At 40.3% G+C, this 144,179-nt stretch overlaps 1 long non-coding RNA gene and 1 pseudogene across 1 annotated transcript; one reads left to right on the forward strand and one right to left on the reverse strand.

Annotated features, from left to right (window-relative positions):
- Nucleotides 1-21,835: 21,835 nt before the first annotated feature.
- LOC142174564 (auxin-responsive protein IAA26-like) lies at nt 21,836-77,852 on the reverse strand (annotated as a pseudogene).
- Nucleotides 77,853-128,384: 50,532 nt separating this feature from the next.
- Nucleotides 128,385-129,734, forward strand: LOC107809805 (uncharacterized). Its single transcript, XR_001653482.1, has 2 exons — nt 128,385-128,620; nt 128,900-129,734. It is a non-coding gene; the product is annotated as an uncharacterized LOC107809805 (long non-coding RNA).
- The last annotated feature ends 14,445 nt before the right edge of the window (nt 129,735-144,179 follow it).

Genomic DNA, 144,179 nt, shown 5'->3' on the forward strand with positions numbered 1-144,179 from the left:
TAGGACAACAACAACATTAAGTTCCACTCTAGAAGCCACCGGCTTAGCAATACGGGGGGCGGTCAGGTTTTCTCCTCCCTCGGGTGCTGTCAAGGAAGCATTTTTCTCCTCGACTTCAGCTCGGGGACTCCCCAACACTTCTGGATTTACGACTGCTAATTCAGCCTTATATTTTTCCACTTTAGCCTTCTTGGATTTCGGAGGCTTAGTCGATGATTCCCTCCATTTTCTCTCCTCTTTGTCGGGTTTCGAGGTATCCACTTCCCCAGGCAGTGTTTCTCTCATCAAGGTGGCCTCTCCCAAACCTGCACAAATATAAAATATAAACAAAGGGAATAAAAGTGCAATCTGTGTTGTTTCTTCTGAGAGATTTGATTGCAGTAGAAGTAAGGGCTCACCATGGTTCTTGGCCTCCTATCGAGCCCTAGACAGGCCGCACCACACACGCGCAACATATAGTCAAGGAAAATCTTGCCAACCAACCCAGCCCAAGAGATCTCTAACCGTGCTAGGGTACATCGTGTCAGCTGCATTGGCAGAGGAAGTCAGTTCATGGGGAAATTGATCCCAAAGGAAAAGAAAATACTTAATCAGCGTATCTACTTACGTTTCGTGTTCCATCTTTCAGGGAACAATATCTTCTTAGCTGTGATCAGGTCCGAAGTCCTAACTCGAACAAAACGGCTCATCCATCCCCTGTCCATAACCTCGTCAATACAAGCGAAAAAGACTTTCGAGGCCCGGCATCGGAGCCTAATCAGACCCCCTTGAAGGAGTCGGGGACTGTACATTCTGATCAAGTAGTCAAAAGTGAAGGGCATCCCCTTAATCATGTTCACAAAATACCTGATCATGTAAACAATATGCCAAAATGACAAATGAATTTGGCCGAGAGTCACTCGGTATCATTTGCAGAAGTCGAGGATGACGGGATCTATTGAAGGCGAGGATGGCTCGACCAGGCCAAGAGTAAATGGATAGGTATACACACTGAGGAAGCCAGCCTTGTATATCATTATGTCTACTCCCCGAGAAAGGATCTCCTTTAGCACCGCGTCCCCCCAGCAACAATCGTCCTTCACCTTCTCGGTGTCTGCTATTAAACTAATGTATCGGGACACGGGTTCGCATCGCCCCGGCTTCAAAGAAGGCTTGTCGACCATGAAATCAAAGGTCATTTCGCAGGTCCCTGGGATGCATTCCTCAAGAAGAGGGGGAGTTGTTGCCTTACCCTTAGAAGAGCGTGAAGAAGAGGGAGGCACATCTTCATGAGGGACAAAGATGAAAGTATTCGCCATTCTTGTTAAAAACGTTTCAGAGGGGAGAAGAGATTGTAATAAGAGGAAGAAAACAAGAGAGAAGTAAGAAGAACTCTTTCAAAGGTTTAATGATGCAATGGAAAATAAGGGGCGAAGGAAGGAGTATTTATAGAGGCCAATCATGTACGTTGGAGCTGGCCGAACGATAGCCACCCGCTGTAATCAATTCAAAGGCTCCTCAAAGGCTATATGGGTGCAACCTTTAAGCACCTTTTTTGTCACGTCAATAACTTGATATAGCACAATTGACGTCGTGATGAATGTATCGATGAGGCAAGAATTCAAGACCATTTCTTATCATTTTTACTCTAAGAATACGGGGACTATCTATACACGGCTAAAATCGGAGAGTTCAATTTTATGGTCAACATGACGCTCAATATCCTAGGAGGCTCGAGGTACAGCTCGAGGTCTGATCCTGAGGGTTCCCTATACCCGATCTCGAGGCAGCACAAATTGACTATTGTTGTCATGGGCAAGTGGGAAATTCCCAAGGCGCGTGATCAAAGCTGATAACGCCTACAAGAATAGTGCAAGTCCTTACCGGACCTTTAAGTAGTTGTACCAGCTACTTTCCTTTGTAATAATTATACATGTACCATGTTGGGATTTTCCCCTTCTATATAAAGGGAACCCTTGTCATTTATTGCACACATGATATTCAATACAAGAACAAGAACATTCTCTATTGTTTTTCCCTTGATTTATTGCTTACATTTATTGTGTTTCATTGATTGTTCTTCATTTATTATTCATCATTGATCATAAAGAGCCATCATCAAGGCTCTTAGGACTGTTAGTCCCCCATCGATCCGCCCCAGTCAAGCATTTAGCTCGACCCTGAGGCCTAGTACAAGCTAGCTTGAGACCCCGACTCTCGGCCGCTCGGTTTGCATAACATACTATTTTCAAGCTCTTAGCTTATTTTCTAGTCTCACACTTGCATCTACTGCCTAACAACCAGCATAAAAATAAATCATGTATTTTTAGAACCACAAAATCAAATCTAATTATACTTACCATTTTCGAGGTAAACATCATGAAAGCTTTTGAACTTCTCAAGTACAAATTAACAACCACTCCCATCATTACAGCACCCAATTGGAGCTTACCCTTTGAGCTCATGTGTGATGCAAGTGATATTGTAGTAGGAGCGGTCTTGGGTCAAAGAGTAAACAAGATGTTTCACCAAGTGTATAATGCATCAAAACAATGAATGATGCTCAGGTTAATTACACGGTGACGGAAAAAGAGTTGCTAGCAATTGTGTTTGCAATGGAAAAGTTTAGGCCTTATCTCATGGGTGCCAAGGTGATAGTTCATATTGACCGTGCAGCACTCCGCTACTTGATGACAAAGAAGGATTCTAAGGCTCGGTTGATGAGATGGGTTCTATTGCTTCAAGAGTTTGACCTTGAGATTGTTGATCGAAAAGGGTGTGAAAACCAAGTGGCGGACCACTTGTCCTACTTGGAGGAGGAGGGGAGACCCCGTGATGGCCTCGAAATTAATGATTAATTCCCTAATGAGCAACTCCTCTCTGTATCTGTGAATAGCATGCCCTAGTTCACGGATGTTGCCAACTTTCTTGTGACCGGTATTGTTCTGTGTGAGATCTCTTCTAACCAAAGGAAGAAGCTTAAACGGGATAGCTTGGACTACTATTGGGATTAGCCTTAATTATTTAAAATTTATAATGATGGTATGATCCGAAGATGTATTCTGGAAGAGGAGCAAATGAGCATGTTGGATGCTTGTCATTCCTCTCCCTACGTTGGTCATCATGGTGGGACGAGGACAGCTTCAAAGGTGCTTAGCTGTGATTTTTATTGGTCTACATTATACAAGGATGCAGATGAGCTTGTGAAAAGATGTGATGAGTGTTAGAGAGCAGGTGGAATTTCAAAGAAGGATGAAATGCCTCTCACCACTATTCTTGAGGTTGACATATTTGACGTGTGGGGCATTGACTTCATGGGACCCTTTGTGAGTTCATGTGGCAACACATACATTCTGGTGGCCGTTGATTATGTTTTCAAATGGGTTGAGGCCGTGGCTTTACCTAAAAATAAGGCTCGAAGTGTGGTGGCTTTTCTCAAGAAGAATATCTTTACTCGGTTTGGCACTCCTAGAGCAATCATCAGTGATGGGGGTTCTCATTTCTACAATAAGACATTTGACACTTTGCTTGAAAAGTATGGTGTCAATCACAAGGTTTCAACCCCTTGCCATCCTCAGGCTAGTGGGCAAGTTAAGGTCTCCAATAGGGAGATTAAGAGCATATTGTTAAAGACTGTCAATACAAATAGGATTGATTGGTCAAAGAAACTGGATGGTGCTTTATGGGCTTACAGGACTACTTACAAGACTTCGATTGGTATGTCTCGTACCGGTTGGTATTTGGAAAATCTTGCCATCTTCTAGTTGAGTTAGAGCACAAGGCCATGTGGGCTTTGAAAAAGTTAAATCTTGATTAGGATGTTGCAGCAAATCTCCGGGTAGAACAACTCAATGAGCTTGATGAGTTTCAGTTTCATGCCTATTCCAGCTCGTCCTTGTATAAGGACAAGATGAAGTACTTACATGGCAAGTATGCCCGTATCAAGGAATTTAAGGACGGTGACTTGGTTCTCGATGCATTTTTTGATACGGGCATACTTACCATGGCAAAATGGAGTGGACCTTTTGAGGTGGTGCTTGTAACTCCGTTTGGTGATCTTGATTTGAAAAATAAAAATGGTGAAATCTTCAAGTTAAGGGGCACAGAGTGAAGCACTATCTTGGCAAGTTTGATAACAGCCACGTGGTGGCAACGATCTATCTCAAATGATTAATGGTAACTTGTGTCGTGTCGCGACGTTAAATCAGGCGCTTATTGGGAGGCAACCCATGTGTTTGTCTTCTTTTTGATTTTCTTTTTAGTGTTGGATTTGCTTTTAACTAAATGGTTGTGAGATGTGTGTCGGAATGTTTGATGCAGTGCAGGACAAAGCTGGAAAAATTTGGCACAGTTTGAAGTTGGACCGCTGACGGCGCTCCATTTTTCGCGACCAGCGGTAGCCATATCGCGGAGGCGTAATTTGATGGCGGACATGGGATTGAAAAGTACAAAATGAGACTTCTCTGAAGTTTCATCCGTGTCCGCGATGCATTTTTTGCGGTCAGTGGTGCCTTTTCGCGGCCGCGTGCCATTTTCGCTCTCAATGATAGTTTCAATCAACCAGCCCTTCTGTTTGTCAAAAGCGCGGACTGCGGTGATATTCCGCGGCCATGCCAGGTGAGTTCTGTGGGTCCCAGGGTGTTTTCTATAAATAGGAGGTCATGAGACCTTTAACCCTTTTTGATCTCTTCACTCTCAAGCTAAAATTTTACGGTTCATCCAAGCCCTAATCCGCACATACAATGAATTAGAAGTCCACTCCCATTACTCATTACTCAACTTTTTAATTCATAATTGTTATTCAATTTGTTCTTGTTTTTCTTTTATTTGTTAGTTTTTGCATCTTTTTCCTCTTTTTCTTTTAATTCTAACTTAGGGCTCATTAGTGTAATTAAATTAGGCTTAAATAGTTAAGATTGATTGTTGAATACCTAGTTGGGTAAACAATGTAGATGATATTCGCTAGATGCATGAAAAAATTGAAACCCTAGGTTAACTCAGTTGTGTTTTGAATTTCGCTCCGCGGATATATTTTCGTGGTCAGCGTCTGTGCAAAATCCGAGTTGGAAGCTTTTAAAAATGCAATAAGCGGTGGAAAATTCCGCTGACAGTGGCCCAACCTCCGTGGCCGCGCAACATTTCTCGCGGTTAGCAGTGCACATGTTCAGAGAAGTATATAATATGGGTCCGCGGCCGCGGTAGTTTTTTCGCGGACAGCGGTGCAACTTCCGCGGTCGCGCACAATTTTTCGGGCTCAGCGGGACCATAGAATTAGAGGATGGGTAGTATGATCCCCATACCTCCACGGCCGCACCTAGGTTTCCACGGTCAACGGTGCTCATTCCGCGGCCGCACTTCTTTATCCGCTGTCAGCGGGTCTGCAAGTTTTTACAATACTGTCATATATTCTCTGTTGTTCTTCAGAGCTTCTTTTAGCACCAGCACTAACAATCTTCCACTGATTATATTTGCAAGCAATGGTTAAATCTAGAGGTGGCGGTGAGAAACAAAAGGGGAAAGTAGAGTCCTCCTGGGGTAGGGGACGAGGACAAATCAAGTTACCCCAAGCAGTCCGGCAATCATTTGGGAAAATGAGAAAAAGTATCAAAGCTGTAGACAAAGCTTCATCCCACTCCGAGGGGAGTGAGTATGTTCCCTCCCGGGAGGCCTCAGAGAGTGACTCTGTGCCCACACATATACTAGACTTCCCGGGGAGATTTAGATTGACAGACGTTCCTACACCCCTAGCCTCTCCTACTGCTCATGTTTCTTCTAAGTCGTCTAATGGCTCTGCAAAGAATAGTGAGTCCTCAGCATCAGCATCTCCTACAACTTCTTCACCTGGACAGAACCCCATAGATGTAAATGTTGAGACACCTGCTGACGGGAGGGGGGATACCCAGACTGGAGGCCTGGAGAGGACAAGAAACCCGGAGGTGTGGCAGCAAAGGTTTATTAGTGAGCAAGCATATCACAAATTCAGGGAGTGGTGGCCTCAAAGGCCACTCATACATGAGCGTTAGTTTATAGAGCGGGATCTTCTACCCCATAACTTCAATGTGAAGCAACACTTTGATAAAAGAGTGGGGTGGAAATACTTCACAAATAGGGTGGCGGCTGCTAATGAGCACCTAGTCAAGGAATTTTATGCTAATGTCGCCCACATTAAAAAGGGCATATTGATGACTAAGGTGCGGAACCTGAAGATCAAGTTTGATGGAAAGACTATAAATGACTACATTGGTTTCAATGATGAAGATGAGTCGTTGTACTTAGAGAAGGTGGCACGAGGTGGCTTGCCCGTGGTTGGCATCACTACTTGCTCTCTCGGATACTACTCTAGCTTGGTTCGCAGCGGGGGTACCTATCTATAGGAACACCTTGAACTTCGAGGCAAAGGGTTGGGAGACTTTTGTTTGCAGCAGATTAGAACCCACTACTCACGATAGTGACATGCCGGTTTCTCGGGCGATTATAGTGGCGGCTATCATGGCGGGGTTCCCGATCAATGTCGGGAATATCATGTCCAGGATGATCACCAGAGTGGTCAACAAGGGTGAGAGATCCTACCCCTTTCCGAACTTCCTCACCATGTACTTGGAAGATTAGGAGGTTGAAAAAATGAATTTCGATACCAAGGTAAAACCCAAGAAACCCTTCTCATAGTACAGCCTTCAGGGTCTAGGAAACCCAAAATCCAAGGGCAAAGCTACTACTTCTATTGGTCAGTCTGAAGAGTTAGTAGTAGTGGTCACTGATCCTAAGCCTCCCACTGCAATACCACAGCCTTCTGCCGAACCTTCTACTTCCAGACCTTCCTCAGTGCCCTCCTCGTCAGCATACCCTTTGACTGCACATAGGTTGAACCAGACCCTCTCCAGCATCAACAACTGGATGTAGGCAGCAACTTCTAAGCTATCTATACTATCTAGTTCAGTGGCAGCCCAGTCAGTTTCCGCACAGCCCTAAGTGCCAACTTTAGTGGAGGAATCTCTCAAGGAGCTTCTGGACAACTAGAAGAAGCTCCTAGACAATTAGAAGCTCATCATGGATGCTCTTGCAATTCAAGGAAAATCAATTAAGGAGTTGAGCAAGCTGACAAAGAAGCTGAAAAAGACTCGGGCCTCAAAGGAGTTCGTGAAGCTGTTAAGAGGAGAGGTGGAGAAGATGAAGTCAGTTGGCGACCTACCATTGGAGCTATTATTACAAGACCAGATTCCAGCAGCTCAAACAAAGCAGATACCGGAGCAGGAGGCTAATAGCGAGCCTAGGAGGAGACGATTGATTCCTCAGGCTGATGACCTGCAAATTCAGCTGGAGGACCCCGAGGGAGGTGCTTCAGGACAGCTCTAGGACCCCAAGGGAGGTGATTCAGGGACCCAGCCATAGTGCCCCATGCAGACAGAGGAGCTATAGGGAGTTTTCTTTACTCTCTAACCCCTTCCTTGATCTTATTTTTTGCTATTAACATTAAGGACAATGCTAGTTCTTATTTGGGGGGTGGTCCTACTTTGATTTGTGATACTGGGATGTAAATATGATACTTATTTTTCTTTTATTATTATTTTTCACTTTTGGTATGTATATAACTTTACCATTTATTTTACTTTTCGTTATTTTTCAATCTCGATTTGTATATAAAGTTACTTTTTCATGTATATATTCATTCCTCATTATGTATATTTGTCTAAATCTCCTATTGTACATATTCAATTTACTTTCCGTATTTTAATTCATAACTTCTTTTGCAATTTTCCTTAATAGCATAGCTTCTTATTTCATTTAGTAGTTTCTTTTCCAGTTCGTAGCTTTTTATTTTTACAAGTTTTCGTAATCAATAAGCCTTTGGTATTCTTAATGCCACGGTTCTTTCCAAAGGTGGAGTTTGTGTGAACCGAATGGCTCTTCCCGATGATAGATGACATGACAACCTTCTTAAGGGTTTGAGTCTGTTTTCTTTTCGTTTTTGTGTAAATAGCAGCTAGTGAACAATAGTGCCTCAAGCAAAGCTTCACTTGGGCCTAACACATTTACCTTTGACCTTATGGTTAAAAACAAATTGGTGTGTATAGGATGGTGATAGTTGTGACCTTGAGACTCTTGTGTTGACTAAACAATCATCGAGTGGTTTCTCGGAACCATTTGTGTTGCTAAAATCTTAGCTAATGTTGTTGTGGGCCCTCAACTCTGTCTCTTTAGCAATCCTATAGCTTGTGTGGTGAGGTTTTAATTTCCAAGTCCAAGTCCCATGCCAATAAGTCTAGAACTTGCTCTAAATCCTTGATCCAATTTGAGACTTGAAAACATTCATACCCCTGAAAGAATGATATCCCTAGTCAACCCTGTTGAGCCATAGCCCTTATTCTTTCAAAAACCATGATACAAGCCTTTATCCGTTCCAAAATGATCCTCTCTTGGCACCCGATCTTTCCTTAGCACAAGGCAAAAGAATAAGTTAGAGAAGAGAAATGCAAAAGTGATAAAAGGTACAAAATGAAGAAAAGGAAAGGCAAAAAGAAAAAAGAAAGAAAAGCCAAAAAGTCAAAAGAAAGTGAACAGTGTGGAAGAAATGAAGGGATTCAATAAAAGCAAAGATGAAAGGCTTGGAAAGATTAGAAAAGAGAAAAAGAATTGAAATGAACAGGAAAGAGTGACAGTGTGTCTCTCTAGCCCCTAAGGAAGAAGTAAATGACTCAAAGAGTCAAGAAAATGTGAACCAAAATGAAGCAAATGAAGTGCTTAAGGAAAGATGAAACCTTCATAGACCAATATACCCTACCCTAAACCAAAAGCCTTCATTACATTCCCGCAAAAGCTCTATATGATCTTGAGTTGAGTGAGCTTACATTAGTGGTGACTCACATAAGGGGCAAGTTTATGGTACTTAGAGCCGTACTTGTGACCTTCCTTTGAGAGAGATGAGTGTGTTTTCCACAATCCTCGTTCTGAGTGCTATAATCTAAAGCCATGGTGCTAAAAAGGTTGTGTATTGTTAATAATGCATTTGAGTTGAGGGTAATTGTTAGTCTCAATTGATGCTTGATGAGGCTACTTTAGGATAACTGAAATTTTCCTTTCTTTTATCATGAGAAGGTGGAAATTACTTTGTTTGCTTGAGGACAAGCAAAAGCTTAAGTTTGGGGGAGTTGATAACTAGGGATTCTAGCCTATTTTATGCTCCTTTTTGCTTAGGTTTTGGATTAAAAGTGTGTGCAGGTATTCTTGAAAGCTAACTTATTGTGCTTGTTTGCAGTGTTTGGTAAAAAAAAGACAAGAAAGTCATAACCATCTCAAAAAAGGAGTGAAACTTGCACAAGTTCAAAGTTGAAATCAACGCGGCGCTAACAGAGAGAAATAGCAACGGACGCGAGGGGTCTATCGCTGAGGCGGTCTTGATGCTTAACAGTCACCGCTGCCCGCAGTGAAATTGCGTGGTAGCAGTATCATCTAACACGGCCGTGGTCCAGTTCTCGGCCTCAGCGGAATGAAGAATCAAAGAACATTAGTTGGGAGCTCAAATTAAAAAGCGCGGTCCGCGATCATATTTTACGACCGCGGTTGAAGGAACGCTGAGGCGGGTGTTTTTCCGCTCCTAGCGGACTCAAGTTCAAAACTAGCTAAAAAGAGAAAAACCGCAGTCCGCGCTTGCTTTTGCGCGGCTGTAGTAGTCATAGCGCTGAGGCAACCTATTTTCCGCTGTCAGCGGAATCTCCGTAGGAGCAATTTTGTCCGAAAAATTTAGCAGTGTATAAATAGTTCTTTTTTTTAGATTTTAGGACATCTGTTGTTTTGGGGAGCACGTGAATAGCCGCTTTTTACCTTTTTGAGTAATTTTAGAATATCTTTAGCAATTAATCTTAGATTTTACTCTTGTAATTACTTTTTATAGCTTATATTTCATCTCCATCTTTTATTTCTTCCTTGATTATGAGTAGCTAAACCCATTAGCTAGGGTTGTGACCCAACCCTAGTATGGGTATTTAATGGGTCTTTAATTTTAGGGTTTAAATGTTTATGAGTTAATGATATTCAGCTTGATTTATGCTTTAATTGTTGAAATGGTGGTTGCAAACACTGATTTGTGCCTTTTTGACTTAGGCTCTTCTTGAGAAAGAGAGACTAAGTCTAGGAAATTCAGGCTAACAAGGAATTGGGGTGCATTCAAGAGGTTGATAGCCCCAATTAAAGGGTTAAACCTAGAGATTGTAATACTCGACTTGAGCCAATTTTGTTTGCATTGTGTAAACAACCAATTGGGCTTGAGAAAGCCAATTAGGGCAAAGTCACTCAAACTACCGAGAGATATAGAGTGAGTAACTATGTGCAATGGTTATATCATGATCCCAATTACAACAAGTTTTCCCTAAGTTTTAGACCCCGTTAGATACCCACCTAGGTATAAGTCATTTTCCTAGTGCCTTTTTACCAAATTAGAAAACCTTACAAAAATATCATACTTAGCTTATTTTCATTCTTCATTAGTGTTAAAAGTAGAATAGTAACCAAACAAAGCATGATTGGAAGTGCAATTAAAAACATCGCACATAGCTAGATTAGATAAAATCCCAATTCCAAACCAATATTAGCTCTCTGTGGATTCGATCCCGACCTTTCGGGTAAAAGCTGCTTCGACCACTCTTGCCATTCTATAGTGTAATAGAGTTGGAGCCGATCTCACTCTTTCTCACCATTTGAATAATATAAATGTGCACGGCATCACCCTTCATGCTTTATATCTCTTCCTCACCATATGCATCAATATAAATGTAAATGTGCACGACATCATCCTTCGTGCTTTATCACTCTTCCTCACCATATGCATAAGTATGAATATAAATGTGCAGGGCATCACCCTTCGTGCTTTATCACTCTTCCTCATCAAATGCATAAGTATGAATGTGCACGACATCACCCTTCATGCTTTATCGCACTTTTCTCACCCAAACAGTAGAAAAAATAACATCCCGGCAAGGGAATCGACAATAGAAACAAATACATCCCGGCAAGGGAATCAACTATGACCAATCTCGTTCCAACAGTTAACTTCACAAAATAAATCTCAGCTTGAGCCAATACTCAACAATGGTCAATTACCAAGAAATTATCATAAGTCTTGTTCAACATGGATAATCATCAATTTAAGCATGGCCAATACATAATAAGAGTCACAACAGTCATAATATAAGACTCACGGGCATGTTCGACACCAATGTATAGATACTCGTCACCACACCTAGACGTCATACTCAACACTAACACGTAGCAAATAAGACAACAACACCTATTCCCTCAAGCTAAGATTAGGCCAAACACTTACCTCGATTCCACGGCCAAAATCAAGCCTCAAATACCGCTTTCCCTCTGAATTACACTTCCAATCCGCTTGTATCTAGACATAGTTAGCTAGCAACATCAATAAATGCTAAAGAATTCAACTCCAATGCTTAATTATAGGTTTTTATCATTTTCCCCAAAAAGTCAAAAATCGACCTCGGGTCCGCTTGGTCAAAACTCGAGGTTCGGACCAAAACCCATTCACCCACGAGCCCAAATGTGTAATTAGTTTCGGAATCCGACCCCAAATCAAGGACTAAATTTCCAAATTTGTAAAATTCCCAATTCCCCCAAAATCCCTAATATCTACCCTTAAAGAAGAAGATTTAGGCTTAGAAATCTAATGGGTACCGATGAAAAAATGAAAGAGATGAGTTTAAGAACACAAACCAATGATTTGGTGTTGAAATCCCTTTTCAAAATCGCCCAAAGTCGGTTTCAATGGAAGAAAATATGAAGTTATGGAAGACTCCTATTTTGATTATGTTTTTAAAATACTGGATAGACCTTCTTTATGTTCGCGAGAGATCTGTCGCGTTCGTGATGCATTGCGGCCAGAAGGGCCCTCACGTTCGCGATGTGCTGCTCACATTCGTGATGGTCTGTCCCCCCTGACCATCACATTCGCGGGTCTGGGACCGCGTTCGCGAAGAGCAACTCAGAGACTCCCCCTGCCCCCTCCATTACACAACGCGTTCGCATATGGTCGGTCGCGTTCGCGATGAGCAATACCCCCAGTGCTCCGAGTTCGCGACCAAGCCCTCGCGTTCGCGTAGAAGAAACCCCTCCCCAGCCCAACTTACACTTCGTGTTCGTGAACACGAAGCACAAAGTATAAAAATACCAGAAGCAACAATACAACAGAAATTCTTAAGTCCAAAACATCCCGAAACCTATCTAAAACTCACCCGAGCCTTCGGGGCTCCAAACCAAACATGCACACAAGTGTAAGAACATCATACAAACCTGCTCGCACGATCAAATCGCCCAAATAACACCTAGAACTATGAATTTTGCATCAAAATCAATGAAAATCTCAAAAACTCTTAATATTTCTATTTTCACAACCGAGGGTCCGAATCACGTCATATAAACTCCGTTTCTTACCAAATTTTATAGACATAACTTAAATAACATTTAAACCTGTACCGGGCTCCAGAACTAAAATACATGTCCGATACCATTGAAATCAAACATCGTTAAATTTCCAAAAACCCTTATATTTTCAGTTAAACAATTTTCTTCAAAAATTCATTTCTCGGGCTAGGGACCTCGAAATTCAATTCCGGGCATACGCCCAAGTCCCATTTTTACTACGGACCCTACGAAACCGTCAAATCATGGGGCCAGGTCCGTTTACCCAAAACGTTGACCAAAGTCAACTTTAATTAATTTTAAAGGAAAATTTCCATATTTTTTCCTAAATTTCACATAAAAGCTTTCCGGAAACGTGTCCGGACTACGCTTGCAAATCGAGGAGGAAGAAAATGAGGTTTTCAAGGCCTCAGAACCCGGTTTCGGATTCTAAAACACAAGATGACCCCTTGGCTTATCACATTCTCCACCTCTAAAACAACCATTCGTCCTCGAACGGACATAGAAAAGTACCTGAGTCGGTGAAAAGATGGGGATATCGGCTTTGCATATCGGACTCGAACTCCCTGGTAGCTGCCTCGATAGGCTGACCTCTCCCTTGAATACGAACCGAAGGGTAACTCTTCGATCTCAACTGACGAACATGCATGTGTATAATAGCTACTGGCTCCTCCTCATAGGTCAAGTCCTTGTCCAACTAGACAGTGCTGAAGTCTAACACGTGGGATGGGCCGCCGCGATACTTTCAAAGCATGGACACATGAAACAATGGAAGCACAGCTGATAAACCCGGCGGCAACGCAAGTCTATAAGCTACTTCTCCCACTCTATCAAGGATCTCAAAAGGCTCGATGAACCTAGGGCTTAGCTTTCCCTTCTTCCCAAATCTCATCACGCCCTTCATGGGCGACACCCGAAGCAACACTCGCTCTCTGACCATGAATGCCACATCACGAACCTTACAGTCAATATAACTCTTCTGCCTGGACTGAGCTGTACGAAGCCTATCCTGAATGATCTTAACCTTCTCCAAGGCATCCTGAACTAAATCTGTACCCAACAACCGAGCCTCTTCAGGCTCAAACCATCAACCGGCGACCAACATCACCTACCATATAATGCCTCATAGGGAGCCATCGGATTCTCGACTGATAACCGTTCTTGTAGGCAAACTCCGCTAACGGCAAGAACTGATCCCAAAAACCTCTAAAGTCAATAACACATCCGCGTAGCATATCCTCTAAAATCTGAATAGTACGCTCAGAATGTCCGTCCATCTAAGGATAAAATGTTGTGCTCAACTCGACTTGCGTACCCAACTCACGCTGCACTACCCTCCAGAAATGCAAGGTAAACTACGTACCTCGGTCAGAAATGATATACACGGACACACCATGAAGAGGAACGATCTTACGGATATAAATCTCTACCAATCACTCAGAAGAATACGAAACTGCCACAGGAATAAAATGCGCTGAGTTAGTCAGCCTATCCACAATAACCCACATTGCATCGAACTTCCTTTGAGTCTGTGGGAGTCCAACAACAAAGTCCATAGTGATATGCTCCCACTTCCACTCAGAAATCTCAATCTTCTAATGCAAACCACCGGGTCTCTGATGCTCGTACTTTACCTGCTGACAATTCAAACACCGAGCTATATACGCAATAATATCCTTCTTCATCCTCCACCACCAATAATTCTACTGTAAGTCATGATACATCTTAGTGGCACCCGGATGAATAGAATACCAGGAACTATGGGCCCCCTCTAGAATTAACTCATGAAGTCCATCCACATTAGGCACACAAACTCAACCTTGTATCCTCAAAACTCTGTCATCTCTAACTATAACCTGCTTGGCACCTCCGTGTCGCACTGTGTCTCTAAGAACAAGCAAATGAGGATCATCATACTGCCGATCTCTGATACGCTCAAATAATGAAGAACGAGCGATTGTGCAAGCTAGAGCACGGCTGTGCTCAGAAACATCCAACCTCACGAACTGATCAACTAAAGCCTAAACATCCAAAGCAAGCGATCTCTCACCAATTGGAATATATGCAAGGCTGCCCATACTGGCTGACTTCTTGCTCAAAGCATCGGCCACCACATTGGCCTTCCCAAGATGATACAAGATGGTGATATCATAGTCTTTCAATAGCTTTAACCACCTCCTCTGCCTCAAATTTATCTCCTTCTTCTTGAACAAGTATTGCAAACTCTTGTGATCTGTAAGCCCCTCACATGACACGCCATATAAATAGTGCATCCAAATCTTCAGCGCGTGAACAATGGCTGCTAGCTCCAAATCATGAACTGGATAATTCTTCTCGTGGATCTTCAACTGTCACGAAACATATGCAATAACCTTGCCATTCTGCATAAACACCGCACTAAGTCCAATACGAGAAGCATCACAATATACTGTATATAGCCCTAAACTTGTGGGCAATACCAATACCGGCGCCGTAGTCAAAGCTGTCTTGAGCTTCTGAAAGCTCGCCTCACACTCGTTCGACCACCTAAACCGGGCACCCTTCTGGGTCAACCTGGTCATCGAGGCTGTTATAGATGAAAACCCCTCCACAAACAAACGGTAAAAACCCGCCAAACCCAAGAAACTACGGATCTCTGTAGCTGATGTGGGTCTACGCCAGTCCTTGACTGCCTCAATCTTCTTAGGATCCACCTGGATACCCTATACTGATACGACATGACCCAGGAATGCTACTGAACTCAACCAAAACTCACATTTCGAAAACTTAGCATACACCTGACTATCTCTCAGAGTCTGAAGAACAACTCGAAGGTGTTGCTCATGCTTCTCTGGGCTGCGGGGGTAGCTCAAAATATCATCAATGAAAATAATCACAAAGGAATCCAGATAAGGCTTGAACACCCGGTTTATCAAATCCATAACAGCTGCTGGGGTATTTGTCAACCCAAATGACATCACTAAGAACTCATAATGCTCGTACCGAGTGTGGAAAACTGTCTTAGGGACATCAGATGCCCTAATCCTCAATCGATGGTGGCCAGATCTCAAATCAATCTTCGAAAATACCTTGGCACCCTGAAGTTGATCAAACAAATCATTAATCCTCAGCAATGGATATTTGTTCTTGATGTTGACTTTGTTCAACTACCAATAATCTATGCACATCGTCATCAATCCATTCTTCTTCTTAACAAACAACACCGATGCACCCCAAGGCAAAACACTAGGTCTAATAAAGCCCTTATCAAGCAGGTCTTGCAACTGTTCTTTCAATTCTTTCAACTCTGGCAGGGCCATACGATATGGCGGAATAGAAATGGGCTGAGTGCCCGGAGCCAAATCAATGCAAAAGTCGATATCCCTGCCGGGTGGCATCCCCGGCAGGTCTGCAGGAAATACCTCTGGAAACTTCTGAACAACTAATACAGAATCCATTGAAGGAACCTCAATACTAGAATCACGAACATAAGCTAAACACCCCTTCTCGACCATACGCCGAGCCTTCATATAAGAGATAACCTTGCTAGTAGAATGACCATGAGTCCCTCTCCACTCCAAACGAGGCAACCCCGGCAATGCTAAGATCATGGTCTTGGCATGACAGTCCAATATAGCATGATAAGGCGATAACCAATTCGTCCCCAAAATGACATCGAAGTCTACCATATCGAGAAGTAGTAGATCTATACTAGTCTCAAGACCCCAATAACAACTAAACATGCACGATAGACACGATCTACCACAATAGAATCACCCACCGACATAGACACATATATGGGAGCACTCAAAGAATCACGAGGCACAACCAAATGGGAAACAAAATAAGAAGACACATAAGAGTATATAGACCCCGGATCAAACATAATTGAAGCATCTCTACTAAAAACCAGAACACTATGATAACTGCATCGGAGGATTCAGTCTCAGGCATGGCTGGAAAAGCATAACATCGGGGCTGGGCCCCACCACTTTGTACTACATCCCTGGGACGGCCTCCTGTTGGCTGGCCTCTACCTCTAGCAGCCTGACCTCCACCTCTAACACCTCGACCCCTACCTCTAACTGGCTGAGCAGACGGTGGAACACCCAATGCTGGAACCATGGCACGAAAACCCTGATGTTGAGTACTGCTCGAGGCTCGAGGGCAAAATCTAGCAATGTGCCTCGTATCACCATAAGTATAACAAAACTTTGGCTACTGAGGCTGTTGAACCTGAAACTGACCCTGACGGCTTGAGTAACCACCCTGAAAACTCTAGAGTGGAGGTGCACTGATAGGAGCTGGCGGTGCACTATAGGGTAGTTAATCAGAATACTACATATGAGAACCACCACCACCTGGAGCACCATGAGAAGCCTGAAGTGCTGAATGAAATGGCTTAGGAGGATGGCCTCTACCAAAAGAATCCCTGCCTCCAAACGAGGCACCACTGAATCTGCCAGAATGATGTGGCCTCTTGTCAGACCCCTGACCTCTCCCCTGACCTAGAACCATCTCAACTCGTCTGGCCACATTGGCCGCATCCTGAAAAGAAATCTCCCTCCCTGTCTCCTTAGCCATCTGCAATCTAATAGGCTGAGCGAGTCCCTCAATAAACCTCCTCACCCTTTCTCTAGGTGGGGAGTATAAGAAGAGCATGACGAGCCAAATCAATAAACCTCGTCTCGCACTGTGTGACAGTTATAGAACCCTGTTGAAGACGCTCGAACTGCCTGTGGTACTCCTCTCTCTGAATGACAGGAAGGAACTTCTCGAGAAATAGCTGAGAGAACCGGTCCCAAGTCAAAGCAGGCGACCCAGCTGGTCTGGCCAAATAATAATCTTTCCATCATTTCTTGGCGGAACCTGACAGACGAAAAGCACAAAGTCGACCCCACTGGTCTCCATTATCCCCATGTTCTGTAGAACCTCATGACAACTGTCCAAATAATCCTGGGGATTCTCCGAAGATGTACCGCCATAGGTAGTAGTGAAAAGCTTGGTGACCTGTCCAATCTCCATAAAGCATCAGAAGATATAGTTGATCCATCACCAGCCTGAGCTACAACACCCGGTGGAACTACCCCAACTGGTTGAGCTACTGGAGTCTAAAACTGGGGAGCCATCTTCTACGGAGTGCGAGTAGCGGGAGTCTGTGCTCCTCCCCCGACCTGAGAGACAGTTGGTGCTACTGGAAGTATGTCTGCCTGAGTGACACTCTCTATAAGGCCCACTAGACGGACCAGAGCATCCTGTAGTACCGAGGTAGCGATGAACCCCTCTGGGACCTGAGCTAGGCCCGCTGGAACTGTCTGGGTCGGAACCTCATCATCAAACTCTACCTGAGGCTCCGCCGCTGGTGCTGCTGCCTGGGTTGAGCTCTGCCCTTGTCTCGGCCTCTAGCATGACCTCAGCCTCGTCCTCTGCCCCTTGTAGGAGTTGTCGCTAGGGGCTCGGGCTGCTGATCAGCTGATAAAGCGGTACGTGTTCTCGCCATCTGCGAAAGAACAGAGTAGAAGTTCAATTAGCATTGAGAATTCAAACCGCACGACAGAGATGAATAGAACTGAAACTGTTCCTAACTACGTAGCCTCTAGGGGATAAACACAGACGTCTCAGTACCAATCCTTCAGACTCTACTAAGCTTGTCCGTGAATTGTGAGAACTAAGCAACCTAGAGCTCTGATCCCATAGTGTCACGACCCGAATTTCCCACCGTCGGGACCGTGATGGCGCCTAACATTGTACCTGCTAGGCAAGCCAACGTTACTCATGGACAGTCTACGAATACTACAAACAATGGTCTGAACAAAGAAAGACAACTTTGTCTCGGAAATAGATAAAACAGAAAAGAAATAGGATAGAAGGGGATGTCAAGGCTTGCGGACGCCTGCAGGACTACCTCGGGTCTCCACTGGACTGAAGGCAGCCACCCAACTCTACTCACACAGACCGGCACCGAGATCTGTATAGAAAGTACAGAGTGCAGTATCAGTACAATCGACCCCATGTACTGGTAAGTGTCGAGCCTAACCTCGGCGAAGTAGTGACGAGGCTAGGACACGACAAATATCATAAACCTGTGCAGTTAATCAGTATTATAACAGAGTAACAAGTGATAAAAACTAAGCAGAAATGTATGGGAAAGGGCAACATACTATGGGGGTTTCAACATAAAGAATTACATCAGTAAGGAATTTGAACAGTTAAAATACTTGAACCGATAACAACAAATGAACACAACAAACAGAAAATGCACGGCATCACCCTTCGTGCTTTTATTCTCAATCCTCACCATGCAATCAATAATAGAAATGTGCACGGCATCACCCTTCGTGCTTTATCACCCTTTCTCACCATATGAATTATATAAATATCCACGGCATCACCCTTCGTGCTTTATCTCTCTTTCTCACCATATGCATCAATATAAATGTAAATGTGCGCGGCATCACCCTTCGTGCTTTATCACTCTTCCTCAACATATGTATAAATATGAATGTAAATGTGCACGGCATCACCCTTCGTGATTTATCACTCTTTACTCACCCAAACAGTAGAAAAAATAACATCCCAGCAAGGGAATCGATGATAAAAACAAATACATCCTGGCAAGAAAATCAACTATAACCAATCTCGTTCTAACAGTTAACTTCACAAAATAAATCTCAACTTGAGCCAATACTCCACAATGGTCAATTACCAAGAAATTATCATAAGTTTTGTTCAACATGGATAATCATCAATTTAAGCATGGACAGTACATAATAAGAGTCAGAACAGTCACAGTATAAGACTCATGGGCATGTTCGACACCAACGTATAGATACTCGTCACCACACCTATACGTCGTACTCAACACTAACACGTAGCAAATAAGACAATAACACTTATTCCCTCAAGCTAAGATTAGGCCAAACACTTACCTCGATTCCACGGCCAAAATCAAGCCTCAAATATCACTTTTCCTCTAAATTCCACCTCTAATCCGCTTGTATCTAGCCATAGTTAACTTAACAACATCAATAAATGCTAAAGAATTCAACTCCAATGCTTAATTATAGGTTTTCTATAATATTTTCCAAAAAGTCAAAAATCGACCCCGGGCCCGCTTTGTCAAAACTCGAGGTTCGGACCAAAACCCATTCACCCATGAGCCCAACTGTGTAATTAGTTTCGGAATCCGACCCCAAATCGAGGTTTAAATTTCCAAATTTGTAAAATATCTAATTCTCCCAAAATCTCTAATTTCTACCTTTAAATAACAAGATTTAGGCCTAGAAATCTAATAGGTGTTGATGGAAAATGAAAGAGATGAGTTTAAGAACACGAACTTATGATTTGGTGTTGAAATTCCTCTTCAAAAATCGCCCAAGGTCGGTTTCTATGGAAGAAAATATGAAATTACGGAAGACTCCCGTTTTGATTCTGTTTTTAAAACACTGGACAGACCTTCTACGCGTTCGCGATGCATTGCGGCCAGAAGGGCCTTCGCGTTCGCGATGAGATACTCGTGTTCGCGATGGTCTGTCCCTTCTGAGCATCGCGTTCGCGGGCCTGGGACCGCATTCGCGAAGAGCAACTCAGAGACTCCCCCAGCCCCCCTCCATTACACTACGCGTTCGCGTATGGTCGGTCGCGTTCGCGAAGAGTAATCCTCCCAGTGCTTCGTGTTTGCGACCAAGGCCTCGCATTCGCGTAGAAAAAACCCCTCCCCAGCCCGGCTTGCACTTCGCGTTCGCGAGAGTGGCTTCGCGGCCGCGAAGCACAAAGTATCAAAATACTAGAAGTAGCAATACACTAGAAATTCTTAAGTCCAAAACATCCTGAAACCTATCTGAAACTCATCCGAGCCCTCGGAGCTCCAAACCAAACATGTACATAAGTCTAAAATCATCTTACGAACCTGCTCGCGCGATCAAATCGCCCAAATAACACCTGAAACTACGAATTTAGCATCAAAATAAATGAAAATCTCAAGAACTCTTAAAGTTTCTATTTTCACTACCGATGGTCCGAATCACGTCATATAAACTCTGTTTCTTACCAATTTTACAGACATAACTTAAATACCATATTAAACTTGTATCGGGCTCCGGAACCTAAATACGGGCCCAATACTATCGAAATCAAGCATCGGTAAATTTCCAAAAATCCTTATATTTTCAGTTAAACAATTTTCTACAAAATTTCATTTCTCGGGTTAGGGACTTCGAAATTCAATTCCGGGCATACGCCCAAATCCCATATTTTACTACGGACCCTACGGGACCGTCAAATTACGGGTTCGGGTCCATTTACCAAAAGCATTTACCAAAGTCAACTTTAATTAATTTTAAAGGCAAATTTCCATATTTTTTTCTTAAATTTCACATAAAAGCTTTCTGGAAACGCGTCCGGACTGCGCACGCAAATCGAGAACGAAGAAAATGAGGTTTTCAAGGCCTTGGAACCCGGATTCGGATTCTAAAACACAAGATGACCCCTTGGGTCATCACATATTCATACATACATACATACATACATACATACATACATACATACATACATACATACATATAGATGCATGCATGCATGCATGCATACATACATATACTCCCTCCGTTCCAATTTATGTGAACCTGCTTGACTGGGCATGGAGTTTAAGAAAGACTTTTAAAATTTGTGGTCCTAAACAAGTTAAAAAAGGGGCCAGAGTAGGGGTCATTTTTTTTGGAACGGACCAAAAAGAAAATAGGTTCACATAAATTGGAACAGAGGGAGTATGTGTGTGTGTATATATATATACCAACTTAAAAGCTCAGTTGAGAATCAAGGCGTGTTTTATGATATAATCTTTCAGGATAAGTAAAATGTAATTATGTTACACGAACATTCATCAAACATAGGACTAACGTTCAATGTTAGCCCTCTGACATCTATATTAGTTAATTTCCTTCTCTTGCCTGGGTTAGCAGTTAGATGGTTTTTTAATCCTGTGGAAGCAATGAAAACAAACAAATAAGTGTTATCTTAACGAACAAAGCAAACTCCAATTGCCTTCCTAACACAAAAATTGTAAGAACATTCATAATTTACATCCCTTTTTTTTTTTTTTTGCCTTAGCTTCATCAACACTAAGCATTTTATCCAAGAAACTTCAATCCCATCTTGACAAGTCATCACTCTCTCTTCAAAGAAATGTTGAATCTAAATCCCTTTGTCATTGTAGAGTTAGTGGTATCCCTGCTTAGTCCCACCTGAAACGAGTAAACCAACAATTCCCAACCGTCAGCGCTAGGAAGTTACATTCAAGAGTACAAGAACAATATAAACTAACAAAAGGAGAGCGCTTAACTTCTATACACTAATCGTACAAAAAAATTTACACTCTCATGTCACCTAAAAATAACTGCATATAACCACCCATAGTAACTGGGATAGTAAGCTAAAAAATAAATGTAAACTACAAGTTAAATTCAAGAAGAAGAGTGTGCAACTCACGGCTTAGGGTGGGCATGTCGGAGCTTTTCATACCCGCAACCTTTTCACAGTCGATACAAACATGCTGCCACAAATACATGTAAATTTTTTCCAGATTAGATCACTTTCTAACCAGTCTGAAAACTGCAGTACACAAACATATATATCAACATGGAGGTAAATTGTATCTACCAGAGGCGTACGCAGAACTTTTAGTAAGCGGTGTTGATATTTAAAGAAATGAGTAAAGTGTGGGACAAATAGCGAAAGAGATGAGAAGTTTAGAATGACGACAACAAAGAAGCTTGCTTAAAAATTGAAAAATCGTAAAAATAGAATAATCTTTTTAAAAATTATGATTCCATATTACTTTATATATGCTTAAATAGCTTCCTCTATGCATTCAAATATATAGTTTTTAGTCACTTATAGAATGTGAATGTCAGGTTTAATTGATTAATTTTTATGATGAAATTGAGGGTTCAATTCACTATAAATTCTAGTTTTTCAAAAGTGCATTTTATGGGATAAATGTTTTGGGATAATCATTAGTTATTAGTTTGTTTGGGAGGGAAATATTTTGGAGGGAAATAATGGCTATTAAGCCAAATATGAAATCAAGGGTTTTAAGGGTATATCATGGGTGTGGTCATCGTTGGGCCATTATGAGTGTGGCCGAATAGCAGCACTCTAATTTAAAAATCATTGTCGAACCAACTCCTATTTAAATCACAATGCATTTATAGTTTGATAAGATTCATATTGTTCCTAACCAGGGGCGTACACAGAAATTTTAGTAAGTGATGTCGATATTTAAGGAAATGAGTAAAGTGTGGGACAAATAGCGAAAGAGATGAGAAGTTTAGAATGACGACAACAAAGAAGCTTGCTTAAAAAATTAAAAAATCACAAAAATAGAATAATCTTTTTAAAAATTATGATTCCAGATTACATTATATATGCTTAAATAACTTCCTCTATGCATTCAAATATATATAACTTCCTCTATGCATTCAAATATATATTTTTTAATCACTTATAGAATGTGAATGTCAGGTTTAATTGATTAACTTTTCTGATGAAATTGAGGGTTCAATTCACTATAAATTCTAGTTTTTCAAAAGGACCATGCATTTTGAAATCAAATAATGTCTACTGCAGAGGTCGATCCCCAGACATCAAGCAAGAAAAATGAAGCCCGACCGCTACGCCCGACGCTACTTTATGACATAAACGTTATTTATATTTTATATTATAGTTTGGTTTTTTTCAATATATATCTATATAGTAAAATTTTCCGACCAAGCGGTCTACTATAATTGAATGCGGCATTAGAATTCCAACAATTGAGTTCAACAGTTTGATGTAAAGCAACTCTTTGCTCCAAAAACACGCGTTTCGTGCCAGGTGTATCAGACACTGATTAAAACATGATATATACAGTTAAAAGGAGTACAATTATCGGCCTAAGTACTTAAATAAAGAGACTATAAATGCTGGTACAGTAAAGATAAAATAAGATAAGGAGGCTAGTATATTGTTATTTTCCCTTTATATAAAGCATTAAGATCTAGTTTTAGAATAAGTGATCAGGGCATCATGTATTAGAAAGAACAAGATAAGTAATAAGAGCATCATATCCATGGAGTTTATAAGATGCTCACTGCCAAGGGACATCTCCAACAAGCATCTTGTCACCATCATTATCCTCATAAACAAGGGTATATTCGCCACTCCCATCTACTAAACCAGTTATCGGCTTTCCTTCCTCTTCCTTGTTCTGATTTCCATCACCAAATTCAGTTAGAGCTATAAGAACAACAGACAAGCAAATAAATTAAGCGAGCCACTTTATAATTTATATTCTAACGGAAAAAGGTCAATATTTGTCCCTATACCATTTGAAATTGTTCAATATTGCATTTAGTTAACTTTTAGTCTATTCATACTCTTGCAGTTAGCAAATATGAGAAAAATTGCTATTGCTATTAATGGAGCTCCTAGGTGAAATGGATGGATTCACGTGTCACCTTTTTTGTGAAAATAAGGTCCAAACTTACCTCAACTTTTGATTATTGTTTATAATTATCCTCAATTTAGAGCTCTATTAGAGATGAAGGGCAAATTAGAGACTTATTCCTGAGTGTAAGGAGGGCAAAGTTGCCCAATTTTGGATATTAAAGGGCAGTCTGGCGGCCGGTGCACTAAGCTCCCGCTAGACGAAGGGTTCAGGGAAGTGTCGAACCACAAGGGTGTGTTGTACACAGTCTTACCCTGCATTTCTGCAAGACGTTGTTTTCACGGCTCGAACCCATGTCCTCCTAGTCACATGGCAATAACTTTACCAGTTAAGCCAAAGATTCCCTTCCAATTTTGGATACTAGGACAAATTTGACTATATTCTCTATTCAAAATCATCATATCTTTTCATTTTTATGAGGTGGAGTTAACAAAATTCATTAATATACAATAAAGCTTGCAACTATTAGACTGAAACGTCCATCCCTTTTTAAAGCCTTACAAAACCAACATTCTGTTATTAAAAATTTCCTCAAGAGGCAAGATAACCAGTAAGATTTTATAATTTATCTCTAAGTAAGCCTCTAAAGAGTTCATCAACGGCGAAAGAGAGCTTTTCGTAGCTGTCATAAGTTTTGAGATCAACTTTTCTTCCAGTTGGAATTCCATCCATATTGATCTTAACAAACAACCCATTCTGCCCTATTTCTTTGGGTTTTTCGATAGCAGCTTTACTTAGGACCAGATTTTGTGACTCAGGTACAGGTTTAGTAATGCTGGTACTTGCAAAATTCTTCCTAAATGAACGAATTGGAGGCCAACCCACAACTGGAGCTGGAGCAGTCCTATTGTTTCAATTATTTTTTTACAATAAGAAAGAAATACAAGTTAGTCGAAAGTATTAAAAAAAATAACAAATCAGAACCTTTTGGCATATAGATGTAGGACAATATTTAATTTCAGGTATATCAAATATAATCATATTAGCTAACCCAAGAAAATCACCATTAGAAAGCACATCAACAACGAGAGCATCATTTTCCCTCTCATCTTGCCTTTCTTTAATATTAAATAATCATATTTTATCTTTTATCATATTTTTTATACAATAATTCTATTTCGCTTCTATTTTTTCTTCGTAATATTGCAAGTTCAATCTTTATGTTGTTGGTGTGTGACATTATGAAACGACGGCAAACAATACAATCTATCCAAATATTGTGTTTATCAAATAATATAATACAATGCAGTACAATACAATACGATACATTATGAAACGACATGTAACAACCATCCAAACAAGCAGTAGCTACAAGTATAATTTAACTTGTCCTAACAGATTTTTGTTTCATTAATTTATTATGGTATTTCCTAGTATGTTCTAATTTATGTGATGCACTTTTCTTTGCATTTACAACAACAATAACAACAACAACAAATCCAGTATGATCCAAACAGGTGGGGTTTGGGGAGGGTAGTCTGTACCCAAACCTTACCCTAATAATGCAGGTAGAGAGGTTGTTTCCAATAGAACCTCAACTTAGGAAGGGCAAGAAGAAGAAAAGGAAAGCAAAAAAGGGAGAAAGAAGAGACAAGAAAAAGGGAGAGATAAAGGATAAGTAGTACCAAATAATAACAACATGGACAGGGGCGGCCCGACGAATTTTGTGGCCTAAAGCTAAACTTTATGAGAGGCCTTAATTTTTAAATTTTTTTAAATTATTTATTTGAAGTCTATTTTTTTAGCTTTTCTTAGATACAAAGTTATTAATAATTTTCTTATAATCAATAACTCCTAATAAATATTTCTCAATTGATAATATAGCTAATCCATTTAACCTTTCTTATGACATCTTAGCTAAGATTTCATTAATTTTAATTTTGAAAACTTCTTTCCGCTGAAGCAATGGTAACATGAGTTATTAACATTATTCCATAAGCAATTTAGGCATTTGGAAAAGAATTAAATCTTTTTTATTTTATTAAGTGAAGATATTAAACTGTTATTTTCTAATTGTACTATATTCCTTAATACTTTTATCAGGAAATAAATCTAAACCATTAAATACGAATTGATTATTATGCTTTAAGGAACATTCAAGATTAAGGCAATATTTTTTTTTTCAAATTTTCAATGTCTAGTGATCTTAGTTTTTACGGCCAAATAGAAAACCAAAAATATTTTCATATGTTGCGAATTGTTCAAATCTATTTTGAAGTGAAAAAATAACCTTGTCTACTATGTATAAAAGTAATCAACTCTAAAGTACTCTTTGAAGGATTTTGAGATTTTATTATCAACAATCGCATCAAATTGTTATACCACGCGTTTCTTACGAAATTCGAGCTCGATATTCATTTCAAGTGCAATTTTTTTGGTAAAAAAATCAAACTTTTCACTTTACAGAACTTTTTTTAAATGTTATACATAGTTTAATAGGTGTAATAAAAAATGTGGCCCTCAAAAATATGGGGCCTAAAGCAGTTGCTTTACTTGCTTTATTGAAGGGCCGCCCCTGAACGGGGAATACAATACCTGAGACGAACAAAACCACATAACGTAATAAAAATCTAAGACTATGAGGAGGCATCCATGCTACTAAGACTATCGGTGAACGCTAAAAACTACCTACTAACCTTCTACCTCAATCCTCAACTTCCACACCCTCCTATCAAGAGTCATGTCCTCAGTGAGCTGAAGCAGTGCTATGTCCTGTCTAATCACCTCTCCCCAGTACTTCTTAGGCCTTCCTAGACCTCTTCTAAAACTCTCCATGGCCAACCTCTCACACCTCCTGACAGGAGCATCAATGCTTCTTCTTTTAACGTGTCTGAATCATCTCAGCCTCGACTCTCGTATCTTGTCCTCCACGGAGGCTACTCCCACTCTGTCCCGGATAGTTTCATTCTTAATCATATCTCTCCTAGTACACCCGCACATCCATCTCAATATTCTCATCTCTGCTACTTTCATCTTCTACACGTGGGAGTTCTTGACTGGCCAACACTCAGCCCCATAAAGCATAGCCGGTCGGACCACCACTCGATAAAACTTACACTTAAGTTGTGGCGACACATTCTTATCACATAAAATACTAGAAGCGAGCCTCCACTTCATCCATCCCGCGCTAATGCGATGTGCGACATTTTCGTCAATCTCCTCGTCACCCTGGATAATAGACCTGAGATACTTAAAACTCGCTCTCTTAGGGATAACTTGAGCATCAATCTTAACCTCTACGTCTGCATCATGGGTCTCATCACTGAATTTGCAAGAAAAAGTATTCTGTCTTGGTTCTACTCAGTTTGAAACCTTTAGACTCCTCTGTTTCCAAACCTCCAACCTCGTGTTAACTCCGCTTCGCGTCTCGTCAATCAACACTATATCATCGGCAAATAGCATTCACCAAGGCACCTCCCCTTGGATTTGTCGCGACAGTACATCTATCGCCAATGAAAATAAAAATGGGCTAAGAGCCGATCCCTGGTGCAACCCCATCTCCACAGGGAAATGCTCTGAGTCACCACCCACAGTTCTCACCCGAGTCTTAGCATCACCATACATATAATCACCCTAATGTATGTGACCGGGAATGCCGCTAACCTCCAAATACCTCCACAGGACCTCCCTCGGGACTTTATCATATGATTTATTGTCACGACCTAGATTTTCCACCCTCGGGAGTCGTGATGGCGCCTACTAATGTGAGCTAGGCAAGCCAATTCTTAACTGCTACTTCATCAACAAATTACTTCTTTTGACAATTATCAGTAATATCATGGAAACAACAGATTTAAATAGATTTGCGGAAGACGTAAATTAAAGAAACTGAACAATAATACGGAAATCAACATATGTCTCTACCCAAGAAATGGTGTCACATTACTCACGAACTTCTAAGAGTACTAAATACAATCGTTTGAAAGAAAAATATAAACTGTTTGTCTCGAAAACATGAGATAACAGACTGAAATAAAAGATAGAGGAGACGTCGGGCCTGCGGACGCCTGTAAGGCTACCTCGGTGCCTCACTGGACTGAAGGCTGGCTCCCGCGCTACTGTTGCTGTCCAAGACCTGGATCTGTGCAAAAAATCACAGAGTGTAGTATCAGCACAACCAATCTCATGTGTTGGTAAGTGTCCAGCCTAACCTCGGCGAAGTAGTGATGAGGCTAGGACCAGACTCCAAATAAACCTGGGCAGTTCATATATATATATATATACAGCGGAAAAAAAATACATGAATAACCAGTCAATGCGGGTAGGGGAAACATGCTGTGGGGGTGAATATAGTTCCGAATAGAAAGGCATCAAATAAGGAAGGAAACAACATAACTAGAATATCAACAAGGAAGCATAAATCAACAATTTGCACGGTATCACCCTTCGTGCTTTTACTCTCTTTCCTCACCATATAATCAATAAAATCGGCACGGAATAGTACAAAGTGCGGCACAACATCACCCTTCGTGCTTTACACTCTTTCCTCACCATACAATCAATAAATATCAGTACGGAATGGTACATCATACGGCACGGCATCACCCTTCGTGATTTACATTCTTTCCTTACCATATAATCAATAAATATCAGTACGGAATGGTACATCGTACGGCAAGGCATCACCCTTCGTGATTTACACTCTTTCCTCATAATAGCAAACAATGCACGACATCACCCTTCGTGTTTTATCGCTCTTCCTCACCCAAACAACAATCATAAACAAGGGGAAGGGATTAAACAAATAATAATAATTGAAATCCCGGCAAGGGAATACAATTAAAAAGCTAAGTCCCGGCAAGGGAACAATTCAATAACTCTTTCTCTTTCTTTCACTTCTTACTTTATAACTCACTTTACCACTTGAGCCAATGCTCCAGAGGGTTTCATTTATCTCATATACTTTCACAATTCGTATTACCACTCGAACCAATGCTTCTAGAAGTTCAAAGATCACAATTTATTTCACATGCTTTTTACAACATATAGAAATCATCATTTAGGCAGGAAAGATACAACAAGATCAGAATATCTGCACTATGAAGACTCACGGTCATGCTAGACACCAACGTATAGATACTCGTCACCATGCCTATATGTCGTACTCGACAATTAGCATGTAGCAAATAAGACTCAACTCCTAATCTCTCAAGCTAAGGTTATACCAAACACTTACCTCGAAGCTTTGAATACCACTCAAGCCTCAATTATAGCTTTACCCCTTGATTCCACCACCAATCCGCTCGAATCTAGTCACAAGTTACTTAATTACATCAATAAGTACTAAATGAATCAACCCCAATGCATGCAAATGAGTTTTCCCAAAGTTTTACCCAAAAGGTCAAAAATCACCCCCAGGCCCACATGGTCGAAACCCGAGGTTCGGACCAAAACCCGATTACCCATTTCCCCATGAATCCAAATGTATAATTGTTTTGAAATTGGACCTCAAATTGAGGTCCAAATCCCCAATTTTTGAAAACCTAGGTTCTACCCAAAACACCCAAGTTCTCCCATGAAAATCTTTGATTTTAAGTTGAAACCATGTTAAAAGATGTTAATGATTGAAGAAAACTAGTTAAAATGACTTACAATTGATTTGGAGAAGAAAGGTTGTTTGAAAAACCGCCTCTATTGTTTTTGGGGTTTTGAAAAGTGAAAAATAACTAAAAATCCCGTCTATTTATGCCCCTCTCAGACCCTCACCGCGGACCGCATAAAAAAGGACCGCGGCTGCGGAGCCCTCACCGCAGACCACATTAAACGGACTGCGGCCGCACAGGCCTCCCTGAAGACCTGCAGTTCAGCACCCTGTGCGGACCACACAAAGGCAACTACGGCCGCACAGCCTCCACCGCGCCCCACACAAAGGCGACCGCGCCCGCGCTGGCCCTTCCGCGGTCGCACGCGATTTCTCGCGGACCACACTAAAGGGTTCAGAGACCTGGAACTTCCTGAACCTGCAACTTTTACAAGGCTAAAACCATTCTGAAACACTCCCGAGCCCTCGAGGCTCCTAACCAAACACATGCACTAACTCAATCAACATCATACGAACTTATCCGTGCGATCAAATCGCCAAACTAACCTCAAAAACAATGAATCAAACCTCAAAATCAAGAGTTTTTCCAAAAACTTCATCAAGTTCAAATTTAAGATTTCAAATCCGAAACACGTTTAACGATGTCCAATTTTAACCAAACTTTACAGAAACTTCTTAAATCACATATAAGACCTGTACCGGGCGCCGGAACCAAAATACGAGCCCGATATCAACACGTTCTAATCAATTTTCATTTCAATTTTCCTTGACAATTTCAGGAAAACAATTTTACTCGAAAATTCATTTCTCGGGCTTGGGACCTCGGAATTCGATTCTGGGCATACACCCAAGTCCCATATTTTCCTACGGAGCTTCCGGGACCGTCAAATCATGGGTCCGGGTCCGTTTACCCAAAATATTGACCGAAGTCAAATTTATTCATTTTAACATCAAAACTTAGCATTTTCACAAAATTTCATATTTAAGCTTTCCGGCTACGTGCCCGGACTACGCACACAAATCGAAGTGACTCTAAATGAGGTTTTCAAGACCTCAGAAGCACATAATGGGTAAGAAAACAGGTGATAACCCTTTGGGTCGTCACATTCTCCACCTCTAAAACAATCGTTCGTCCTCGAACGGACAGAAGAAGGAAGTACCTAAGTCGGGGAATAAATGAGGATAACGGCTCCGTATATCGGACTCGGACTCCCAGGTCGATGCCTCAGGAGGCTGACCTCTCCACTGAACAAGAACAGAAGGAAAACTCTTGGATCTCAACTGACGAACTTGCCGGTCTAGAATAGCTATCGGCTCCTCCTCATAGGACAAGTCCTTGTCCAACTGGACAGTGCTGAGATCTAACACGTGGAATAGATCGTCGTGATACCTCCGAAGCATGGACACATGAAAAACTGGATACACGGTTGATAAGCTCGGCGGCAACGCAAGTCGATAAGCCACCTCTCCCACTTGATCAAGAATCTCAAACGGACCAATGAACCTAGGGCTAAGCTTGCCTTTCTTCCCAAATCTCATCACGCCCTTCATAGGCGACACTCGGAGCAATACCCGCTCACCAACCATAAAAGTCACATCTCGAACATTGCGATCAGCATAGCTCTTTTGCCTGGACTGGGATGTACTCAGTCTATCCTGAATGATCCTGACCTTGTCCAAGGCCTCCTGAACCAGATCCGTACCCAACAACCGAGCCTGTCCCGGTTTAAACCATCCAACCGGTGATCGACACCGCCTACCATATAAAGCCTCATAAGGAGCCATCTGGATACTCGACTGGTAATTGTTGTTATAGGCAAACTCCGCTAAAGGCAAAAACTAATCCCACGAACCTCCAAAGTCAATGACACAAGCTCGGAGCATATCCTCTAATATCTGAATAGTCCGCTCGGACTGCCCGTCCGTCTGAGGATGAAATGATGTATTCAACTCAACCTGGGTGCCTAACTCTCGCTGAACTGCTCTCCAGAAACACGAGGTAAACTACGTACCTCGGTCCAAAATGATAGATACCGGCACACCATGAGGGCGAACAATCTCCCGGATATAGATCTCAGCTAACCTCTCGGATGAATAGGATACTTCCACAGGAATAAAATGCGCTGACTTGGTCAGCCTATCAACAATGACCCAAACTGCATCGAACTTCTTCCGAGTCAGCGAAATTTCAGTAATGAAGTCCATAGTGATCCGCTCCCACTTCCACTCGGGAAGCTCAATCCTCTAAAATAAACCACCAGGCCTCTGATGCTCGTACTTAACCTGCTGACAATTCAAACACCGTGCCACATATGCCACAATATCTTTCTTCATTCTACGCCACCAATAATGCTGCCGCAAATCTTGATACATCTTCGCGGTGCCCGAATGAATAGAGTATCGGGAACTATGGGCCTCCTCTAAAATCAACTCTCGAAGCTCATCCACATTAGGTACACAAACTCGACCCTGCAATCTCAAAACTCCATCAGCATCTAAGGTAACCTGCTTGGCACCTCCACGCTGCACCATGTCTCTAAGGACACATAAATGGGGATCATCAAACTGCCGATCGCGGATACGCTCCAATAACAAAGAACGAGCGACCGTGCAAGCTAATACCCGACTAGGCTCAGAAATATCCAACCTCACGAATCGATTGGCTAAGTCCTGAACATCCAAAGCAAGTGGTCTCTCACCCACTGGGATATAAGCAAGACTACCTATACTGGCTAACTTTCTACTCAAAGCATCGGCCACCACATTGGCCTTTCCCGGGTGATATAAGATAGTGATGTCATAATCCTTCAACAACTCCAACCACCTCCTCTACCTTAAATTCAACTCCTTTTGCTTGAACAAATACTGAAGACTCTTGTGATCAGTGAACATCTCACATGCCACGCCATACAGATAATGCCTCCAGATCTTCAATGCGTGAACAATGGCTGCCAACTCCAAATCATGAATCGGATAGTTCTTCTCATGAATCTTCAACTGCCTTGAAGCATAGGCAATGACCTTGCCATCCTGCATCAACACTGCACCAAGCCCAATACGGGAAGCATCACAATAGACTGTGTAAGGCCCTGAACCCGTGGGCAATACTAACACCGGTGCTGTAGTCAGAGATGTCTTGAGCCTCTGAAAGCTCGCCTCACACTCGTCCGACCATCTGAACTGGGTACCCTTCTGAGTCAACCTGGTTATCGAGGCTGTGATAGATAAGAACTCCTCCACGAACTGACGATAGTAGCCAGCCAATCCCAAGAAACTCCGAATATCTGTAGCTGATGCTGGTCTAGGCCAGTTCTTGACTGCTTTAATCTTCTTCGAGTCAACCTGAATACCCTCTACTGATACGACATGACCCAGGAATGCAACTGAACTCAACTAGAACTCACACTTCGAGAACTTCACATATAGCTGGCTATCCTTCAGAGTTTGAAGAACCACTCTGAGATGCAGCTCGTGCTCTTCCTGGCTGCGGGAATATACTAGAATATCATCAATGAAGACTATCATGAACGAGTCCAGATAAGGCCTGAACACTCAGTTCATCAAATCCATAAACGCTTTTGGGGCATTTGTCAACCCAAATAACATGACCAAGAACTCGTAATGCCTACACCGAGTGCGAAAAGTTGTCTTAGGGACATTGGATGCCCTAATCCTCAACTGATGATAGCCAGATCTCAAGTCTATCTTTGAAAATACCTTGGCACCCTGAAGCTGATCGAACAAATCATCAATCTTCGGCAGTGGATACTTATTCTTGATGGTGACCTTGTTCAACTGCCGGTAATCAATGCACATTCTCATCGAACCATCCTTTTTCTTAACAAACAACACCGGCGCACCCCAAGGCGAAATGTTGGGTCTAATGAAACCCTTCTCAAGCAAGTCTTGCAACTGCTCCTTCAACTCTTTCAACTCTGGCGGGGCCATGCGATATGGCAGAATAGAAATAGGCTGAGTGCCTAGAACCAAATCGATGCAGAAATCAATATCCCTGTCGGGTGGCATACCCGGCAAGTCTTAAGGGAAAACATCAGGAAACTCACGAACCACGAGCACCGAATCAATAGAGGGAACCTCATCATTGGAATCGCGAACATAAGCAAAATAGGCCAAACACCCCTTCTCCATCATACGCTGAGCCTTCACGTACGAGATAACACTGCGGGTAGAATGACCAGGAGTCCCCCTCCACTCTAAACGGGGCAAATCCTGTAAGGCTAAGCTCACGGTCTTGGCATGACAGTCCAAGATGGCGTGGTACGGGGATAACCAGTCCATCCCCAATATAACATCGAAGTCGACCATGTCTAACAACAATAAATCAACACGGGTCTCAAGACCCCCAATTACCACAATACAAGAATGATGAACTTGATCGACCATAATAGAATCACCCACCGGTGTAGGCACATAAACAGGAATACTCAATAAATCACTAGGCATGACCAGGTGCGGTGCAAAATAAGATGACACATACGAATACGTAGACCCTGGATCAAATAGCATTGAAGCATCTCTATCACAAACCAGAATGGTACCTGTAATGACTGCATATGAAGCCTCAGCCTCCGGCCTAGCTGGAAGGGCGTAACATCGGGGTTGTGCCCCACGACCCTGAACTACCTCTCTGGGACAACCTGCTGTTGGCTGGCCTCCACCTCTGGCGGCCTGAGCTCCACCTCTAGGACATCTACCTCTACCTCTAGCACCTCTACCCCCACTTCTAACTGGCTGGGTGGACTGTGGGACGCCTGGTGCCTGTACCATAGCACGAGAACCCTGATTCTGAGAGCTACCTGGTGCTCGAGGGCAAAACCTGGCAATGTGACCGGGATCACCACAAGTGTAACAAGCCCTCGGCTGCTGAAACTGCTGGCCCTGTTGACCTGAATGACCACCTCAGAAACTCTGAAGCGGCGGTGCACTGATGGGAGCTAGTGGTGCACTGTAAGGCTGCTGATCAGAATAGTGCGTCTGAGAACCACGACCACCTGAAGTACCATGAGAGACTTGGAGAGCTGACTGAAAGGGCCTAGGAGGATGGCCTCTACCATATGAATCTCTACCCCTAGACGAGGTACCATTGAATCTGCCTGAATGATGAGGCCTCTTATCCGACCCATGACCACCTCCCTGTGACAGAACCATCTCAACTCTGCAGGCCAAATTGGCCGCTTCCTAGAAAGTGATCTCACTCCCGACCTCCTTGTCCATCTGAAGACGAATCTGCTGAATAAGACCATCAATAAACCTCCTCACCCTCTCTCTCTCGGTGGGAAGTATGACAAGAGCATGGCGAGCTAGATCGATGAACCTGGTCTTATACTGGGTGACTGTCATGGAACCCTGCTATAGGCACTCAAACTGCCTCCGAAAGGCCTCTCTAAGTCACGGGGAGAAACTTCTCCAAAAATAATGCTGTGAACTGTTCCCAAGTCAAAGATGGCGAACCGGCTGGTCTAGTTAGGCAATAATCCCTCCACCAAGTCTTCGCGGATCCAGATAGATGAAAGGTAGCAAAATCAACTTCATTGGTCTCAACGATCCCCATGTTCCGAAGAACCTCGTGACAACTATCCAGATAATCCTAGGGATCCTCAGTTGATGCACCGCTGAATGTAGAAGTGAAGAGCTTGGTGAACCTATCTAGCCTCCACAAAGCATCAGCGGACATAGCCGCTCCATCTCCGATCTGAGCTACTACTCCCGGCTGAACTACCATAGCTTGTGGAACCACTGGAACCTGAACCTGGGGAGCTACCTGCTCTGGAGTACGCGTAGCAGGAGTCTGAGCCCCTCCTCCAGCCTGAGAAGTGGTTGGTGCTACGGGAAGCAAACCCGCTCAGGTGACACTCTCCATGAGGCCCACCAATCGGACCAGAGCGTCCTGAAGAACTGGGGTGGCAATGAACTCCTCTGGGACCTGAGCTGGGCCCACCGGAACTGCTGGGGCCGGAACCTCCTCCTCAAAATTAACTTGAGGCTTTGCCACTGGTGCTACTGCTCGAGGCTGATCTCTGACCCTACCTCGGCACCTAGCACGGCCTCGGCCTTGCCCTCTACCCCTAGTGGAAGTTGCTGCTGGGGGCTCGGGCTGTTGAGCGGTAGATGAGGAAGCGCGTGTTCTCGCCATCTGCAATAGAACAGAGTAGAAATCCAATTAGCATTTGAGGAACAAATCCGCACGACAAGAAATAACAAGTGTGAAATTTTCCTAACTCTATAGCCTTTGGGGGATAAGTACAGACGTCTCCGTACCGATCCCTCAGACTCTACTAAGCTTGTCCGTGAGTTGTGAGACCTATGTAACCTAGAACTCTGATACCAACTTGTCACTATTGATACCCAATTTTTCCCTAAGTATTTTTATATACAAAATACTTTCAAAATAGCATATATATGCATACATAAGCATACCCAAGTGTTTTAGTATTTTTCCAATCTTTTGAAGAGTTTTTAAAATCAATTTACTATCCATTTTAGCATTACAAAATCCATACATATTCCCAAAATCATCAATTTTGGTGAATAATTTATTTTATTCCCATATTTATACCAAAATATAGTTAATATAATTTTTTGTACATTTTTACAAATTTATTTGGTATTTAAAATAATAAATTGCATATAATTGCAATTCTAGCCTACTTTAAGATTAATAGCATTTTATAATTGTAAAATTGGTTCCAGTATTTTAAAATTGATATTTATATATTATTAATTGGATCAGTACTTTTAATTTGCTTTTAAAATTATTTTTACTATTTTTTATAAAATAAAAGGAAAAACTGGCTATTTAACATTTAGCCCCATTTTATTTCAATTACAACCCCATTTCATTTCAATTTTAGCACTTAAATTGACCCAATCCTAACCCCAACCGGACCGGCCCATTTTTTATTTGACCCAACCCATAACCCAATCAAAACGGCCCTACCCGGTTCCCACCTACCCTCTTAGATCTAGGTCGTTGATCATACAGATCAATGGCCATAATTCACCCTTCCATAATTAAACTCAAATGACCTACCCTAATCCTTCATTTTCCACCTTTCAGCCGCCTATGAACTCTAAAACTCTCTAAAACTCTCTCAAAACTCTTTAGAACCCTAGCCTCCTCCTACCCCTTTTCAATCGCCTTTCACCGGAATTTATGGCTTCTCAGGCCATGGATGGTTGGTACTCACCCCCCCTCCACCATCAAACCATGGTTGTTCGAAGCTTCGAGGCCTGACCCCGATAGTTCTCCTTCAGATCCTCTCAAATCTACAGTTCTATGGCTTCTTCGGCCATGCTCCGGCATATTCAAGCATTAGGAGCCTGATTCTAACTCATCCAGCTCAAGATCGGACTTTCTTCCGAGCCTTTCTCATTTCTAGGGTTTCGCCGTAACCCTAAGCTATTCGAGGTTTTTCTCTGTGTATTTTCTTAGATCTATGTTGTATTTGTGATGTACTTGATTTTTAAAGTGTTTTCCCTAAGTGTTCTTTTCAAAATCGTTTGTCTTTGATTTAGGGTTTTCGAAAGGATTTCAAAACGTCTTTCAGATTCTTCCTTTTTCTTTTCTTTATGTGTGTTTGCATATACTATGTTTTACCACGCATGTGTTGTTTTCTACCTTTCTTTCTGCTATACATGACACTTCTGTACCTTTGTACTCTATCGTGCCTCTAGAGTAGGCTCGCATGTTAATATTTGTTATGTTTTCCTACATGTTCTTTGCTATACTTTCCAGTATTCTCTTACTGTATGTGTTTTTTGCTGAGTTCTTTAACTTTGTTTGTTTTACTGGACTCTTGTTGGGGTTCCAAGCATGTATTATTACTATTTCTTAAGCTTATATCACCCTTCTCCTCTCCTGAACTTGCTTAAGTTCCGACTTTTCTTAAACGTGTTCTTTATGCTCTTTAAGTCAACTTTTTTCACTCTGTTGTTTCAAACCTGCTATCATGTATGTTGGTTCTCATGAGCCTCTGAAAGAAACCTCTGAGTCTGTTTCAATGGCTTGCCTTCTCACCTCTGTGTCTGATTCAAGTGGAAGCCTTAGGATTTGGGGTTTTCTTTGGCAAGTTTGATTTTGTGTTTGGGTTAGGGTTCTACTTTGGGACCCTGGACTCCCAGACTCATTATGAGTCTACAAACTAGACTTGTATCCCTTTGCTTATGATTCTGAACCTTTATATGTTAGGCTCTTTTCTAATTAGCATGACAGTTCTTTCTTGTTTGACATGTCTGTATGCTTTATATATGGGGAATTCTTCCTTCAAAAGAGATTTTGCCAATTTATGATTGATTCATAATTCCTTTTAATGAGGTTCGATTGATTGATACTAATTTTCTTTAATTAAACCTTTCTTCACCTTTTTTGATTGGATTCATTCATACCAAAACTCAATTTCTGATTTTTACTGGCTGATGATTGATTGTCTTTCCTTATTTGCACAAACTGTGTGGCTATCAAACTCTTTCCTTAAATAGTTTCTATGCATTTTCCCTTCTTGTGTTACTTTGAAAAAAAATTTAATCCAATTCTTTCCTTAATTGTCTTCTACCCGTTTGAAATCAGAATCCCTTAACTGAAGGGAGATTCTGTGTGATTGATTGCAAACTATTCCCTTACCTTTTCTTACTTGTATTCTACACTATAAAAGGGGCACGACCCTTCTGCACTTGGACACCTTGAACCTTCAGTTCAACACTTCGAATTCAACACTTTACACACACACCTCTTAATTATAATACTCTTTCAATACTCTACTCTCTTCTGAGATCTTTTGTATTGTTTGCTTGCAATTTGGTTTACAAGACTTCAACTTTCACTTATTTGTTTCCCTGAAACTGGTATGCCTTAATTTCGATTTCAGCACCATCCCTATGTGTTTATTTTACAGTTGCTACACTCTTGTCTACTTTGTTGTTCGTGTTCTGTATTGAGAATGTGACCCTCTCTTTGCATCTATTGTTTGTTATGAACCCCCTATACTCCCACCCCCTTCTATGTTTTTGAGTTAAGGTTCATGGCCTGACAGCATCCAAATTGCTGCTTAGGTCTGAACCTAATCCTCAATGGATCCCAACTCTCAAAATGTGGCTAATAGGCTAGTCAGGGGTATGCCAGCACTCCTGATTGCTGGGCATGACCACCAGCCTGCCATGGCTCGCCCCAATTCCCCCTTGTGCACTTACACATACTCTTAGATTCTAAGTTCTGCTCCCCTCTTATGAGCCTTGCTTTGGGACCTTGAGTTCCCTCCCCTCTTATGAGCCTTTCTTTGGGACCATGAGTTCCCTCTAAACTTGGAAATCTGAGGGCTGGCATTTTCACACTGCACTATGCTCTTAATTCTGCAATATATTTGGGTTGTAAGCACTGTCCAGAGTCCATTTGAGGCTCTTGAGGAACTTTGATACATCCCAAATAAGAGAAAGCTTTGGAAACCTAATCCTGGAAGTCGGTTCACCTCATATTATTGGACCTTGAGTCTGAATTAGGCTCTTTGGTTGTAGCTTAATTTCTGATGTAATTTTACTTTTCTAAATTCATTCTGGTTTGTAATATGTTGTAATAACTTATGGGGTTCTAGTGAAAAGGGGAGGGTCACTTATGTATGCAAAGGGTAGACATCATGCTCATAGGCGTTACTATTTACAAGCTCTGCACTTACGTATGTCATATAAAAATTGCCTATAATTTCTACACTTTCTCATATCATATAGAAATCTTGCCTATAAGTTTCTGCACTTCCTCATATCATATAGAAATCCTTTCTGTAGGTTTTTTCTGCACCTCTGCATATATAGAGATCATGTCTATAGGTTTTCTGCACTTTCGCATATCATATAGAAATCCTGCCTATAAGTTTCTGCACTTCTGCATATAGAAATCATGACTATAGGTCTTCGGCACTTCTGCATTTTATTATCTGTCATTAGGCAAACGGTTATAGGTTAAAACAATAATTAACTAAATTCTAGATACCATGTCTATAGGACTCCTACATTTTTATAATCGTCTTAAAATCAACAACGCCTAGAAATCATGCCTATAGGAGTAACCAGTTGAATCTGATTCGTTTATTTCATCTATAAGTCTAAAATCAGTAGTAATGTTGTCTAACATCCGCAGAACTTATGTGTTTTCTCCAATCGGTAAGACTTCTTTAAAATCGGAGTAAGCACTGTTAGATATCATGTCTATAGGTCTCACTTAGGCAAACCATTAGGTAATTAATTAACTACATCAGTCTTTGATAAATTACAACCAGGGAAGGCTAATTCGGACTCCTCATCTGAGAAATATGTGATGAATCAGCCTATCCTACGCTTTAATTTAATTTAGACCATAACCAGTACTTGTAAGTCATGCTAGCCAATTTGTCTCTTTAAATGAGGAGGCTTGTTTGAGCCCTTTAAACTGTTATGTGTTCTCCATATACCTGCCTTAAATGTTTTGATTGTCGCCTAGAATTTTATCCTTTTTAAAACTCTGGAAAGCCAAATTTCCCTTCCCATTAGGACTAGTAGTCCCAATGCCTCTGGGACTGATAGGATTGGGGCGTGTACTAGCGTGCAATAAGTAACGACACCATTCTGTGCTTTACTACCATAATGGGGTGGGAGGGGTAGATATGGATATGATGACCGGTACGCTAATACCACGTGCAACCCCTCTTCAGAGGAGCGATTGCCGGCTATTGCATTGATGTGATCTATATTGTTTGTAAACCTAGGACCCCCCTTTCTTTTAACTTGTTTTATTGTCCGAAAAATTTCTGCTTTCTTTATTCTCTTCAAACTTTCAATTTGCTTGCAATAATATGTAAAATCCCCTTCTATTTGACGCCCTTAATTGCTTACTTGATTATGTGAAGTCACAATTGTAACGTGGACGGGAACCACACTAGTGGATCTTGAGGGGTGCCTAACACCTTCCCCTCGAGATAATTTCTAGCCCTTACCCGAACTCTGGTTCTTCAAACTCAAACCCTTCTTAGTGTCCTAATGCACTTAATCATTAGGTGGCGACTTTTCAAGTTCCAAAAACCCAATTCCCAAAAGGGAACGAGTTGTCCTCCCAAATATCACAAGCCCGATTTCGCGAGAAAATGGGGGCGCAACAGCGTGGCGACTCTGCTGGGGATATTTCTTTTAGGCTTTTACCATTTCATGTTATTTGTGACTTTACTGCTTCTTTATTGCCTTTATTTAATGTCTTCCTTTACGAAACTGACTTGGCTCCTTGTATTGTTTCTTTAATGTTTTCCTTTACTGCTTTCCTTTAATACTGTTGTAATTATGAGAAATTATTGTAATTATTACTTTATGAACGTGCAAACACATGACAATTTGTAACTGCATATTCAACATCATATTCCACTCATGCCAAACAAAATACCATAGCAACGCTTATAATGAGTGGTTGCGCCCTTCCGATATCATTACCCCCTAAAATTGGCAAAGGCGTATTTGCGGTAAAACCAGTCGATCAACAGTGTAGTCGACGGTTCCGTGCCTTTCCCTCTTGAGTTGTCCGCTCAAGGGTACCAGTCTAATACCTTATAGAAACCCTACTCTGTTCAATTGTGCATGCATCACTATCAAAACATAGCCGAGTCAGTTATGTTGTCCACATATTGACTCTTTAAGATAGCCTTGTCCAAAGTCCACTGGGTTTCCTGGGAACCCAAACAGACGTTACCATATTCTGTGCATTTATTTGGAGAACTAAATGTTGCTTATGCTAATTATTGGTTTAAATATTCGAGTCCGGCTGGGTAAGGACCTCACCCTTTTGTTTTGCAAAAATGAATGACAAAGTTCCCGACTTTGGTATGATCAATATACCCTCACTCTTGCTGACCTAGTGGAGGAACCTCCCATCAAGTAACCAAATCAACGAATGAAAAGAGAGAGTCACCAGGGCTAGTGAGAAGCTGGAATATCTGGAATGTAGTCTGTTGGAGTTGGAAGGGAAAATAAGGAAAAGAGCCACCGACTGTCAGAACGCTGAGGAAGGCAAAGGAGAACCCCTGGCAAAGGCATTTTTACTAGAAAATCTGCGCGAGCTGCAAGATCTGATTAACGCAAGCATTCAACCTGTAGAAGGTCCTTCTGGGACCAAGTAGCTAGAAGTCCTTTCTTTTGCTTTAAGGATGTAATAAGACCAACAGCCATTAGTGACATTTTATTTTTCTGCTATTTTAGTATCGTTTTGGAATTCGTCTTATTTTTATCAATAAAATAAGGCATTTAGCATTATAAGTTCTCCAAATCAACTTGTCGCTAGGCCTACCTCGTGCACAATGAGGCTCCCAAATTAGGACACGATTTATATTCTTGCACTATGTGTTTAAATATTGCAACGTTTTCTTCTCTTAACTGCACTAACTTGCTACCTTTTTGTTTTTATCTTTTGTTTATTCCCCTCCCCAAAGATTAGTTCGTGAACTCTGGCATCGTCATCATACTCCACAAGATCTAAGGGCCGTCCACCTCCTCCTCCTCTGAGTCCTATCAGAAACAAGAACAAGGGAAAGATGGAAGATTTGAGAAACATCAGAAAGGAGAACTCACTTGAAAGGGTAGAGGTTTCTCAGGGTATTCAGGTTTCCAAGGAAAGTGCCTCCCAGCTCGAACAGAAGTTATTGAAGTTTCAGGAAGAACTGGACCAAGTTCGGAACTTGGCGAATTTGTCATTTTCCCTCACTACCCCAAATGTCAACTTTGCCAACACTCAAAACCCCACACCTCCACAAAGCATCCTGAAACCACAAAACCAACCCGCTCCCCATCACTATTGCAACACATGCCACACTTCAGACAACACCCCACTGCTCATTTCTGAACCACTAAATTCCACAAAGGATCATCCACACAACACCCCCATCTATGTGGAAACCACATCACACTATACTCAACCTATTTCAAGCACACCGGAGTGTGACTCTCTTATCAGGAATCTGGCCGCGGAACTCAAGAAGCTGACTAGCTGAGTTCAGGGTGTCGAAGGATGCAAGGGGATTGCGGGACTGAATTACAAGGACCTTTGCATTCATCCAGATGTCGAACTTCCTGAGGGATACAAAGCTCCCAAGTTCGAGATGTTTGATGGCACAGGGGATTCTAGAGTCCATTTGAGGACGTACTGCGACAAGCTGGTCGGAGTAGGAAAGGATGAAAAGATTCGCATGAAACTCTTTATGAGAAGTCGGAAAGGAGATGTTTTGTCTTGGTACATCAACCAAGACCCTAAGAAGTGGTCAAATTGGGTAAGTATGGCGTCCGATTTCATGGACAGGTTCAGGTTCAACGCGGAAAATGCACCAGATGTGTTCTACATCTAGAACTTAAAGAAGAAACCCTCGGAGACATTTCGAGAGTATGATACTCGTTGGAGATCAGAAGTCGCTAAGGTTAGACTGGCTTTAGAAGAAGAACAAATGAACAGGTTTTTCATTCGAGCTCAAAACCCACAGTACTATGAAAGGTTAATGCTGATTGAAAGCTAGAAATTTTCCGACATCATCAAGCTAGGGGAAAGGATCAAGGAAGGTATCAAAAGTGGTATGGTCACTTACTTTACAGCTTTGCATGCCAAACAAGGCTCTATAGTCTGGTGGCACGTCCAAGAAAAGGGACGTGAGCGCCGTGATGGTTGCACAAAGAACAAAATCCCCAATTGAATACCAAACCTATCCAATACCTCCACTCACATATCAACCTACCCCAAATTACCAAGCACCCTCACCCTTTTACCAAACACCACCACCTACTTACCAATCACCTCCACCTCCCATATATCAACCCACTTCGCCCAGATATTCCCAACTCGTACATGTCTATCAAGCCTACAATACTCAACCCTCTCACTATCAACCACCTCCCACCCGCCAAAACTTTCTTAGACTCCGACCAAACTTCGACCACAGACCCCCCAAACAATATACCGCCATTGCCGAACCTATCGACCAGCTGTATGAAAGACTCAAAGCTACTGGCTACATCACCCCTATCCCTGCCATAAACCCCGAAAACCCCTCCCAATGGGTCAACCCAAACAAAACCTGTGCATACCATTCCGGCATGAAGGGGCATACCATTGATTGTAAGCACGTGATTTTTGCCCAATATGAGAATTACTCCCAAAAATTCGAAAATAAAATGATTTTTCTTTGGTGTGCAATTTTGTGATATTTTGAATAATTATTTGTATTTGTCTGTGCGTTGTTTATTTGTTAAATTAATAAAAATACAAAAATATGTCGCATTTTGCATGTAGGATTTAATTCTACAATTGTTAGTAATTAAATTTGTTTTACAAAAATTAAAATTACAAAAATAGGCATCGTTTGCATTTTTAGCATTTAATGTCCAAATATACAATTTTATGCTTAATTATTACTTAATTGTGCGTTAATTGTTATTGGGAGTTAATTTGCGTTTTTATAACTTAATTTAATTCTTAATAATAGTTTAAGTATTTTTATAATTTAGTTTTAGAAAATAAAAGAAGAAAAGATAACAAAAATACAAATAAAAATCGGATTGGGTCACTTCTTCAATTTTCAACCCCAGGCCCAAACAATTGTCCACGACCCAGTCCACTTCACACGGGTCGACCCGGTCCGCCCCATTAACCCAATACCCAACCCCTTTCTTCATTTTTTGGTCTAAACACAAAAGAAAAAAAACAAAAAAGAACAAAAAACCCTAAAAACCTAAAACTAACTATCCGCCCCCCACACCCATTTTTGCTCCTTCTTCTCCAAAAGCTCAAAAGAACCCATCCATGGCTGATCCTTTTGTTTCCCCTTCACGCCACTGCTGCTCTTTCTTCTTCCTCGACCTCACCTTCGTCATCTTCTCCGCCATTGTTGCGTCGACCATCGTTGTTGCGTCGACTTCCCCCCCCCCTCCCCGTTGCTGCGTCTTCACCATTCCCACAGGACCAGTCGACCAAACGACCACAATCCCGTCCAAACAACCCTCCGACGCCGCTGCTTCTCCTCCTTCTTCCGAGCTGCTGCTTCATCGTCCAAACCCCGTCGTCAACACTGCCCTCCTCCACCTCGCTTCTTCTGCTTTCAGCTGCAAGCTCGCGCAAGCTGCTACCGCTGTCACTGCCTTCATATTCCCCATCCAAACGACACAACAACTCGTCGCTGTTGAATCCATGGCCGAGCTGCATCTGTTCCAAGCTCGTCGTCCATGGATGTGTCATTGCTGTTTGTTCGTAGTTGTTGTTCATGGCTCGAGTCTCGACCTCCATCCATGGCTGCCGTAGTGGCGTCGTCTGCCTCGCCGAACTTCGTCGTCTACAAGCAAGCCAAACGCACCCCAGTTGCTCCTGTTTCATCCCTTCCGCTGCGCCGAACTGCTGCTACTGCTTCGGCGCCGCTTGGTTCGCTTCTTAAATTCGTTCATCGTCGCGTGGTCGAACTTTGGCCGAGGTTCGTCGAATCAGTCCATACACTCTTCGTATCAGTCCGGTTAGTAGTTTTTGAGTTTTATTTTTGTCCGTATTTTGTTTTGATATTTTCGAATCTAAAATCGGCAAATGTTTGTTTTGTTTAGCGTTTGAATTAATTTTTAGTTCATGTTCATGTGTTGTTTGTTAAATTAATTTTTCAGATTTCAAATGAAAGATTAATTAGTTGTTTTCATGTTTATTTCATGTTTGTATTATTGTTTAAGTGAATATTTGTTAGTTTAATATTTGTTAGATTCAAATTGAAATTTAATTAATTGTTTCTTCAATTTGTTTCATGTATTTGATATATTTCCCGGAAATTGTTAATATTGTTAAGTTCAAGTTTAAATTCATAATTGTTTCTTCTTAGTTTTTGTTTTGTCATTTGCCTAAAAGAATTTAGTTGTAATAAGGGAAGTATGTTGGTTTTAGTCATTTGAATCCGTCGTTTTTATTTTTAGATTTAATTCATGTTCATATTATGTTTGTTTGATTTTGAATCCGAAATGTTTATAGTTTGATTTCTTGTTTACCATTTGTGATTATTTCTTGAATTGGTCTCATATTCTTGTTTAAAGTTTAATATAAGAATTGTTGGTTGTAATGTTGTTAGAATTGATTTTAAGTTCAATATGATTGAAGTTAGAAATCTAAATATACTTGTTTGTTGTTGTTGTTGAATCCGAAAATAGGATTGTTTGTTGCTAAAATATTGTTCAATCAAATTTTAGTTGTTCTTTGTTGTTCAATTTGTGTTCATGTGATTTGTTGTTGAAATGTTGTTGAAATCATGTTCATGTGCTTTGTTGTTGAAATGTTGAAGAATTCATGTTCATGAAATTTGTTGTTTGAACATTGTTAGAAATTAATCATATTGTCTATATTTTGGTTAAGTTTGATTAATTGATGTGTTATAGCTGATGGGTAGTTTGGTAATTTATAGTACTTTCGAGGGTAAAATAGCAATTTGCAATAGGGTCGGAGGGGTAGTTTAGGAATTGTACATTTTGTAATTGTTTATTTGAAGCATGGAGGACAAAATGAAATGGGGTGGGTTGTGATATAATTGTTTAATATAAAGGGGGGGACAAGAGAAAATTTAGTGGGGAGGAATCTTGTATTTGTTTAATGAAGCATGGGGAACAAAATATAATGGGGTGGGGTTGATATATTTATTTAGTGTAATGGGGATGAGTGAGTTTGGTAGAGAAAATGGGTTGATTTTAATTAATGGAAAGATTTATGGGATGGGTTATAAGAAGTCTTGAAATCAGAAACACAGAGGGAGGAGACAGAAAAAAAAAGAAAGAGAGAAACAAATCTGAAAATAAGAGAGAAAAGGGCTGAACATTTAAGAGATAAAAAATTCCGAAAAATATTTAAGCTTTCAAATAAAATAAAAAAACTAAAAAAAATATTCTGCTCTCTTTTGTTGTTTGAAATCAGAATTGATTGTTGTTTCATAAAAGCTGAAGCTTTTGTTTTTTTTGGATTACTACTCCATCGGTCTGTTACTGGGTTGTTACTGTTGTTGGGCTATTGTTGTTGTGTTGTACTGATTTTACTGCTGCTGCTGATTCTCATCTTCATTTTCTTTTGCTTCCAATATCAGGTACACAACTGACACGCTGGTTATTGTAATCCGAAATATGAAGCATGAATACGAAAAAATGAAGAGTTGAAATTTTGAATTATATTTAATTATATTCTGAATTTTATTTGTATGTATAAATTATGTAGTTTGCAAAAAATCAGAATCATGTAGATATTTAATACATATAGTGGAACATTCGATGATAGCTTAACAAATGAACTATCTACATCTATTGCCTAAAAATAAATAAATGGTGTAGTAATTCCGTTGAATAAAAAATCAAACGAATAGGTCATCTAGTAGGAAGTTGGTAGAAATTTATTTAGTTAAATAATATTGGTTAATTTCAGCATATAAATGGTCTAGGATTAAAATTAGAATTGCTATGTTTTTTTTTAATTTGACAAACTGAGAACATGCCTAGTATAATGTAACTAGGTAATAACATGTAAATAAATTAAGATATTTCTCCTTTATTTTGTAGAGACAAATTTCAATAAAAAATGTAGGCATTTTAGGACTGTCCTTTTAAAAATAAAATGAGATGAGCCTCGCCCAATAAAATGCACTAATTGCGGGGCCCTCAATAAATATTTAATTGAGTATTTAGAATTCGGGATGGACTGTTTAGTGAATTCCACAGTCTTACCCATAAATAATAATATGCTAATCGCTTTAGGCACGATTTAATAATAATACATTCTTAAACATGGGTGCGCATTTATGCGACCCAAATCCAAATCCTAAAACATTGAATAAAAATACGTTCCGGATCGCGGGTGCATTTTATGTGACGCAATCCAAAGACATGTTTTTAAACGATGTTCACATTCTTGTAAAAATAATAATAACAATTATGAAAGCGGTAAAAAGATAAAATTTGCACATAAGTTTATATTTGTATAAAATCAGATAATCAAGCCGAATATAACAGTTGAGCGATCGTGCTAGAACCACGGAACTCGGGAATGCCTAACACCTTCTCCCGGGTTAACAGAATTCCTTATCTGGATTTCTGGTACGCAGACTGTAATATGGAGTCATTCTTTTCCTCGATTCGGGATTAAAATTGGTGACTTGGGACACCCTAAATCTCCGAAGTGGCGACTCTGAAATAAATAAATAAATCCCGTTTTGATTTTCTTTTATTTGTCAAAAACTCCTACGCCCTTCGCGGGGTCGGAAAAAGGAGGTGTGACAGCTCTGGCGACTCTGCTGGGGACTTAACCCAGAACCACTGGTTCAGGGTTAGAAATTCGAGCTCATATAAATTGTTATATTTGGTTTTATCTGATTTTTACATGTTTGAGCCTAATGTGCTAAATGCTGCTTTTACCGCTTTGATATTACGTGAACTGTGTATAAACTGTGCCGAAACCCATCTCCTCTCTGAGTCTTCTAAATCATGAAGAAGGGTGTACTTCGTACGACTTCTTTTCTGTATAGTGTCAAATCCCAATTTAGAACGAGGTTCGGACAAGTTGCTAAGCCGGTGAAGCTTCTGTATTCCCGGTACGCTACCCCCTCGGCTCGAGCTGTCCGCTCGGGTAAGCCAGGTCTAGAACAAACACCCAGGTTCTGAACCTAGTATAACAAAGCCACATGCCGGATCCCTAGTAGGAACGTTTGTTTGCATCACGTGCATCTGACTTTGGAGGCTCAACACAGGGGTTGGGTCTGTCTAGGACAGGTGCACCAAAAATGAAAATGACCATCCTGATGCATCTTACTTGTTACTACTTGCGCATTAATTTGATTCGGACTTGTGTGTTGACTGACTTGTGAATATCAGGAATAATATTTTGAAATTGAAAAAAAAAAGAAATAGCGGTTAGGGAATTGATTGTTTATTTTTGAAAAGAAAACAAATGCCCAAATACTGTCAAAACTCTGCCGAAATTTTGAGAAAATGAAAAACAAATGTCTTATTAGTTTGTTTTATTAAAAGCTAAGAAAAGAAAAAAAAAAAAAGAGTCGTTGTTCTGTTTTGTTTTTCAAAAATAAAAATAGAAAAAATATATAGTTTGTCTTTCCATGAAAATGAAAATGAAAAAGAGACTTATTTTTAAAATGGTTTTTTTTATAATTTATTTGCTTATGAAAATGCAAAAAATAAAAAATAAAAAAAAAGTCTTTCATTATTTGTCGCAAATATATATATATATATATATAAAAATATATATATATATATATAAATCCGATTTTTTTTTATTTCCAAAAAAATATATATATCTTTATTGGTTGCAAAGAGTATTTGTCTTGCCAAGAAAATTCAAAGTAAAATTCCAAAAAAGATATCTCTTGCAAAAAATAATATAAATATCTTTATTTTCCATTGTTGATAAAACAAAAATAATAAAAATGTTTTCTTTTAAAAAAAAAAAATCCGAAAATATTTTGATACTTCTTTCAAAATTGAAAAGAAAATTCAAAATTCAAAAAATATTTTTTAGAAGCATTTCTTTTATCAAAAGTAAAATTCCAAAAAATATTTTTTTTCTTTAGAATAAGAAAAAAACAAATGGAAATTCAAAAAAAAAAAAAAAACTTCCTTTTACTTTTGAAATTCTCAAAGTTCAAATCAAAAGAAAAGGAATTTTTAAAAGTCTTTATTTCAAAAAGAAATCAATCAAATAAATAAATAATATATACTTCCTTTCTTCTTTTGAAGCAGTTCTTTCACAGTTCCAATTAAAAAAAAATATTAGTTCATTTACTTATTCGCGAGGCTCGAACTACGCGGGTTTGATTCTCACCGGATGTGAGATACGTAGGCAACCCTCATCGGGTCCAACCCCACCTTTTGCTAAAATAGCCAAAAATCAAAAATTTTAATCTTGTCATGAATAAGTCGGGTGGTGTCCAACCTCCCCTTTTGCTAAAATAGCCAAAAAAAAACATGTCAAAATTTTAATTTTGTCATAGAGAAGTCGGGTGACGCTGTTTTATGAAGACATAGCCGAATGTTCCCGAAAGGGACGCCGGGAGGCTGACTTTGCATAAACAGCCACCTTCGGGTCATTTTTAAGATTTTGTCCAGTTGACCCACACAGCCTTAAAAATCTTCGTCCCCGAGGCGTTGAAAGGCCGTGTTTGCAATATTGACTTTTCTAATTCGAAAAATGATAAAAAGAGTCATAAATAAGTCGGGTGATGCTATTTTGTCAAAAATAGCCGAATGTTCCCGAGAGGGACGCCGGAAGGCTGACTTTGCATAAACAGCCACCTTTTTGGGTCATGTTTAGGATTTTGGTCTAGTTGACCCACACAGCCCTATAAATCTTCGTCCCCGAGGCGCTGAAGGGCCGTGTTTGCAACATCAGGTTTTTAGTATAATTTGAAAAGAAAAAAAAAAGAGTCAGCGGTCAGGTGAATACCGTTTGGATTTTTTAGTCAAAATAAGCCGAGCCAACTTCGGCCGCGTCTTGAACCATTCTTGCCGAAATAGCCTTAGAGTATCTGTCAGTTGTCGAAAGGTTATTTTCGTAAAAGAATGGACAAGTGTGTAAAGTGTCATAAAATAATCCTCCCCGGCCTCAAATTCATGTAAAATTTGGAAGGGGCCACATTTGCAAAAATAACCGTTTGGTTGCATTTGTCAAACGGGGAAAGAGACTGGCCGTTTGTAAATCTTTTAATTAGAATATGTGGGTTGTTTGATTTTCCAGCTTGTAGGTCATCTTCAAACCTTTGAAACCCAGTTTGTTTTAACATGAAAATTGAAAAAAAAATGTTTAGCATTGTTTATCTTTTATTGGGTCCGAACTACGCTCGGTCTGATTCATGCGGGGTCATGATACGTAGGCAATCTCCATAAGATTCGACCACCACTAAAATAAAAAAATAAATAAAAAAATATAATAATAAATAAATAAAAGAGAGTGTGGAAGATTTTCAGGGGGCACAATTGTCTAACTGCTTAGGTACATTGTATCTCTGATATATGATTGTCTGTCCAATGCCCTAACACTAACGTGATGGCTTCCTTTTGATGTGTCCATATATAGAAAGTGGTTGGTTGTGGTAACTCCTCCCTGCAAAGCAAAATCAAAGGACAATGGCTCAGAACCGCAGAACCGAGTGGGTCGGTACTGATGACCGACAACAATTGGTCGAACAGAACAACGGGTTGGTAGAAGAAGTGAAAATGCTGAGACAGCATGTGGCAGACATGTATCAGGCATGGATAACGGGAAAAGCACCACCCCCTCCACCGCCAAGCCTCTTGAACTCGGTCATTTCCCAAGCACCCAACACCATAATGGAAGATCCCCCATACTCTCCATCCCAACCCATTTATGGCAGCTTTCCCAGCTATCCGAGTAGCTCCATCACTCCTCAATGCTTCTCCGCTCCCCAACACCACTTCTTTCCCTGTGACCTCAAAAGCCATACCTCACTTCCCAGGTACCCGACTCCACGAAATGCTTACCCACCCATACAAGCCTACCAAAAGCAATCTGGATCAGGTTTTCGGCCCTGTCAACATGCAAGAATGAAGAGGTTGCTGAAACGAGGAAAGGATCTCACCCCTATCGGGGTATCTTATGCCAGTCTGTTTGAAAGGCTAAGGCATGCTGGCTCGATTGAGCCACTCCCCGCATGTACTCCAAATCCACTTGCAAGGAGCTTTGATCTGGCAGCGCGATGCGCCTACCACTCCAATGTCATAGGGCACAACATTGAGAGCAGTCATAGTTGGAGAAGGGAAGTAGAGAAAATGATCCAAAAAGGGCGGGTTGTGATTAATAACAGTGACATGGTGCACTCGAGCCCCCTCGAGAACTTGCCGACGGATGTTGATGATATTGAAGCTGGTAATGGTCTTGGCAGTATCGATGCAAAGCTCAGTGGCTAAGATGCCAGTCTTGATAAAGTGGAAGGACGCTCTGTTCCTTGGTTAACAAGAGAGAAGCTTGTGGTGGCTTATTTTGTTGACATTTATATTGTTCGGATTATTAGGGTTATAAGTCGGATATTGTCTTGTCCAGTTTGTTTTAGGATTTTGTTCTGGATTGTTTTGTTTGTTTTGTTATTTAAACCATTTCACCGGTAGTCTAATACAAAATCCGGTCTTTCTTTATTTCCAGTCATCTCTTTGTTTAGTCCTTTTATCATTTTTGTTCAGTGTCGATTCTAGTGACATGACATGCGCACACAGTTTGGGCCTAACCTTAAAAGTTATTCGTAAAACCCTGGAAAGGCGTTCAGACCATTTAAAGGAAATAAGAACGGTTTGGGATTATTTGAAGCCCGAGTCATGTGGAACTGGGGCAAGTGAAACACAAAGAAAAACCGTTAAAAGCAAGATTCGCCAAATTGGCATGAGGGTCGTTCAAGATAATGAGGGTGAGAGTGTCACCCAACGGTGCTTTTGAAATGACAAGGAAAAATAAAATGTTTAACATAATTGTCAAGTCCGGCACCATCGGAAGAGACTATAAACCTATGTTCAAATTGTGTTGTTTGCACTTGGCATGTTTTGAAGACTGGAATGACGAAGGCATTTTGTTTTGCTACCTAAACACTTTATCCTTCGTTAACCCCTTTTGAGCCTTATTGTTTTCTTTCATACCCCTCGTTCGGAATCAGTAGCAACGAAAAAAGAGAAAGAAAGAAAACAACAAAACGAAAAAGAGAAAAATGAAAGAAAAAAAAATGATAACAAAAAAAAAACAAAAGAAAGTCGGAATGAAAAGAGGAATTGGGAACTATGTTTGACCTGATTCCTCAAAGAGGATACGTAGGCGCTTCACAGCTCGGTCATAGGGTGCATAGTGTGCATAATGTGCATGGTATGCATGGTGTAATAAAAAAAATTAATAAATAATCCCCAAGCAAGAAACTGGGGCAAGGGTTGCGCTTGTGGTAAGCAAAATTGGTTCCGAATGTTGTAATTTTAAACCTCCAATTTATTTTGTTTTGAGCCTTTAATACCCTTTCTTTCTAAGCTTATCCAAAAAACCCACATTACGGTCCAAAGAAAGACCTTCTGATCAGTCTGCAAAAGATGCCAAGTCAGACAAATGAGAGTCTTACCGGCGAACATAACACTCTGTTCCATAACAGAAAGGATTCTAATCTCCAGCAGAGAGAGTCATACCGGCAACACTCCAAATCCCCAGCGGGAAAGTGATACAAATGAGAGAGTCTTATCGGTGAAAATCTTCACGGACACCATAAGGCGATGAAAGCTGAGAGAAAAACCAAAATGAGAGAGGCTTGATAGTGAAAACCCTTCGGTCACTACAAGTCGAAGAAGATTGAGAATCAGATAGGGAATTGCCAATTGAAGATCTCGAAAGATGATTGACAGCGGAGGATAGGCCACATACGCATGTCATGACCATTAGAGTCGGTATCTGCATTTGATAGGTTTTTATTTATAGTTTCTTTTGTTAAAGAGTCATTTTTTCCTTTGTCTTTTTATTCTGTTCCCTTTTATCTTTTTCCTTTCATAGAAAAATACCCTATAGAGTCTGTTTGGTCAGAGCAAGTGTGAATTGACTTCAAAATATGCCATCAGCTTTCCAATTGTGCAAGATAAGATCTGACTAGCACATCCAAGTGGTATGGTCAGCAGGGAACAAACACGAGGCCAGTGTCAAAAAGATATCCTCAGCAAAAGGGAATCGACAAAAGGATTGACGAGTGTCAAGAGGGATATCCTTGCCGAAATTAAAGGTTATAAACCTCAAGGCCGAGGCCCGTGGACAAATCAAGGAGAGCAATGAGCATGGTGTGGGAAATTCATACGAGACTAAAAGGTCGGGGAAATGCCAGTTTCCGAGCTATGCCACAAAAGAAGAGGGATATCCCTAGCAGAAAGGGATTATCCCCAGCAAATAATATCATCCCCAACAAGTTGTGGAGCGCAGAGCAAGGAGGGAGAAAGGGAAAAGCCATCCTAGTAGGGGTATCACAACCAACCATCATGTTTTAAACTAACAAATTTTGTTTGATTTGAAACAGGTAAAGGAAATGGCATTGATGCCAGAAATGCATGCCGCAAGGGATATTATCAAACTGGGGAAGAAAATTTTCCTTCCCCTTAGAAACTTTTCTGGAAGTCAGGTACCCATGCGGGGAAGAATAAAGATAACACCACTCTCAAGGGAAGTGGTCTTAGAACCAGTGTTGCCCCCAACATAATAAGTTTCTATGGAGGAAGTTGTTCCCCAGCAAAGGGATGAAACTTGAGCTCAGTGAAGCACTAGTTCTGAAAGAATCAGAATCCCCCAACAGTGTTATCCTCGACAGCGTTATCCCCAGATGATAACATTTTACCCCCCAACAGGTAAGTAAATAATTCCCCAACAATGTTATCCCCAGCAAGTATTCGAGGTAAGACATTTTCAAGTCGAATAGGATATTTTGGGTTCATCCGCCCTCGAATAGGATTATTTTGGGTTCATCCGCCCTCGAATAGGATATTTTGGGTTCATCCGCCCTCGAATAGGATATTTTGGGTTCATCCACCCTCGAATAGGATATTTTGGGTTCATCCGCCCTCGAATAGGATATTTTGGGTTCATCCGCCCTCGAATAGGATATTTTGGGTTCATCCGCCCTCGAATAGGATATTTTGGGTTCATCCGCCCTCGAATAGGATATTTTGGGTTCATCCGCCCTCGAATAGGATTTTATTTTCAAAGTTGTTGTTGAAGCCAGGCGCCCACCTGAATAACGAGAGGAATACTTTTCTTGTCTGTCCATTGCATATTTTAGGCGCCCACCTGTATAACAAGGGAATACATTCCACGCCTTTGCCAATAGGAGACGCACTTCCTAAGTCTAGTTCTGCCAATAGGAGACGCACTTCCTAAGTTAGTTTCACCCATAGGAGACGCATTTCCTCCTAAGTTTAGTTTTACCCATAGGAGACGCATTTCCTCCTAAGTTTAGTTTACCCATAGGAGACGCATTTCCTCCTAAGTTTAGTTTACCCATAGGAGACGCATTTCCTCCTAAATTTACTTTTACCCATAGGAGACGCATTTCCTCCTAAGTTTAGTTTACCCATAGGAGACGCATTTCCTCCTAAGTTTACTTTTACCCATAGGAGACGCATTTCCTCCTAAGTTAGCATTGAAGTTGGGAGCCCGTCCATATAACAGAGGCATACATTTCTGTCCTTTTACTTTCTGTTCTAGGTCGCCCACCAGTAAAATGCGGGAATACTTTCTGTTCTAGGTCGCCCACCAGTAAAATGCGGGAATACTTTCTGTTCTAGGTCGCCCACCAGTAAAATGCGGGAATACATTTCATGTTCTAGGTCGCCCACCAGTAAAATGCGGGAATACATTTCAGTTCTAGGTCGCCCACCAGTAAAATGCGGGAATACATTTCATGTTCTAGGTCGCCCACCAGTAAAATGCGGGAATACATTTCAGTTCTAGGTCGCCCACCAGTAAAATGCGGGAATACTTTATGTTCTAGGTCGCCCACCAGTAAAATGCGGGAATACATTTCATGTTCTAGGTCGCCCACCAGTAAAATGCGGGAATACATTTCAGTTCTAGGTTGCCCACCAGTAAAATGCGGGAATACTTTATGTTCTAGGTCGCCCACCAGTAAAATGCGGGAATACTTTATGTTCTAGGTCGCCCACCAGTAAAATGCGGGAATACTTTCTGTTCTAGGTCGCCCACCAGTAAAATGCGGGAATACATTTCAGTTCTAGGTCGCCCACCAGTAAAATGCGGGAATACATTTCAGTTCTAGGTCGCCCACCAGTAAAATGCGGGAATACATTCATGTTCTAGGTCGCCCACCAGTAAAATGCGGGAATACTTTCAGCTCTAGGTCGCCCACCAGTATAATGCGGGCATACATTTCATAATTTTGCATTGAAGCAACTTTTTAGTCTTGTATTACAGATTTTGGAATCAGTAACCCCACCAGAAGGCGGAAGGTTACAACAGGAATCCCCAGCAGTAAACAATAAAATCCCCAGCACCGGGAAGCAGAAGGTTATAACAAGAGGTCCCAGCACAAACTCAAGTGCATGTGTCAAAAGGAAGAAAAGCATCGGAAGAAAAGCATCGGAGGAAACACAAGCCGACAAGAAAGCAAGGCAACAAGAACAAATTTTAGTCTAGCCTAGCTTCTTGTTTTCTTTTAAGCACGGTGTAACAAGGAGATCGGTAAGCAGTGATAACAGCATGCAACAGCAGTAACATCGCAGTCCCACGGTAGTCCCAGCTACCAAAAACTTCCCGAACTACATTGACTTGATTCCTGTTTAGCCCAGGATATGTAGGAAACCTTTGAAGCAAAGGTTCGGTCAAATCTTTTTCAAAAAAAAAAATGCTTCACACGGAGTACTCGGATGGGCAAAAATCGCTCGCTTTATCTTTGCACGAAAACCCTTCGTGTCTCCGGGCAAAGAGGGGCAGCTGTAAGCACGTGATTTTTGCCCAATATGAGAATTACTCCCAAAAATTCAAAAATAAAATGATTTTTCTTTGGTGTGCAATTTTGTGATATTTTGAATAATTATTTGTATTTGTCTGTGCGTTGTTTATTTGTTAAATTAATAAAAATACAAAAATATGTCGCATTTTGCATGTAGGATTTAATTCTACAATTGTTAGTAATTAAATTTGTTTTACAAAAATTAAAATTACAAAAATAGGCATCGTTTGCATTTTTAGCATTTAATGTCCAAATATACAATTTTATGCTTAATTATTACCCAATTGTGCATTAATTGTTATTGGGAGTTAATTTGCGTTTTTATAACTTAATTTAATTCTTAATAATAGTTTAAGTATTTTTATAATTTAGTTTTAGAAAATAAAAGAAGAAAAGATAACAAAAATACAAATAAAAATCGGATTGGGCCACTTCTTCAATTTTCAACCTCAGGCCCAAACAATTGTCCACGACCTAGTCCACTTCACACGGGTCGACCCGGTCCGCCCCATTAACCCATTAACCCAACACCCCTCTTCATTCAAAAAACAAAACAAAAGAAAAAAAAACAAAAAAGAACAAAAAACCCTAAAAACCTAAAACTAACTATCCGCCCCCCACACCCATTTTTGCTCCTTCTTCTCCAAAAGCTCAAAAGAACCCATCCATGGCTGATCCTTTTGTTTCCCCTTCACGCCACTGCTGCTCTTTCTTCTTCCTCGACCTCACCTTCGTCATCTTCTCCGCCATTGTTGCGTCGACCATCGTTGCTGCGTCGACTTTCCCCCCCGTTGTTGCGTCTTCACGTTCCCACAGGACCAGTCGACCAAACGACCACAATCCCGTCCAAACAACCCTCTGACGCCGCTGCTTCTCCTCCTTCCTCCGAGCTGCTGCTTCATCGTCCAAACCCCATCGTCAACACTGCCCTCCTCCACCTCGCTTCTTCTGCTTTCAGCTGCAAGCTCGCGCAAGATGCTACTGCTGTCACTGCCTTCATATTCCCCATCCAAACGACACAGCAACTCGTCGCTGTTGAATCCATGGCCGAGCTGCATCTGTTCCAAGCTCGTCGTCCATGGATGCGTCGTTGCTGTTTGTTCGTAGTTGTTGTTCATGGCTCGAGTCTCGACCTCCATCCATGGCTGCCGTAGTGGCGTCGTCTGCCTCGCCGAACTTCGTCGTCTACAAGCAAGCCAAACGCACCCCAGCTGCTCCTGTTTCATCCCTTCCGCTGCGCCGAACTGCTGCTACTGCTTCGGCGCCGCTTGGTTCGCTTCTTAAATTCGTTCATCGTCGCGTGGTCGAACTTTGGCCGAGGTTCATCGAGTCAGTCCATACACTCTTCGTTTCAGTCCGGTTAGTAGTTTTTGAGTTTTATTTTTGTCCGTATTTTGTTTTGATATTTTCGAATCTAAAATCGGCAAATGTTTGTTTTGTTTAGCGTTTGAATTAATTTTTAGTTCATGTTCATGTGTTGTTTGTTAAATTAATTTTTCAGATTTCAAATGAAAGATTAATTAGTTGTTTTCATGTTTATTTCATGTTTGTATTATTGTTTAAGTGAATATTTGTTAGTTTAATATTTGTTAGATTCAAATTGAAATTTAATTAATTGTTTCTTCAATTTGTTTCATGTATTTGATGTATTTCCCGGAAATTGTTAATATTGTTAAGTTCAAGTTTAAATTCATAATTGTTTCTTCTTAGTTTTTGTTTTGTCATTTGCCTAAAAGAATTTAGTTGTAATAAGGGAAGTATGTTGGTTTTAGTCATTTGAATCCGTCGTTTTTATTTTTAGATTTAATTCATGTTCATATTATGTTTGTTTGATTTTGAATCCGAAATGTTTATAGTTTGATTTCTTGTTTACCATTTGTGATTATTTCTTGAATTGGTCTCATATTCTTGTTTAAAGTTTAATATAAGAATTGTTGGTTGTAATGTTGTTAGAATTGATTTTAAGTTCAATATGATTGAAGTTAGAAATCTAAATATACTTGTTTGTTGTTGTTGTTGAATCCGAAAATAGGATTGTTTGTTGCTAAAATATTGTTCAATCAAATTTTAGTTGTTCTTTGTTGTTCAATTTGTGTTCATGTGATTTGTTGTTGAAATGTTGTTGAAATCATGTTCATGTGCTTTGTTGTTGAAATGTTGAAGAATTCATGTTCATGAAATTTGTTGTTTGAACATTGTTAGAAATTAATCATATTGTCTATATTTTGGTTAAGTTTGATTAATTGATGTGTTATAGTTGATGGGTAGTTTGGTAATTTATAGTACTTTCGGGGGTAAAATAGCAATTTGCAATAGGGTCGGAGGGGTAGTTTAGGAATTGTACATTTTGTAATTGTTTATTTGAAGCATGGGGGACAAAATGAAATGGGGTGGGTTGTGATATAATTGTTTAATATAAAGGAGGGGACAACAAGACAAAATTTAGTGGGGAGAAATCTTGTATTTGTTTAATGAAGCATGGGGAACAAAATATAATGGGGTGGGGTTGATATATTTATTTAGTGTAATGGGGATGAGTGAGTTTGGTAGAGAAAATGGGTTGATTTTAATTAATGGAAAGATTTATGGGATGGGTTATAAGAAGTCTTGAAATCAGAAACACAGAGGGAGGAGACAGAAAAACAAAGGGAGAGAGAAACAAATCTGAAAATAAGAGAGAAAAGGGCTGAACATTTAAGAGATAAAAAATTCCGAAAAATATTTAAGCTTTCAAATAAAATAAAAAAACTAAAAAAAATATTCTAGCTTTCTTTTGTTTTTTGAAATCAGAATTGATTGTTGTTTCATAAAAGTTGAAGCTTTTGTTTTTTTTGGATTACTACTCCATCGGTCTGTTACTGGGTTGTTACTGTTGTTGGGCTATTGTTGCTGTGTTGTACTGATTTTACTGCTGCTGCTGATTCTCATCTTCATTTTCTTTTGCTTCCAATATCAGGTACACAACTGACACGCTGGTTATTGTAATCCGAAATATGAAGCATGAATACGAAAAAATGAAGAGTTGAAATTTTGAATTATATTTAATTATATTCTGAATTTTATTTGTATGTATAAATTATGTAGTTTGCAAAAAATCAGAATCATGTAGATATTTAATACATATAGTGGAACATTCGATGATAGCTTAACAAATGAACTATCTACATCTATTGCCTAAAAATAAATAAATGGTGTAGTAATTCCGTTGAATAAAAAATCAAACGAATAGGCCATCTAGTAGGAAGTTGGTAGAAATTTAGTTAGTTAAATAATATTGGTTAATTTCAGCATATAAATGGTCTAGGATTAAAATTAGAATTGCTATGTTTTTTTTTTAATTTGACAAACTGAGAACATGCCTAGTATAATGTAACTAGGTAATAACATGTAAATAAATTAAGATATTTCTCCTTTATTTTGTAGAGACAAATTTCAATAAAAAATGTAGGCATTTTAGGACTGTCCTTTTAAAAATAAAATGAGATGAGCCTCGCCCAATAAAATGTACTAATTGCGGGGCCCTCAATAAATATTTAATTGAGTATTTAGAATTCGGGATGGACTGTTTAGTGAATTCCACAGTCTTACCCATAAATAGTAATATGCTAATCGCTTTAGGCACGATTTAATAATAATACATTCTTAAACATGGGTGCACATTTATGCGACCCAAATCCAAATCCTAAAACATTGAATAAAAATACGTTCCGGATCGCGGGTGCATTTTATGTGACGCAATCCAAAGACATGTTTTTAAACGATGTTCACATTCTTGTAAAAATAATAATAACAATTATGAAAGCGGTAAAAAGATAAAATTTGCACATAAGTTTATATTTGTATAAAATCAGATAATCAAGCCGAATATAACAGTTGAGCGACCGTGCTAGAACCACGGAACTCGGGAATGCCTAACACCTTCTCCCGGGTTAACAGAATTCCTTATCCGGATTTCTGGTACGCAGACTGTAATATGGAGTCATTCTTTTCCTCGATTCGGGATTAAAATTGGTGACTTGGGACACCCTAAATCTCCGAAGTGGCGACTCTGAAATAAATAAATAAATCCCGTTTTGATTTTCTTTTATTTGTCAAAAACTCCTACGCCCTTCGCGGGGTCGGAAAAAGGAAGTGTGACCATTTATATGCTGAAATTAACCAATATTATTTAACTAAATAAATTTCTACCAACTTCCTACTAGATGGCCTATTCGTTTGATTTTTTATTCAACGGAATTACTACACCATTTATTTATTTTTAGGCAATAGATGTAGATAGTTCATTTGTTAAGCTATCATCGAATGTTCCACTATATGTATTAAATATCTACATGATTCTGATTTTTTGGCAAACTACATAATTTATACATACAAATAAAATTCAAAATATAATTAAATATAATTCAAAATTTCAACTCTTCATTTTTTCGTATTCATGCTTCATATTTCGGATTACAATAACCAGCGTGTCAGTTGTGTACCTGATATTGGAAGCAAAAGAAAATGAAGATGAGAATCAGCAGCAGCAGTAAAATCAGTACAACACAGCAACAATAGCCCAACAACAGTAACAACCCAGTAACAGACCGGTGGAGTAGTAATCCAAAAAAAACAAAAGCTTCAGCTTTTATGAAACAACAATCAATTCTGATTTCAAACAACAAAAGAAAGCAGAATATTTTTCTTAGTTTTTTTTTATTTGAAAGCTTAAATATTTTTCGGAATTTTCTATCTCTTAAATGTTCAACCCTTTTCTCTCTTATTTTCAGATTTGTTTCTCTCTCCCTTTTTTTTTCTATCTCCTCCCTCTGTGTTTCTGATTTCAAGACTTCTTATAACCCATCCCATAAATCTTTCCATTAATTAAAATCAACTCATTTTCTCTACCAAACCCACTCATCCCCATTACACTAAATAAATATATCAACCCCACCCCATTATATTTTGTTCCCCATGCTTCATTAAACAAATACAAGATTCCTCCCCACTAAATTTTGTCTTGTCCCCTCCTTTATATTAAACAATTATATCACAACCCACCCCATTTCATTTTGTCCCCCATGCTTCAAATAAACAATTACAAAATGTACAATTCCTAAACTACCCCTCCGACCCTATTGCAAATTGCTATTTTACCCCCGAAAGTACTATAAATTACCAAACTACCCATCAGCTATAACACATCAATTAATCAAACTTAACCAAAATATAGACAATATGATTAATTTCTAACAATGTTCAAACAACAAATTTCATGAACATGAATTCTTCAACATTTCAACAACAAAGCACATGAACATGATTTCAACAACATTTCAACAACAAATCACATGAACACAAATTGAACAACAAAGAACAACTAAAATTTGATTGAACAATATTTTAGCAACAAACAATCCTATTTTCAGATTCAACAACAACAACAAACAAGTATATTTAGATTTCTAACTTCAATCATATTGAACTTAAAATCAATTCTAACAACATTACAACCAACAATTCTTATATTAAACTTTAAACAAGATTATGAGACCAATTCAAGAAATAATCACAAATGGTAAACAAGAAATCAAACTATAAACATTTCGGATTCAAAATCAAACAAACATAATATGAACATGAATTAAATCTAAAAATAAAAACGAGTATTTTAGAGAATTACTCCCAAATATTTTGATATATTTGAGTGCCGCTCTCTGAAGGATAAGATCCAAGCTTTGATTGACAACAAGATCATCATAGTAAAAGAGCCAGCTCCGAATGTCCGCAACAACCCTCTGCCTAACCACAAGGGTGGGGGCGTTCACATGATTGAGATAGAGGACGATTAGGACCCAAAAGGGTCGATCGGATTGATCGCTGAAGGTGACAAGCCAAAAGGAACCAACGGTTACACTTAATCCGATTGTGGTCCAGATCCAGCCTTCTAAAAACGCTGAAGTAGACATGTCCATACAACTTGAGTTCGAAGCACCTTCTTCTGCAAAGACGCCAGGACCTATTGAGGTCGAGTTTAGGTCTCCAAAGACACCTGTACCATTCGAAGTGGCTGTGTTACCATCCAAGGCAAAGGTACCCAACCCGGTGGCCATGACAGTTATAACACCGTTCCACCCAAAGGCCATACCATGGGATTACACCGACGAGGTGAGAAGGAAAGGGAAAACCAAATATGGAGAAGTAATTGCAGCACAGGGTATGACAAGAACCGACAGGGTTTATACCCCAGAACACCTAGCCGAGTCCAGTAAGCAGGCCTCTGGACGACCAAACGTCACTGAAACTAGGCCTGATGATCTCTGGAGGAAGATACAAGCCAAAGAGTATTCGGTCATTGATCAATTGAACAAAACGCCAGCCCGGATCTCTATCTTGGCTTTGCTACAAAGCTTTGACACACATAAGAATGCCTTATTGAAGGTGCTGAGCGAGGCATATGTACCCAACAACATAATAGGAGGAGAAATGGCAAACATGGTGGGGAAAGTATTGGAGAGTCACAAAATCACTTTCCACGAAGATGAGCTGCCATCTGAAGGGATAAGACACAACAAGGCCTTGCACATCACTGTGCAGTGTGAAGATCATTTCATCACCAGAGTCCTAATTGACAGAGGGTCCAGCCTCAATATTTGTCCATTGGTGACTCTCAGAACATTGGGAAAGAGCCTGCATGAGATCAAGGATGGAGCCATCAATGTCAAAGCTTTCGATGGATCCCAAAGGTCCACTATTGGGGAAATCAGTTTGTGTCTGCAAATGGGACCGACTTGGTTCGACGTTGATTTTCAAGTGATAGATGCCCCAGTATCTTACAACTTGCTATTGGGACGGCCCTGGATCCATGCCGCTGGGGCTGTGGCATCAACCCTACATCAAGCAGTGAAATTCGAGTGGAATCACCAAGAAGTAATTATTCACGGCGACGGTAGCAATCCCATATACAGTCGCTAGACTATCCCAGCAATCGGAGGAAGAAGGAAGATAGGCGGAGAAACCTATCATCACATTGAGCGAGTCAACGCCGTGGACAAGGACAAATGGTGGGATAGCAAAATTGAAAGTATACTGAATTGGTGTGGACACGAACCTGGTAAGGGACTTGGCAAGAATCTCCAAGGAATCGCTAAGCCTATCAAGTTGAAGAAACACGGTACCACTTTCGGTTTGGGATATGAATACACTTGGGAGTAATTCAACCACTGGTCGCCACCATAGCACAGTTCCTACTACCCACTGGAGCATCCAATACCTCGCTTGGAACAGACTTTCCAGCCCGCCAATGTCATATATGGGTCGGGAGAAGAGGAAGCACTGGCGGCGATGAGGAATTTGTTTTTGGAAGATGATAATATGGACTGTTGTGTCATTTTCGAGTAGGAGGGGGAGGAAAGCCCTTCTATACAGGCTGTGAGTCGAGGAGCACGCCTCAACAATTGGTCCATCAGAACCACCAGGGCTCGGAAAGCTTCGGGGTAGCAAGGCTGAACAAAGCACCATGCATTATCTTTATTTCTTCGCTAATTGACTTTCTTTTTTAATAATGAAATAAGAGCTCCAATGTTCAAAACAATTATGAAATTTATCAAAGCATTTCAGTTTCTTATAAATCTTGCTCTTATTACTTTTTATCATTTACTTTATTTACACAGCATTACTATTACTTATCTTGATGAACTGACGATTGTGACGTGCGACGAGGCAACGCAACAAACGGATATGGACTTAGAAGAAGATGATATACTAGAAGAGGTTGTTAAAGAGGTTGAGGATTTTGAGAACAAACCTAAGTCTAACCTGGACGAAACTGAGATTGCCAACCTGGGAGATGCAGAAAATGTCAAAGAAACACGAATCAGCGTTCATCTGTCACCATCAGAAAAGAAAGGGTACACGAAATTTCTAAGGGAATATGAGGACATATTCGCCTGGTCTTATGATTACATGACTGGTCTCAGTACATCTATTGTAGCTCACAAACTGCCAACCGATCTGACATGTCCACTAGTAAAATAGAAGCTCAGGAAGTTCAAACCTGACATGAGTTTGAAAATCAAGGAAGAAGTCACCAAGCAAGTCAAAGCCAAGGTTCTCAGGGTAGTAGAATATCCAACAGGGTTAGCCAATATTGTGCCAGTGCCGAAGAAGGACGGGAAGGTTAGAGTTTGTGTCGATTACCGGGATCTCAACCGGGCCAGTCTGAGAGACGACTTCCCCTTGCCGAACATACACATTCTAATTGACAACTGCGCCAAGCATGAACTGCAGTCATTCGTTGATTGTTTTGCTGGGTATCATCAGATATGGATGGATGAGGAAGATGCGGAGAAAACGGCTTTCATTACACCGTGGGGGATGTATTGTTACAATATGATGTCGTTCGGGTTAAAGAATGTTGGGGCCACCTACATGAGGGCCATGATATGATACACAAAGAGATCGAGGTATATATAGATGACGTCATCATCAAATCCAAGAGAGCCAATGACCACATGGAAGATCTGAGGAAGTTCTTCAACAGACTAAAAAGGTACAACTTGAAGTTGAATCCCGCCAAATGTGCAATCAGGGTTCCTGTCGGAAAACTACTCGGGTTCATTGTGAGTCATCGAGGAATAGAACTGGATCCGTCAAAGGTCAAAGCCATCCAAGAATTTCCACCACCGAAGAACAAGAAAGAGGTTATGAGTTTCTTGGGAATGATTAACTACATCAGCCGGTTCATAGCTCAATCCACTGTCATTTGTGAGCCAATCTTTAAGTTGTTGAAGAAGGACGCCGCTACCAAATGGACTGATGATTGTCAAAAATCCTTTGACAGAATCAAAGAATACCTATCAACGCCGCCAGTTTTGGTCCCGCCCGAGCCGGGTAGACCTCTATTACTCTGCCTTGCAGTATTGGATGGAGCTTTCGGTTGTGTTCTTGGGCAGCATGATGAAACGGGAAGAAAGGAGCAGGCCATCTATTATCTCAGCAAGAAGTTCACCCCGTACGAGGCCCGGTATTCTCTATTGGAATGCACCTGTTGTGCCCTGACTTGGGTAGCTCAGAAGTTGAGGCACTATTTCTGTGTCTATACTACTTATCTCATATCAAGAATGGATCCTTTGAAGTACATTTTTCAGAAGCCCATGCCCACTGGCAAGCTAGCCAAGTAGAAAATCCTGCTGAGTGAATTTGACATTGTTTACGTGACTCAAAAGGCAATCAAAGGACAAGCACTAGCAGATCATCTTGCTGAAAATCCCGTGGATGGAGAATACAAGCCTCTAAAGACGTATTTTCCTGATGAAGAGGTATCTTTCATAGGAGAAGACATTGTAGAATCCTATGACGGTTGGAGAATGTTTTTTGATGGAGCAGCAAATTTCAAAGGAGTTGGCATAGGAGCAGTCCTAGTATCAGAAATTGGTCAGCATTATCTGGTATCTGCCAAGCTCAAGTTCTTGTGCACCAACAACATGGCCGAGTACAAAGCCTGCATCTTAAGGCTCAAGATGGCCATTGACATGAACATTCAGGAATTGCTAGTAATCGGAGATTCAGACCTACATATACATCAGGTCCGAAAATAATGGGCAACCAAGAACTCTAAGATACTCCCTTATCTGCAGGAATTGAGGAAAAGGTTCATAAAGACAGAGTTCCAACATGTTCCCAGAGTTCAGAATGAGTTTGTCGATGCATTGGCTACCCTATCATCCATGATACAGCACCCAGACCAGAACTTCATTGATCCTATCCCGGTAAAGATCTATGATCAGCAAGCTTACTGCACTCATGTAGAAGAAGAAGCGAATGGGAAACCTTGGTTTCATGATATCAAGGAATATTTGACGAGAGAAGAATATACAGAACTCGCAAATCCTACTCAGAAACGCACACTTCGGAGATTATCCAACAACTTCTTTCATAGCGGAGGAATCCTGTATAGAAGGACTCCTGACATGGGGTTATTAAGGTGTGTCGACGCAAAGGAAGCATCCAGGCTATTGGAGGAAATTCATGCAGGGACCTACGGTCCGCATATGAACGACTTTGTCTTAGCCAAAAAAGTACTCTGAGCTGGTTATTTTTGGATGACTATGGAAACGGACTACATCCAGTATGTCCAAAAATGCCATTGCTATCAGATACATGCAGACATGATAAAGGTGCCTCCAAACGAGCTTACTGCAACAATCTCGCCATGGTCGTTCGCCGCTTGGGGAATGGATGTTATCGGACCTATCGAGCCTGCCGCATCAAACGGGCACAGGTTCATTCTAGTGGCAATTGATTATTTCACCAAATGGGTTGAAGCAGCATCGTACAAAGCAGTGACTAAGAAAGTGGTAGCAGATTTTGTCCGCGACCGCATTGTTTGTCGGTTCGGAACTCTAGAGTCAATCATCACTGATAATGGTTCCAATCTCAACAGCGACCTGATGAAAGCCATGTGTGAAACCTTCAAGATCAAACACAAGAATTCTACAACCTACAGACCTCAGATGAACGGAGCTGTAGAAGCTGCCAATAAAAATATCAAGAAGATACTGAGGAAGATGATAGAAAAGTACAAGAACTGGAATGAGAAGTTATCATTTGCCTTGTTGGGATACCACACCACAGCCCGCACATCAACCGGGGCAACTCCCTATATGTTGGTTTATGATACAGAAGCAGTCATTCCCGCCGAGGTAGAAATTCCCTTATTAAGAATCATACAGGAAGCCGAACTTGACGATGCAGAATGGGTAGAGAGTCGCTACGAGCAGCTAGCTCTTATAGACGGAAAGAGAATGAATGCAGTTTTCCACGGGCAGCTCTATCAGAACAGAATGTCCAAAGGCTTCAACAAAAGAGTCAAGCCGAGACAGTTTACACCGGGGCAGCTGGTGTTAAAGAAAATTTTCCCACATCAAGAGGAGGGCAAAGGGAAGTTCTTTCCCAACCGGCAGGGTCTATACATGGTTCACTGGGTCCTCATCGGAGTAGCCCTCATACTTGCGGAAATGGACAGTGAAGTTTGGTCGAAGCCGATCAATTCAGATGTAGTGAAGCGATACTATGTGTGACCTTTATGCTTTCCTCATATGATGTAATTTGATCTATGCGTGACCTGATTCCCGTTTAAGAGGGGATACGTAGGCAGCCCTATGGGTTTGGTCATAATTCAATAAATTTTCATTTCCCTCCGTTATTGGAAACTGGGGCAAAATTTTGATGAGGACCCTCAAAATTTCGAAGTGATTTCAGCCATTCAACGCAAGCAGCCGTCGGAAGTAGCATCCCGGTAAACTGGGGCAGAATTTTGAGGAGGACCCTCAAAATTCCGGAGCGAGAGAAGTTGCAGTATCTTGGACCACGTCGCAGTCGTCAGTTCATCTAAAGAAAACTATTCTTAATTATATATTTATTGTCACATTTCTTTACTAAATCATGCATGTCTGTTACCAAAGTTGCTTCATTTAGCAACGCTACCCCAATGATACGCCCAATATCATCGGAACGAAGCCGAGCAGGTCAAGCAGAGCCAGCGAGAATACGAACTAACCTCCCCTCTTTACAAAACTCACAATTTTTCTTTGAATGCAGGCACTTGAGTTGCAAAATCATCAAATATACTATACACTCACGAGACTCACATTGCTCAGGACTATAACTCTCAGAACCGTTGCACTTACTCACAGCTGCTATCCACACACAGTGCTCCCAGCAGACACAGTATCCCCAGCAGTCGCAATATCTCGATCCGCTACCAGCTAAGAAAATTCTATCATCATTTTGCCCCTTTACTCCTTGCATAAGGCTACCATTCTGCCTTCTGATGTTAAGCTCTACCTCCATCTGCATTTCCCTGCATTGCATAAGGCTACCTTTCTGCCTTTCAAGACTAAGCATTGTCTCCATCTGCATTTCTCTACATTGCATAAGGCTACCTTTCTGCCTTCCGAGGTTAAGCTCTACCTCCATCTGTATTCCTGCATTGCATAAGGCTACCTTTCTGCCTTCTGAGGTTAAGCTCTACCTCCATCTGCATTTCCCTGCATCGCATAAGGCTACCTTTCTGCCTTCCGAGACTAAGCACTGTCTCCATCCTACATTGCTCTGTATTGCATAAGACTACTGTTCTGCCTTCCGAGACTAAGCATTGTCTCCATCCTGCATGGCTGAAATATTGCCACTTTATCACTCTTGCATCGGCTGAAATATCGCTGCCTTTTATTTACGTCTTGCATCAGCTGAAATATCGCCACCTTCTGCATTTCATGGGCTGAAAGATCGCCAAATTGTCCAAAGGTGTCATTGTTCGGAGGCACCATTTGCATAGCCCGAGAACGCCATGCCATGGCCTGAGGACCTCATTTTAGCTCTTGCATATCATTATTCAAAGGAATCATAGTTCGGAGGCATCATTCTCATAGCCCAAGAACATCATTTCATAGCCTGCGAATCCTTTATCATACGCTTCATAGCCCAGGACATCATAGTCCGAGGACGTCATCCTAACCGTCCGAGACAGCATTCATGGTCCAATGAGAACTTGCATCACGTTTAAGTTTATGCACAATGTATGCTCACTTGTAGGTAAATCGGCTAGCAACGGCTGTCTTAGTAGGGGCGATCTCGCTCAAGTTTCCGCAGCCTATCAGACTCTGACCATCCTCCTCAACCCAAACATCGCGTCCGCTTTTCGAAATCTCCATCAGTATATTTTGCCAATGGATCCTGAACTACATATGGCCTGATTCTTGTAAGACCAGGGATATGTAGGCAGCTCAGGAACCAGAGCTCGGTCAAAATTGGCCATCATATCTTTACCCGGCAACTCTTTCATCCTTCCCGGGTAAAGAGGGGCAGCTGTTGATACCTAATTTTTCTCTATGTATTTTTATATACAAAATACTTTCAAAATAGCATATATATGCATACATAAGCATACCCAAGTGTTTTAGTATTTTTCCAATCTTTTGAAGAGTTTTTAAAATTAATTTACTATCCATTTTAGCAGTACAAAATCCATAATTATTCCCAAAATCATCAATTTTGGTGAATAATTTATTTATTCCCATATTTATACCAAAATATAGTTACGATAATTTTTTGTACATTTTTACAAATTTATTTGGTATTTAAAAGACTAAATTGCATATAATTGCAATTCTAGCCTACTTTAAGATTAATAGCATTTTATAATTGTATTGGTTCTTGTATTTTAAAATTGATATTTATATATTATTAATTGGCTCAGTACTTTTAATTTGCTTTTAAAATCATTTTTACTATTTTTTATAAAATAAAAGGAAAAACTAGCTATTTAACATTTAGCCCCATTTCATTTCAATTACAGCCCCATTTCATTTCAATTTTAGCCCTTAAATTGACCCAATCCTAACCCCAACTGGACCGGCCCATTTTTTATTTGACCCAACCCATAACCCAATCCAAACGGCCCTACCCGGTTCCCACCTACCCTCTTCGATCTAGGCCGTTGATTATACAGATCAACGACCATAATTCACCCTTCCATAATTAAACTCAAATGACCTACCCTAATCCTTCATTTCCACCTTTCAGCTGCCTCTGAACTCTCAAACTCTCTCAAAACTCTTCAGAACCCTAGCCTCTTCCTACCCCTTTTCAACCGCCTTTCACCGGAATCCATGGATTCTCAGGGCATGGATGGTTGGTACTCACCCCCCTCCACCATCAAACCATGGTTGTTCGAAGCTTCGAGGCCTGACCTCGATGGTTCTCCTTCATATCCTCTCAGATCTACAGTTCTATGGCTTCTTCGGCCATGCTCCGGCATATTCAAGCATTAGGAGCCTGATTCTAACTCATCCGACTCAAGATCGGACCTTCTTCCAAGCCTTTCTCATTTCTAGGGTTTCGCCGAAACCCTAAGCTATTCAAGGTTTTTCTCTGTGTGTTTTCTTAGATCTATGTTGTATTTGTGCTGTACTTGATTTTTAAAGTGTTTTCCCCAAATGTTCTTTTCAAAATCGTTTGTCTTTGATTTAGGGTTTTCGAAAGGATTCAAAATGCCTTTCTGATTCTTCCTTTTTCTTTTCTTTATGTGTGTTTGCCTATACTATGTTTTACCACGCATGTGTTGTTTTTCTACCTTTCTTTCTGCTATACATGACTCTTCTGTACCTTTGTACTCTATTGTGCCTCTAGAGTAGGCTCGCATGTTAATATTTGTTATGTTTTCCTACATGTTCTTTGCTATACTTTCCAGTATTCTCTTACTGTATGTGTTTTTTGCTGAGTTCTTTAACTTTGTTTGTTTTACTGGACTCTTGTTGGGGTTCCAAGCATGTATTACTACTGTTTCTTAAGCTTATATCACCCTTCTCCTCTCCTATACTTGCTTAAGTTCCGACTTTTCTTAAACATGTTCTTTATGCTCTCTAAGTCAACTTTTCCACTCTGTTGTTTCAAACCTGCTATCATGTATGTTTGTTCTCATGAGTCTCTGAAAGAGACCTCTGAGTCTGTTTCAATGGCTTGCCTTCTCACCTCTGTGTCTGATTCAAGTGGAAGCCCTAGGATTTGGGGTTTTCTTTGGCAAGTTTGATTTTGTGTTCGAGTTAGGGTTCTACTTTGGGACCCTCGACTCTTAGACTCATTTTGAGTCTACAAACTAGACTTTTATCCCTTTGTTTATGATTCTGAACCTTTCTATGTTAGACTCTTTTCTAATTAGCATGACAGTTCTTTCTTGTTTGACATGTCTGTATGCTTTACATATGGGGAATTCTTCCTTCAAAAGAGATTTTGCCAATTTGTGATTGATTCAGAATTCCTTTTAATAAGGTTCGATTGATTGTTACTGATTTTCTTTAATTAAACCTTTCTTCACCTTTTCTGATTGGATTCATTCATACCAAAACTCAATTTCTGATTTTTACTGGCTGATGATTGATTGCCTTTCCTTATTCAAACAAACCGTGTTGCTATCAAACTCTTTCCTTAAATAGTTTCTATGTATTTGCCCTTCTTGTGTTACTTTGGAAAAGATTTTAATACAATTCTTTCCTTAATTGTCTTCTACCCGTTTGAAATCAGAATCCCTTAACTGAAGGGAGATTTTGTGTGATTGATTGCAAACTATTCCCTTACCTTTTCTTACTTGTTTTCTGCACTATAAAAGGAGCACGACCCTTCTGCACTTAGACACCTTGAACCTTCAGTTCAACACTTCGAATTCAACACTTTACACACACACCTCTCAATTATAATACTCTTTCAATACTCTACGCTCTTCTGAGATCTTTTGTACTGTTTTCTTGCAATTTCGTTTACAAGACTTCAGCTTTCACTTATTTGTTTCCCTGAAACTGGTATGCCTTAATTTCGATTTCAGCACCATCCCTATGTGTTTATTTTACAGTTGCTACACTCATGTCTACTTTGTTGTTCATGTTCTGTATTGAGAATGCGACTCTCTCTTTGCATTTGTTGTTTGTTATAAACCCCCTATACCCCACCCCTTCTATGTGTTTGAGTTAAGGTTCATGGCCTAACAACATCCAAATTGCTGCTTAGGTCTAAACCTGATCCTCAATGGATCCCAACTCTCAAAATATGGCTAATAGGCTAGTCGGTGTGTGACAACACTCCTGATTGCTGGGCATGACCACCAGCCTGCCATGGCTCTCCCTAATTCCCCCTCTATGCCCATACACTTACTTTTAGATTCTTAGATTCTAAGTTATGCCCCCCTCGTATGAGCCTTGCTTTGGGACCTTGAGTTCCCTCTGAACTTGGACATCTGAGGGTTGGCATTTCCACACTGCACTATGCTCTTAATTCTGCAATATATTTGAGTTGTAAGCACTGCCTGGAGTCCATTTGAGGCTCTTGAGGAACTTTGACACATCCCAAATAAGAGAAGGCTTTGGAAACCTGATCGTGGAAGTCGGTTCACCTCATATTGTTGGACCTTGAGTCTGAATTAGGCTCCTTGGTTGTAGCATAATTTCTGATGTAATTTTACTTTTCTAAATTCATTCTGGTTTGTAATATGTTGTAATAACTTATGGGGTTCTAGTGAAAAGGGGAGAGTCACTTATGTATGCAAAGGGTAGACATCATGCTCATAGGCGTTACTATTTACAAGCTCTGCACTTACGTATGTCATATTGAAATCCTGCCTATAATTTCTACACTTTCTCATATCATATAGAAATCTTGCCTATAAGTTTTTGCACTTCCGCATATCATATAGAAATCATGTCTGTAGGTTTTTTCTGCACCTCTGCATATATAGAGATCATGTCTATAGGTTTTCTGCACTTTCGCATATCATATAGAAATCCTGCCTATAAGTTTCTGCACTTCTGAATATAGAAATCATGACTATAGGTATTCAGCACTTCTGCATTTTTAGATCTATCATTAGGCAAACAGTTATAGGTTAAGTAATAATAAATTTCATTCTAGATACCATGTCTATAGTTTTCCTGCATTTTTATAATCGTCTTAAATCAACAACGCCTAGAAATCATGCCTATAAGAGTAACCAGTTGAATCTGATTCGTTTATTTCATCTATAAGTCTAAAATCAGTAGTAATGTCGTCTAACATCCGCAGAACTTATGTGTTTTCTACAATCAGTAAGCCTTCTTTAAAATCGGAGTAAGCACTGTTAGATATCATGCATATAGGTCTCACTTAGGCAAACCATTAGGTAATTAATTAACTGCATCAGTCTTTGATAAATTACAACCAAGGAAGGCTAATTCGGACTCCTCATCTGAGATATGTGATGAATCAGCCTATCCTATGCTTTAATTTAATTCAGACCATAACCAGTACTTGTAAGTCATGCTAGCCAATTTATCTCTTTAAATGAGGAGGCCTGTTTGAGCCCTTTAAACTGTTATGTGTTCTCCCCATACCTGCCTTAAATGTTTTGATTGTCGCCCTAGAATTTTATCCTTTTAAAACTCTAGAAAGCCAAATTTTCCTTCCCCTTAGGACTAGTAGTCCCAAATGCCTCTAGAACTGATAGGATTGGGGTGTGTACTAGCATGCAATAAGTAACGACACCATTCTGCGCTTTACTACCTTAACGGGGTGGGAGGGGTAGATATAGATATGATGACTGGTGCGCTAATACCATGTGCAACCCCTATGCTGGGTATTGCATTGATGTGATCCATATTGTTTGTAAACCTAGGATCCCTCTTTCTTTTAACTTGTTTTATTGTCCGAAAATTTTCTGCTTTCTTTATTCTCTTCAAACTTTCAATTTGCTTGCAATAATATGTGAAAATCCCCTGCTATTTGAGGCCCTTAATTGCTTACTTGATTATGTGAAGTCACAATTGTAACATGGCCAGGAACCACACTAGTGGATCTTGAGGGGTGCCTAACACCTTTCCCTCGAGATAATTTTTAGCCCTTACCCGAACTCTGGTTCTTAAAACTCAAACCCTTCTTAGTGTCCTAATGCACTTAATCATTAGGTGGCGACTTTTCAAATTCCAAAATCCAATTACCAAAAAGGAACGAGTTGTCCTCCCAAATGTCACAAGCCCGATTTTGCGAGAAAAAAGGGCGCGACAGTCACGACCCAGATTTCCCACCCTCGGGAGTCGTGATGGCGCCTACTAATGTGAGCTAGGCAAGCCAATTCTTAACTGCTACTTCATCAACAATTACTTCTTTTAACAATTATCAGTAATATCATGGAAACAACAGATTTAAATAGATATGCGGAAGACGTAAATTAAAGAAACTGAACAATAATGCGGAAATCAACATATGCCTCTACCCAAGAATTGGTGTCACATTACTCACGAACTTCTAAGAGTACTAAATACTACCGTTTGAAAGAAAAATATAAACTGTTTGTCTCATAAACATGAGATAACAGACTGAAATAAAAGATAGAGGAGACGTCAGGCCTGCGGACGCCTGCAAGGCTACCTCGGTGTATCACTGGACTGAAGGCTGGTTCCCGCACTACTGCTGCTGTCCAAGAGCTGGATCTGTGCAAAAGAGCACAGAGTGTAGTATCAGCACAACCGACCCCATGTGCTGGTAAGTGTCCAGCCTAATCTCAGCGAAGTAGTGACGAGGCTAAGACCAAACTCCAAATAAACCTGGGCAGTTCATATATATATATACAACGGAAAAAAATACAGGAATAACCAGTCAATGCGGGTAGGGGAAACATGTTGTGGGGTGAATATAGTTCTGAATAGAAAGGCATCAAATAAAGAAGGAAACAACATAACTAGAATATCAACAAGGAAGCAGAAATCAACAATTTGCACAGCATCACCCTTCGTGTTTTTACTCTCTTTCCTAACCATATAATCAATAAAATCGGCACGGAATGGTACATCGTGCGTCACAGCATCACCCTTCGTGCTTTACACTCTTTCCTCACCATATAATCAATAAATATCAGTACGGAATGGTACATCATACGGCAGGGCATCACTCTTCGTGCTTTACACTCTTTCCTCACCATATAATCCATAAATATCAGTACGGAATGGTACATCGTACGGCACGGCATCACCCTTCGTGATTTACACTCTTTCCTCACAATAGCAAACAATGCACGGCATCACCCTTCGTGCTTTATCGCTCTTCCTCACCCAAACAACAATCACAAACAAGGGGCAAGGGATTAAACAAATAATAATAATAATAATAATAATAATAATAATAATAATAATAATAATAATAATAATAATAATAATAATAATTATTATTATTATTATTATTATTATTATTATTATTATTATTATTATATCCCGGCAAGGGAACAATTCAATAACTCTTTCTCTTTCTTTCACTTCTTACTTTGTAACTCACTTTACCACTTGAGCCAATGCTTCAAGGGTTCATTTATCTCATATACTTTCATAATTCGTATTACCACTCGAGCCAATGCTTCTCGAAGTTCAAATATCACAATTTCTTTCACATGCTTTTTACAACATATAGAAATCATCATTTAGGCATGAAAGATACATCAAGATCAGAATATCCGCAATATGAAGACTCACGGTCATGCTAGACACCAACGTATAGATACTCGTCACCATGCCTATACGTCGTACTCGACAATTAGCATGTAGCAAATAAGACTCAACTCCTAATCCCTCAAGCTAAGGTTAGACCAAACACTTACCTCGAAGCTTTGAACACCAGTCAAGCCTCAATTATAGCTTTACCCCCTTGATTCCACCACCAATCCGCTCAAATCTAGTCAAAAGTTACTTAATTACATTAATAAGTGCTAAATGAATCAACCCCAATGCATGCAAATGAGTTTTCCCAAAGTTTTACCCAAAAAGTCAAAAATCACCCCGGGCACACGTGGTCGAAACTCGAGGTTCGGACCAAAACCCAATTACCCATTTCCCCACGAATTCAAATGTATAAATTTATTTTGAAATCGGACCTCAAATTGAGGTCCAAATCCCCAATTTTGGAAAACTTAGGTTCTACCCAAAACACCCAAGTTCCCCCATGAAAATCTTTGATTTTAAGTTGAAACCATGTTAAAAGATGTTAATGATTGAAGAAAACTAGTTAAAAATGACTTACAATTGATTTGGAGAAGAAAGGTTGTTTGAAAAATTGCCTCTTATGTTTTTGGGGTTTAGAAAAGTGAAAAATAACTGAAAATCTCGTATATTTATACCCCTCTCAGACCCTCACCACGGACTGCATAAAAAAGGACCGCAACCGCGGAGCTCTACCGCGGACCGCATTAAACGAACTGCGGCCGCACAGGCCTCCCTGAAGACTTGCAGTTCAGCACCCTGTGAGGACCGCACAAAGGCGACTGCGGCCGCACAGCCTCCACCGCGCCCCGCACAAAGGCGACCGCGGCCGCGCTAGCCCCTCCGCGGTCGCACGCGATTTCTCGCGGACCGCACTAAATGGTTCAGAGTCCTGCAACTTCCTGAACCTGCAACTTTTACAAGGCTAAAACCATTCCGAAACACTCCCGAGCCCTCGAGGCTCCTAACCAAACACATGCACTAACTCAATCAACATCATACGAACTTATCCGTGCGATCAAATTGCCAAACTAACCTCAAGAACAATGAATCAAACCTCAAAATCAAGAGTTTTTCCAAAAACTTCATCAAGTTCAAATTTAAGATTTCAAGTCCGAAACACGTCTAACGATGTTCGATTTTAACCAAACTTTACAGAAACCTCTTAAATCACATATAAGACGTGTAACGGGCGCCGGAACCAAAATACGGGCCCAATACCAACATGTTCTAATCAATTTTCATATCAATTTTCCTTGACAATTTCAGAAAAAAATTTTACTCGAAAATTCATTTCTCGGGTTTGGGACCTCGGAATTCGATTCCGGGCATACACCCAAGTCTCATATTTTCCTACGGACCTTCCGGGACTGTCAAATCACGGGTCCGGGTCCGTTTTACCCAAAATATTGACCGAAGTCAAATTTATTCATTTTAACATCAAAACTTAGCATTTTCACAAAATTTCATATTTAAGCTTTCCGGCTACGCGCCCGGACTGCGCACGCAAATCGAAGCGACTCTAAATGAGGTTTTCAAGGCCTCGGAAGCACATAATGGATAAGAAAACAGGTGATGACCCTTTGGGTCGTCACATTTCTCAAGGTCAATAAACAAATCCTTCTTCCTTTCCCTGTAATGCTCCATTAATCTCCTTACCAGATGAATCGCTTCCGTAGTCGAACGCACCGGCATGAATCCAAACTAAGCCTTTAATGAAATAATTTATAACTACACATACAGTTTGTTTTAAATGAAAAGTTTTTTATCGTGTACCTCACACAACTGACATTAATTATGTGAGACTTCTTTTTATCTCACAAATTTGTAGAATCATATCTTACACTTTTTTGATTTACAAAATTGTAAGACAAAAAAAGAGACCTCGCACAACTTGTGTGAGTTGTGTGAGGCACAAACTAAATGTTTTAGTTTTTGAACAAGTCTCAAAAGTCCCTCATTCTTTCTTAAACTGTCAAATGCATCATATAAAATGGGATTTGTTGATGGTCTAAAGAGTATTTACAGCATATAAAAGTATATTACTTGTACTTTAAAATCAATCTCACAGCGCTTCTAACATTGTGTATAATAGTGAATATCCTCTGTCCAAAAGAAACACAAATAAAGGAAAAATAGCAGAAAAAAGCTGAGGTACCTTTTCTGGGCGCTGTTAGGCACAGCAGCTACAGCTGTTGAAAATGCTTTCTCTGCTTTACTGCAACAGGATTCTTGTGTCATCAAATGCAGGCTTTGGCTCTGATTTGACGTTGTTTGAAGCTGAAGAAATGAAGAAAATTTCTCTACTTGGCCTTTTCCATTAACAGAGTAAAGGGTGTCTTCACTTTCTTTGGCGTTGTTTTGTAGACAATTTTCTTGGACCATATTTCTTCATTGGGTGGACCAAGTCTCAACTCTAGATCTTTCTCCTCTGAAGTATTAACATGGCTTGTTTCTTGCTCCCTTTTCATATACAATTTTCTCTCTTTAGGAATCAAATCTAAAAGCTGATGTTGTTGTTTCTCTTTGTTTCTTGAACAACCCTCCATTAAAGAAGAAAACTTGAGGAACTTACTGCATTAAAGAAGAAATTTTTGTTCAAAACATAAAAAGAATTATTAAAAGATACCACCAAAGTATGTGGTATGAAAAAAATAGCGTAAATTCGGATATAGCCGTTCTTCAATGCAGATATAGAACACCGGACAAAAACTTAATGAAAGATAAAGATCTTTGCTTTACCTTAGAATTTAACCAAACGGCTAAAACAAGCTTCCAAATACTAAAATCTTGAACGAGAAAATAGTATTAGCAAAGTGCAAATTTGCTAATACTGAGAGCTAACTGAATATTGGTCAACAGAACTCTCTAATACTGTAAATTATATTGGAACACAAGAATAAATTATAAGAAAGTTGAAACCCCGTATACATTAAACAAGGAATATATATATATATATAGTCCATGCCAGTTACGTGGCATGTCCCGACGCACGTGGATTGCCTCTTTCTTTTCTCTCAATTTTTTAGTACTTCCTACTATTTTTCCATCAATCTCTGTAAACGTCAGCGGTAAAATTATTTGGAAAACCCAAGCGTTTCCACTTAGAAATGTTTCCAACAGTTTCTAGAATACCCTTTTCCTGATTCGACTCTCTCTTCTCTTCCATGGGAAAAAACCAACCATTGGAAATCCATCAAACTAATGAAAAATTGTATCACATGTGGTGATTTGAATTGAAATCCAATAGTTGCCATTGAAGTTGGTAACTTAAGCGACAAAAAGGGCCGGTAAATCTTTTTCCTTTTTTTAAAAAATATCAAAAACTGAAAGTGAATATTTCAGATTTTACGGATCTAAAATTTTTGCTTTAAATTTGATGTTCTTCATTATTTGCTCTCTTGATTTTCTTTTAATTGGGAAAATAATTTTTGATTGTGATTTCAGTATATGTTAGGCACAAATAAATCAAGCTTTTCGTCACTTGCATTCACTTTGTTGGTGCTGCAATCACAAAAGAGAAGAGGAACTTTTTTTTCAAAGTAAAAGATCGGCCACTATTATCATTACTATGTAATGTCTTCCTTCTCCTCTTTTTCTTCAAGTTAATTTTTGTATCAATATCTACTTTTATTTAATTATTGTATCCACTGACCGAATTTGTATCGCTTACACATTAACATAAACTTGCGACTAATAGTAGCTATCTTAATGATACGTATTTTATCGTTCACACCCGATGTTTATATCAACTTAGGGAATATCTAATATGTTTCTTTACGTAATTTGTTAGCGCTTAATTATATTTGATCAATATGAATTTTTAGATTGAAAGTAGACAAACACATATTATTTTTGCTGATTCTTTTGCCGATCTTATTTTATTCGATTTTGTTATAAATGACCAATCGTGTTGATTTTCGCCAAAGTTTAACATCGGAAGCAACAAGGTAGACTGGTGGTACTAATGGTGGCTTTACCCCTACTTCTTCCATTGAGGCTTGTCCTTTAGGTAATTTCATAAAAGTTGATGTTTCTATATTTTTTACTTTTTCTTGAATTTATTGGTTGATACTTTTTGGTTAGATTGTATAAGGGTCATGTTTTATATAGGATACCCATAAGAAATAAGCCTTCTGGGGTGCTTTATCTTTTTCGCGCAGCCTAATTTTGATAATGATGATTGAGAAGCTTGAAACTTTACTGTAAGTGTAGTAAATTTGATAAATTATTTCTTACAGTTGATATGTCATTTGTATACATAAATTTTAGACCCAAACGGAGATACATAATGTGCTACTCCAATGAGATATAATCTCTATTTATTTTTCATCTTTTAAAGTCTTTCCAAGATCTATTTAACTTTATTCTTAAATTTTTGACTTTGTTCTATATTTTGGATATATTGATTTATTATTTAAAAAGAAAAGACTAATTTGATATGTCTCTTCTAAGTAGTTTTTCAATTTAAATAAGTAGCCTATAGCCATGTTCCTTTCTCCATTTAAACTCACTACATCATAACTTAATTACTTTCATATTCATCCGTTTTGATTGCCCATTATTTTGATTAGCTTTTAATGTGTTCCATTGTTGTTCAAGTTTACTGCTTGACTTTCCTAGGTTTTATGTTAGTTTCCTCGAACATACTTTTAGATATTTCTGTTGTTTATATAGCTCTTTGATCTGTTTGTAGCCCGTGAGAAAAGTTATTACTATTTCCACTTCATGTATAAGTTCAAGGGATCATTTGATTGATGACCGGTCTAATGAGTTGGAGTTCAGACTTATATTGCTTCCATGTAATGAGAGTTGAACCCAAAAGTTTAAAGGATTTCAAGGGGGAAAAACCTCGAGTATGATACTTCATAGCTTTATGAATTCCTTGCTCTTTTATTTTTGTTCAATGAGCCCGTTTGGCTTGGCTGATATAGTGTAGCTGATAAGTATTTGTAAGCACGTGATTTTTGACCCTCCCCGAGAATTTTCACATTTTTAGCGTGAATATGTGAAATTGGGTCTAATATGGCCATTTTAACTATTTTTACTTTATTTCGGTGCAAAAAGAAAATTTCAAAAAATATATATATAAATTTTAGTTTATGTATCTCTCATAAACTTGAAAAATACAAAAATTGTACTTTATTTTGGTACTTTATATAAATTCGAAAATTACAAAAAAATATATAGTTCTATTAATGTTTGTGGTCATTATAATTTTGAAAAATACAAAAAATATTACTTCATATTTTATCTTAATATTTAAAAAAAAAACGAAAATTACAAAAATAGTTTTATTAATATTTTGTAGCTATTTTAAATCTTGAAAAATATTTAAAAAATATATAGTTTTGTTTGAATACTAGTCTTATTTTTGGTAGTTATTTTGCTTACATAGGACTAGTTAAGCAACGTGTTCCTATTTCTCGGGTCCGGGCAAAAGAATAATATTCGGGTTCAAACTACCCGGTTTAGGCCTAATTTTCGGACCTAGCCCATAATAAACCGTGTCCAGGACACGTGGGGAACCCCACCACGCGTGGGGGACATATGCCTTGAACCCCACCACGCGTGGGCTCATTTTTCTGGGCAAACCCATGCTAAATACACGGACAAAGACTTGGAAAGGGAGGACTTTGGAATTTTTTTTTTGAAAAACATGTACTGTTCACGCTTCTTCTTCCTCAAGAAGAAGAAGAAGAAACCCTAGCTAACCCCCTCCGTCAACAACCAAACAGACCTCCGAACAGCTCCCCCCCTTGTCGTCAAACAACCACTGCCTCCTCGACACCGTCTGAACGCCACCCTCGTCGTCACGGACCAAAACCAACGAAAACCCTCACCAAAACAGCCACCTCCATCGTCGCAACCCCAGCCCCGTCGACCACGACCACTCCTCCATTACTGCCCACACGCCACCCCCTCACGTCCAAAACCACCAGCAACCCGACGCCTGAACCACCGGCCCCGTCGAGCAGCAGCTGTCGCTGCTGCTGCTGCGTCACCTTCCCATCGCCAAACACTGCCTCCATCAAACAACCAAACAGGATCGTCTCCGCCTCACGACCACCACCAAAACCACCCTCGACCCTACTGTCACTCATCGGCGAACACCATGAACAGCCCCTCCCCATCGTTTCATCGTGCCCAGCAGTGGATCAAACGACCACTGGACTCCGCCTTTGCCAAACGACCTTCAATCGGCACTCCGTCGAACCATCCCTGAAAAGTAACGAGCGTCCAAACAACCACCTGGAACAACCAGTAACAGCCATAGCTCGTTTTCAGGCCTTCGTGTTCGAGTTTCTGGCGCGAGCTATTCCGTCTGAGCTTTGATGATATTTTCTATGGTTTACCGTTCGAGGTTATCCGTTGAGGTCGAGGTTGAGGGTTGGTCCATGGCTCCATCCGTTTCTGTTTATTCAGGTTAGTAAACCTCGATGTATTAGATAAAGGAACTTTATGTTAAATGTTCGAAGATGCAATATATAAATTGATATGATGATTTTTTGCTTATGTTTCACCGTATGCATTTTAGTTCATTTTTGTGTTATGTTATTATTGTTTACTTGATATCATTTGATTTAGTTGTATTAGTAGTCCTAAGACACAGTTTGACGTTGATTCGCTCGTCCCTTCGTTGTCTCAGTTTATTTGGACAAAATTAGTATTAGTACATGTTGTTACTACGCCCGAAACATTCATTCGCTTAACTTCTTTTATTAAATCTTGACAAGTTATGAGATTGTAGTTGTAAAGAAGCCGCAAGGTTTAGTATTGTTAAAGCCGTAAGGTTTAGATTGTAGTTTATATTTTTTAAAAATATAAAAAATAAAAAATAATAATAATAATAATAAAATAAATAAAAAAAAACGGGACAAGCTTCGCCAAAAATAAAAAAATGTACATATTGTGGAGCCCTCGCAAAATATATGTATTAAATACTTAGATTCCGGGACGGTCCGTTTAGTAAATTTCATGGCCCTACCCAAAAATAATAATGCGCTAGTTAGTTCGGGCGCGCCTTTAATAATTTAATTTTCCTAAACTCGGGTGCACATTTATGTGACCCAAATCTAAGTCTCAACGGAATCGAAATGTGTCTCTAATCACGGGTATATTGATTATGGCGTGGCCCGAGATGCATTTCCATGACGTTGTAAATTCCTTTTAATAATAAATGAGACGAGCCTCGACAAACAAAAATGTAGAAGCTGCGGGGCCCTCTAAATGTATATATATTAAAAATATACTTAGAATCCGGGACATGCCGTTTAGCAAATTTTACGGTCTTTCCCAAAATAACAATGCGTTAGTTGCTTTAGGCGCGTCTTAATAATTTATTTTTCTTAATTCGGGTGCACATTTATGGGACCCAAATCTAAATCTCAACGGAGTCGAGATATGTCAATAACCACGGGTGCATCGATGTAACGTGGTTCGAGATATATTTTCACGACGTTGCAATTCTCGTAAAAAATAATAATAAAAGCAGTCAAGAGTTTAAAACTTGCATATAGGTTTAACATGTACAAAATCAGATAATCAAGCCAAATATAACAGTTGAGCGACCGTGCTAGAACCACGGAACTCGGGAATGCCTAACACCTTCTCCCGGGTTAACAGAATTCCTTATCCGGATTTCTGGTACGCAGACTGTAATATAGAGTCATTTTTTTCCTCGATTCGGGATTAAAATTGGTGACTTGGGACACCCTAAATCTCCCAAGTGGCGACTCTGAAATAATTTCAAGTGTTGAAATTGGGAGCCCGCCCAGATAACAGAGGCATAAATTCAGTCTTTACTTTTCAAGTGTTGAAATTGGGAGCCCGCCCAGATAACAGAGGCATAAATTCAGTCTTTATTTTCAAGTGTTGAAGTTGGGAGCCCGCCCAGATAACAGAGGCATAAATTCAGTCTTTACTTTTCAAGTGTTGAAATTGGGAGCCCGCCCAGATAACAGAGGCATACATTCAGTCTTTACTTTTCAAGTGTTGAAATTGGGAGCCCGCCCAGATAATAGAGGCATACATTCAGTCGTTACTTTTAAGTGTTGAAGTTGGGAGCCCGCCCAGATAACAGAGGCATACATTCAGTCTTTTTATTTCAAGTGTTGAAATTGGGAGCCCGCCCAGATAATAGAGGCATACATTCAGTCTTTACTTTTAAGTGTTGAAGTTGGGAGCCCGCCCATTGATAACAGAGGCATACATTCAGTCTTTTTATTTCAGTTTCACCAATAGGAGACGCACTTCCTAGATCCATTGTACCAATAGGAGACGCACTTCCTAAAATTCAGTTTTACCATAGGAGACGCACTTCCTAAGTTCAGTTTATCATAGGAGACGCACTTCCTAAGTTCAGTTTTACCATAGGAGACGCACTTCCTAAGTTCAGTTCTACCGATAGGAGACGCACTTCCTAAGTTTAGTTTCACCAGTAGGAGACGCACTTCCTAAGTTTATTGCACCCAATAGGAGACGCACTTCCTAAGCAAGTTTTACCAGTAGGAGACGCACTTCCTAAGAATAGTTCACCAATAGGAGACGCACTTCCTAAAGTTTAGTTTCACCAGTAGGAGACGCACTTCCTAAGTCAGTTTCACCAACAGGAGACGCACTTCCTAAGGAGACACACATCCTAAGATAAGATTCACCAAGAGGAGACGCACATCCTAAGTTTAGTTTCACCAATAGGAGACGCACTTCCTAAGTTTATTGTACCCATAGGAGACGCACTTCCTAAGTTTATTGTACCCATAGGAGACGCACTTCCTAAGTTTATTGTACCCATAGGAGACGCACTTCCTAAGTTTATTGTACCCACAGGAGACGCACTTCCTCAAAGTTTGGTTTTGCCCATAGGAGACACACTTCCTAAGTTTACTTTTATCCCATAGGAGACGCACTTCCTGAAATATTTTCATTTATAGGAGACGCACTTCCTAGTTCACAATCATTAAGGTTTCACCCATAGGAGACGCACTTCCTAAGACTATTTTATTTTAGGAGACACACTTCCTAGTCTGGTTCACTCAGGTTATACTTTTGCTTTAGGGGACGCACTCCCGAGTTTGGCTTTTTAGATTATATTTTATTTCAGGAGACGCACTTCCGGAATTGAGATTTCACCCCTAGGAGATGCACTTCCTAGTTTGATTCATTTTAAGTTCGACCATAGGAGACACAATTCCTAGTCCAGTTTTTTGAAGTTTACCCGTAGGAGACGCACTTCCTAATCGAGATTTTATTCATAGGAGACGCACTTCCTAGTTCTAGTCACTGAAGTTTTCACCCTTAGGAGACGCACTTCCTAGTTTAGCTCATTTCGATTCAACCATAGAAGACACACTTTCTAGTTTGAGTCATTGAGGTTTTTATTTTAGCAGACACATTTGCTAGCAAGAGTTTTGGTTTTACTCATAGGAGATGCACATCCTAGCCTAGTCTTTAGTTTACTCTCTTCATTGCATCAGTAGTGTAAGTGAGTTACGATTTTGTTAACGACTCACAAATCTTCCCAGTACAAACTGGTTTAGGAAATTTTGTTTGTTTTGTTTGTTTTGATTGTCAGGGACCCGCCTGTAGAACGGAGGTTGTTACGTGTCAAAGATCGAAGAAGTCAGGAGTCCGCCTGTCAGAGATCAAGCAGTGACCCACTGGAAAGCAGAAGGCTACAACAAAAATCCCCAGCACTCAATCCAAGATAGAAGCAACAAGAAGCTCTCCCCAAGAATGCGAGTCAACAGTCTGAGAGGGTCAACAAAAGCTAGTCACAAAAACAAAAAACAAAAAAAAAAGGAAGAAAAAAGAAGAAAAATGAATGAATCCAAAGCACGGAAGTGGAGAACAGATGTGATCTGCTCAAGAACTAGCGCCTACAACTAGCAAGTATCAAGGTTCAAATCCAAAGTCTGTATGAAGCACCATTCAAGACTCAAGACCAAGTTTCAGAAGACTTAAGAGATAGGAATCCTTGTAACTAGTAGCTGATAGGCTTAGTTAGTCTTTTTCAGTTTTCATTTTTGTTGTAATGACAGGACCGCGGACCGGAACCTCAACGGAACGGCACCTCGATCGGCTCTTCACCTCGGTACACTTCACTATCTCTCTCATATCCGAACTACACGTGGCCTGATTCCTGTAAAACCAAGGATATGTAGGCAGCTCAGATACCAGGGCTCGGTCACATTCCCTCCCTTTCCTTAGTGTAGTCCGTCCAAGTAATGGTCGGGTCAAAAACACGTCTAGTCGTTCTTTGTCGGAAAACTCTTCGTGTTTCCAGTCAAAGAGGGGCAGCTGTAAGCACGTGATTTTTTACCCTCCCCGAGAATTTTCACATTTTTAGCGTGAATATGTGAAATTGGGTCTAATATGGCCATTTTAACTATTTTTACTTTATTTCGGTGCAAAAAGAAAATTTCAAAAAATATATATATAAATTTTAGTTTATGTATCTCTCATAAACTTGAAAAATACAAAAATTGTACTTTATTTTGGTACTTTATATAAATTCGAAAATTACAAAAAAATATATAGTTCTATTAATGTTTGCGGTCATTATAATTTTGAAAAATACAAAAAATATTACTTCATATTTTTGTCTTTATTAAAGAACGAAAATTACAAAAAAATATAGTTTTTAGTCATTTTAACTTTGAAAAATACAAAAAATATTACTTCATATTTTATCTTAATATTTAAAAAAAAACGAAAATTACAAAAATAGTTTTATTAATATTTTGTAGCTATTTTAAATCTTGAAAAATATTTAAAAAATATATAGTTTTGTTTGAATACTAGTCTTATTTTTGGTAGTTATTTTGCTTACATAGGACTAGTTAAGCAACGTGTTCCTATTTCTCGGGTCCGGGCAAAAGAATAATATTCGGGTTCAAACTACCCGGTTTAGGCCTAATTTTCGGACCTAGCCCATAATAAACCGTGTCCAGGACACGTGGGGAACCCCACCACGCGTGGGGGACATATGCCTTGAACCCCACCACGCGTGGGCTCATTTTTCTGGGCAAACCCATGCTAAATACACGGACAAAGACTTGGAAAGGGAGGACTTTGGATTTTTTTTTTGAAAAACATGTACTGTTCACGCTTCTTCTTCCTCAAGAAGAAGAAGAAGAAACCCTAGCTAACCCCCTCCGTCAATAACCAAACAGACCTCCGAACAGCTCCCCCCCCCCCTTGTCGTCAAACAACCACTGCCTCCTCGACACCGTCCGAACGCCACCCTCGTCGTCACGGACCAAAACCAACGAAAACCCTCACCAAAATAGCCACCTCCATCGTCGCAACCCCAGCCCCGTCGACCAGGACCACTCCTCCATTACTGCCCACACGCCACCCCCTCACGTCCAAAACCACCAGCAACCCGACGCCTGAACCACCGGCCCCGTCGAGTAGCAGCTGTCGCTGCTGCTGCTGCGTCACCTTCCCATCGCCAAACACTGCCTCCATCAAACAACCAAACAGGCTCGTCTCCGCCTCACGACCACCACCAAAACCACCCTCGACCCTACTATCACTCATCGGCGAACACCATGAACAGCCCCTCCCCATCGTTTCATCGTGCCCAGCAGTGGATCAAACGACCACTGGACTCCGCCTTTGCCAAACGACCTTCAATCGGCACTCCGTCGAACCATCCCTGAAAAGTAACGAGCGTCCAAACAACCACCTGGAACAACCAGTAACAGCCATAGCTCGTTTTCAGGCCTTCGTGTTCGAGTTTCTGGCGCGAGCTATTCCGTCTGAGCTTTGATGATATTTTCTATGGTTTACCGTTCGAGGTTATCCGTTGAGGTCGAGGTTGAGGGTTGGTCCATGGCTCCATCCGTTTCTGTTTATTCAGGTTAGTAAACCTCGATGTATTAGATAAAGGAACTTTATGTTAAATGTTCGAAGATGCAATATATAAATTGATATGATGATTTTTTGCTTATGTTTCACCGTATGCATTTTAGTTCATTTTTGTGTTATGTTATTATTGTTTACTTGATATCATTTGATTTAGTTGTATTAGTAGTCCTAAGACACAGTTTGACGTTGATTCGCTCGTCCCTTCGTTGTCTCAGTTTATTTGGACAAAATTAGTATTAGTACATGTTGTTACTACGCCCGAAACACTCATTCGCTTAACTTCTTTTATTAAATCTTGACAAGTTATGAGATTGTAGTTGTAAAGAAGCCGTAAGGTTTAGTATTGTTAAAGCCGTAAGGTTTAGATTGTAGTTTATATTTTTTTAAAATATAAAAAATAAAAAAAAAATAATAAAATAAATTTAAAAAAAAAGGGACAAGCTTCGCCAAAAATAAAAAAATGTACATATTGTGGAGCCCTCGCAAAATATATGTATTAAATACTTAGATTCCGGGACGGGCCGTTTAGTAAATTTCACGGCCTACCCCAAAATAATAATGCGCTAGTTGCTTTAGGCGCGCCTTTAATAATTTAATTTTCCTAAACTCGGGTGCACATTTATGTGACCCAAATCTAAATCTCAACGGAATCGAAATGTGTCTCTAATCACGGGTATATTGATTATGGCGTGGCCCGAGATGCATTTCCATGACGTTGTAAATTCCTTTTAATAATAAATGAGACGAGCCTCGACAAACAAAAATGTAGAAGCTGCGGGGCCCTCTAAATGTATATATATTAAAAATACTTAGAATCCGGGACATGCCGTTTAGCAAATTTTACGGCCTTTCCCAAAATAACAATGCGTTAGTTGCTTTAGGCGCGTCTTAATAATTTATTTTTCTTAATTCGGGTGCACATTTATGGGACCCAAATCTAAATCTCAACGGAGTCGAGATATGTCAATAACCACGGGTGCATCGATGTAACGTGGTTCGAGATATATTTTCACGACGTTGCAATTCTCGTAAAAAATAATAATAAAAGCAGTCAAGAGTTTAAAACTTGCATATAGGTTTAACATGTACAAAATCAGATAATCAAGCCAAATATAACAGTTGAGCGACCGTGCTAGAACCACGGAACTCGGGAATGCCTAACACCTTCTCCCGGGTTAACAGAATTCCTTATCCGGATTTCTGGTACGCAGACTGTAATATAGAGTCATTCTTTTCCTCGATTCGCGATTAAAATTGGTGACTTGGGACACCCTAAATCTCCCAAGTGGCGACTCTGAAATAATTAAACCAATCCCGTTTCGATTGTCCTTTAATTGGAAAAAACTCCCCTTGCACCCCCGCGGGTGCGGAAAAAGGAGGTGTGACAGCTCTGGCGACTCTGCTGGGGATTTATAACCCAGAACCACTGGTTCAGGGTTAAGAATTCGAGCTTGAAATAATTGTTATTATTTGGCGTTATTTATTATCTGGTTTTTTACGTGTTTGAGCCTAATGTGCTAAATGCTGCTTTTACTGCTTTGATATTATTTGGACTGTATATATAAACTGTGCCGAAACCCCTCTCTTCTCTCTCTTGAGGAGTGCACGCTGGTCGTGGCTTCTTTCTGTTAGTGTCATATACCAAAATAGAACGAGGATTCGGAGGAGTTGCAAAACCGGATGGCCCTTTGGTTACCGGTACACAGCTCCCATCCTTGGCTCGAGTTGTCCGCTCGGGTAAGCCAGGTCTAGAACAAATACCCAGGTTATCAACTTAGAATAACTCAGCTTCATGCCGGATCCCTAGTAGGAGCGTTTATTTGCATCATGTGCATTTGACTTAGGGGACTCAACACAGGGGTTGGGTCCGTCTAGGACAAGCAACCTAAAAATAATAGACCATCTTTTGGCATCCTAAGTGCTACATGTTGTATTTATTCAAGGGTGAATGAGTCATTTGGCGGACCAATGATATTTGCGGATAAATGACACTCCTTATCATGCTTATCACGTTAAATAAGAAAGTTGCACGATTGTTGATAAGCATGCTATTATATTAATTAAGCACATGGGGAACATTGTGGAATTCAAGAAGCCTTGGTATTCCACATGTCCCCCACGCTTCATTTTTGGGAAAAGGCACATGGGGAACATTTGCGGAATCCGAGAAGTCATGAAATTCCCTATGTCCCCCACGCCCCATTTTGAAAATATAATAAATATAAAAAAATATATATGTATATAAAAAAAAAATCGAAAATTCAAAAGAAAGATTGTGTATGTTTTCATCATCATCCACAAATTAGAAAATCGTGAAAAGATGAGGAAATGGCAGTGTAGAAATATAACTACTTATTTTTAGAAAGAAAAAAAACCCAATGTCCAAGTAGTATCGAAACTCTGCCGAAATTTTGAGAAAAATGAAAAGAAATGTCTTATTAGTTTGTTTTGTTAAAGCAAAGGGAAAGTAGAAAAAATAATCATTGTTTTGTCTTATTTTTTTTCTTTTTTTAAAAAAAAACATTAATAGAAAAGAAAATAGTTTGTCTTGCCATAAAAATGAAAAAAAGAGTCTTGTTTTTAAAATATGTGTTATTTTTTTTTTATGAAAATGACAAAATTAAAATAATCCAAAAATATTTTTCCCATTATTGACTTCTTTAGAAAGTCTTTCTACTTCTTTAGAAAGTCTTTCTAATTGTTTTAAAATATATATATATAATAAAAAAAAACCGAAAATATTTTGACTCTTCTTTCAAAATTGAAAAGAAAATTTAAAATTCAAAAACATTTTTGAGAAGCATTTCTTTTATTAAAAGTAAAATTCCGAAAAATACTTTCTTCTTCTTCTTTAGAATAAAAAAAAGAAAGGCAAATGAAATTCAAAAAATATATCTTAGAAGTATTTCTTTCAAAAAAGAAGATCAATCAAAAATCTAAAAATATACTTCCTTTAAAGTGGTTCTTTCACAAATTCAAAAAAAAGTTAGTTCATCTACTTATTCTTGATTTGCCCGAACTACGCGGGTTTGATTCTCACCGGATGTGAGATACGTAGGCAACCCTCATCGGGTCCAACCCCACCTTCTCAAAAAAAAAAAGAAGGAATGTTTTATGTTTTTCGTTAATTTGTTTGTTTGTTATGAATGAAAAATAATAGTCTATTTGATTGTTGTGGAAAAAAAAATAAAAACAAAAAATATAGAAAATGGAAAAGGGTCCTCTCAAAAATAGTTTATTCGCCCGAACTACGCGGGTTTGATTCTCACCGGATGTGAGATACGTAGGCAACCCTCATCGGGTCCAACCCCACCTTCTCAAAAAATAAAAGAAGAAGGAATGTTTTATGTTTTTCGTTAATTTGTTTGTTTGTTATGAATGAAAAATAATAGTCTATTTGATTGTTGTGGAAAAAAAAAACAAAAAATATAGAAAACGGAAAAGGGTCCTCTCAAAAATAGTTTATTCGCCCGAACTACGCGGGTTTGATTCTCACCAGATGTGAGATACGTAGGCAACCCTCATCGGGTCCAACCCCCCTTCGCTAAAAAAGCAAAAATAAATAAATAACAAAAATATATGTCGAATTTTAATTTTGGTGATGTTATTTTATCATAAATAGCCGAATATTCCCGAAAGGGGCGCCGAAAGGCTGACTTTGCATAAACAGCCACCTTTTTGGGTCATTTTTTAAAAGATTTGGTCCAGTTGACCCACACAGCCTTAAAAATCTTCGTCCTCGGGACGTTGAAAGGCCGTGCTTGCAATATTGAGTTTTCTAATTTGAAAAACGACAAAAGAGTCATAAATAAGTCAGGTGATGCTGTTTTGTCATAAATAGCCGAATGTTCTCGAAAGGGACGCCGGAAGGCTGACTTTGCATAAATAGCCACCTTCGGGTCATGTTTAGAATTTTTGGTCCAAGTTGACCCACACAGCCTTATAAATCTTCGTCCCCGAGGCGCTGAAGGGCCGTGTTTACAACGCCAAGTCTTTTATTGTAATTTGAAAAGAAAAAAAAATCAAAGAGTCAGCGGTCATGTGAATACCGTCTTTTGTCATAATAAGCCGAGCCAGCTTCGGCCGCATCTTAAACCGTTCTTGCCGAAATAGCCTTAGAGTATCTTTCAGTTGTCGAAAGGTTATTTTCGTAAAAGAATGGACAAGTTTGTAAAGTGTCGAAATAATCCTCCCCGGCCTCAAAATTCATGTGAAAATTGGAAGGGGCCACATTTGCAAAAAATAACCATTTGGTTAAAATTAGCAAACAGAGGAAGGAAGTTGGCCATTTGTTTTGAAGTTTATAAATCTTTTGTCTAGAATATGCGGTTTGTTTAATTTTCAAGTTTGTGGGTAATCTTTAAATCCTTGAAACCCAGTTTGTTTTAAATTTAAAAAAAATGTGTGTTTAGTATTGTTTATCTTTTATTGGCCGAACTACGCAAGGTCTGATTCATGCGGGGTCATGATACGTAGGCAATCTCCATAGGATTCGACCACAACAAAAGGAAAAAAGGTGGAAAAAGAAAAGGAAAAAGCAAAATGAAAAAAAAAGCAAAAAAAAAAGAGAGAATGAAAAAGAAAAAAAAAAGAAAAATGAAAAAAGACAGAAAAATGAAAAAAGGAGACAAGAAAAAATCGAAAAAAGAAAGAAAGAAAAAGAAATGAAAAAAGGAAAAAAAAGAAGAGAAAAAAAAACATCAAAAAGAGAAAAGAAAAAGATGTTGTTAATAATGAGGACCGATTGAGTCCATTCTAACCTGTTTGTTTCGCAAATAAAGTTAAAGTGGTTGGTTTGTGGTAAGCCGGACAATGACACTCAGAGTCCTTCACTTGCATCTCATGATACACACTCTGCGGGGATTGGGCCTGATAGCAGAAGCACTCAAATCCTATCGGGGAACTTATTGACGGAGGTTGATGATATTGAAGCTGGCAATGGTCTTGACAATACTAATGCAAAGCTCAGTGGCTAAGATGCCAAGTTTGATAAAGTGGGAGGACGCTCCGTTCCTTGGTTAACAAGAAAGAGAAGCTGGTGGTGGCTTATTTTGTTGTCATTTCTGTTGTCCGGGTTATTCTTAGAGTTGTAATCCGAATATTTTCTGGCGTCAAACCTTCTTATCTTTCCATTTTGTCATATCAGTTTGTTTAAGTTTTGTCGAGGTTGTGTTAGGATTTTATTTTGGTTGTTTTGTTTGTTTTATTATTCAAACCATTTCGCCGGTAGTCTAATGCAAAGCCGGTCTTTTGTTAAGTTCCAGTCGTCTTTTTGTTTAGTCCTTTTATCATATCGTTCGATGCCGATTCTAGGGACATGACATGCACCCAGTTTGGGCCTAATCTTAAAAGTTAATCATAAAACCCTGGGAAGGTGATCAAAGCATTCAAAGGAAATAAGAGCGGTTTGGGATTATTTGAAGCCCGAGTCATGTGGAACTGGGGCAAGTTAAACACAAAGAAAACCGTTAAAGAAAGATTCGCCTAAATTGGCATGAGGGTTGTTCATAATAATGAGAATAAGAGTGTCGCCCAACGGTGCTTTAGAAGTGACAAATGAACAAACAGATGTTGAATATAATTGTCAAGTCCAGCACCATCAGAAGAGACTACAAATTGAAATTGTGTTGTTTGCACTTGGCATGTTTTGAAGACCGGAATGACGAAGGCATTTTGTTCTGCTACCCAAACACTTTATCCTTCGTTACCCCTTTTGAGCCTTATTTATTTTCTTTCGTACCCCTCGTTCGGAATTAGTAGCAACGAATAAAATACGCAAGCATGGCGGGTAAGAGAAAAGAAAGAAAAGAAAACAACAAAATGGGAAAAGAAGAATGAAAGAAAAAGAGAGAAAGAAAAAAAACGACAAAAGAAAATGAGAAAAGAAAAAGAGAAAAGAAAAATGATAACAAAAAGCAAAAAAGGGAAAGTCAAATGAAAAAGAGGAATTGGGAACTACGTTTGACCTGATTCCTCAAAGAGGATACGTAGGCGCTTCACGGCTCGGTCATAGTTTTGGAAAATGAAAAAAATCAATTAAAATATCCCCAAGCAAGAAACTGGGGCAGATGTTGCGTTTGTTGTAAATAAATCTAGTTCCGAAGGTTGTAATTAATAACCCAAAATCGATGCGTTTTTGAGCCTTTAATACCCTTTCTTTATAACCCTCTCCAAAACCCACATTACGGTCCAAAGAAAGACCTTCCGATCAGTCTTCAAAAGATGCCAAGTCAGACAAATGAAGAGTCTTACCGGCGAACATAACATTCTGTTCCACAGCAGAAAGAGTCATACCGGCGACGCTCCAAATCCCCAGCTGGAAAGTGATACAAATGAGAGAGTCTTATCGGTGAAAACCTTCACAGGCACCATAAGGCGATGAAAGCTAAGAGAGAACCCAAAAATGAGAGAGACTTGATAGTGAAAACCCTTCGGGCACTACAAGTCGAATAAGATTGAGAATCAGAGGGGGAATCGCCAATTGAAGATCTTAAAAGATGATTGACGGCAGAGGATAGGCCACATACGCATGTCATGGCCATTAGAGTCGGTATCTGCGTTTGATAGATTTTTATTTATAGTTTCTTTTGTAAAAGAGTCATTCGTTTCCTTTGTCTTTTATTTTGTTTCTTTTATCTTTATCCTTTCATAGAAAAATTCCCCAATAGAGTCTGTCGGGCCAGAACAAGTATGAAATGACTTCAAATATGCCATCAGCTTTTCAAGATGAGATCTGACTAGTACATCCAAATGGTATAGTCAGCAAGGAACAAGCGCGAGGCCAGTGCCAATAAAGATATCCCCAGCAAAAGGGAATTGACCAAAGGATTGACGAGCGTCAAGAGAGATATCCTTGCCAAAACCAAGGTTATAAACCTCAAAGGCCAAGGCCCATGAACAGAGCAAGGAGAGCAGTGAGCATGATTTGGCGAAATCCATACTAGACTAAAAGGTCGGGAAAATGCCAGTTTCCGAGCTATGCCACAAAAGAAGAGGGATATCCCCAGCAGGAAGGGATTATCCCCAGCACACAATATCATCCCCAACAAGTTGTGGAGTACAGAGAAAGGGAGGAGAGAGGGAAAGCCATCCCAGTAGGAGTATCACAACCAACCACCGCGTTTTAAACTAACAAAATTTTGTTTGATTTGACGCAGGTAACGGAAATGGCATTGATGCCAGAACTGCATGCCACAAGGGATATTATCAAACTGGGGCAGAAAATTTTCCTTCCATTTAGAAAATTTTCTGGAAGTCAGATACCCCCAGCTGATAACATTTTACCCCCCCAACAGGTAAGTAAATAATCCCCACCAAGTTTTCGCGTTAAGACATTTTCAAGTCTTAAGGATATTTTGGGTTCATCCGCCCTCAAATAGGATATGTTGGGTTCATCCGCCCTCAAATAGGATATGTCAGGTTCATCCGCTCTCAAACAGGATATGTTGGGTTCATCCGCCCTCAAACAGGATATGTTGGGTTCATCCGCCCTCAAATAGGATCTGTTGGGTTCATCCGCCCTCAAATAGGATATGTTGGGTTCATCCGCCCTCAAATAGGATATGTCGGGTTCATCCGCCCTCAAATAGGATATGTCGGGTTCATCCGCCCTCAAATAGGATATGTTGGGTTCATCCGCCCTCAAATAGGATATGTTGGTTTCAGTCTTTATTTTCAAGTGTTGAAGTTGGTAGCCCGCCCAGATAATAGAGGCATAAATTCAGTCTTTATTTTCAAGTGTTGAAGTTGGGAGCCCGCCCAGATAACAGAGGCATAAATTCAGTCTTTATTTTCAAGTGTTGAAGTTGGGAGCCCGCCCAGATAATAGAGGCATAAATTCAGTCTTTATTTTCAAGTGTTGAAGTTGGGAGCCCGCCCAGATAACAGAGGCATAAATTCAGTCTTTATTTTCAAGTGTTGAAGTTGGGAGCCCGCCCAGATAACAGAGGCATAAATTCAGTCTTTATTTTCAAGTGTTGAAGTTGGGAGCCCGCCCAGATAACAGAGGCATAAATTCAGTCTTTATTTTCAAGTGTTGAAGTTGGGAGCCCGCCCAGATAACAGAGGCATAAATTCAGTCTTTTTATTTTCAAGTGTTGAAGTTGGGAGCCCGCCCAGATAACAGAGGCATAAATTCAGTCTTTATTTTCAAGTGTTGAAGTTGGGAGCCCGCCCAGATAACAGAGGCATAAATTCAGTCTTTACTTTTCAAGTGTTGAAATTGGGAGCCCGCCCAGATAACAGAGGCATAAATTCAGTCTTTATTTTCAAGTGTTGAAGTTGGGAGCCCGCCCAGATAACAGAGGCATAAATTCAGTCTTTACTTTTCAAGTGTTGAAATTGGGAGCCCGCCCAGATAACAGAGGCATACATTCAGTCTTTACTTTTCAAGTGTTGAAATTGGGAGCCCGCCCAGATAATAGAGGCATACATTCAGTCTTTACTTTTAAGTGTTGAAGTTGGGAGCCCGCCCAGATAACAGAGGCATACATTCAGTCTTTTTATTTCAAGTGTTGAAATTGGGAGCCCGCCCAGATAATAGAGGCATACATTCAGTCTTTACTTTTAAGTGTTGAAGTTGGGAGCCCGCCCATTGATAACAGAGGCATACATTCAGTCTTTTTATTTCAGTTTTACCATTGGGTCGTTCCTAAGCAAGTTTTTACCAGTAGGAGACGCACTTCCTAAGAATAGTTCACCAATAGGAGACGCACTTCCTAAGTTCAGTTTTACCATAGGAGACGCACTTCCTAAGTTTGCTTTTACCCCATAGGAGACGCACTTCCTGAAATATTTTCATTCATAGGAGACGCACTTCCTAGTTCACAATCATTAAGGTTTCACCCATAGGAGACGCACTTCCTAAGACTATTTTATTTTAGGAGACACACTTCCTAGTCTGGTTCACTCAGGTTATACTTTTGCTTTAGGGGACGCACTCCCGAGTTTGGCTTTTTAGATTATATTTTATTTTAGGAGACGCACTTCCGGAATTGAGATTTCACCCCTAGGAGATGCACTTCCTAGTTTGATTCATTTTAAGTTCGACCATAGGAGACACAATTCCTAGTCCAGTTTTTGAAGTTTACCCGTAGGAGACGCACTTCCTAATCGAGATTTTATTCATAGGAGACGCACTTCCTAGTTCTAGTCACTGAAGTTTTCACCCTTAGGAGACGCGCTTCCTAGTTTAGCTCATTCCGATTCAACCATAGAAGACACACTTTCTAGTTTGAGTCATTGAGGTTTTTATTTTAGCAGACACATTTGCTAGCAAGAGTTTTGGTTTTACTCATAGGAGATGCACATCCTAGCCTAGTCTTTAGTTTACTCTCATCATTGCATCAGTAGTGTAAGTGAGTTACGATTTTGCTAACGACTCACAAATCTTCCCAGTACAAACTGGGTTAGGAAATTTTGTTTGTTTTGTTTGTTTTGATTGTCAGGGACCCGCCTGTAGAACAGAGGTTGTTACGTGTCAAAGATCGAAGAAGTTAGGAGTCCGCCTGTCAGAGATCAAGCAGTGACCCACTGGAAAGCAGAAGGCTACAACAAAAATCCCCAGCACTCAATCCAAGATAGAAGCAACAAGAAGCTCGCCCCAAGAATGCGAGTCAACAGTCTGAGAGGGTCAACAAAAGCTAGTCACAAAAACAAAAAAACAAAAAAAAAAGGAAGAAAAAAGAAGAAAAATGAATGAATCCAAAGCACGGAAGTGGAGAACAGATGTGATCTGCTCAAGAACTAGCGCCTACAACTAGCAAGTATCAAGGTTCAAATCCTAAGTCTGTATGAAGCACCATTCAAGACTCAAGACCAAGTTTCAGAAGACTTAAGAGATAGGAATCCTTGTAACTAGTAGCTGATAGGCTTAGTTAGTCTTTTTCAGTTTTCATTTTTGTTGTAATGACAGGACCGCGGACCGGAACCTCAACGGAACGGCACCTCGATCGGCTCTTCACCTCGGTACACTTCACTATCTCTCTCATATCCGAACTACACGTGGCCTGATTCCTGTAAAACCAAGGATATGTAGGCAGCTCAGATACCAGGGCTCGGTCACATTCCCTCCCTTTCCTTAGTGTAGTCCGTCCAAGTAATGGTCGGGTCAAAAACACGTCTAGTCGTTCATTGTCGGAAAACTCTTCGTGTTTCCAGTCAAAGAGGGGCAGCTGTAAGCACGTGATTTTTGACCCTCCCCGAGAATTTTCACATTTTTATCGTGAATATGTGAAATTGGGTCTAATATGGCCATTTTAACTATTTTTACTTTATTTCGATGCAAAAAGAAAATTTCAAAAAATATATATATAAATTTTAGTTTATGTATCTCTCATAAACTTGAAAAATACAAAAATTGTACTTTATTTTGGTACTTTATATAAATTCGAAAATTACAAAAAAATATATAGTTCTATTAATGTTTGCGGTCATTATAATTTTGAAAAATACAAAAAATATTACTTCATATTTTTGTCTTTATTAAAGAACGAAAATTACAAAAAAATATAGTTTTTAGTCATTTTAACTTTGAAAAATACAAAAAATATTACTTCATATTTTATCTTAATATTTAAAAAAAAAACGAAAATTACAAAAATAGTTTTATTAATATTTTGTAGCTATTTTAAATCTTGAAAAAATATTTTAAAAATATATAGTTTTGTTTGAATACTAGTCTTATTTTTGGTAGTTATTTTGCTTACATAGGACTAGTTAAGCAACGTGTTCCTATTTCTCGGGTCCGGGCAAAAGAATAATATTCGGGTTCAAACTACCCGGTTTAGGCCTAATTTTCGGACCTAGCCCATAATAAACCGTGTCCAGGACACGTGGGGAACCCCACCACGCGTGGGGGACATATGCCTTGAACCCCACCACGCGTGGGCTCATTTTTCTGGGCAAACCCATGCTAAATACACGGACAAAGACTTGGAAAGGGAGGACTTTGGAATTTTTTTTTTGAAAAACATGTACTGTTCACGCTTCTTCTTCCTCAAGAAGAAGAAGAAGAAACCCTAGCTAACCCCCTCCGTCAACAACCAAACAGACCTCCGAACAGCTCCCCCCTTGTCGTCAAACAACCACTGCCTCCTCGACACCGTCCGAACGCCACCCTCGTCGTCACGGACCAAAACCAACGAAAACCCTCACCAAAACAGCCACCTCCATCGTCACAACCCCAGCCCCGTCGACCATGACCACTCCTCCATTACTGCCCACACGCCACCCCCTCACGTCCAAAACCACCAGCAACCCGACGCCTGAACCACCGGCCCCGTCGAGCAGCAGCTGTCGCTGCTGCTGCTGCGTCACCTTCCCATCGCCAAACACTGCCTCCATCAAACAACCAAACAGGCTCGTCTCCGCCTCACGACCACCACCAAAACCACCCTCGACCCTACTGTCACTCATCGGCGAACACCATGAACAGCCCCTCCCCATCGTTTCATCGTGCCCAGCAGTGGATCAAACGACCACTGGACTCCGCCTTTGCCAAACGACCTTCAATCGGCACTCCGTCGAACCATCCCTGAAAAGTAACGAGCGTCCAAACAACCACCTGGAACAACCAGTAACAGCCATAGCTCGTTTTCAGGCCTTCGTGTTCGAGTTTCTGGCGCGAGCTATTCCGTCTGAGCTTTGATGATATTTTCTATGGTTTACCGTTCGAGGTTATCCGTTGAGGTCGAGGTTGAGGGTTGGTCCATGGCTCCATCCGTTTCTGTTTATTCAGGTTAGTAAACCTCGATGTATTAGATAAAAGAACTTTATGTTAAATGTTCGAAGATGCAATATATAAATTGATATGATGATTTTTTGCTTATGTTTCACCGTATGCATTTTAGTTCATTTTTGTGTTATGTTATTATTGTTTACCTGATATCATTTGATTTAGTTGTATTAGTAGTTCTAAGACACAGTTTGACGTTGATTCGCTCGTCCCTTCGTTGTCTCAGTTTATTTGGACAAAATTAGTATTAGTACATGTTGTTACTACGCCCGAAACACTCATTCGCTTAACTTCTTTTATTAAATCTTGACAAGTTATGAGATTGTAGTTGTAAAGAAGCCGTAAGGTTTAGTATTGTTAAAGCCGTAAGGTTTAGATTGTAGTTTATATTTTTTAAAAATAAAAAAAATAAAAAAAAATAATAATAAAATAAATAAAAAAAACGGGACAAGCTTCGCCAAAAATAAAAAAATGTACATATTGTGGAGCCCTCACAAAATATATGTATTAAATACTTAGATTCCGGGATGGGCCGTTTAGTAAATTTCACGGCCCTACCCAAAAATAATAATGCGCTAGTTGCTTCGGGCGCGCCTTTAATAATTTAATTTTCCTAAACTCGGGTGCACATTTATGTGACCCAAATCTAAATCTCAACGGAATCGAAATGTGTCTCTAATCACGGGTATATTGATTATGGCGTGGCCCGAGATGCATTTCCATGACGTTGTAAATTCCTTTTAATAATAAATGAGACGAGCCTCGACAAACAAAAATGTAGAAGCTGCGGGGCCCTCTAAATGTATATATATATTAAAAATACTTAGAATCCGGGACATGCCGTTTAGCAAATTTTACGGCCTTTTAGCAAATTTTACGGCCTTTCCCAAAATAACAATGCGTTAGTTGCTTTAGGCGCGTCTTAATAATTTATTTTTCTTAATTCGGGTGCACATTTATGGGACCCAAATCTAAATCTCAACGGAGTCGAGATATGTCAATAACCACGGGTGCATCGATGTAACGTGGTTCGAGATATATTTTCACGACGTTGCAATTCTCGTAAAAAATAATAATAAAAGCAGTCAAGAGTTTAAAACTTGCATATAGGTTTAACATGTACAAAATCAGATAATCAAGCCAAATATAACAGTTGAGCGACCGTGCTAGAACCACGGAACTCGGGAATGCCTAACACCTTCTCCCGGGTTAACAGAATTCCTTATCCGGATTTCTGGTACGCAGACTGTAATATAGAGTCATTCTTTTCCTCGATTCAGGATTAAAATTGGTGACTTGGGACACCCTAAATCTCCCAAGTGGCGACTGTAAGCACGTGATTTTTGCTTCACGGACAATCGCTCCAAAAGAAAATAAAAATAGTGGCAAAAGGCTTCGCTGTACAATTTTTCGGTCTTTCCGTGACATGTTTTGTTAGTCGTTTGTGAGTCTGTCCATTTTGCATCTAGTCATTATCAAACAAAAGTACAAAAAAATATATGTGGCGTTAAAAGAAAATTCAAAAAATATAAATATATGTGCATCGTCCGTTTTAGGTTGTGATTTAACTTACTTGGTATGATAATTATGTTGAAATGTCATATTGTTATTTGTTTTAATTTCATTTTGTTTTATTAGTTATTTTTATTTTTATTTTTCTTTAAATTGGAAAACAAAAGGAAGTTGAAATCAATTTGGGCCAAAAAAAAATAAGACAAAAACAAGCCCAAACCAACGATCTGACCCGGTCCAGACCAGGCCTGCCCAGGCACCTCCTGAAACGACGTCGTTTCAGGCAAATCAATCTGAGCCGTCCGTCCCAGCCGATCCAACGGTTCAGGACCTCTTTCAGCGACCCATGTTTAAACCCGACCCAAATAACCAGCCTGACCCAATCCCTCACTTAAACCAAACGACCCCGTTTAACTACCAAACGACCCCGTCTCATTTCTCAGCATCAGATCCAAGCCGTTGAGATCATCTGATCTAACGGCTCAGATCCAATCCCATAGACCATATATAAACCTTCTCTTACACCCACGCCCCCTATACCAACACCCCACCCCTTCGTCCCCAAGTCGAGCCCGGACCTCCCATTAGAAACCCTAGCCGTCCTCGTCTCCCTCGCCATTAAAGCCGGCGACATGAACGCCGGTGACCACCTCCTGAACACCCTAAGACCCCCTCACTCTCCTGAACATGGATCTGTTACCCTCTTGTCTCGAATCACCTTCCCTCGTCTCGAATCTTCGTTTGAAGATTTGAGTCGAACCCGGACCTATGCCAAACCACCCCATCTTCATACCAGACATTCCCCTGACCTTCCTCGTGACCAAACCAAGCTTGGTTTGGTCCGAATCTACCCACAACTCCTAAAAATCCAGATCTGGAAATCCAGAACTTGAAACACATGCACCTGGGGAACCCGGCCAGTTTTGACAAGGGTCTGAGGTCTAATAGACCTTAATCAAGGTGTTCTCATGTGAGAACACCCTGATTAAAGTTTGTTCGGCCTCAAAAGTTCGAAGATGAATCAGATTTGGGTCTGTTTGATTTAAACATTTTCGGTACGTTTTCCTTTCTTTTGTGTTAGTTTTAATTAAGTGGTCAGCATGTGTCATTATGTTTGTTTGTTATTTTTTTTTCATTCGGATTTCTTTCATCTCTGTAAAGATCTTTTTATTTGGTCGATTGTGCTCTGTGTATGATTCTGAATGTACTCTATGATAAACATGATCGTCGATTAGTTTAATCGTCAGATAAGTTAACCCATATAGGCCCCAGTAATTGAACAAAAATTGTCTGATGCCCTTTAGGTCCCTAAATGTATTGTTTATGTGAGCGATTGATTATTACCTGCTATAATTAGTATAGTCGACTCGATAAATGTCGTCGATTAGTTTTCTATAACTAATAAAACGAACGAACTAATAATGTCGCATGACTAATGAGCCTGTATTGTGGTTTGAATTGGGCATTGCCTATGAATATTAGTTTGTAACTACCTTGTAAACAATTAAAAAGCCAGGCTGGGGCAATTCTGAAATCGAATGGTTAAAGCCCAAAGTGCCCTGATACTGCAATGGGCAGGGCAGTGATAATCAAGGGCTAGCAAGGGTAGTCTGGGGTTTGAAAAGAACAAAAATGATTAGTTTAAATGAGCTGACAAGTAGGGTACTAATTTGGGATTAAACTAATACCAATGGGGAACAAGACACAAGGGTATGGGGCTTAAAATGAATAAATAAAACGAGCCCATAACTCTTGATTAAACAAAGACCAGGCGTGGGGAACAAAGGGGCTGGCACCAAAGATGCTTAGGCATGGGCTTAAAGAGTATGGGCATTCTGCCAATTGGCAAGGCAGGCAGCTCAGCTGTACTGTTTCATTTGGCCTATAAATAGGCCATTTGATAACTTAAACGGGGCTGGAGTTTTGAGTCTTAGGCTGGACTTTTAGTCTTCAGAAAGAGAAAAAAACAAAAGGCTGGAAAATTTTTAGTCTGAGGAGAGGTCTTGTGAGTTTAAAGAAAAAGACTGAAAACATAAGTTAATTTCCAGTAAACACTGTAACCAAACACTGTCTGAAAAGTTGTATAAGAGTTCATGTTGGTCAAGCTGTCTCGGCCAAGTTCTGTGGTTTGCATTGACTGAGCTGCTTGTGATTGTTGAACTGTTGGTGTTGCTGCATTGAATACTCTGGTATTGCTGTTGTTTCATCACTCTTTCCTGGGATTGCTCATTTGGTGCTCGACTATTTGCTGGTTTTCTTTGTTCTGGGAAATATTGCTGGTTGTTTGTGGGCTGTGGAAAACATTTGTGGTTGTTGGATTGTTGCTGTGTTATTGCTGTTTATCTGCTGTTGTTGTATTTGCCGCATACCCCTCAGCTGACAATTCTCCTTCTTCTTCTGCTTTGCTATACCAGGTACGCGATTAACAGTGCCAATGTAACTTGAGAGTTTAAGCATGAATATAAAAGAGAAGAGCTGAAGTTGTTTATTTCGTACATAGACTGTTATATTGAACCTCATTTAATGTATAATAGTTTACATTCTTGTTTAGATACTGAAGGTAGCCTGTGTGCCCAGTAGATATCAATATATGGTGATTGAATGTTAGTTTGTATATGTAGGATGATAGATAAAAGGGTCCCCAATGCAGTAGGTTGTATCTTAGGTTTTATAAGGTTAGCATGGCTTTAAATACATAGAACTATCCATGTTAGTTAATTTTGTGTCCTTTTGATAAATTGTCCCCCTATAATTGGCAAACCATTGCCTAAAAATAAACGGCGCAAGCCTGCACTCCTCAACCTCACAAGGGTCGAGCCCAGGTCGAGGACAGATCAGGCAGGCCCGCATCGAGCGAGCAGCGGCCCAGGTCTGGCCAACCGCGCGTGGGCTGGATTTGGGCCCAGGATTATTTGTTTGGCCGACTGTGCACGCAGCTTCGGTCCCGACTTGTTGTTAAGCATTTCCGAATTCCATTACAAACAACTTGCAAGCATGTAATTAATTAGGACTATCCACCGTTTTCAATTGATAGAGACGAACACGACAAGAAACGTAGTTGCTATAGGATATCCTTTTAAAATAAGAACGAGATGAGCCTCGATGAAAATAAACAAAACACGCAGATGCGGGGCCCTTGTTTAATGTAAATTATTGAAGCATTTAGTTTCCAGGACGGGTTGTTTAGCAAATCTCACAACCCTCCTAAAATAACAACACGTTAGTCTCTTTAGGACACGCTTTAATAAACCTTACCTTCCTAAACTCGGGTGCACATTTATGTGACCCAAATCCAAATCTCGACGGATTCGAAATGTGTTTCTAATCACGGGTACATTGATTGTGACGTGGTTCGAGATGCGTGTCCATGACGTTGCAAATTCATTTTTTTGAAAAAAATAATAAGAATGAGATGAGATGAGCCAAATAAAATACAATTGCGGGGCCCTCAGTAAATATTTGCTTTAAAAATTATTTAGACTTCGGGATGGACCATTTAGTAAAATTCCACGGTCTTACCCAAAATAAATACGCTAGTCGCTTTAGGCGCACCTTTAACAATTTAATTTCCTTAAACTCGGGTGCACATTGATGTGACCCAAATCCAAATCTCAACGGAGTCAAAGTGTGTCGACGACCGCGGGTACATTGATTGTAACGCGGTTCGAGATACATTTTCACAACGTTGCAATTCTTGATAAAAACAGTAAATGATAAAAGCGGTTAAAAGATAAATTTTGCACATAAGTTCAGACTTGTATAAAATCAGATAATCAAGCCGAATATAACAGTTGAGCGACCGTGCTAGAACCACGGAACTCGGGAATGCCTAACACCTTCTCCCGGGTTAACAGAATTCCTTATCCGGATTTCTGGTACGCAGACTGTAATATGGAGTCATCATTTTCCTCACTTCGGGATTAAAATTGGTGACTTGGGAAACCCTAAATCTCCCAAGTGGCGACTCTGAAATAAATAAATAAATCCCGTTTCGATTGTCCTTTAATTGGAAAAAACTCCCCTGTGCCCCCGCGGGCGCGGAAAAAGGAGGTGTGACAGCTCTGGCGACTCTGCTGGGGATCGGTACCCAGAACCACTGGTTCAGGGTTAAGAATTCGAGCTTAGAATAATTGTTACTATTTGGTTTTATTTATTATCTGATTTTATTACATGTTTTGAGCCTAATGTGCTAAGTGTTGCTTTTACCGCCTTGATATTATTTGGACTGTATATATAAACTGTGCCGAAACCCTTCTCTTCTCTCTTGAGGAGCGCACGCTGGTCGTGGCTTCTTTCTGTTAGTGTCATATGCCAAAATAGAACGAGGATTCGGAGGAGTTGCAAAGTCGGATGGCCTTTTGGTTACCGGTACACAGCTCCCATCCTCGGCTCGAGTTGTCCGCTCGGGTAAGCCAGGTCTAGAACAAGCACCTAGGTTTCACAGCTTAGCATAACATAACTTCATGTCGGATCCCTAGTAGGAACGCTTATTTGCATCATGTGCATTTGACTTAGGGGACTCAGCACAGGGGCTGGGTCCGTCTAGGACAGGCAACCTGAGAATAAAGACCATCTTGCTACATCCTGTTTGCTTTATGCATTTACTTGTTTCAAGGCTTGCATGCTGATCGGTTTCTGAATATCGGGGATGTTTGGAAAAGGAAGAGGAATAACGGTTAAGGGGGTAATTATTTATTCTTGAAAAGTCACAAAAATGGTTAAAGCTCTGCCAGAATTTTGAAAAAACGGGTGTCTTATTAATTTGTTTAAAAAAAAAAAAAAGGAGTCTTTGATTCATTTTTTAAAAAGAAAATAGGGTGTCCCCAAAATTCGATTTATGCCCGAACTACGTCAGTTTGATTCTCGCATGGTGCGGGATACGTAGGCAACCCCCATCGGGCTCAACTTGTTCTTTCAAAATAGAGGTACAAACCAAATAACGAAAGTTTTAAGGTAACATCATACTTTTCAGAAACAACCAAAATTTCGTTTTTCTAGAAAATAGTGTGTCGATTTGTGTATTTGAGTCTAATGAGTCTGGATCTTCGCTTAATCACCCCAATAAACATGCAGAATGAGCATGAGTCCAAGTTTGCCGATAACAGTTAGAAGCAAAATCCCCCTGGAAGTGCGATTATGGTGGGAGGATTTGGAAAAGCCAGAGCAAGACAAGGTCAAACTGCACCTGGGGGGTTTGGTTGATTTGTTGAAAGTCAGGCCTCGGTGCGACATCATAAAGGCTTTGGTTACATTCTGGGATCCGGCCCACAACGTGTTCCGTTTCTCAGATTTTGAACTCACCCCAACCTTAGAGGAAATGGCGGGTTACATGGACGTCACTGAAGGTTTGAGACACAAATACCTGATCGCTCCAAGGGCTGTGAATTCACACAAATTCATGGATCTGTTGAAGATAAGCAAAGGAGTCCCATACGCTGAACTGGATAAAGGTTTTTCTACCCTACAATTCATATACCAGAGGTACGGGAGCATAGAAGGATTCAATGATCCAGAAAGTGGTGTTTGCAGCAGGGGAAATCTGGTAAAATGGAATGAGCATAGGCGGTTCGCTTTTATGGTGGCATTCTTGGGCCTCGTGGTGTTTCCCCGAAAAGATAGAAATATCGACCTAAAGGTGGCTGGAATCGTCAGAATCCTGATTACCAACGATAAAAGCATCCTTGCTCCCATGATAATGTCAGAAATATACCGAGCCCTCACGGCTTGTAAGGCTGGAGCAGACTTCTTCGAAGGGTGCAACTTGTTGTTACAGATGTGGATGATCGAACACTTGTGTCACCACCCTCAGTATATGCGCTACGTGTCTACAAATGGGGGCTGCATCGAGGGTTATAGCCTAAGGGTTTCAGGTTTCCGATCACCGGGAGGGTTTGAAGAATGGATATCCTATCTCCGGATCATCACCGCAGACCAAATAAACTGGACTTTGGGTTGGCTTTCTGTGGAAGAAATCATATACATGCCCGCCACTGGTCCTCACTTCCTCTTGATGGGACTCAGGGGTATTCAACCTTATGCCCCTTACAGGGTAATGAGGCAGTTGGGAAGATGTCAAGTACTACACCCGGACGAAGATCTCAGCACTTATGCAGTCGAGGTCAGCAGTGACGGCCAATTTCCTGAAAAGACAGTTCGTTGCATATGGAGTGAATGCCAGTACTTAACGGCGAATACCCGAGTAAATGATTTGTCTAGGGGTGAAGTCTCGCCGGCCTATATCACTTGGCAGAACAAGAATAACATCGTAAAACGGCCAACCAAACGACCTCACCTCCGAAATTTTGTTGAGTCATCGCAAGAACAATGGGACTGGCTCGCAAAAGAGGAAGGTTACCTGGTTGAAATTAGGAAGCTGAAGCGACAAATGGAAAGGATGGTATTCGAAAACAACGTACAAGTCGCCCAAGAGCAGGCTGAAAAAGACAAGTTAGCCCAAGAAAACCAAACCCTGAGGGCCCGGCTTCGCCAAGCCAATAAGAATAACATCGACCGACAAAGGCGTTGCTCCGACGAAAGATTGATAGCCAGTTTGAGAAATCAGGTCATCCAGAGCCAGGTAAAATTAGACCTATCAGAGGCTTGCATAGCAAGGATGAAGGCCAAATGGGCAGAAGGTACAATGGCCCGGAGAAAGCGCCTACAGCAAGTCATGAGGAATTATGAACTGAGCGTCAAAGCAGCAAAGGAAACAAATTCCGCTTTGCGAGAGCGGATCTTCAAGCAAACACAAGATGCCCAGGCCGACCGGAGACGCTATTACAATGCAATGACAAGGATGGAAAGGCAAATGGATATATTCCAGGATCAGCTCGCCGCCAATGCACAAACTCTAGGGTTAAAAAGCCGACAGATCAGGCAATTGTTCGCAGAAAGGGACAACATTCGGGCAAGAATTGACGAAGTCGGGCATTACATCTACCTAAAATGTTTGGCATGCGAGCAGACACCTCGGGAAAACCTCATTGCTTCCATCATGGGCTGTGTCCATCGGATTATGAACAAGTTGAAGGGTTTGCAAAGAGACCTTACACCTAGGGCCGCGAAAGGGCCGAAAGATGCCTCGTGGGTCCCTAAGTTGGAAAATTAGTTGTTGATCGAGTCCTGGTTGTTTTGTTTGTTGTTTCCCCAATGTTGTTTTCTTTTCCTCAAACCAAGTTTAAAACCCTGGGGTCTGTACTGTTGCTATTTTGTTTGAAGTAATGTGTAATAGCAAATTTTGATAATGAAATTAAGTGACTCCGGAAGAATTTCTATGTGTCTTTACTTTAAGGCAGAACTACGCCTGGTCTGATTCACGCGGGGACGTGATACGTAGGCAATCCCCATAAGATTCGACCGCTTTTAATAAATAAAAATAAAAATACAAAATAAAACACAGGGTTTCCCAAAGTACTTTAAAAAGGGATGAATGAGCAAACCGGGATGACGTATGTTGTTTGAGGCAAAGCATGTAGAAACGATTAACTGCCTAGGTGCATTGCATCCTCTATGTGTTATGATCAAATCTGTTAAGCTCTAACACTAACAAAGTTTGTTGTTGTCTGATACCAGACAGTTAGTTGTTAAAGAATTCTGGCAACACATTCATACCAAACCAGATCCAAAGGACCGGTAGCAACAAGCATGACTACTTCAGAGAATAGTAATGAGGAAGAAAGGCCGATGAGCCAGTTGCTAAAAGAGGCAATGGAAAAGATTGAAAGGATGGGACTAGAGATGCATGCAATACAGCTAGCCCTAGCCAAAACACAAAAGAGTCTTGAAACACTGTGACACGTGCCGGAGTACCCTCACTCTGGCCCTTCCACAAGCCGCCCAAATCCCCTCTATCATCAAGAAAGAAGCCCTCATGATTCCCAAGCTCCACCACCCCATCAACCTCTCCCAACACCTAATATTCCCATTTTTGTGGGACCTGCATCAGCCCCTTTGCAGCGAACGACCAGTGAGCCATTGTTTCAGGCTCACGATACACAATACTATCCCCCTGAGCCTACATTCCACGCACCGGAACCACAGGCTTACAATCCCCATTTGGAAGTACCGGCAGAGGCTGAGAAGCCGATTAAGGCCCCTGAACAGGACGAAGTGTTGAGAAAGTTCAAAAGCCTGGAGCAATCCTTCAGGAACTTACACGGGCTGGGCAATCAAGTCAGCGTGGCATACAAAGATCTGTGCCCTTTCCCAGATGTCCAACTCCCGGCTGGGTTCAAGATGCCCAAGTTTGATTTATATGAAGGGCACGGTGATCCCATGGCACATTTGCGGGGATTCTGTAGCAAAATGAGAGGGGCAGGAGGCAAGGATGAGCTTTTGATAGCTTATTTCGGCCAAAGTCTGAGCGGATCTGCACTGGAATGGTATACCAGGCAGGATTTCAGCAGGTGGTACACGTGGGATGACCTGGCGCAGGCTTTTGCAGGTCATTTCCAATACAATCTGGAGATAGTCCCTGACCGTCTCACGTTATTGAGAACTGGGAAGAAACCCGGGGAAAGTTTTCGCGAGTTCGGGTTCCGCTGGAGAGAACAAGCAGCTAGGGTCGATCCTCCCATGAGAGAGGGAGAGATGGTAGACTACTTTTTGCAGACATTGGATCCAACCTACTTTGGTCACTTGGTGACAACGGTTGGAAAATCTTTCAACGAGGTGGTCAAAATAGGGGTCATGATAGAAGAAGGTTTGAGGTCGGACAAGATCTTAAACTATTCGGCACTTAAGGCCACAACCCAGGCTATTCAAAACGGCACGGGAGGTGCGCTGAGAAGAAAGAAAGAAGAGGTTGCCACGATCGAGGCAGGCAGTTGGGCCAGGGCTGGCAGGCCGCACTACAACCAACCCAGGCCTCACAGGTCAAACTACCCATACAACCCACCACAAAATTTCTACCCACCTCGAGAACCACATTGTTCCGTACACCAAGCCCAGGTATACACTCAGCCCCCGGTTCGCCCACAATGGCGCGCGCCGGCTCCCCAGAACATATATGCACCACCACAAAACACTTACCCTCCACCAAGGGCATATAGAAATCCTTCAGGGGCAGGTTTCCGGGGAAATCCAGATGCCAGAAATGACAGGTTGCGGAAGCAAAGAACCTTCACCGAACTGGGAGAAACCTACACCGCTGTGTTCCACAAGCTGCGGCAATTGGGTTTGGTTAGTCCTGTCCATACTCGGGAACCAAATCCCCCGCCTCAGAATTTGGATCGTTCAATCAGTTGTGAATACTGTTCAGGGATGTTCGGGCACGATACCGAGAAGTGCTGGAAGTTAAGGCATGCCATACAGGATCTTATTGACACCAATAAGATCGAGGTCCAGACACCGGAGGCTCCTAACATCAACCAAAACCCGCTGCCAACGCACCACGAAACTCACATGATTGAGTTGGTGTGTGAGGGAGGAGAATTAAGAAAACCCTCACAAACAGTGATGATGATCCAAGCTGCCCCAAAAGAAGTCTTAACCGGTGGAGGAACAAAGGTACAGTCGCAGGGAGAAGGCGTCAAGCCGGTAGTAATATGGGGGAAGAACCCGTCCGTCATAACAAGCAAACCCGAGCCAAGAAAATTGGTAATACCAGGGATCCTGCCCACACCGGCAGTCATGTTGAAAGGGGTATGTAGAGAACGGGTGACCATAAAGCCGGTGGTCCAACTGCCTATGCTTGACAGCAGGGCTGTGCCCTGGAAATATGAAAAAGCAGTGGTGACGTACCAAGGAAAACAGGTGGAAGAAGTCAGTTGTGAAGCGCAAGGGCTGACTCGATCAGGTCGATGTTTTGCTCCGGTGGAGTTAAGAAAAACCAACCCAGTGGCAACCAAGAAGCTAGTGTCAGAAGAAGAGGCTGAAGACTTCCTGAGGAAGATGAAAGTGCAAGACTATTCTGTGGTTGAGCAGCTGGGAAAAACACCGGCCCAGATCTCACTATTGTCATTACTCCTCCATTCCGAGGAACATCGCCGGGCCCTGTTAAAGATATTGAACGAGGCCCATGTACCCAGTGAGATTTCTGTAAACCACCTGGAAACCATTGCTAGCAAGATTTTCGAGGTGAACAGAGTGACATTCTCAGATGATGACCTGCCAGTGGAAGGTACGGAGCATAACAAAGCTCTATACCTAGCTGTCAAATGTGAAGACTCGGTGGTAACCCGAGTATTAGTGGATAACGGCTCAAGCGCCAATATTTGTCCATTATCCACCCTGGACCAGTTAAAGATTGACCGTGGAAGAATCCGGGAGAATAGCATCTGTGTCCGGGGGTTTGACGGAAACGGAACCGCCACTGTGGGGGATGTTGTACTTGAACTGACCATTGGTCCGGTCCTGTTTACCATGGAATTCCAGGTATTGGATGCCATGGTATCTTACAACTTGCTGTTAGGACGACCCTGGATTCATGCAGCTAAAGCGGTGCCTTCCACCCTACATCAGACAGTGAAGTTCGAGTGGGAAAGACAAGAGGTCGTGTTGCACGGCGAGGATACAACAGGCACCATGGGCGGAACCATTGTGCCTTTCATAGAGACCACTGATGACAAGGGTCCCTGGGCCTACCAGATTCTCGATACAGGGTCGGCCAACAAAATTTCTGAAGGAGAAATCATCCCGCACCCTAGGGTAGCTGCCGCAACAGTCATGATGATATCAGAAATGCTGGGTAATGGGTTTGTGCCGGGCAAAGGCCTGGGAGTTGAACTTCAAGGGATAGTCCAACCTGTCTCCCTTCCTAAGAATCTGGAAACTTTCGGGTTGGGGTTCAAACCAACCGCAGCAGACAGGAAGCAAGCGCGAAAAATGAAGAAGAGAGTTTGGTTTCTTCCTAAACCAGTGCCACGCCTCTCAAGGTCTTTTGTTAAAGCAAGTACCAAGGGGTCAGCGATCCCAAAGATTCGAGGACCTTTAATCGGTATAAATGAAGACCTGGATCAGAGTTTTGAGAGGCTATTTGCGGATGTCAGTATGGTGGAAGCCGGAGAAGGTCCCAGCCGAGCAGAGATACAATTTGTGGGGCCTGAGGCCAAGACCAACAATTGGACGGTTACTCCTCTTCCTGTCCGAGGGGAGTCTTGGTAGTAGGCTTTGATTAATGTTTTGTTTGTTTATTTGTTTGATCGGATTATTCAAGGGTGTAATCCAAATTTTACTCCCGTTTTGTAAAAGTGTGAACCCTTTTTATCCTGCAAATTTAATAAAGTTCTTTTCTTTGTCCCATTTTAATTTCGTGTTTTGTTCTTTTTCTTTCTGAACAGTTCTCTTTTTACTGGTCCTAATGACATGGCATGCACAGCGGATCTTCGACCTAGTCTAAATAATCAATCTAAATCTGACTCAATGATGCAAGAGGTCGTTTGTGATAATGAATCCGAAGGTGACGAAGGGGAAGCCTTCGAAGAAATAAACCGAGAACTGTGCCAATTTGAAGAGAAACCCAAGCCTAACCTAAATGACACTGAGGCTGTGAACCTAGGAGACGCTGATAACATCCAAGAGACCAAAATTAGCATCCACATTGAGCCGAATGTCAAAGCAGAATTGATCGAAACTCTCAGGGAATTCAAAGATGTTTTTGCATGGTCATATGATGATATGCCTGGATTGAGCACCGATTTAGTGGTTCACAAATTGCCCACTGACCCGGCATACCCTCCGGTCAAGCAAAAACTAAGGAAATTTAAAACAGAAATGAGTGTAAAGATCAAAGAAGAAGTGATTAAGCAGTTGCAATCGAAGGTCATTCGGGTCACTCGATATCCCGAGTGGTTGGCCAATGTGGTACCAGTCCCAAAGAAGGATGGAAAAATCAGGGTGTGCGTCGACTACCGCAACCTTAACAAAGCAAGTCCCAAGGACAATTTCCCGCTACCCAACATTCATATCCTGATCGATAATTGCGCTGGGCGCGAGATCGGATCCTTTGTGGATTGCTATGCGGGTTATCATCAGATCCTAATGGACGAAGAGGATGCTGAGAAGACAGCGTTTATTACGCCATGGGGAACCTACTGCTATCGGGTAATGCCTTTCGGGTTAAAGAACGCCGGGGCAACGTACATGCGAGCAATGACTACTGTGTTTCATGACATGATACACAAAGAAATAGAGGTGTACGTCGATGATATGATCGTCAAATCTTGGCGTCAGGAGGACCATGTGGCAGACCTAAGGAGATTTTTCCAAAGACTCCGGAGGTATGATATCAAGCTTAACCCGGCCAAATGCGCATTCGGGGTTCCATCAGGAAAGTTGCTAGGATTCATCGTCAGTCGACGGGGGATTGAGTTAGACCCATCCAAAATTGAATCCATCCGAGACTTGCCACCGCCGAGGAACAAAACAGAGGTAATGAGTTTGCTGGGTAGACTCAATTACATCAGCAGGTTCATCGCTCAGCTCACAGCAACTTGTTAGCCCATATTTCGGCTACTGAGAAAGGATGCTGCAGTAGGTTGGACGGCAGAGTGTCAGGAGGCTTTCGACCAAATCAAAGGGTATCTGTCTAATCCACCCGTATTGGTCCAGCCTAAGCCCGGGAAACCCCTAATCCTTTACCTGACGGTCTTGGAAAATTCATTTGGTTGTGTACTGGGGCAACATGATGACACAGGGAGGAAGGAGCAGGCCATCTACTATCTTAGCAAGAAATTCACAGTGCATGAGGTCAAGTACACTCAACTCGAGAAAACATGCTGCGCCCTGACTTGGGTAGCTCAGAAGTTGAAGCACTACCTGTCTTCATATACTACTTATTTCATATCCCGCTTGGACCCATTGAAGTATATCTTTCAGAAACCTATGCCCACGGGGAGGTTGGCAAAATGGCAAATTCTGCTCACAGAATTTGATATCATCTACGTGACAAGGACGGCCATGAAAGCCCAGGCACTGGCAGACCATTTGGCAGAGAATCCCGTTGATGAGAAATACGAGCCCTTAAGAACGTATTTTCCTGACGAAGAGGTGATGCATACGAATGAGTTGGAATTACCCGAGGAACCGGGTTGGAAGCTTTTCTTCGATGGAGCAGCAAACGCAAAAGGGGTTAGAATAGGAGCAGTACTCATTTCTGAAACAGGACGGCATTATCCTGTTACGGCTCAACTACGCTTCTATTGCACCAACAATATGGCCGAATATGAGGCTTGCATTCTGGGTCTGCGCTTGGCTGCTGACATGGGTGTCCAAGACGTCTTGGTCTTGGGAGATTCGGACCTCTTGGTACATCAAATTCAGGGTGAATGGGAAACACGAGATCTAAAGCTCATACCATATCGACAATGCTTGCATGATCTGAGCAAGAAATTTCGATCGGTAAAGTTCAAACAAATCCCGAGAATTCACAATGAGGTTGCGAATGCCTTAGCCACCTTAGCATCAATGCTGCACCACCCTGACAAAATGTATGTTGATCCTCTGCACATCCAAGTCCGTGATCAGCACGCCTACTGCAATGCCGTAGAAGAAGAGGCAGATGGCGAACCCTGGTTTCATGATATCAAGGAATACCTCAGGATGGGGATATACCCAAAACATGCCTCTGGGGACCAAAAAAGAGCCCTTCGGCGCTTGTCGAATGGTTTCTTCCTCAGTGGAGGAGTGTTGTACAAAAGGACCCCGGATTTGGGATTGTTGAGATGCATAGATGCCGGGCAGGCGACGACGGTTATGGCGGAAGTACATGCCGGAGTTTGCGGACCACACATGAGCGGATATGTATTGGCAAGAAGGATCCTTCGAACAGGGTGTTATTGGCTCACCATGGAACGCGACTGTATCACTTTTGTGAGGAAATGCCATCAATGCCAGATACATGGAGATTTGATTCATTCTCCGCCAACAGAGTTACATACGATGTCAGCACCTTGGCCGTTTGTGGCCTGGGGCATGGATGTCATTGGGCCCATCGAGCCAGCAGCGTCCAACGGTCACAGGTTCATTCTAGTGACCATTGATTACTTCACCAAATGGGTTGAGGCTAAAACCTTCAAGTCGGTAACCAAGAAGGCAGTGGTGGACTTTGTTCACTCCCATATCATCTGCAGATTTGGGATCCCAAAAGTGATCATCACGGATAACGGTGCGAATCTCAATAGCAGCCTGATGAAAGAGGTATGCCAACAATTCAAGATTACACACCGCAATTCCACCCCATATCGTCCTAAGGCAAATGGAGCAGTCGAAGCAGCCAATAAGAATATCAAGAAGATACTGCGAAAAATGGTGGAAGGGTCCAGACAGTGGCACGAGAAATTGCCCTTTGCTTTGTTGGGTTACCGCACTACCGTCCGGACTTCCATAGGCACAACTCCTTATTTGTTGGTGTATGGAACTGAGGTCGTGATACCAGCGGAGGTCGAAATTCCATCCCTCCGAATCGTCGCTGAAGTCGGGATTGATGATGATGAATGGGTAAAAGCTCGATTGGAACAGTTGAGCCTGATAGATGAGAAAAGATTGGCAGCAGTGTGCCATGGTCAACTGTATCAGAAGAGAATGGCAAGAGCATATAACAAGAAGGTGCGCCCCAGGAAGTTTGAGGTAGGGCAGCAGGTGTTAAAGAAGATCCTCCCACATCAGGTCGAGGCAAAAGGCAAATTCGCCCCAAATTGGCAAGGGCCTTATATCGTGACCAGAATATTGTCCAACGGTGCTTTGTGTTTGACAGATGTCGAAGGTAGATGTGTCGACATGGCTATCAATTCAGATGCAGTCAAGAGATATTATGCGTAATTTCTTTAAATTATGGCAATTTTGGTTTATTTGTTTGTATTTGGCATTTATTGGATAATGAGATGACGGAGGCAATTCTTTCTTCTACCCAAACACTGTTTAACCCTTGCTTCCCCCTTTTGAGCCTTAATTCTTTCAATACCCCTCTTTTGGAATCACTAATGGGAAAGATACGAAAAAAAAAGAGAAGAAAAAAAAAAGAAGAAAAAGAAAAGAAAAGAAAAGAAAAGACACGAAAAAAGGAAAAGAAAATGAAAAGAAAGAAAAGAAAAATCAAGAAATACAAAACCGTGGGAACTACGTTTGACCTGATTCCTCAAAGAGGATACGTAGGCGCCTCACGGCTCGGTCATAGTATGCATCATAGTAAATATAGGATGCATAATGTACATAGTGTGCATAATAGGCACAATGTGCGTAAACGCACATAGCTCAGCATAAGCATAAAAAATAAATTCCCCCAAGCAAGAAAACTGGGGCAGAGGTTATGTTTTAAGTTCCAACAAAGGTTTGATTCCAAAAGTTGTAGCACATCACCCTTCAAATTGTTTTCATTTTATAACCTTTCTTCAATACCACACCAAAACCAACATCGACATCCAAAAGACCTCCCGATCAATGTTCGAGAGATGCCAAATCCGGCAAATAAGGCCGAGAATAATATACTGACCCCCAGCAAAGAAAAGGATCGTAAGGCTGGGAATGAGTTGATAGTCAAAAGAATCCCCGGAAGAGAGGGTCGTATCTACAACACACCGGATTCTCGAAAGAAATAAAATGAGAGAGTCTTATTGGTGAAAACCTTCACAGGCACCATAAGGCGCCGGGAGATGAGAGAAAAGAGAGAGTCTCATCAGTGAAAACCCCTCGAAGGGCACTATGGGGCGACAAGACAGATCAGCAAAGCTACCACATTCGAAACGAAATGAACACTCCTTTATCATCCCCAGCAAGTCAAACGATCGAGCAAATCAATCGATACAAATAGACTGGGTCGGAATCTATGGTGCACGCCATGATCACGGGGACCAGTTTTGTCCTCCAGATAAGTTCTGTGGATTGTCTCCTCCCACAAAATATTGGTTCAGAAAGTTTTTCTCTTTTCCATATCTTTATTTCTTTTCCTAAAAAGTGTCTTTAAAGGATTTTTTTCAAAAGCTTACTACCAGGAACCAAAGGGGAATTCATCCAGTGTAGGATAATACAAACAGTCTTAAAGGCCGGTCCCGGGCAATGCAGTGATTGTGCCCGGAAATTTTGGAAGAAGTAAGCTCCAAAAAGGAGTGGTTTCAGGAGTTAGAAGCAGACTCCCACATCATGTGTCTAAAGAGAAAGCAGAGTAGGGGATAAACTGAAAACCAATCCCCAGCAGGCTAGAGACCCCCAACAGGCAACTTTGCCCGCCAACCAATTATGGGGACAAAGAGCAAGAAAAGAGGAAGAGAGAAAAATTGCTCGCCAGAAAGGCACCCTCTACCACCACGATAAAAATTAAATCCTTTTGTCTGTTGCAGGGGAACAGAGGATTGATGAGGGCAGCAAGATGCAACGCCATGGAAATTACCAAAAAACCGGGGCAGAAAAGTTTCTGCCGATTGTCGAAAATTTTCTCGAAAAACGGGGAAGCAATTTCAATACTTTTAAGTTCTAGGTCGCCCACCAGTATAATGCGGGAATACTTTTAAGTTCTAGGTCGCCCACCAGTATAATGCGGGAATACATTTAAGTTCTAGGTCGCCCACCAGTATAATGCGGGAATACATTTAAGTTCTAGGTCGCCCACCAGTATAATGCGGGAATACTTTTAAGTTCTAGGTCGCCCACCAGTATAATGCGGGAATACTTTTAAGTTCTAGGTCGCCCACCAGTATAATGCGGGAATACATTTAAGTTCTAGGTCGCCCACCAGTATAATGCGGGAATACATTTAAGTTCTAGGTCGCCCACCAGTATAATGCGGGAATACATTTAAGTTCTAGGTCGCCCACCAGTATAATGCGGGAATACTTTTAAGTTCTAGGTCGCCCACCAGTATAATGCGGGAATACATTTAAGTTCTAGGTCGCCCACCAGTATAATGCGGGAATACTTTTAAGTTCTAGGTCGCCCACCAGTATAATGCGGGAATACTTTTAAGTTCTAGGTCGCCCACCAGTATAATGCGGGAATACATTTAAGTTCTAGGTCGCCCACCAGTATAATGCGGGAATACTTTTAAGTTCTAGGTCGCCCACCAGTATAATGCGGGAATACATTTAAGTTCTAGGTCGCCCACCAATATAATGCGGGAATACATTTAAGTTCTAGGTCGCCCACCAGTATAATGCGGGAATACATTTAAGTTCTAGGTCGCCCACCAGTATAATGCGGGAATACATTTAAGTTCTAGGTCGCCCACCAGTATAATGCGGGAATACATTTAAGTTCTAGGTCGCCCACCAGTATAATGCGGGAATACTTTTAAGTTCTAGGTCGCCTACCAGTATAATGCGGGAATACATTTAAGTTCTAGGTCGCCCACCAGTATAATGCGGGAATACTTTTAAGTTCTAGGTCGCCCACCAGTATAATGCGGGAATACATTTAAGTTCTAGGTCGCCCACCAGTATAATGCGGGAATACTTTTAAGTTCTAGGTCGCCCACCAGTATAATGCGGGAATACATTTAAGTTCTAGGTCGCCCACCAGTATAATGCGGGAATACTTTTAAGTTCTAGGTCACCCACCAGTATAATGCGGGAATACATTTAAGTTCTAGGTCGCCCACCAGTATAATGCGGGAATACTTTTAAGTTCTAGGTCGCCCACCAGTATAATGCGGGAATACATTTATGTTCTAGGTCGCCCACCAGTATAATGCGGGAATACTTTTAAGTTCTAGGTCGCCCACCAGTATAATGCGGGAATACTTTTAAGTTCTAGGTCGCCCACCAGTATAATGCGGGAATACTTTTAAGTTCTAGGTCGCCCACCAGTATAATGCGGGAATACATTAAGTTCTAGGTCGCCCACCAGTATAATGCGGGAATACTTTTAAGTTCTAGGTCGCCCACCAGTATAATGCGGGAATACATTCAGCTCTAGATTTTGGAATCAGTCACCCCACCTGAAGACGGAAGGGTACAACAGAGATCCCCAAAAGGGAAACAATGAAATCCCCAGCACCAAGAAGCAGACAACTGCAGAGGCAAGCGCGCAACTCAAAAGGAAAAAGGAACGCGTCTCAAAAGAAGTAGTTTGGGAACGGTGTAGCATGCGCAGTATAACAATTCTGATGAAAAGCCATACCACTGAAGAAACCATTGGAAGATTTAAAGAAGAAAGCCGTATCCCCAGCAAATCAAGCAAAGTGATGAGAACTGACATTCAAAAAAGGTGAAGGACCAGCATCATCTCCAAGTTCACAAAATAAAGGCGTCAGAGGAAAGCGTTAGCCGACAAGAAAGCAAGGCAGCAAGAACAAGTTGAAGATGGATGAGATTTCAGGATCCTCAGTTTAGCTTAGCTTCTTGTTTTCCTTTTAGAGCAATGTAATAGGGAGATCGGTTGAGCAGTAGCATCCTACAGCAGCATACAACAGCGCACAACAACAGCAAACACTACAGTCACACGGTAGTCCCAGCTACCAAAATTTCCCGAACTACATTGACCTGATTCCTGTTTCAGCCCAGGATATGTAGGAAACCTCTGAAGCAAAGGTTCGGTCAAATCTTTTTCAAAAAAATGCTTCACACGGAGTATTCGGACGGGCAAAAATTGCTCGCTTTATCTTTGCGCGAAAACCCTTCGTGTCTTCGTGCAAAGAGGGGCAGCTGTAAGCACGTGATTTTTGCTTCACGGACAATCGCTCCAAAAGAAAATAAAAATAGTGGCAAAAGGCTTCGCTGTACAATTTTTCGGTCTTTCCGTGATATGTTTTGTTAGTCGTTTGTGAGTCTGTCCATTTTGCATCTAGTCATTATCAAACAAAAGTACAAAAAAATATATGTGGCGTTAAAAGAAAATTCAAAAAATATAAATATATGTGCATCGTCCGTTTTAGGTTGTGATTTAACTTACTTGGTATGATAATTATGTTGAAATGCCATATTGTTATTTGTTTTAATTTCATTTTGTTTTATTAGTTATTTTTATTTTTATTTTTCTTTAAATTGGAAAACAAAAGGAAGTTGAAATCAATTTGGGCCAAAAAAAATAAGACAAAAACAAGCCCAAACCAACGATCTGACCCGGTCCAGACCAGGCCTGCCCAGGCACCTCCTGAAACGACGTCGTTTCAGGCAAATCAATCTGAGCCGTCCGTCCCAGCCGATCCAACGGTTCAGGACCTCTTTCAGCGACCCATGTTCAAACCCGACCCAAATAACCAGCCTGACCCAATCCCTCACTTAAACCAAACGACCCCGTCTCATTTCTCAGCATCAGATCCAAGCCGTTGAGATCATCTGATCTAACGGCTCAGATCCAATCCCATAGACCATATATAAACCTTCTCTTACACCCACGCCCCCTATACCAACACCCCACCCCTTCGTCCCCAAGTCGAGCCCGGACCTCCCATTAGAAACCCTAGCCGCCCTCGTCTCCCTCGCCATTAAAGCCGGCGGCACGAACGCCGGTGACCACCTCCTGAACACCATAAGACCCCCTCACTCTCCTGAACATGGATCTGTTACCCTCTTGCCTCGAATCACCTTCCCTCGTCTCGAATCTTTGTTTGAAGATTTGAGTCGAACCCGGACCTATGCCAAACCACCCCATCTTCATACCAGACATTCCCCTGACCTTCCTCGTGACCAAACCAAGCTTGGTTTGGTCCGAATCTACCCACAACTCCTAAAAATCCAGATCTGGAAATCTTGAACTTGAAGCACATGCACCTGGGGAACCCGGCCAGTTTTGACAAGGGTCTGAGGTCTAATAGACCTTAATCAAGGTGTTCTCATGTGAGAACACCCTGATTAAAGTTTGTTCGGCCTCAAAAGTTCGAAGATGAATCAGATTTGGGTCTGTTTGATTTAAACATTTTCGGTATGTTTTCCTTTCTTTTGTGTTAGTTTTAATTAAGTGGTCAGCATGTGTCATTATGTTTGTTTGTTATTTTTTTTTCATTCGGATTTCTTTCATCTCTGTAAAGACCTTTTTATTTGGTCGATTGTGTTCTGTGTATGATTCTGAATGTACTCTGTGATAAACATGATCGTCGATTAGTTTAATCGTCAGATAAGTTAAACCATATAGGCCCCAGTAATTGAACAAAAATTGTCTGATGCCCTTTAGGTCCCTAAATGTATTGTTTATGTGAGCGATTGATTATTACCTGCTATAATTAGTATAGTCGACTCGATAAATGTCGTCGATTAGTTTTCTATAACTAATAAAACGAACGAACTAATAATGTCGCATGACTAATGAGCCTGTATTGTGGTTTGAATTGGGCATTGCCTATGAATATTAGTTTGTAACTACCTTGTAAACAATTAAAAAGCCAGGCTGGGGCAATTCTGAAATCGAATGGTTAAAGCCCAAAGTGCCCTGATACTGCAATGGGCAGGGCAGTGATAATCAAGGGCTAGCAAGGGTAGTCTGGGGTTTGAAAAGAACAAAAATGATTAGTTTAAATGAGCTGACAAGTAGGGTACTAATTTGGGATTAAACTAATACCAATGGGGAACAAAACACAAGGGTATGGGGCTTAAAATGAATAAACAAATGAGCCCATAATTCTGGATTAAACAAAAACCAGGCGTGGGGAACAAAGGGGCTGGCACCAAAGACGCTTAGGCATGGGCTTAAAGAGTATGGGCATTCTGCCAATTGGCAAGGCAGGCAGCTCAGCTGTACTGTTTCATTTGGCCTATAAATAGGCCATTTGATAACTTAAACGGGGCTGGAGTTTTGAGTCTTAGGCTGGACTTTTAGTCTTCAGAAAGAGAAAAAAACAAAAGGCTGGAAAATTTTTAGTCTGAGGAGAGGTCTTGTGAGTTTAAAGAAAAGGACTGAAAACATAAGTTAATTTCTAGTAAACACTGTAACCAAACATTGTCTGAAAAGTTGTATAAGAGTTCATGTTGGTCAAGCTGTCTCGGCCAAGTTCTGTGGTTTGCATTGACTGAGCTGCTTGTGATTGTTGAACTGTTGGTGTTGCTGCATTGAATACTCTGGTATTGCTATTTTTTCATCACTCTTTCCTGGGATTGCTCATTTGGTGCTCGACTATTTGCTGGTTTTCTTTGTTCTGGGAAATATTGCTGGTTGTTTGTGGGCTGTGGAAAACATTTGTGGTTGTTGGATTGTTGCTATGTTATTGCTGTTTATCTGCTGTTGTTGTATTTGCCGCATACCCCTCAGCTGACAATTCTCCTTCTTCTTCTGCTTTGCTATACCAGGTATGTGATTAACAGTGCCAATGTAACTTGAGAGTTTAAGCATGAATATAAAAGAGAAGAGCTGAAGTTGTTTATTTCGTACATAGACTGTTATATTGAACCTCATTTAATGTATAATAGTTTACATTCTTGTTTAGATACTGAAGGTAGCCTGTGTGCCCAGTAGATATCAATATATGGTGATTGAATGTTAGTTTGTATATGTAGGATGATAGATAAAAGGGTCCCCAATGCAGTAGGTTGTATCTTAGGTTTTATAAGGTTAGCATGGCTTTAAATACATAGAACTATCCATGTTAGTTAATTTTGTGTCCTTTTGATAAATTGTCCCCCTATAATTGGCAAACCATTGCCTAAAAATAAACGGCGCAAGCCTGCACTCCTCAACCTCACAAGGGTCGAGCCCAGGTCGAGGACAGATCAGGCAGGCCCGCATCGAGCGAGCAGCGGCCCAGGTCTGGCCAACCGCGCGTGGGCTGGATTTGGGCCCAGGATTATTTGTTTGGCCGACTGTGCACGCAGCTTCGGTCCCGACTTGTTGTTAAGCATTTCCGAATTCCATTACAAACAACTTGCAAGCATGTAATTAATTAGGACTATCCACCGTTTTCAATTGATAGAGACGAACACGACAAGAAACGTAGTTGCTATAGGATATCCTTTTAAAATAAGAACGAGATGAGCCTCGATGAAAATAAACAAAACACGCAGATGCGGGGCCTTTGTTTAATGTAAATTATTAAAGCATTTAGTTTCCAGGACGGGTTGTTTAGCAAATCTCACAACCCTCCTAAAATAACAACACGTTAGTCTCTTTAGGACACGCTTTAATAAACCTTACCTTCCTAAACTCGGGTGCACATTTATGTGACCCAAATCCAAATCTCGACGGATTCGAAATGTGTTTCTAATCACGGGTACATTGATTGTGACGTGGATCGAGATGCGTGTCCATGACGTTGCAAATTCATTTTTTTGAAAAAAATAATAAGAATGAGATGAGCCTCGCCAAATAAAATACAATTGCGGGGCCCTCAGTAAATATTTGCTTTAAAAATTATTTAGACTTCGGGATGGACCATTTAGTAAAATTCCACGGTCTTACCCAAAATAAATACGCTAGTCGCTTTAGGCGCACCTTTAACAATTTAATTTCCTTAAACTCGGGTGCACATTGATGTGACCCAAATCCAAATCTCAACGGAGTCAAAGTGTGTCGACGACCGCGGGTACATTGATTGTAACGCGGTTCGAGATACATTTTCACAACGTTGCAATTCTTGATAAAAACAGTAAATGATAAAAGCGGTTAAAAGATAAATTTTGCACATAAGTTCAGACTTGTATAAAATCAGATAATCAAGCCGAATATAACAGTTGAGCGACCGTGCTAGAACCACGGAACTCGGGAATGCCTAACACCTTCTCCCGGGTTAACAGAATTCCTTATCCGGATTTCTGGTACGCAGACTGTAATATGGAGTCATCATTTTCCTCGCTTCGGGATTAAAATTGGTGACTTGGGACACCCTAAATCTCCCAAGTGGCGACTCTGAAATAAATAAATAAATCCCGTTTCGATTGTCCTTTAATTGGAAAAAACTCCCCTGTGCCCCCGCGGGCGCGGAAAAAGGAGGTGTGACAGCGACTCTGAAATAATTAAACCAATCCCGTTTCGATTGTCCTTTAATTGGAAAAAACTCCCCTTGCACCCCCGCGGGTGCGGAAAAAGGAGGTGTGACAGCATTAGGTGCTGAAAAGCACTTTTAAGTGCTGAAGCTGATTTAAAAAATAAGCAGTTACGCGTTTGGATAAAAGTGCCGAAATTAATAATAAGCAGCGGAAGAACTGGGTATACGAAGAGTTTTGTTTTAAAAAGAAGTATTTTTGGGATAGAATGGTACATATTTTGGTCAAACCTAAAGTACTTATAAGTTGAAATTTGATAAGTTGGGGGAGACCAACTTATGGCTTTTGGCTTATTTTTGGCTTATAAGCACTTAACTTATATGCACTTTTAATTTTACCAAACACGTAGATAAGCCAAAAAGTACTTATAAGCCAGTTTGACCAGCTTATAAGCTTAGCCAAACACCCTCAATATCGTACAATACTTGATAATTAATGTAATCAAGTACAATAGTTAAACCTTTAATATTTTGACTAGGTTTTCCCTAAATTAGATTTGTTGATCGATAACTCCTTCCTCTTACCTTCTCCATGTCTTATTAATCTTGGAGTTGAATGTTCTGTGCTCAGTTAATAGTATAGAAAATCTCTTGATTTTTTGCTTGATATTTCGTAACATGGAGCATAATTATATTGTTGCCTTACAAGGGTGATATTACTTATAGGCGGATCAAGGGTAAGGCAGCACAAGCAATGCCTTAGGGCCCCCAAATTTTGGGGGCCCCACTTTCCCTTAGTAGTAATTTTAATTTTTTTATATAAAAATTGAGTAACTTAATGTTAAAAAATAAACAACTTAATACAAAAAGGAAAAGAAAATTTTAATTTGTGACTAGCGCTGATAGTTGAGATTTTAATAATTTAAAGGGTATAAAGATATCTTTGATTTTTTTATTTAGTGGGTAAAATTTGATTTTTTATTTAAATGGTATAAAGATATATTTTATTTTTGACAAGAGTGGGTTGCTCTAGTGGTGAGCACCCTCCACTTCCAATCAAGAGGTTGTAAGTTCGAGTTACCCCAAGAGCAAGGTGGGGAGTTCTTGGAGGGTGGGAGCTGAAGTTAAAGGAAATATTACAAGTAGAAGATAATACTCTGATCCGTATACTCAATAAGATAACAAGAATTAATTTTTGTTAAATACCTATATTCCTCATAAAACAGTATTCCTATAGCAATTTTGCATTAGGATCAATAATGTATTAGGAGAATCTAAATGGATCGGATTAGCTATATTATCATTTAAAAAGGTTAAAAAAAATAGATTTCAAACAAAAATATACAAATTTATTTGAGATTTTTACCTAGCTATACTATATCAGAAACTTATTAACTACTTTTCTTTATGTTCCTTAAAAATTACTTTATGTATCTATATTTACTATTTATGTACAAAATCAAGATAAAAGAAGGATCCCCTAAATATAGGGATTAATTTGTAACTGTATCCCTCATCCCCATCTATCAGCTTAAATAGCCTCCTACAATCACGATTTTCTTCCCAATTTCAAAAGATTTTAAAGTCATTCTCTCTTTCATACAAATCAACCAATCTCTCTCTCTCTCTTTCATACAAATCAAACAATTATCTTTCTAATAACATAATATATTCCTGTGAATCCCCATCAACAACCATTAAAAAATTTTAACTATTGACAAATCCAGCGACATTATCTCTGAAATTGTAGGCAGAGGGTCTGCCATTGACATACCATTAAAAAGTTTCGAAACTTTGAACTAGATATCCGAATTTTATGAATTTGTGATTTTTTTTTTGGATTGGGTGTTCTTGAAAACGATTGAAAATATCCTTTAGAGTTCATATCTCAATTTTAAGGGAGATTGGTTAAGTTTAAAGTTGGTTTTAGGTAGAATTTCAGAATAAAACTCGAGAAAGAAGAAGTTTCGGAATTGTATTACGATTGTATGATAAATGTATCATAATTGTATTTGAATTGTATTTGCTACATCAATACCTAAGACAATTCTGATACAATACTAATACTATTATAATTCAATATTGTATCATAATTTAAGTTTAGAGTCGGTTCTAGGTGGATGTTTTAGATTGAAACTTGAAAAGATGAAAGATCGAAATTGTATCATAATTAAGTATTGTATCATGATTGTATCACAATTTGTACCTAAAACAATACATGATACATTACTAATACAAGTATAATACGATATTGATTCAGTTTAAGTTTAGAATTGGTTTTAAGTTGTATCGTAATTGTATAAGAATTCTTTCAAGATTATATCAAATTTGTATATCTGAATTGTATTTGATGCATCAATACATGAAAAAAATACTTGATACAATTACAATACAATCTTTTATCAAAATTATATTAACTTTAGAGTAGTAACATGTACGGGTAGAAAATTTTCAGATTTCCTATAATTACTAGGATGTATCTTCAAAATTGTATAGGATCGAAAATGTTATCGTACAAAAAATAACCATTTCCTTGGTTCCATTTCTATGGCGAGTATGGCTTCTTTTTTTGTTCAAGACTTTTTTTGTCCATTTGTATTTTTCTTGTGCCTTCTTATACTAGAAACGAGTATCTTATATAGAGTTTTCGAGAAATTGGAAGAAATAAATTAGTGAAATATTATTGGAAGAAGAAGTTGCTTCCAGATCTGCGTAGAAGAAAAGGGAAGGAGGGGAGTAGAGAAAAAAAAGGAATGGATATAATTCAATCCCTTAATTGAATGTGCTAATAATGAGGTAAGAGCTTTTTAAGGAGGAATACATACACTTTGTAAAAAAACTCTAGATACTTTTTGAAAACTACAAAACCTAGAGAAAATAGATAAATAAATTTCTATTATAGTATATATAGGAAAAAATCCCAATTTAATTTGTTAACAAATTAGGGCCCCTCATCGGGATTTTGCTTTAGGTCACTAACAATGTTGGGCCGTCCCTGATATTACTGCAACTTAGTAACAAAATAAGTATTATTTTTATGCAGGGCTACAACTGAACAATCAAATAATATCCCTCCAAAGCAATAAACCATGAGACACTGGTGAATTGGGAAACAATCATGCAGTAACAATTACGGAGACCATAAACAGTTTACAAAATGTCTGATAAGAAACGATGGAGTCTTGTAACTTTTGTTGAAAGAAAATGCATATATCACCATTGAAACAAACTCTAAGTTTTCAAGTTAGTACTAAAGTGAGGAAGGTGTCGCGAGAAAAGTTATAATCATCTCATAATCCAAGCAAATATGTATCATTCTTTTTTATCAGTGACTCAGTGACTGTATATTATTCTTCAGTTAACATTCCTAGAAAGAATTTATAATTTTCACGATTTTCATTTACACTAAACAATAAACATTGAACTCATATGGCAAAAGGTGAATTTTGCTGCTCTTATATTCATTTTAAATGCATTACCCCTCCAATTGTCACTTTTATTACAAAGAAGTTAAAAGATCAAACCATTTAGCAGACCGTCTAAAGCACTAAGATATCATTTCTTCAGTGTGCACTTCCTAATATGATATAATAGTGACTTCGTTAATTCTTAATGTCAAAATATTAGTTGTCGTTTCAAATGGATGTTCAAAAGATGCCTTTATCATTCTGCTAAAGACTTTATGTCTTTCATCTCCACTGTTAAAACTAAATGATATATTTCGTTAATTTAAAAAGATTTATTATGACTGTGCGAAGCACGGGAAATTATCTAGTATAAAAGGAAAGGGAGGGAGCAATTATGGTAGTTGGATAGCGATCTTGGTTAAAGTTCACTTTATATCTTTTCTAGGGCAAGGCTAGGAGAGAGAATATGTCTGTCTATATGGGGAGAAATTAAAAAAAACCAGATTTACTAGTGGTCATTCAAAAATAATCACATTTTTAAAAGTAATCGAAATTTAGCCACTTTTTATGTAAAGATAAATTTGAACGAACATACTGTTCAAAATCTGGAAAATACTCCAGCATATTATACTGGAGTTCCAGTGTAAGTATATTGGAACTCCAACATAATATAATGTAGTTCTAGCATAAGTATACTAGAAATTCAGCATAATATACTGGAACTCCAGCATAATATATTAGAGTTCCAGCAAATTATACCGGTCCGGTATAATAAACTGGAAGTTCATACACAGGCACTCGAATCTCCAGTATATTATGCTGGAATTTTTCGTGTGTTGGAATTTCAGCATAATATGCTGGAAGTTTATACACAAATGCACCAAACTCCAATATATTATGGTGAACCGGTTTCTGTTACAGCAAAATAGTGGCTATTTTTTTAATGATACTTATATATCCTCTCGTATCTCATGAGTCTAACTTTTGAGATTGGCCTTTTGAGTTTTTGGTCAGGTAGCAGGAAATGTATATATTCCTGCACCCCGCCCACCCATAAAAAAAGACACTCTGCAATTTTTCCTTTTTTCAAACACTTTAACTTTAAAAATATTATTATTTACCCTTTGACACGCTTTTAGAGGGATATGATATGTTGAAGTCTTGAAGATAAAGAAATAATACTAGCAAGAAAAAGAAAAGGTAACAAAATAATAGTAACAATTTTTTGGTACTTATTTAGCGAGTTCTAAACCAAAATGAAGAGTTTTTGGACTCAAAACACGTTTTTATAATTTAAAAAAAAAATTATTTTTCTACCTAAAACGCAGTATTATACTGTGCTTTACTTTAACAAAATTTTAACCTTTAAAATAAAACACAGTATAATAGTGCATTTTTCATAGCCTTCTATCTAGGGACTTTCCAACTTTTTGTGCTATTTGAAACTCAACCCTACGTGTCAAAAAACACTTATTTGATGAATTTTGATGGTAACATTATCCAAACAACACGTGTGAAATGTCAAAGGAGGCATTTGTTACAGATCAAGAGACTCTCTTTTCTATGTTTAGGTTCCATGGCATTAGTACAAATAAAATCATTGGTATATATTACCAGTTTAAAAATCTATTATTCTTGTTTGATTACTTCTAAATATGCTAATTTAACCACATTTGATTTGTGGATTATATATGTGTCATTTCAGCATTGCACGAGAATGTTCATGGACCACAAACTATACATGGTCTGTTACGTAAATAGCTAGAAAACTAAGACTTATTTTAACTTTGTTAATTAAATGCGACATAGGACCACAAATAGAACAAGCCATAAGTAACATTTGCTGCAGAATGATTGGAGCTTTAAGCATATTTGTGGAGTTCATTACTCATATGATCACTGAACTTTGCAAAATGATGGAACAAGTCACTTAACTTTAGTTTGTAACAGGAAAATCACTTAACTTTTTCGAATGCACAAAGATAATCACTCAACCAGAAATATCAAATTTTTCGGTGGAAAAAGATGACATGGCAGTCTACATGGAATTTTTTATTATTTGACCAAATAACACCCAAACAAAACATTAAAATTCTGCCCATACACCCAAACGACCCGACCCGCATAAAAACCCACCCACTTAATAAAATAAACACAAAGGACTAACCAAACGCTCTGACCATTTCATGCTACTCTCTTCTTCTCCATGGTTTCACTATAGTTCAAATTTGAGCTTTTCAACATGGAATTGGAAGGTGCATCAAGTAGAAAATATAAAAAATCTCAAAAGAAGGAATCCATCTCTTCTCCACAACCATTGTTTAATGTGGATTCGAACCACTATGTCGAGGGTATTGCACAGTGCTGAGAGAAAACGAGGTACTCTTAATAGATATTATTTTTTTGTCTTTATATGATAATTTTTAAATTGGTATCTGTTGTTATCGAAGAACAACATGGTTAGTGTTTTTTAATACTTTAGGTGTTATAAATTTTTATACATGTGGGGTTTAGGGTTTATTATATATATGGGTTTCTAATTCTTTTGGAATTAGGATTTATTATAGTTTAGGGTTTTAACATGCAAGTGTGTTAGAGTAATAATTATTTGTCGATGGTTGAACTATTTTTGAACTCTTTATTTTGTATATTCTGTAGGAGTGGTTGGAAATTCTAGATGGGGTATTTCAGGAAAATAGTGTTTTGAGTAATACGGTGGCTGAGAGGAAGGGTAATGGTGTCGATGGTGATGAAGAAAGTGAGGATGAAAATCGGTTAGATGATCAAGATTTCAATGATCCAGACTATAACTTAGAGGAAGATGATGACGATTATCATGATATTACTGTTGATAATCATGATATTACTGTTGAGAATTATTTTAAGAAGGCAAAAGGAAGACCAAAAAAAATACCAATGATGGAAATAATAGAATTGGACTATCTGTTGGCATCCTAATTTCAGAAATAAATGAAAATGGTGATTCAGATTATGCTGAATCTGATGAATTGGTAGAGTGAGATACTGATAAAGAAGATGAGGTAGAGGTCGCATATGAGGAGTATAACAAAGAAATGGACAACCCTATATTAAAACTAGGAATGAAGTTTGGGTCTTTTAAACAGTTTAAGGAGGCTTGTATGAACTGGGGGGATTAAGAATAGGAGACAATTACATTTCAAACCCAATGACTCAAAAAGATGTGTTTGTCGATGCAAGCAGGAAGGGTGTCCCTTTAGATGTTTGTGCTTGTGCAAAGTACTGAAGGTATTTCGAAAAGAGGCAGGATTTTCAAGAGTCATGAAGGACTATGTTTGCAAAGTCTTAAAGAAGTCTCGGAAGTGAACTATCAAGTTTTCTTTTTGTTTTTGTGCAAACTACTAATGTGACACAGTTTATTATGTGTTATTTTTTGTTTGAACTTGTGGTCTTATAAACTTAACTCACTAGTTTGTCTCCATGTGTTGCTTTGTAAGCAATAATTTTTTGTTAAGTGGTGTTGCTTATTTATGCAACATTCGTTCTCCCATTTGATAACGTGTGTAATTTTACATTAAAAGTAGTTGCTTAATGAGAGCAGTTGTCAAGCCGATTACACCCCCTCCAAGTAATTTGTTTTAACTTTTAAAGTTATTAAATTTGTGCAAAATTGCTATAGAAGTTTATGCACCTTCAAAGCTCAATTTTGGACTACAGTGAAACAATGAAGAAAAAGAGAGTAGCGTGAAATAATGGTAGTGAAACAATGGAGAAGAGTGTAGCGTAAAATAATGGTCAGAGGGTTTGGTTAGTCTTTGGTGTTTATTTTATTAAGTGGGTGGGTTTTTATTCCGCGGGTCGGGTCGGGTCGTTTGGGTGTATGGGCAAAGTTTTTATGTTTTGTTTAGGTCTTACATGGTTAAATAATAAAAAAATCCATGTAGATTGTCATGTCATCTTTTTCCACCAGAAAATTTAATATTTCCGGTTGAGTGACTATCTGTGTGCATTAGGAAAAGTTGAGTGATTTTCCTATTACAAACTAAAGTTAAGTGACTTTGTTCCATCATTTTGCAAAGTTCAGTGATCATCTGAGTAATGAACTCCATATTTATGCAACGTCATTAGTCTCTAGTTTAGGCGATGATCTTTTAATCTAATCTCCAATTAGTTAAGTTCCATATACTAACACTCACACACACACACACACACACACACACACACACACACACACACACACACACACACACACACACACACACACACACACACACACACACACACACACACACACACACACACACACACACACACACACATATATATATATATATATATATATATATATATATATATATATATATATATATATATATATATATATATATATATATTTCTATACAAGGTTCATTAAAGGAACCACACACACACACACACACACACACACACACACACACACACACACACACATATATATATATATATATATATATATATATATATATATATATATATATATATATATATATATATATTATAATAGAAACTTAACTATACAGACCGTATAAAAAATCATTACATTATCAATATTAAATTATATAATGATTTAATCTGAAATCTTATAGTAGAATGAGCCGTTCATTGGAGTAAGGATACGGATTAAGTTAAGCGAGAAACATTTGCATGAAAGGAATAAGAGGAAAAGTAAGCAAGTTGTCACATTTTAAACTGAGATTATAAAAAGTGATGAATGGTAATATATACCAATGATTTTATTTGTACTAATGCCATGGAACCTAAACATAGAAAAGAGTCTCTTGATCTGTAACAAATGACTCCTTTGACATTTCACACGTGTTGTTTGGATAATGTTACCATCAAAATTCATCAAATAAGTGTTTTTTGACACGTAGTGTTGAGTTTCAAATAGCACGAGAAATTGGAAAGTCCCCGGATAGAAGGCTATGTAATTTTTTTTTTTAAAACGGTAGAAACGTATTTTGAGTTCAAAATTGCCATTTTGGTTTCGGACTCCTTATTTAGCTACTTTGTCAAATAAACTCCTTTCTTTTTTAATCTCACGTTCATGCAAACATTGTCAATTAATTGAAATGCATGGAATAATAACTAATAAGGGGTTCGAAGCTTAAATTTTTTATGTAGAATTGGAAATTAATTCTTTATTTTTTGAAATATAATTCTCTGTGTTAGAAATTGCATAAGTTTACTAGAAATCAAAATTTTTATGTCTAAACTTTTGAATTCATAAATAAGATTCTTGGCGAACTGAGCAGTGAATACACGAAGTATTGGCTAACTTATTATCAATACACTCATCTAAGGGTAGGGATCTACTCCAGTAACTTTAGCTCCACTAATTTTCAATATATAGTTGCTTAAGATCTTGCCAACTCATCAAAAAAGAATCAGACGGCTCTAACTTGCTCATCCATCGACCTTTATTCTGTTTCATCCTTCACCGCCCAGAATTAATAGTTTGCATGTTGTGTCCAGCTTGTTGTAGACAAGGACAAGCTGATATCACTAATAAAAAGATTGAGGCTGGCGGGGATGTTGTGCGCTACTTGGGTTGTTTCCATTGATCAATGAGGAATAATATGAACTTGAGATTATTGGGGGAAATGAAAAGAAAAAATTACAGCCATCGTTTTCTTTCTTATATGTTCCTAAAGACTAATTTAGCGTTGTTCCATGCTTTCGATGAGAGGCAGAGCCACTAAACCTATCAAAAACATGAATTCTTCCACAATGACAACATGGAAAATTCAATCTCTAAATTAGGAAATAAAAAAAATCAAATGAAAAAGAGGCCTTTTCAATTAGGATCTGCTTAATTTGTTCTTCTCTAATAAATTTATCTCCTTTCAAATAAAGCTTACCTACTTTAAGTTATTGAATCTTTGTAAAAGATGAAGCAGGAAAGAAAAAAGAAAAACAACAGCTGATATAATCATAGCGTAAGTTTTTAGAGCTATGAAATGCTCCCAGAAGAGTTAATTAAACTTGAAAGTGGGAGAGAAGTTGATTTTGCTTTGTAGTAATAAATCAGAGCCGTCGGATTCTTTTTAGTCGAGTTGGCAAGATCTTAAGCAACTATCGAAAATAAATGGAGCTAAAGATACCGGAGCAGATACCAACCCCTCATCTAATTACTTCACCGTTAATTAGTTTAAGAAAAAAAAAAAAGATTTTTGAATTAAAAGCTTAATGAGTAAAAGTTTTGTGGGGTTATGACATTTGTGTGGTTATAAAAGCTTCTCATTAAGGTAAAATAGATAAAATAAAGAGTTTAAAATTGAATTATTTCCAAATTTAAATATGTGTCATTTATTTTAAACAGACTAAAAAGGAAAGTATCTTATTTAATTTGAAACGGAAGAAGTATATTTGAATACTCTTATAAAAGAAGCTATTAAATACATCCAAAAGTTTTAAAGCTAGTACTGTATAACATTGTGTAGAATCAGATGAAAGAAAGCGAAAAAACGAAACAGGAAAATAATAAGGCTAGGGGAAATGTGTTAAGGCTCATATAATTTTTTCCGAGGGGAGTAGTTAAGTTATACTTTTAGACCTTTTTAATCAAATATTCCTATTACGTTCGCTCAACAATTTTTCCGAAAACTAAATTTCACGTGGCTCACTATTACAATCTATGGATCTCCCGGTCGAACCACCCTAAAACAGCAATGAAAATGGAGAACAACGTACGCAACCACAACCTCAAAACAAACATTTGATGTTGTTCGGTTCAGGAAGCAAAGTGTGCTGCTTCTCTGAGCACAAAGAGATGCTGTTCTGAGCCTTAAAGAATAGCGATTCACATCACATCCAAAGTAAACCTAAAGCATTAATGTAGCCTTATTGGCACACTTTCCCAAATAGCCTCTCTTTTTCTGTTAAAATATTTGTAAATAAAAAGAAAGTCCAGCCTAAAATTAGAGAAGGAAAAAAGGAGGGCAATCGTCTGAATAGTGCTTGCTTCTAGTAATTGAAGTCCTTTATTATCAGTTTCTAGTATAGTGAAACAAATAGAGTAGAGGAAGAGAAGCTGACAAGGCAAGATAGTCTGCTTACTTTCCCTTAGCATTCCTCTGATCACATGTTGCAGTCTACTCTGCTGCAATACTAAAAAATGGTAATCTCGTTTAAAAGTTTAAACGGTAATAAAAATAGTATTCCTTTTGTTCATTTATACTTGTTCAGTATTTTAAAAATGGATTTTTATTTTTATTTGTCACTTTTAGCATATCAAGAGAAGACAATTTTTTTTCTCCAATTATACCCACATTATTAACTACTCATTCAAATCATTTTCTCAAATCTATTAAAAATATATATCAATTAATATGGGTATCATGATAAATTCACGTTATTTATCATTTCTAATGGACAAAAAAAAAGTGAACGGAGGGAATACAACTTCTTATATCTTTCAAAATAGGGGTCCAAAGAGCATTCATTTTAGAAAGTATATACTCCCTATATTTCAATTTATGTGAACTATTTGACTGAATACGGAGTTTAAGAAAAGAGAGAAGACTTTTGAACTTGTGGTGTAAAATGAGGCACATATATTTTGTGTGGCTATAAATCATTGCATAAAAGTAAATTGTTTCCAAATAAGGCAAAGGATCATTTTTTGGTACGGATTAAAAAAGAAATAAGTTCACATAAATTGAAGCGAAGGATGTATTACTTTTGATAGATCATAACAAGAACAGAATCCCTACATTTAGCCTTTGAATTTCACCAAATACTTTGCCCAATGTTATATATGGAAGACTTTAAAGAACGTCCTCACGTGTGGCGTCCTCACGTGTGGGTGGGACTCCTCTTATTATTCTCTTTTTTTTTGGTTAAAAGGGCGGATATTTATATAATTACTAACCAAAAATACATTACACAGTATTGTCATTGTTGGGGTACTGTAGTTCCCCTAGCAGTGCGATGTTATGAGAAATAGAGTCAATATTCATGCCAGAAATTCCCTAACAACTTTAGTTCCTAGGATGTCTACCCAAAATATATCATTTGCAAACATTGGAGAAACTGCTAGTAAGCTAGATCTACCCAAAAAATATGTCTTTGCCGCTTCTTTTGCCATTGCGTCTGCCACTCTATTCTGCTCCCTATACGTGTGCTTCACCACGACCCTGCCCATCCTTTGTATTAACAACCTGCATTCACAAATCATAGGATCATATGTTAGGTTAGCTGTAATTAGCATTTGTATTAATTCTGCTGAGTCGGTGTTGATGTGATGACCCGGCCAGTCGTCTCATGAGTTACCACTCTATTTCCCCTATTTCTGCTTCTTATTGCTTTATATAATGGTTTTATGAGTGATCGGGTTGGTTGGCTCGGGTTTGGAAAGGTTTTGAGAGGGTTTGAGACACTTAGTCTCTTTTGAGGAAGCTTAAGTTGAAAAAGTCAATCGGATATTGACTTATGTGTTAGAGGACTCGAATGTGAGTTCTGATGGTTCAAATAGCTTCGCGAGGTGATTTAGGACTTAGGAACGTGATCGGAATGAGTTTTGGAGGGTCGAAATAGATTTAGGCTTGAATTGGCGAAGTTGATATTTTGGCGATTTTCGGTTGGTAGGCGAGATTTTGATATAGGGGCTGGAATGGAGAGTTGAAGTAGTTCCGTTGAGTCATTTGGGATGTGTGTACAAAATTTCAGGTCATTCGGACGTGGTTTGGATGGGTTTTTGATCAAAAGTGGAATTCGGAAGATTTTAGAAAGTTTGGCTTGAATCCGATGTGTTTAGGTTAATTTGATGTTGTTTGAGGTATTTTGAAGATTAGAACAAGTTTGAATGAGGTTTTGGGGTATGTTGGTGCCTTTGGTTGAGGTCCCGGGGGCCTCCGGTGAGTTTCGGATGGTCAATCGGACCATTTCATGCCTTGGAGAGTTGCAGATTTTGGAGTTCAGCTGTTGCAGAGTTTTTACTCTTCGCGATCGCGTAGGGGGTCTCGCAATCGCTTAGAGCTGTTGTGGGGGCAGTCCAGTTTGCTCAGTGCATTCGCGAAGCTGGGGATGCGATCGCATAAGGTGAAGGAATTGTTGATCGCGAACGAGTGGAGTGGGTCGCGTTCGCGTAGAGTTAAGTGGACCAGGGGTCTTGGCTTGAAGTTGTTCATTGCGAACGCGGTAGCCAGCCCGCGATCGCGTAGTGTTAGATGCCTAAGCATCGCGTTCGCATGGGATTTTACGCGTTCGCATAGGGTTAATTTTGGGAGCTGAGAATTTGTGTTTCGCGATCGCGAAGGATGTCCCGCGATCGCGATGAAGGAATTTAGGCCTAAGCAAAAGGTTTAAATAGTCATCTTGTCCGCGAATGTGGGGTTACTTCTTCCATTATTAGTCATTTTTGGAGCTTTTTGAAGGGGATTGAAGAGGGATTCAAGGGGAATCACTTTGAGGTAAGATTCTTGGACTTAAAACTCCATTCTAATGTGAATTCCACCTAAATAATCATGGAAATTAAGCCAAATATTGAAGAACTAGGGGTAACTGTGGACTTTAGAGGGGTAAACCTCAACTTAGGCCGATGAGGCCATATTCCGAATCGTCTAAAAATAACATCTCTCTTATTGTGGGGTAAACATACCGAAAGCTCATATATATATAACTGTAGAGGCTAACGAGGCCGCCATGAACATCTACTTATATACAAACTATACAGGACTTGTCTACAAGCCTCCAGAGATAACTGAACTGTACCATGTTCGGGCCAGGGTCTCGACCTACCCATCAAATCTGTATATATAAAATGGACTCCAAGGTCTAGACCTGGCAACTCCGAGGAAGTGAAACTCACCAACTGTGACGACCCGGTGGGTCGTCTTAAGAATTAACGTCCCGATCCCCTATAAACTACTTTCTCCGTATTTATTTCTACTATTTTGATTTGCCGGGATATTTGGTTTTGACTTTCGAGGAGTTTTGGGACACTTAGTCCCTAAATGAGAGCTAAGTGTTGGAAATTTGAGCGTAGTTGGAACAGTGTGAAGACGGCCTCGGAATGGAATTCTGATGATTCCGTTAGCTCTGATGGGTGATTTCGGGCTGAAGGGCATGTTCGGATTGTGTTTTGGAGGTTCGTCGCTAATTTAGGCTTGAAATGCCAAAAGGTCAAATTTTGAAGTTTCAGGTTCGATATTGAGATTTTGATCCGAGGGTCGGAATGGAATTCAGGAAGTTGGAGTAGCTCCGTAGTGTTGAATGTGACGTGTGTGCAAAATTTCAGGTCATTCGGACGAGGTTTGATATACTTTTTGATCGAAAGCGTATTTTTAGAGTTTTGGAGTTCTTAGGCTTGAATTCGTGATTGATTCATTGTTTCGATGTTGTTTTAGGTGTTTTAAGGATTTGTATAAGTTTAGACAGGGGTATTGGACTTGTTTGTACTTTTGTTTGAGGTCCCGAGGGCCTCGGGATGATTTCGAGTGGTTAATGGGAAGTTGGAAAGTTGGAAATTTCAGCTGAAGTCTTTGGGCTACTGTCATAACCGCATCTGCGGTTGGTAGGCCGCAGATGCGGAGTTGAGTCGCAAAAGCAGCTAAGAGGAATTTGAGCAGGGACCACAGAAGCGATAGGATTACCGCATTTGTGGGACCACAGATGTGGCATCTAGGTCGCATGTGCGGAGATGGAACTTTAAGTGAGAACCGTAGAAGCAGTTCCCAACCACATAAGCAGTATCACAGATATGATGGGTATCCCGCCTTTGATTGAGGATTTAAAGGACCATTTGAGGTCGGATTTCAAAACTTTTGATATGTATGAACTCGTGGGGAGACAAGGAATCTATTGATGTAAAAATTATCGAATTCCGAGACGGGGGCCGGGGTCGGGTTTTGGTAATTTCGGGATCTATGTCGTATATTGATTCTTTTCACTTGGGCTTCGTTCCCTTAGCATATTTTTGATGTCGTGTTTCTGATTTTGGATAGATTCGACACGAGTGGAGGCCGTTCGAGGGGCAAAGGCGTCGCGAGCTAGAGATTTGACTGGTTCGAGGTGAGTAATGATTGTAAATGATGTTCTGAGGGTTTGAAACCCCAGATTGCACATCGTAGTGCTATATTGAGGTGACGCACAAACTTGATAACGAGCGTGGGGTCGTGCACTATTGGGGATTGTGACTTGGTCCGTCCCGAATGACTATTTTACCGCGTATTTGACTGAAATCTACCGGTCAGGATGGACGACCACCAGTACCACTAGTTGTGGCCACCAGAGGCCGAGGACGCGGTCGTAGCCGTGATAGGGGCAGAGCAGCTAGGGAAGCACTCGCAGATCTACCAGCTGCCCCAATTCAGGATCAGGTCCCAGTTATAGACGCTCCAGCAGCACAAGCTGTGCCCATTGTGATCCCGGGTCTTCAGGAGGCCTTGGCTCAGATCTTATCAGTTTGCACTGGCCTAGCTCAGGCGGTTTCAGCCACTACAATCGCAACTACTTCTCAGACCAGGGGAGGCAATCAAACTCCCGCCGCTCGCACACCTGAGCAGGTCGTGCAGGGACTTCAGACGCCGGGGGCACATCCAGCCCAGCCGGTTGCAGCTTCTCAGGACTATGTAGTTCCTGCCATGTCAGAGGATGAGAAACGCAGGTTAGAGAGGTTTGGTAGGCTTCAGCCTCCGACCTTCAGTGGTGTAGAGGGCGAGGATGCCCAGGATTGCTTAGATAAGTGCTAGAGGATGCTTCGTACAGTGGGTATTCTGGAAACCAGCGGGGTCTCTTTCACTACTTATTAGTTTTCTGGAGCTTCCTTCACTTGGTGGGAGGCTTTTGAGAGGCGTAGGCCTATTAGTGTAGCACCCCTTACCTGGCAGCAATTCTCCATTCTCTTTCTGAAGAAGTATGTGCTGCAGTCTCACAAAGAGGAGCTACACAGGCAGTTTGAGTGGTTGCGTTAGGGAGAGATGACTGTGACGCAGTATGAGATGAGGTTCTCTGAGTTAGCTCGTCATGCTATTTGGTTGGTTCCAACAAATAGAGAGAGGATTAGGAGGTTTTTTGATGGCCTCACTTGTCAGCTTCATATTCTCATGACCAGGGAGAGGGTGATTGGTGCTACCTTTGAGGAGGTTGTAGACATTGCTCGGGAGACTGAGTTTGTTCATCGCTAGGAGCGCGAGGAGAGGGAGGCCAAGAGGCCTCGAGGATCTGGTAGTTATAGTGGTACTCCTTCGAGAGGTCAATTTCAGCACGACAGAGGCCGTCCCTTCAGGCATGCTCAGCCAGCTCGCCCAGGTTATCTTGGGGCGTCATTGGGTCATGGTTCTCACAGTTCTCATTAGGGCCAGTCATCACTTAGTGCCCTTCCAGCTCAGAGTTCGTCCCGTGCTCCATCAGTTCATGGCTCTTCTATGCCGGGTACATCTGCTAGTCACTCCGGTGTGAAGGGTTCCCTTCAGTCCCCTTCTCCAGCAACTAGAAGTATTTATGAGTATGGTGAGATGGGTCATATGTGGAGGCAGTGCCCTCGTCGTCTTACGAGTTCATCTTAGTAGAGGGGTCAGTCATCGGCTTCGGCGTCAGTTACTTCATTACCACCCGCCCAGCCAGCTAGGGGTGGAGGTCAGTCAGCTAGGGGTTGCCCCAGAGGGGGAGGTCGATCAGGTGGTGATTAGGCCTGTTTCTATGCACTTCTAGGTAGACCCAATACTATTGCTTCAGATGCTGTTATCATAGGTATTGTCTCAGTCTGCCACAGAGATGCCTCTGTATTATTTGATCCCGGTTCCACCTTTTCTTATGTGTCATCATACTTTGCTCATTATTTGGGTATGCCCCGTGAGTTTTTTGCTTCACCTGTTCATGTATCTACCCTGGTGAGCGATACTGTTGTTGTAGACCGTGTGTACTGGTCGTGTGTGGTGACTATTAGGGGTCTGGAGACCCGTGTGGATCTTTTATTATTATGTATGGTGGATTTCGATGTCATTTTGGGCATGGATTGGCTATCTCCATGTCGTGCTATTCTGGACTGTCATGCTAAGACAGTCACATTGGCTATACCGGGTGTGTCACGGATCGAGTGGCAAGGTGTGAATGATTATGTTCCTAGTAGAGTAATATCATTCTTGAAAGCCCAACGTATGGTTGGGAAGGGTTGTCTTTCGTATCTAGCCTTTGTGAGGGATGTCGGTGCAGAGACTCCTAGTATTGATTCTGTTCCAGTTGTGAGGGATTTTCCCGATGTGTTTCCTGCAGGCCTGCCGGGCATGCCACGGAACAGGGATATTAATTTTGGTATTGACCTAGTGTCGGGCACTCAACCCATTTCTATTTCGCCGTATCGTATGTCACCAGCGGAGTTGAAGGAGTTAAAGGAGCAGCTTCAGGAACTCCTTGATAATTCATTCGGCCTAGTGTGTCACCTTGGGGTACGCCAGTTCTATTTTGAAGAAGAAGGATGGCACTATGAGGATGTGCATTGATTATAGGCAATTGAACAAAGTAACAGTTAAGAACAAGTATCCTTTACCTCGCATTGATGATTTATTCGACTAGCTTCAGGGGGCGAGAGTGTTCTCCAAGATTGATCTCCATTCAGGCTATCACCAGTTGAAGATCAGGGACTTGGATATTCTTAAGACAACTTTCAGGACCCGATATGGTCATTATGAGTTCTTGGTGATGTCTTTTGGATTGACCAATGCCCCAGCAGCGTTCATGCATTTGATGAACAACGTGCTTCGGCCTTATCTCGACTCGTTTGTCATAGTCTTTATTGGTGATATTTTGGTGTATTCGCATAGTCAGAAGGAGCACACGGAGCATTTGGGAGTTGTGTTGCAGAGATTGAGGGAGGAGAATCTTTATCCGAAATTCTCCAAGTGTGAGTTTTGGCTCAGTTTAGTGGCTTTCTTGGGGCACGTGGTGTCCAACAAGGGTATTCAGGTTGATCCGAAGAAGATAGAGGTGGTTTAGAGTTGGCCCAGACCATCCTCAGCCACAGAGATTTGTAGCTTTCTTGGTTTGACAGGCTATTATCGCTGGTTTGTTCAGGGATTCTCATCAATCGCATCGCCCTTGACCAAGTTGACTTAGAAGGGTGCTTCATTTGTATGGTCGGACAAGTATGAGTAGAGCTTTCAGAAGCTCAAGACAGCTTTGACCACAACTCCAGTATTAGTTTTTCCATCAATTTCAGGTTCATATACCGTTTATTGTGATTCTTCGAGAGTTCGTATTGGTTTTGTATTGATGCAAGAGGGTAGAGTTATTGCTTATGCTTCTCGTCAGTTGAAGCCCCATGAGAAGAACTAACCCATTCATGATTTGGAGTTGGCTGCCATAGTTCACGCGTTGAAAATTTGGAGGCATTACTTGTATGGTGTGTCTTGTGAGGTGTTTACTGATCATCGTAACCTCCAACACTTGTTCAAATAGAAGGATCTCAATTTGAGGCAGTGAGGGTGGTTGGAGTTGCTTAAGGATTATGATATCACTATATTGTACCATCCGGGAAAGGCCAATGTAGTGGCCGATGCTTTGAGCCAAAAGGAAGTGAGTATGGGAAGTTAGGCATATATTCCAATTGGGGAGAGACCTCTTGCGGTTGATGTTCAGGCCTTGGCCAATCGGTTCGTGAGGTTAGATATTTCGAAGCTTAGTCGGGTATTGGCTTGTGTAGTTTCTCGGTCTTCCTTATATGATGGCATCAGAGAGCGCCAATATGATGATCCACATTTGCTTGTCCTTACGAATATATTTCAGCATGGTGATGCCAGAGATGTGACTATAGGTGATGATGGGGTGTTGAGGATGCAGGGCCGGATTTATGTGCCCAATATAGATGGGCTTCGGGAGTTGATTCTGGAGGAGGCCCATAGCTCGCGGTATTCCATTCATCCGGGTACCGCGAAGATGTATCAGGATTTAAGGCAGCATTATTGGTGGAGAAAGAATGAAGAAAGACATTGTGGGATTTGTAGTTCGGTGCCTCAATTGTCAGCAGGTGAAACATGAGCATCAGAGACCAGGTAGCTTGCTTCAGCAGATGGATATTCCCGAGTGGAAGTGGGAGAGGATCACTATGGACTTTGTTGTTGAATTTCCATGGACTCTGAGGAAGTTCGATGTTATTTGGGTGATTGTGGATCGGCTGACCAAGTCCGCGCACTTCATTCCTGTGTGTACTACCTATTCTTTAGAGCGGTTGGCAGAGATCTATATTTGGGAGATTGTTCGGTTGCATGGTGTCCTAGTTTCCATCATTTCAGATAGGGGCACTCAGTTTACTTCGTAGTTTTGGAGGTCTGTGCAGCGAGAGTTGGGTACTCAGGTTGAGTTGTGCACAACTTTTCACCCTCAGACGGACGAGTTGTCCAAGCACAATATTTAGATATTGGAGGACATGTTGCGTGCTTGTGCCATTGATTTCGGAGGGTCATGGGATCAGTTTCTACCGCTTGCAGAGTTTTCTTATAACAACAGCTACCAGTCGAGTATTCAGAGGGCTCCATATGAGGCTTTGTATGGGAGGCGATGTAGATCTCCAGTTGGTTGGTTCGAGCCCGGTGAGGCTAGGCTATTGGGGACAGACTTGGTGCAGGATGCTTTGAAAAGGGTGAAGGTGATTCAGAAGAGGCTCCGTACAACGCAGTCGAGACAGAAGAGCTATGCTGACAGGAAGGTTCGAGATGTGTCCTACATGGTTGGTGAGAAGGTTTTGTTGAAGGTTTCGCCCATGAAGGGTGTTATGAGATTTGGGAAGAAAGGTAAATTGAGTCCTCGGTTCATTGGGCCTTTTGAGGTGCTTTGGAGGATTGGGGAGGTGGCTTATGAGCTTGCTTTGCCACCCAGCTTGTCGAGCGTACATCCGGTATTTCATGTTTCTATGCTCCAGAAGTATATTGGGGATCCGTCTCATGTTTTGGATTTCAGCACGGTTCAGTTGGATGATGATTTGACCTATAATATGGAGCCAGTAGCTATTTTGGGTCGTTAGCTTCGGAAGTTGAGGTCAAAAGATATAGCTTCAGTGAAAGCGCAGTAGAGAGGTCGGCCCGTGGAGGAGGCTACCTAGGAGACTGAGCAGGAGATGCGAAGCAGATATCCTCATCTATTTGAGGCTTCAGATATGTTTCTTGACTCGTTCGAGGACGAACGTTTGTTTAAGTTGGGGAGGATCCTCAACTAGATATTGACTTATGTTTTAGAGGACTCGGATGTGAGTTCCGATAGTTCACATAGCTTTAGGAGGTTATTTGGGACTTAGGAGCGTGATCGGAATGAGTTTTGGAGGGTCGGAGTAGATTTAGGCTTGAATTGGCGAAGTTGATATTTTGGCGATTTCCAATTGGTAGGCGAGATTTTGATATAGGGGTAGGAATGGAATTCCGAGAGTTGCAGTAGTTCCGTTGAGTCATTTGGAATGTGTGTGCAAAATTTCAGGTCATTCGGACGTAGTTTGGTTGGGTTTTTGATCAAAAGCGGAATTTTGAAGATTTTAGAATGGTTGGCTTGAATCCGATGTGTTTAGGTTGATCTGATGTTGTTTGAGGTATTTTAAAGATTGGAAAAAGTTTGAATGAGGTTTTGGGGTATGTTGGTGCCTTTGGTTGAGGTCCTGGGGGCCTCGGGTGAGTTTCGGATGGTCAATCGGACCATTTTATGCCTTGGAGAGTTGCAGATTTTATAGTTCAGCTGTTGCAGAGTTTTTACTCTTCGCGATTGCATAGGGGGTCTCGTGATCGCGTAGAGCTGTTGCGGGGGTAGTCCAGTTTGCTCAATGCGTTCGTGAAGCTGGGGATGCGATCGCATAAGGTGAAGGCATTGTTGATCGCGAACGCGTGGAGTGGGTCGCGTTCGTGTAGAGTTAAGTGGACCAGGGGTCTTGGTTTGAAGCTATTCATTACGAACGCGGTAGCCAATCTGCAATCGCGTACTGTTAGATGCCTGAGCATCGCGTTCGCATAAGGTTAGTTTTGGGAGCTGAGAATTTGTGCTTTGCTATCGCGAAGGATGACCCACGATCGCAATGAAGGAATTTAGGCTTGGGCAGAAGGTTTAAATAGTCGTCTTGTCCGCGAATGTGGGGTTTACTTCTTCCATTGTTGGTCATTTTTGGAGCTTTTTGAAGGGGATTGGGGATTCAAGGGGAATCACTTGGAGGTAAGATTCTTGGACTTAAAACTCGATTCCTATGTGAATTCCACCTAAATAATCATGGAAATTAAGCCAAAAAATTGAAGAACTAGGCCTTGGAAATTTAGACCTTTGATTGTTGATTTGAAGGACATTTGAGGTCGAATTTCAGAACTTTTGATATGTATGAACTCGTGGGGAGACAAGGAATCTATTGAGGCCGGATTGCACATCGTAGTGCTATATTGAGGTGACGTACAAACTGGATAACGAGCGTGGGGTCGTGCACTGTTGGGGATTGTGACTTGGTCCGTCCCGAATGATTATTTTACTGCGTATTTGACTGAAATCTATTTTCTATCATCATGATTTGGGCTGAATGCCATATTTGGGCCTTGTGCCAACTATTTGAACCCTTCGGGGATTTTTATTGATATTTCCTCACTGTTTTGACTTTATACTTGAACTCAGTCGTGATATATTTCACTGTTTTCATACTCAGCCATGTTTATTATGTTTTAACACTTAAATGATCTTTTAAATGATATTTTGGGCTGAGAATCGTGTTTTACTATTGCCCGAGTGGCTTTTGAGGATTTTGACTGAGTAAGGCCAAGGGCCTATGTTGTGAGGAAATATTTGATATTGATTATGAGGCCGAGGGCCTGATATATGTACGCCACGAGGTGGCTTGATTGATATTAGGCCGAGAGCCTAGTGTTGATGCCACGAAATGGCTTGTTATTGCGCTTGGGCCTAAAGGGGCCCCTCTAGGAGTCTGCACACCCCCAGTGAACGCGGGTACCCATTGTGATGTGAGATT

This window comes from Nicotiana tabacum, chromosome 20 (genome assembly GCF_000715075.1).
Source record: "Nicotiana tabacum cultivar K326 chromosome 20, ASM71507v2, whole genome shotgun sequence".
NCBI lineage: Eukaryota > Viridiplantae > Streptophyta > Magnoliopsida > Solanales > Solanaceae > Nicotiana > Nicotiana tabacum.